At 48.8% G+C, this 144,179-nt stretch overlaps 1 protein-coding gene across 1 annotated transcript; it reads right to left on the minus strand.

Moving 5' to 3' along the window:
• Positions 1–15,621: 15,621 nt before the first annotated feature.
• On the minus strand, positions 15,622–103,966 carry FAM222A (family with sequence similarity 222 member A). Its single transcript, XM_081884623.1, has 3 exons — positions 103,820–103,966; positions 52,700–52,827; positions 15,622–18,851 (listed from the first exon to the last, which is right to left on the minus strand). The coding sequence occupies exons 2-3, from the start codon at positions 52,779–52,781 to the stop codon at positions 17,581–17,583; spliced, it is 1,353 nt and encodes a 450-aa protein (XP_081740749.1). The 5' UTR covers positions 52,782–52,827; positions 103,820–103,966; the 3' UTR covers positions 15,622–17,580.
• Between the last annotated feature and the right edge of the window lie 40,213 nt (positions 103,967–144,179).

Genomic DNA, 144,179 nt, shown 5'->3' on the forward strand with positions numbered 1-144,179 from the left:
TGGGGAAAAGGCATTGAAATGCAGCTATTTCATAGGCAACAAAAGGATGGACACCAGATAGATATGAATCGGGGCCAACATTGTGTGTCCACCCCTTTCCAAGCCAGCGGATGCGGAGTAAACGGGAGTGTGTTCATAGCCTTAGAGTAAAATCCAAAAAAGTACTTTTTTGCTTCAGAACTGTTGGCTTACTCATGCGTAGATTTACGCAGATGTAGATTAGTCAGTCAACTGAAACTCCTAATTAAGGGACTTGGGCCCCACCTGCAACCTCTGTTTAACGCAGTATCATACCACTTTAATCAGAAACAAGGAATCCCAGGCACTGTAGTTTGTTCAGGGGGCTGAGTTGTGAGGCGGCACCCCCTCCCCTCCCCTCGCCCCTCCCAGAGTTCTCTAGGGGAAGGTGGCATGTTCAACCAATTTGAAAATTGTAACTCTGAAAGGGGAATAAGCTACTGTGACTGCTTTAAAGGTGTGGGGCAGATGGGGCCCAAGTCCCTTAATTAGGAGTTTCAGTTGACTTGGGGGGGGCAAGATTTATTTAATGGAGCAACAGCCTTAACCCTTGCAATGCTTTTTCACTGGGGAGCCCACGGTGTGTGTGTGTGTGTGTGTGTGTGTGTGTGTGTGTGTGTGTGAAGAGCACCCGCTGTGTCAGGTTGTGAGATAAAGCCTTCATGGGACACAAGTCTGAGCCTCTAAGAGCCTGTGAAAAGAGGTCTGGGGGCTCAATGTAGTGAACCCTGATGCCTAGGAAACACCACAAAGCCTCTGGGACTGCAGTGGGGGTTTATTTTCGCCAGTTCTGGCCAGTTCCTGGGATTTGTGGCAGGTGAAAGGTGTTACCCTGGGGATGTTTCCTGGGCCCCTCCCCCTTGGCCTGGGCCAAGCGCGCACATTCCAGGCCACAGTCAATATGATGTCTATTGCCCCAAGGCCACAAAAATGGCGCTGCATTAACAGTCCTGGGTAATAAACAAGTATCGACATCTTCTATAGTCAGTGCAGGAGTGAACTGACCTTTGCAGCCCATGCTAAATTGACACACAGCAAAAGCCAGCACAACCCCCCCCCCCCAGCAGGAGAGAGAGCAAGGGGACGGGAGACTTTAACGGGAATATAGAAGAGTGGTTTTTTTAAATGCAGGCTCTGCTTGTTATGAGAAAGTACTTGAATACTGAATGATGACATCACCCCATGGATTGAAAGCACTGCGATGACACTTTAAATGCCACGGCTTCCCTCAAGGAATTCTGGGAGGTGAGAATTATTAGGGGGCGCCTGTTCTCCTCCCAGAGTGGTCTAACACTCAATTCCTCTTCCAAGGGAACGCTGGGAATTGTAGCTCTTTGAAGGTAACAGGCACCTCCGAATGGCTCTCAGCACCCTTAACAAACTACAGCTCCCAGGTTCCTTTGGGAGAAGTCGTGCCTGTCTAAAAGAGCATCATAGCGCTTCAGATACATGGCCTAATGCAGAAGATCACGCGATGCTGCCTTAAACCAAGTCAACCCATCTTCCCCCACCTGGCACACCACCCATGTTTTGGATTACAACTCCCCCCCCCTTGAAACCCCCAATTCAAAAGACCTGCAGCCACCAGCCAGCGCTGACAGACCTGCTCACCCCAAACAAAGGAGGAGTCAGAGACAGCTTGCAGTTGAGCAAATGCCAAGCACAGCGGCAAATTTATTTTTAGATAAATTTGAAGGTTAATTTTGGAAACGAACATTCAATCAAAGTGAGAGATGAATGGAGGCTCCCCCTCCCCGTTTAAATTATTTTCTGAGCTGTGCAGTTTTACAGTAGCTGCCTCCTGAGACCTGCTTTATCAGATGCTTCCCTTGAAATTATTTTTATCCTCCTGACTGTATTTTGATCAGGCCAGGTCTGCAGGGGGAAAATGCTGCTATCCCCTGGCAGGTTATAAAGCCTCGCAACTCTTGGCTTGGCAAGAGAGAGTTGGATGCTTGGGAGATAAATGAGAAATGTCCCCGAGATACATCCGCCTTCTGGGCTACTTCCTGCCAGCTTCCACCTGCCTTGACACCATCAATACTTCTGCTTATTTTGCTAAGTTTCTAAACCTCTGGAGGTTTCTAAACCTCACCTGCCAGGGATTCTTTAGCATTGTGATTCCTGCATTGCAGGGGGCTGGACTAGATGACCCTTGGTAGTCCCTTCCAACTTTACGGTTCTGTTAATCCTCTCCGGGAGGGAATGTGGGTGTTCTGGCCCTCACCAATGCCCCTCCGCTGGCCCTTGCAGCTTGCGACCCCCTCCCCTTAGATCTCCTCCCAGTCTCCCTGATGGAGAAACTGCCATGGTGTGCCTCTGCTCCTTGTCAGCGCAGGAGGCAGCCTGGCCTGCTTGGCGTTGGTGCCAGCAAAGGCAGGCAGTGGGTGGCAGAGCTCAGGGGCCAGTGGGGGGGGGGAGCAAGATGTGCCTTCCATTTTCCAAAGGAGGGAACTTTTTAAACACAGCCAGCAAACTCACAGGCATTTTCCAGAGCTGTGCCATATGTCGGGAGCTGCTCTGAGGATTCTCATTGGTTGCTCCCCACTTCAAAGGGGCAGATTAATGGAGGAAGAGACTCTGAGATGAAACAGTCAGCTGGGGCTGGAGACTGGGGAGAGATCAAAGAGAACTGACATTAGACACACGGGCAGGGGAGTCAAGTCAGCCCAAGCTCAGGGGCTCCTCCGGCTCCCAACTCCGTTCAGGCACCCTGGCTGCAATATCTGGTCCTACCTTTCAGGCCAGGGATGCATTTGGATGGGGCTACTGTGTAGAAAGCGCTTGTAGCCCTGACCTGGCAGGAACCAGGCTGCCCTTCCCACTGCCAACCAGGCTGGAATGGTGCATTGGGCAGAGCCCTGGGCAGTCACCTGCTGACTTCCCACCTGTTCCTGCAAAGATAAGGCCAAACAATTTTGATTTTTGGTCAAAATAAATATACATAATAGGAGTCTCAGGAGCTGACCCACTGGCCCATCTATCTCAATATTGTCCACACTGAGTGGAGCAGCTCTCCAGGGCTCCCAGTCGCTCCCAGCCCTCCCTGGAGATGCCAGCGGGGATTGAAAGTGGGCCCTTCTGCATGCCAAGCAAGTGCTCTGCTGCTGAGCTACAGCTCTCCCCAGTAAAGTTATAACCCTGCAAACCAGGGAACAGCAGCCGTGTTCCTGATGCGGAGCCTCAGCCATGGCCAGTGGGGGCACAATCCTCACCCCGCCCCCACCAGAGCAGCTCTGAGATCTAGGCCAGCAGCTCTGCAAAGTTCAAAGGAGTCTGCAAAGCCAGCCTGCTTATGGCTTTCCTGCCAGTAACTCTCCTAATGCAGGTAATGAGATTTCTGCGTATGCAATGCAGCCTAAAGGCCTCAGCTCTGGCAGGGGAGTCAAGTCCCATCTGTGGGGCCAAGGGTAAGGAGGGAGGGCAGCCACCCACCCGCTGCCTTTGCCCCTGGGTGTGCCAGAGGAGAGACCAGCTTCTCATGAGTGCCAGGGAACGTCATGCCAGCACAGAGACACCAGACACACTTCTCAACTGGCAGCAGACAAGCATTTGCCTTGGGTTGGCTGGCTGGCAAGCGGTGAGTTTCAGGGCTTGGGCTGAAATGCCCCCTGAACACCAGGCACCTAAGCGGGGTGACGTTAGTTTAACAGGATTTGCAGCATAATGTGCTTAGGAAGGAGGGCATGTGTGCGCAGCTTGGGGGAATAAATAACCCATTTTGACGGCTGTCGAATGTCACCAGAAAGCTGCCTGGAAGGGTGGGGAAGGAGCCCATGGCAGCAGTGGTGGGAGAGGCAGGAAGCAGAGGGCATCTCACCCGCTCTGCCCAAAGACCAGCTTCATCCAGGCCCGGAACTGCCTCCATAACAAGTCCACAAGCAGGACCCAAGCACAACGGGGCACACAGGTATTCAGAAGAGGGCAGCATGTTTTGCATCATCTAAACATTGGGGGTGGGTGGTTTTAGAACATGTGAATTTGCGTAAAATTTGCATATGGCAATTTACATGCCTCCTTTTCTTCAGGGTTCATTATTGGGCTGGGCAGCCCTTCAAATGCAGGGCTGCCCTCTGATGGCCTTTCAAAAAAGAGGAGCGTCCCCTGCAGAGGAGGCCCCAGCAGTCACTGTGCGGCTGGACAAGGCAAGGGAATGTTTGGGTGCATCTTAGGATGAGTGCCAAAGTGGAACCCAGCCCACAATAACATGCCCTCCAACATTCCTCAGGTAAAAATAGGGACATTGCTCACTCCCCCGCAACTGACCCTCCTCGACCCCCCATTTTCGCCCCCCCGGCATTTCCTATCAGAAGAAGGGCGAGTGTCACCACCACGACACCGATGGGACACAGCACACCTGATCTCCGCCATCCTGAGAAAACACTTTAATTCTGATTTTATGTTATCCTTTGGTAGATTAGCAAAAATAAAAACACTCCAATAAATGCATTTTATAAAGGGATAAGATTAGATGTGGATGCACAAAGCTTTTTTCTTTTTTAAAAACCAAGCCTCCTTGCTCTCCGCTGTTCTTCCCGTCCAGGGCAGCTCTGCCCGCTGCCTGCACCTCACATCCTGCAGGGCTGGGCCTTGGCAGCGGCAGCCTCCTCCTCCTCCTCGCTTGCTCTCCATTGGCTGCTATCAGCTGCCCAAGGAAGGCGGCTGGCCGGGGCGACCGTGGAGAGGCACCAGGATGCTCCCCTGCAGCCCCCACCGTTGAGGACCAGCTCACCCTCCGCAGCTCTGGCAGGGGAAACAGGGACATTCCAGGATCAATTCAGAATCTGGGATGGCTTCTGTAATCGCTGGACTGTCCCTGGGAAATAGCGACACTTGGAGGGTATGCAATCAAGTTGGTTAATGTGCCACAGCAGGACTCTGCTGCTTTTGCTGCACGGGAACAATGCTGTCCCCTTCTGGAAGTTGTTAGCATGCAAACAAGTTGCTCAGCCTGTACCTTTGATTGCTAGCCCTGTGCATGACCAGTGCCATTCAAAAAGGTACCCAAAGGTTGGGTTTTTGTTTGATTATTTTAATTTTATTTTATTGCATTTACACCCTACCTTTTCCTCCAAGGAGCTCAAGGTGGCACATGTGGCTCCCCCCCATCTCATTTAATCCCCCCAACAACCCTGTGCAGCAAGTCAGGGTGATAGGCAGTGAGTGGCACGCAAGGTCACCCAGGGAGCTTCATGGCCAAGGGAAGATTTGAACCCTTGCCAGGGTCCCTGCCAGGTTCTAGCCTGACACTACTAACCACTACACTGCACTGGCTCATGTGCTTGCGGACTGTGGTGAGGAGACCGGGGAGCAGGAAAGAGAGGCTAATCTGTGCAGGGGGGGGGGCGGACTCTGCTCTTGTAGATTAATTAACGTAAAAGCCCAAGGCTAAGACCTTGTACATGCAGCATTAACCTGGATCCAGACAGGCCTGCTCACCTTCCTTCCTTCCTTCCCTCCCTCCCTCCCTCCTTCATTCTTTAGTTTTTCTTGCCAGAAGGATGAAACGCAGTGCCTGGCAGAATTTATAGGGTCAGAGGACAGCTTCATCATACCTGGGTTGCCTCTTCTAGGAGATTCATTACAGGCGTATTCTCCCGTCTCCAGGGCCCCCTCCGGAAGTGAGACCCAAGGCAGCAAAGGAACTGAACCAGCTCAGAGGCTGATCCCACAGTAAATCAGATGTCATTCTACAAATGTAACTGGAGAAAAGTGTTCTCCATCTTCTTTTCTGTAGGATCAGAAAAGCCCAGTCTTTCCATTGCAGCGACAGACCTGCTTTCCTGCTTGAGAAAGAGAAAAAGCCTTTCATTCGCAGAGCTGGGCTGGCTGAACCCTTAAGAGCCCAGAGCCTTAGAGACTTGCTGCTGCTTCCTCCTGTCTCAGAACCAGATAAACATCACCTGTTTCTATCAGCCACAGAAGGAAGGCCCCCTTGCAAAATCCTTTTTCTCTTAGTGTGACAGGTGGGTGTACTGAGCCTGTTCCTGTCTTGGTTTGCACCATGCACCTTCACCGGAAGAGAGCATTTTCTTGCACCCTGTGGAGTCAATAGGGGATAGTGCTTTGCTGGCATCCTGCTGACTGGAGGAACGGTGTAATTCTGCTCCCTGTATGAGGCAAAATTGGAAGCCCATCCTCTGCACTTGCCCATCTGTTGGGAATCTGTGGGAAGAAGCATTTAGCAAGACGGGGCGGGGGGGGGGAGCACATTGCTAGCACCAGATATTGTTCAGAAATGTATGTATAAGGATACAAGTTATTTTTCAACAAATTAAATAATGAAGCAGCCACCCAGAGTGGCTGGGGTAACCCAGTCAGATAGGTGGAGTACAAGTAATAAATTAATATATTGTTGTTGCTGTTAAACAGCCTCAAACGAAAAACTGTTTTCATTTGCTGAATCCTCAGAGGAGATAGTGCTTTGCTTGCACCTGCTGCCTGAGTGTTCTATGACGCTACAGGGCACCAGGAGTTTGGGAGCGACGTGACGCCAGGATGCTGATGTTGAGGCACAGCTTTGCTTGTCCAGAACATCTGGATCAGGAGAGGCTGTAAAACTATCCTATTTCTCCGATGCAGACGGTTAAGAATACATTCCCCACAAGGTCTACTGAAGTTTGCTTTTAACTTCTTTTGGTTTTCAACTTCTTTTTAACTTTTTGTGATTTATTGTTTGGTTTTATGCTTTGATACTGTTGCAAATCGCTCTGATATACTTTTATGATAGAGGTATATAAATATTTCCATTTAAAAAAATTAAATTGGGAAGTTCATAGAACAGAATCGTAGAGTTGGAAGGGATCCCAAGGGTCATCTAGTCCAACCTCTTGCAATGCACCACTGGTCCGTGTGGCTCAGTATTGTCTACACTGACTGGCAGCGGCTCTCCAGGACTGCAGGGGGGGTCAACCCGGGGACCTTCTGCATGCCAAGCAGCTGCTCCCCCAAAGGAGTTGCCTTATTCCGGTGCAGCTCCTCAGTGTCTTCACGGACTGGCAGCGGCTCTCCAGGATTGCAGACAAAGAGCCTTTCCCAGCCCTGCTTGGAGACACCTGGGGCTGAGGGGGTGGAGGGCTCTTTGCATGCCCAGCAGCTGCTCCCAGTGGCGTAGCGTGGGTTGTCAGCACCCGGGGCAAGGCAAGTAATTTGCGCCCCCTAACCCGTGGATTTTAGCAGGGGGCAGAGAGCTGCGAGTGCGAGCGCGCCCCCCCCAGATGTTGCGCCCGGTGCGGCCGACCCCCCTGCACCCCCTCGCTACGCCACTGGCTGCTCCCCCCAGCTGTTCTTACTGCCCAGCTTGGGCCAAGCGAGCGCGGCTTTGGCTCACAGCGCTTGATGTGGCAACACTGAACCGAGTGGCTGTCTCTGGCCGTGAGAAACTCCTCCAGCCTCCATTTCCCCCGTTTCCTCCGCAGAATGCAGCACCTCCAGTGTCTTTTATTCGCCTCTCTCCCCCCTGACATATTTTTTTAAAAAAAATCTAAGCAAATATTTTTCCTGAAGACAATTTAATTTGAACATGCCACAAGGCAGTCAGATCTCTTGCGCTGATTTCTCTCCCCCAGCCCCTCCCCCCCTGTAGCACGAGCCTCAGTGAAATTCCCCCCTTTGTGCCAATCCTTCTTTGTTCCCTTGATTGGCTGTCATGGTGGCTACAGTGCCACTGAGTGAGTGCTTCCTTCCCAGCTTGCCATAAATATCCAGAGAAACACCGGGAGCCGGAGTTACAGGAGGCGCGCGGGGAGAGGCCATAGTCCTTCTTTCTCCTGCGCCCTCCAGAAGGACTAGCCTGCGTCCCCCACCTCCTCCTCCTCCTCCTCCTCCTCCTCTCCTCACCTGGAGAGCATTCCCACCCGGCCTCCTGCTGGGTCTCCTGAACACGGAGCAGAGCAGAGACATTCAAAGTAGAGCGGGAAGGAACCTCCAGGGCCATCTGGTCCAGCCCCCTGCAAGGCAGGAATCACAGCCAATAAGAAAGTAAAAGAAGCTGGGGAATTGAATGCAGAGATGTGGGGAAGTCATGTGCAAATTCTCCGCTTCCCCACAAGCAAAGTCAGAGCAGGCGTGATATCAGCATGTAGCATGGCGTGTGCACATGGCATGCCCACGTCGCCTGGCAGCGCCCCCCACAATTGCGGGGGCAAGCTGGTGCACTTGCTTCATTGGATGTCCATGATGCTTCTCAACTCAGCCACCACAGCAGGAACAAACCTTTCCCTGGCACAACTCTTGGCCTGGCATCCAGTGCAGCAGTTAAAGGGCTGCCCTTTCTTCCATCTTTAGGCTGCAAGAGTGGGACCGGATTGGGTCCTGTGTCTTCCTAGTGTGAGGAGGAAGCCTTTGGCCCCTCTATGGGCTGCATGAAAAGCAACTGCTGAAATGAGAGACTTCCCCATTGCACCCCTGCTAGTGAGATCCGCAGGCCCTCCAAGGCTTAGCCATTTCCCCCCAGCTGCCCTTGAAATGTTCCTACTTGGTAAGGCGGAGGAGGAAGTGGGTTGCTTGATGCATCTGGGAGGAACAAGGGTAGGAAGAGAATCAGATTTCCCTGCTGAGAGATTGTCCTGGGAGGGGACCTCTTCTAGAGGATAAGAAGTCTGCCCAAATTGCAGCCATGGGATCCAGGGACATTTCCCATAGTGGAGGCAAGGGTTAATCACGGCAATGGAAACCCTTCCCTTGACCCTGGGATCAGAGGTGGATTTAGCAGAGTTCAGTCCACTGGGCACAGAGCCTCGGGGGTTCTGCAAGGCACCGAGGCGGTGGAATTTGAGACCCTAAGGTCTGCCACTGCTGGGATGGTGTGCATGTGGACTGTACTGAATGAAGACAAAGCACTCTGCATGCACCTAAGAGCAAGTGTCACATCAGGCTCCTGGCATGCATTGTGTGTGTTCTACATGCCCAAACCACACAGTGCATAGTTGAGAGGGTAAGACAAATTCACGGAGGGCAAGGCTACCAATGGCAATGAGCCGTGATGGCTCTATATACATCAGCCTCTGAATGCCTTTCACTGGACATCATGATAAGACTACTGCCCTTCTGTCCTGCTTCTCGACAGAGACCATTAAGTGAACAAAACCTCGCTGCGCTTTACATAAAAAATATAAAATATACATAAAAAACAGATATAAGATTTATCAAAATAGAGTTGAAAAATCTGGTTGGCCACTGTGAAAAAGATCACATGAGACTAGATCAAAAAGATCACATGAGACTAGATCAGCCTGTCTCAACCTTGGGTCGCCAGATGTTCTCGAACTACAGCTCCCATCATCCCTGGCCAATGGCTATGCTGGGTAAGAAGGATGGGAGCTGTAGTCCAACCACGTCTGGCGAAGGTTGCAAAAGGCTGAACTAGATAGACCTTTGGCCTGCACCACTGCTAAACTGGTACTTTCAGCACCCATCCTTTGTATAGTTGGCAAGGGCCACACGGCTCAGTGGGTACATCATCTGCTCTGCATGCAGAAGGTCCGTCTCCACCCCCTGCAGCATCTCCAGGCAGGGCTTCCTAAAACCAGGTTCCACAGAGCCAGGGTCCGACTTGGTGCAAGGCACCTTCCTGTGTTCCTCCTGCCGTTACCTCTGCCATCTCCAGTGGGGAAGTTGGCAATGGCCAAGGAAGATTATCCTGGTGAGAGAGACATGCCGTCCTGTGTGACTGTTGAAATGGACATTTCTCTGCTGCTTGATTCCCCCCCCCCTTTCTCATATTTTACATTTATAGCTCACCTTCCTTCTGTCCTGGAACCCGAAGCAGTTCCCACCCAGGCACTGACCAGACCCAGACACAAGTACACATGATGTTCTTACAGCATCTAACTAGATGCCTTTGAAAAGCTGCCCTGCCGGCTCCGACTGCAGCCAAGTGGTGGCCATACGCATGCGCTGTTTTCCTGGGCCATGTTCTGACCCTCTTTCCAAGAAGTCTGAAGCCGTTTTCTGCCAGCAGAGGGACACCCAGACTCTACAGGATTTCTCAGGATTCCTGGCTCATCTGCCTTCCGCTCTCCATGCAGAGCATGAAATTTGAAGACAGGTTGTTATGTGTGCAAGGAAAGACAAATGGAGGCAATTTTGAGGAGCATCCCACAGGCGCAGCCGTTGCCCAGATTTAGAATAACCTTTGTGTGAGCAGCAGCACCACCCCTCTTCCAAGAAAGGGGAGCGCTTGGGAATTGGGAGGCTCATGTGGGGAGAGGAGAAGACATCACACAAAGCCTACCTCTCCTGGTAGTAAGCACATATTTTCATCCATGCCAGTCTCTCCCCTTCAAGGCCACGGCATAAAAACAAGTAAACAGAAATGAAGAGAGCGCACCAGACTCCCTCCTCTCAGGATCAGAAAGCCCCGATTCAACAAAATCACCTCTGGGGCTTTTGTGCATCATTTCAGCCAAGGGCCCATTTTTCAGCTTAAAAGACCATGAAACGCCCCACCCCTTTTTAGGTGCTGCCACATTTCCATCTGAGGTCTTTATTTGGAAGAGGTGCCGCTTTCTTCCTCTGGACGATAAAGCGAGAGGCAGTATGGGAAAGTCTCGCCCTCAAAGCGAGAGTCCTGCCAGCCTCCCAAGCGCAAAAGCTTTTCTGCGAGGCCAGAGGCCCCCATAATGGCACACCATATGCCGCATCAGGGGGAGGACAAGGGCGTGAGTGATAGCAGCCCTGCGCCGAAACCTCTTTGGCATTTAATACTATTATCCCCAATGCAAGGAGCTCATTGTTTGGGGCAGTAATCTGCCCGCTTGCCCACAGCGGATGGGGTCATGGCAGGGAGAAGGCGCTGTTTCAGCTGCCTGGGAACCCCAGAGGACAGACCCTGCAGGGAGCAAGAAGGAAGGAGCCTGCTGGCCAATCCCCCCCCCCCCAAGACAAAAAAATAACACTCCTCCATCACAGCTTTTCCTGACAGGAGATAAATTCACCTCAGAGAGAAAGTGTCTTGGGGTGTGGGGAGGAAGCTTGTGGTCTTTGTCTTAAGAAAAGGAGCACAAGGGGTTTTTTTTTAGAGGATGACATGGCTGTGTGTCTTTGGGGGGGGGGCATATCCAGACCACCAGCTGGATCTGAAAACCCACTTCAAGAGCCGGCATAGAGAGTCCTGCTGTTTGGCAAAAAGCTCCACTTCTTATGCATCATATAAATTATCTATTGACCTTTGCGGTTGCCAAGGAAATGCCCTGGACTCTTAATCCTTTCAGAAGATAAATAAAAGCCGCCCTATGTCCCAAAGTCAACGGAAAAAGGGGTTTGGGGGATCATTTTCTAAAGGGAAATAACACCACAAGGCGGGAGAGAAAACTGTTTTGTAATGATTCACCATTATAAAATTTTCCTTGGTGTGGTAAAACTGTGGTAGACGGACCTCTATCATTGAAGAATTCGCCATCTATTTTCTGTTTTTTCATCCAAACAATGAACAGGGGTGGCAACACTAGCAGAGGCAGCTCAGCATTCAGTGTTGACACTTTCTTCTAATTTACACATTATTCTGAGGAGTTACAATGCAAGCTTATCTGGAGCAAAACATGAGGGAAATCAGTGTTTTAATTATGGGGTCAATAGTGAATCAAGCAAGGCACAGCTAAGAGAAGCAAAATCTCACAAAGAAAGAGAAGGGGATTAGGAAATGTTGAAGAAAACACAGCTTCCAAATTGTGGTAATATTTTGCATGACTAGAGAGAGGGAGCACATGAGGGGAACAGCAAAACTAAAAAATGAGGGGTGATGTCTTATGCCGTACGAATCTTCAGAATGTCAATAAATCAAGTTATAGAAAAACCCTCCCTGCAAAAGTTCAACACTTCCTTATGAAGACTCATTTCCAAATAAAATGACACACTGGGGAAAATCTGACACACCAGAAGTTTGACAGAGGATCCATCTTCAGCCCCCTTCCTTGGGGTGATCTGGCTCTCCCCTGCGGTCAGTAAGGGCAGAAGCGGTCTGCTCCCCGCCTGGGCACCCACATGTGCTTTGGTGACTCTCCTGTGTGAGTGTCTGGGGGCCCTGCTCCTTCCTGCCACTCACCAGTTGCTGTTACTGCTGGAGGGGTGCAGAGTGCTTTTAAAATGTTTTTTTAAAAAATTCTTTTGATTTTTTTTGTATGTGGGGGTGGGTGGGGGCGGGATGGATGTTTATTGGGCCTGGGAATTTGTTTGATTTTATGTTTTTGTAATTTTTACTGTTTTTTGTTTGTATTGTTTTATTGGTTTGTTTTTTTTTAAGGTGTTATTTTGTTCTTAAGGGGAGGGGTCAGGGCTGCCGGGGAGTAGGTCCCAGCCAACAAAATGGCTGGGGCATGTTCTACGGGGGGGGGGGGGAATGCACTGGGACAATCTCAGTGATCACGGGTAGGAGGAGTTATGCTAAGACCAGACCAGAGGAGGCAGGTTTAGTCGTTGTCTGAGGACTATCCCTGCCTCCGGGTCTGGTCCTGACCGGATGGATACTAGAATCAGCAAGGGATACCCACATGACCTGAAGGTGCTGCTGTGCAATGCCAGGTCAATGATTCATAAGACCACCGCCATCCATGACTTGATCATGGATGGAGGACTTGATCTGGCATGTGTAACAGAGACTTGGTTGGATGAAGCAGATGGGCCTGTCCTTGCCGCTGCTTGTCCACCAGGTTTCTCTTACGCACAGCAACCCAGGTCATGTGGGCAGGGAGGGGGGGTTGCAGTGATTTTTAGGAAGTCATTAGTCTGCACCAGGCGTCCTAATGGGAAGACCCAGTTCTCTGAGTGCATGTTCTGGAAGTTGGGCAATAGGGGCAGTACAGGATTCCTTTTGGTGTACCGACCTCCCCGCTGCACCAAGGATTCCCTGCCCGAGCTGCTTCAGGTCGTAGCGCTTTCAGGTCGTAGCGCTTTTTCGTAAAAGCGAAACAAAAGAAGTGCCATGCTCAGATCACTTCCTGGTGCAACTGGACTTCTCTGCGACCCATCCCCTCTGCAGGGAGGTGGGACCAATTCAGATGGTCCTCCCCCGCCACTTAATGGATCCAAATGGTTTCCAGAGAGTGGTAGGGGATGCTTTATCCCATGTTGATGGCCTTTCAGCCGATTCCCTGGTGGCCCGCTGGAATGTGGAGCTAACCAGGGCTATTGACTGTTTGGCTCCGAAGCACCCTCTCCGATTGCATGGAGCCCGGGCAGCCCCGTGGTTTTCCACGGATCTGAGGACAATGAAACAATTGTTGAGACGGCTAGAGCGCCGGTGGCGGATATCTCATTCCGAATCTGACCGGACACAGGTTAGAGCTCAACGTCAAGCCTACCAAGTGGCAATAGCGACAGCGAAGAAGACTTTCTTTGCCGCCTCTATTGCATCTGCAGAAAACAGCAGCAGGAGACTTTTTCAGGTGGTTCACAATTTAGCGGAACCACCTGCGACATCGGGGCCCAGTACAGGCCACATGATCTCCTGCAATGATTTTGCAAAGTTTTTGCAGATAAAATCGCTCAGATTCGGGAAAAAGTAGACTCCACCGTGGAAGCAGGGCCAGGGCGGGAGAGTGCTAGATCAGGTTGTGTGGGATCAATTCCAATCTGTTACCTCCGAGGATGTGGACAGGCCGCTTGGACAAGTGAAGCCAACCACCTGTCTCCTGGATCCTTGCCAATCCTGGATTATAAAAGCTAGCTGGGAAGGACTGGGCGATGGGCTTCGTGGGGTGGTGACTGCTTCCCTCCGTGAGGGAGCCTTCCCAGACCCGCTGAAAGAGGCGGTTATCAAACCGCTTCTTAAAAAACCATCTTTAGATGCGGCCACGATGGCCAATTATCTCAAATCTTCCATTCTTGGGCAAGGTGATTGAGCGAGTGGTTGCTGAACAACTCCAGGCACGCCTGGAAGAAGCGGACCATTTGGATCCCTTCCAGTCGGGATTCAGGCCTCATCATGGGACCGAAACTGCCTTGGTCGCACTGGTTGATGATCTCCGGCGGGCTAGGGACAAAGGTGAGAGCTGTTTCCTAGTTCTGCTGGATCTCTCAGCGGCGTTTGATACCATCGACCATAACGTCCTTCTGGACCGTCTTGAGGGGCTGGGAGCTGGGGGCACTGTCATACAGTGGTTCCGCTCCTTCCTCCTGGGCCGTGTTCAGAAAGTGGTGGTGGGGGATGAGTGTTCAGACCCCTGGCCGCTCACTTGTGGGGTGGCTCAGGGTTCTGTCCTCTCCCCCATGCTTTTCAACATTTACATGCAGCCGCTGGGAGAGATCATCAGGAGGTTTGGGCTGGGTGTTCATCAGTATGCGGATGATACCCAGCTCTACCTCTCTTTTAAATCAGAACCAGTGAAGGCGGTGAAGGTCCTGTGTGAGTGTCTGGAAGCGGTTGGAGGATGGATGGTGGCTAACGGATTGATGTTGAATCCTGACAAGACAGAAGTACTGTTTTGGGGGGACAGGAGGCGGGCAGGTGTGGAGGATTCCCTGGTCCTGAATGGGGTAACTGTGCCCCTGAAGGACCAGGTGTGCAGCCTGGGAGTTATTTTGGACTCACAGCTGTCCATGGAGGCACAGGTCAAATCTGTATCCAGGGCAGCTGTTTACCAGCTCCATCTGGTACGTAGGCTGAGACCCTATCTGCCTGCAGACTGTCTCGCCAGAGTGGTGCATGCTCTGGTTATCTCCTGCTTGGACTACTGCAATGCGCTCTACGTGGGGCTACCTTTGAAGGTGACCCGGAAACTACAACTAATCCAGAACGCGGCAGCTAGACTGGTGACTGGGGGCGGCTGCCGAGACCATATAACACCAGTCTTGAAAGACCTACATTGGCTCCTAGTATGTTTCCGAGCACAATTCAAAGTGTTGGTGCTGACCTTTAAAGCCCTAAACGGCCTCGGTCCAGTATATCTGAAGGAGTGTCTCTTCCCCCATCGTTCTGCCCAGACACTGAGGTCCAGCTCTGAGGGCCTTCTGGCGGTTCCCTCACTGCGAGAGGCCAAGTTACAGGGAACCAGGCAGAGGGCCTTTTCGGTAGTGGCGCCCGCCCTGTGGAACGCCCTCCCATCAGATGTCAAAGCGATAAACAACTACCTGACATTCAGAAGACATCTGAAGGCAGCCCTGTTCAGGGAAGTTTTTAATATGTGACATTTTAGTGTATTTTTCATCTTTGTTGGAAGTTGCCCAGAGTGGCTGGGGAGGCCCAGCCAGATGGGCGGGGTACAAACAAGAAATTATTATTATTATTATTATTATTATTATTATTATTATTATTATTATTAGGCTGTGGGGCTCCCCAATGCTTCCTCAAGCACCAAGTGCATCTAGGGAGACCCAGGCAGGCCTGCTTCTTCTGCTGAAATGGGTGGGAAACTTCCTTTGTGGACGGAGGAACTCCATGTGGCCAAGGGCGCTCCCACCAGGGGGGCCAAGGGGGTCCCCCCCTCCGTGTGACTTGCCCTGCTTCCTCCCCCCGCCCACTGAAGAACAGGAAGGGAGAGCAAAAGGTATACAAGCAAATTCCAGAACCAGACAGCCAGTGAAAGCCCAGGTTTAATTTTCTTTTTGGTGGTGGTGGGGGTGGTGGGTGGGGGGGGGTAGAGAAAAAAGAAAGACAACATCCAGAGACATCGTTTGCTGTTTTTTTTCCAACTTTTTGTTTTCTCTCATTTTTAAAACAATATAGTGCACAATGCACTTCTCACAGTAGAATATAATGGTCACTTTTTCATATAAAAAACACATTCTCAGAGATTTGTAAATGCACTTAGTGCTGGAACAGGTGGTTAAGGACACAGTACCTCTATATTCAGAGCACAACCCCTTTTGGGCCACTCTTATTTTTTCCTTCTTTTAAACAGTGGGGAGGGAGGAAACTCCTCTGTGATTCCCGCAAAGCAGGTCCCTTGAATAAAACTTATTAAAACATAAATTACATGGGTTGAATGACAAGAGCAGAAGGAATATTTTTGGAGAATTCTTTTTTTAAAAAAAGGAAATTAAAGTAAGCAAATTATAATATGCTGGAAAGAAAAACTAAACACAACACACTGGATGCATTCAATGGGATTAGTCCTCCTCCTCTCAGCTGCAACCTGCCTCTCTAACAGTAGACACTGCCAACAACGAAGCCGCATGTGTTGCCTGAGAACCCATAAGGCTCCTGCAACTTGATCAGAGCAGATGGAAGTGAGGAGTTGTTGTGTAATGGACACGACACTGGCTGGGCTGAGGAGAAATCTACGCTCACCTCCAATTCTTCTGAAATCATTTACGAACCCCACTTGTCCCGCCGCCCAGCCACGCTTCTGACCTGATTTAGACCTGGGTCCAGCCTAATGCAAAACCCACGAGCCACAAGCCAAGCTGCAGGGGGACCTATTGCATGACGTCACATGGGCCCTTGTGGGTCCGATTCCATTAACTTTTTGGGAGAAACAAAAATGGAGCAAGTCTTCTGCTTGTGACATTTCAGAGGTAAATTAGTTTCTTTCCTGCACTCTGCCCTTTCAAATTGTGCACCCGCAGGCAGGTGCAACACAGGTGGGCTTGAAAGAGACAGAAATAGTCAAAATGAACGGCCAACGGGGGGGGGGGGGCAATCCTTCCAATATGGCCTCTCATTCTTTCTAGCACAACTTCCTGGCTGAGTAGGCTGGCTTCCCAGACAAAAAGAGGCAATGCAATATTGCCGTTAAAAATAATATTAATATTAATAACAATAACAATAAAATGTAAGGTTTTAATTTTTAAAAATCCCCTAGGGCTATGCTGACATAGGGCAGAGGGACTCCGTTGTGTAGCAGCCAAACGCAGAAATGTACAGTAGATTCAACTAAAACAGAACAAAAAAGTCTCTTCAAGTTTTTTTCAAGTGTTTTCTTCTTCCTTCCTTAAATAGGCTTCACACCTTTCCCCAATTATTAGCTTTAAATCGAAACAGTGCAAGTTACAGACTTCAACTAGAAAGTAGGCAAAGCTACACAACTAAGCCACCTGGATGCCTAGGAGCAGGCTGGGGAAGGGGCTCGATCCACTCCCGCCCACCCCCTCACCGTGATGCACGTAAAGCTCCCACTTGAACTCAGCACAGGACAGAAACTTCTTTCTGGGAGAAGGGAAAGGGACCCCTCCACATGCAAATCCAACTGGTCACAGACTCATACTCACACGCCCCTTCTCTCTCTCTCTCTCTCTCTCTCTCTCTCTCTCTCTCTCTCTCTCTCTCTCTCTCTCTCTCACACACACACACACACACACACAGAGCGAAGCCTTCTCTCCCTGGATTAGCAGCAAAATTGGACAGCATCTCCCTGTTCACATTCTGAAGAAATAGAAACAAAAACTTCTGAGCTATATAGACAAGCAATTTCCTCCATCCCAGGGCAGCCGGTTGCACAACCGAAGCTCTATGATCCCAGCAAGTCTCTGGATGCTGCTGCCTGCCTCTGCCTGCGTTCCTCGGGGCCCCTGCTCGCCACAGCTGTCTGGGCCCTGGCGGCACTGGGGAGGGCAAAGCAGGGGGAAAGGGGGGTCCGTAGCTGAAGCGGTTTGCCCTCCAGGTTCAGAGCAGAGTGCCGGTGGCTCCTATCTGTAGACGGGCAGGCGGATGTGGGCGTGCTGGTGGTCCAGGAGCCGCGGCACGGAAACCGTCTCGTAGCCCTTGCCCAGCATCTGCTCCTTGATGCAGGGAGGGTGGATGTCGTTGATGAGATACTCCAGCGACTGCAGGCTGCTGCTGAGGACAGAGGTATTGCAGAGCGTCTTGCTGGGCAAGCTGGGCAGCCCGTCCGAGGGCTGGACGCCCAGCTCGCGGTGCCCATTGGCCAGCTCCGGGGGGTTGTAGCAGTCGCTGTTGGGAGTGACCAGGATGCTGTTCCAGGGGGGAGCAAAGTACTGCCCCACTGAGAAGTTCCCGTGCATGCCCACACAGTTCAACGGGGACGAGCTCACCTTGTCGGCCGTGCCCGTCATGGGATAGGCACGCAGGACCCCGGCACACACCTCAGGGGACTTGCTGACGGCGCCCCCACCCCCGCTGCCCGCACTGTACATGCGTAGCTGCTGCTGCTGCGGCGGCTTCTGCTGCTGCCAGAGCAGGTAGTCCATGCCGTCGGGGTAGAGGCTGGCCTTGGCACCAAGGTGGGAGCCTGCCACCAGCTCAGCCCCCTTGCGGCAGTCAGGCAGCACGGCACCCGCGTATGCCACGGCTGCACCCACCGTCGCCATGGTGGCAAATCCGGCGGCGGTGGCGGCGCCGTGCTTGGCGGGGCTGGGGTTGGCTACCACTACCCCTTGGCACAGCGGCTGGCTGGCCTGCGCCTGGCATTGCTGATTGATCTGGAAAATGATGTTCTGGATGGAGGGCAGGTTGGACTGGGGCAGCGCCAGGCTCCTGCCAGCATGCGGGATCGTTGAGGTGGCTACCGTGACGTTGGGGGCCGCGGGGGCCTCCATCTGCTTCTGGCTGCTGTGGTAGCCCAGCTGCGCTGCGCAGGAGGGCCCTGGGGCTAAAGTGCTGGTCACAGGGTAGGGGGCAACGGCCAGGTGGGCAGGGGACATCTTAGTCCGCTTGCCCTCCGTGCTCTTCACCACGCCTTTGCTGGAGGAGGAGGAGGAAGCCTTCACGATGGCCAGCAGTCCCTGGTAGCCGCTGGCGTGCACAGGGTAGGGGCTGTAGCGCTGCCCCGTCGTGTCGTACCCGTTCACTGTCCGGTTAAGGTGCTTGTGCTGTGGGACCCTGATGTTGGCGGGGAAGATCTTGATGGTGAGGGGGCTGTTGGCCACTTTCTGCGCGTAGGCGTCCAGTTCAGCTGGGCTGGGGTATCGTGGGGAATGCAGGGGAGCCATGACTTCACCTAGGACACAAAAAGGCAGGCAGCAGCGTTAAGTGGGCATTCGCCTATTTCTTTCGCGAATAAACTGCTTTTTAAAAAAACACCTTCAAAATTGGTTTATTCTCTCCGTAAACCAACTATTGCTTGTCAAAAATTAATGTTGCCAAATATTTTCGGATGATACCAATGTCAACATATTGTCAGAAGAATCAGTTTAAACACTTATTGCAACTCAGCTGGAAACAGCCCAAAATCTTACGCTGGAAGCTTGGTGCCCCTCACTCTGGGATAATGGAGAAGATTGTGCCTAATTTGTGACTTCAGGAAGGACTGAAACCTCCAGATACTTTTAATGTGCTTTGCCCTTTTTGTATTACATATACGGCAGATCCGTCCTTCTGACCACGCCAGCCCCCGTCAGCCTGGCCGGTGGTCCAGGGGGTGGAGGAGATGACCCTCCAGGGTCCCTTCCAATTCCACATTTCTATGAGTAGCTGGCTCACTCTTCTGAAATGGACCACAGCAACCAAAAGAAACACACGACCCGCCCCCCCTTCATTCTCCAAGCAGCCTAAATAAACTTGGTGTGGGGAGAGGAAACATCTCCTTAGCCAAGGAGGGGGGAGGGAGGGAATCTCTCTCGGAGATTGGATTTAAACTACATTATACAAGCAATTTCATGGGTGCTTTACGCTACTATGAGAGCTCCACACACACACAAGAGGGAGGGGGATTCCATTTACCAGCTATAAATCAGCACTTCTTATAATGAGCACAAAAATGTCACTTTTATGCAATTTTACAGATGAACAAAACTGGCGAAATTAACTGTAGTAACCTACTGTAGTCAGCAAAAGGCAGCGCCAAGAAGGGGTGGGGGGGGGGGCGGAAGGAGAAATTATATATATTTTGCTCCTCTCAAACTCCCTTCTTGAGCAAGTTTCTGCTATTTCTGGTGCAAAAACTCATTTGTCGTTCCCATTATACTTTCATTTGGAGTTTATCTTGAGTATCCAATGAGCCACCAACTGTGAAAATGATTAAATCTACAAAATCTATCTAATAGATGGAATAAATTAGGTGTTTGAAAAGGCTGCCTCTGAGAGAGGGCGGAAAAAAGGGGAGAGCTGCTACCAAGTCATTTAAAAACAACATGCCAAGTCTTTCTCTGGGCTTTGACCGTCTCCTGCTCGCCAAGGGAGGGAGGCAGACCTGAGGGACACACTGGCCTCCTGGCCTGTGCTGCTGCTCTGCCTCGGCACCCGGCTCCCTCCCGCCGGCACAAGAGGCCGGGGGGTTTAAAAGCAGCTTTGTATTCCATGATGCATGTGTTCAAATCCTTGCTTGGCCTCTTCGCCTAACCAACCTCACAGGGTTTTTATGGGGATCGAGGAGGGGAGTGCCATGCAGGCCCCCCTGAGCTCCTTGGAGAAAAAGGTGCGATATATATGCAATATATAACAGTAATAATAATAATAATGAAAATGAAAAGTTGGTTCCCAGGAATGGAGAGGCCTATCTCCAAAGACGGATGTGAGACACGACACAAGAAAGAAAAAGAAAGAAAGAAAGAAAGAAAGAAAGAAAGAAAGAAAGAAAGAAAGAAAGAAAGAAAGAAAGAAAGACAGACAGACAGACAGGCAGGCAGGCAGCAGAGGAGCAGAAACAAACTACAGTGGCCGGCTGCTCCTTATACCATGGCAGGAAACCAAAAATACCTCTAGCCCCCTCCCCCCAATCTCTCCCAGTGGCTACATTAAATCCAGCTCAAAGGACTGGGTTTTAATTGACTTAATAGACTCGTTAATAACAATGTCTATTTAAGACACCTGTAAAAAGCCCATAACATTAATGTAATGGGGAAATGGCCAGTGAACCCATTTGCCTCGCTTCTCAAACGACCTGCTGCGGTGGGTTTTAATGGAAGCCTGCGATTAATGGACTGGGGGAGGGGCAGCTGCTCAAGTGAAGCACAAATGGACAAGTCCTGCTGTTGTTCTGAGGACGGCAGATCCGCCCTAGCTGTGTCCTGCTGCCACAGCCTGGAAAACCAGGAAGCCCAAATAGGTGTGTGGGGGGGGTGTCCAAATGCTCACCCATTTTAACCTGGAGAGCTAAGAATGAGCTAGATCCACGGCTGCATTTGAACCAGGGGTTCCCTTTCCCCCAGCCCCCCCCGTGCTTCTGGTTCCATAAACTCCTCCCCAGAACCCCCTATCCTACAAAAAGCCCCTGTTCAGAACAGTAGTCTGCACAACCCGCTAAGGATTTGCTGAAAATCCAATGGAAACTAAATCAAGAAAACTGATGAACTTGATCCAGTGATGGCAACTTTTCCAAGCCTGACAGCCATTTACACCTTCAGTGCCCCCTGCCACCCTCTTGCCTCTTAGAACCCCCCCCCCCCCGGTAATCCCACCACCCTCTTTGGGCACCACTGATCTACACAGCCAACTGTCCCAGGATCCTTTGGGAAGGATCAGCCTTCTTGGTCTCTCAAGAGCTATGAGTTGTGATAACGAAGGATAAAGCCTTCTGCTTCCCAGGCAGTCTACCTCAGAAAAACCAGGTGCCAGGGATATCAAAGCAGGGGAAAGTTGCTGCCTTCAAGCTCTGGCTGGCAACATCTCAGAAGCATGGACTTTAAGTGGCTTTCTCAAATGCCACGCCTCAAAGATGGTTTGCACCAACATCTCCTCAGCCCCAATCAGCAGGGAAGTGTTGACAGGAGACAAACATATTTGTAAAGCACCAGGGAGGGGGGAAGCTGCTATAAATAATCACATAAATTCCTGGTGTCCCTGGAAAAGGGTGGCAGCTCAGTGCTCTGCACATCCGTTTTGCATCCCCTGAGTATCAAAGGCCCCTGCATAAAACCCTGGGGACCCTTTTGTACTAAGAAACCCATCTCTGGCCCTGGACCGAGGATTAACTGCCTGGCCACTGAAAGTGACTGAAACAGGAGAGGGCCTTCTCGGTGGTGGCTGCTCCCTGACTTTGGAGCTCCCTCCTTGGAGAGGTTAGACTGGCTCCCTCCTTGTGGAATAAGACTTTCTTATTTCAACAGACTTTCAGGATTAGGCTGTTTTTAAGGAAAGAATTGGTGCTGCAATGTTTCTATTGTTATGATTTGTAGTGTTTTAATAGATCGTGTGTATATAGTTTTAATTCTATTCCTGTGTGGTTTTTTCCAGCTGTTTTGATTTTATTTATAAGCCACCTTGAATCCGTTGGGAACAAGGCAGGACATAGATGATGCCTTCCTGGAACAGATGGCCAAGCATGCAAAAGGAAGGGAGATAGTAGTAATGGGGGACTTCAATTACCCGGATATTTGTTGGATGTCAAACTCAGCCAAGAGCATAAGGTCAAACAGATTCCTCACTGGTCTTGCAGACAACTTCATTGTCCAGAAAGTGGGAGAAGCAACAAGAGGAACAGCCATTTTAGATCTGGTCCTAACCAATGTTGATGACCTGGTTAGTGGGGTAGAAGTGGAAGGATCATTAGGCGCGAGTGATCATGCTCTTCTGAAGTTTACTATACAGCGGAAAGGAGCAGCCAAGCATACTAGGACTCAATTTCTTGACTTTAAGAAAGCCGACTTCATAAAACTTAGGGAAGTGCTGGGTGAGATCCCATGGACAGTAATAAAAGGGAGTTCATGATGGCTGGGAGTTTGTTAAGAGGAAGATAGTAAAAGCACAACTTCAGGCAATACCAATGAGACGGAAACATGGAAGGTGCCTAAAGAAGCCAGGGTGGCTATCTAAAGAACTTTTAACTGAGTTAAGGTTAAAAAAGGATGTGTACAAAAAATGGAAAAAGGGGGAAACCACCAAAGAGGAATTCAAACAAATAGCCAGCACGTGTAGACACAAAGTCCGAAAAGCTAAAGCACAGAATGAACTCAGGCTTGCTAGAGAGGTTAAAAGCAACAAAAAAGGCTTTTATGGGTATGTTTGTAGCAAAAGGAAGAACAAAGAAACAGTAGGGTCACTCAGAGGAGAAGATGGGGAAATGCAAACGGGGGACACAGAAAGGGCTGAACTCCTCAATGCCTTCTTTGCCTCAGTCTTCTCCGATAAAGAAAACAATGCCCGACCTGAAGAATTTGGAGCAAATGATTCAGCAGAGGAAACACAGCCCAGAATAACTAAGGAGATAGTACAAGAATACTTGGCTAGTCTAGATGTATTCAAATCTCCTGGGCCAGATGAACTGCATCCAAGAGTATTAAAAGAACTGGCAGATGTGATCTCAGAACCACTGGCAGTCATCTTTGAGAATTCCTGGAGAACAGGCGAAGTCCCGGCAGACTGGAGGAGGGCAAATGTTGTCCCTATTTTCAAAAAGGGGAAAAGAGAGGACCCAAATAATTACCGCCCAGTCAGTCTGACATCAATACCAGGGAAGATTCTGGAGCAGATCATTAAGCAAACAGTCTGTGAGCACCTAGAAAGGAATGCTGTGATCACCAATAGTCAGCATAGATTTCTGAAAAATAAGTCATGTCAGACTAACCTGATCTCGTTTTTTGACAGAATTACACGCCTGGTAGATGAAGGGAACGCAGTGGATGTAGCCTACCTTGATTTCAGCAAGGCATTTGACAAGGTGCCCCATGATATTCTTGTAAAGAAGCTGGTAAAATGCGGTCTTGACTATGCTACCACTCAGTGGATTTGTAACTGGCTGACTGACCGAACCCAAAGGGTGCTCATCAATGGTTCCTCTTCATCCTGGAGAAGAGTGACTAGTGGGGTGCCACAGGGTTCTGCTTTGGAGCCGGTCTTATTCAATATCTTTATCAACGACTTGGATGATGGACTCAAAGGCATCCTGATCAAATTTGCAGATGACACCAAACTGGGAGGGGTGGCTAACACCCCAGAGGACAGGATCACACTTCAAAACGACCTTGACAGATTAGAGAACTGGGCCAAAACAAACAAGATGAATTTTAACAGGGAGAAATGTAAAGTATTGCACTTGGGCCAAAAAAATGAGAGGCACAAATACAAGATGGGTGACACCTGGGTTGAGAGCAGTACATGTGAAAAGGATCTAGGAGTCTTGGTTGACCACAAACTTGACATGAGCCAACAGTGTGACGCGGCAGCTAAAAAAGCCAATGCAATTCTGGGCTGCATCAATAGGAGTATAGCATCTAGATCAAGGGAAGTAATAGTGCCACTGTATTCTGCTCTGGTCAGACCTCACCTGGAGTGCTGTGTCCAGTTCTGGGCACCACAGTTCAAGAAGGACACTGACAAACTGGAACGTGTCCAGAGGAGGGCAACCCAAATGGTCAAAGGCCTGGAAACGATGCCTTATGAGGAACGGCTAAGGGAGCTGGGCATGTTTAGCCTGGAGAAGAGGAGGTTAAGGGGTGATATGATAGCCATGTTCAAATATATAAAAGGATGTCACATAGAGGAGGGAGAAAGGTTGTTTTCTGCTGCTCCAGAGAAGCGGACATGGAGCAATGGATCCAAACTACAAGAAAGAAGATTCCACCTAAACATTAGGAAGAACTTCCTGACAGTAAGAGCTGTTTGACAGTGGAATTTGCTGCCAAGGAGTGTGGTGGAGTCTCCTTCTTTGGAGGTCTTTAAGCAGAGGCTTGACAACCATATGTCAGAAGTGCTCTGATGGTGTTTCCTGCTTGGCAGGGGGTTGGACTCGATGGCCCTTGTGGTCTCTTCCAACTCTATGATTCTATGACCCTCCAGAAGAGCCCCAGATTGTCAACTGTGGTGTCAACTTAATACGAGTAGCCAATTCAAGGTGCTATGGTGGGTTTGCTTGTTTTTAATGTTCTGTTTATGATTTTAATTATTACATTTATTAAATTTCCACACCACCCTTCATCCTGAGCAGTTCACAACATAAAATTATCTATCAATCTCTTTTATTGGCATATAAAAATTGCACTGTATACATGGATTAGAACACAACAGAGTTAACAAAACATATAAGGAGATACGTTAGGATAAAACTGTCCAGCCATAAAGTTACAAGATAAAAAATCCACAAAATACGTAATATAATGTAATGGTTGTAAGGGGTTACTTGTGCGTAAGTTGCCTGCTAGTTGAGTCCGATTGCCTGGTTCACCATGCCTTGGCTGACAGCCCACACTCCGTGGCCGGTCAGTCGCTTGCAGAATCTGTAAGTGGCCGTTTCTTGAACCTTTTCCAGCATAAGAGCTGTTTGACGCCAAGTCTCCTCCTATTTTCCCTGCGCGGAACTCGTCTGCGCAAGTAAGGGGAAGGCAGGGGTGTGCCAGCGCTCTCTCCACTAGTCTCTGATGCAGGGTCTTGGAGACCAGTCTCCAATTCCTCCATCTCCCTCCCTTCTCTACTGGTGTTGCGCTGAATTCCTTCCCCCCTGCTGGTCCCCTCTCCGGAATCGTTCTGGAGCCCTGCCTCCGCCTCTCGCTCTGATGTCAGTTCCCTGACATATAAATAAGAACAACAACAACCCAATAACCCCCACTCCCATAACACATTTAAAAGGGCATCGGGTGCCAATCAGCCAAAGGATTGGTTAAAGCGGAACGTTTTTGCCTGGCGCCTAAAGGTGTATAATGAAGGCGCCAGAGTCTCCCTGGGGAGAGCATTCCACAGACGGGGAGCCACTGCAGAAAAGGTCCTGTTCTCATGTTGCCACCCTCCGTGCCTCTTGTGGAGGAGGAGGATCTCAGGGTCCAGGTCAGTTATATGGAGAGAGACGGTCCTTGAGGTCTTGCGGTCCTGAGCTGTTTAAGGCTTTATAGGTCAAAACCAGCACTTTGAATTGGACCCGGAAACTAATTGGTAGCCAGTGCAGTTGGACCAGGATTGGTGTAATGTGCTCAAACCGTCTTGCTCTGGTGAGCAACCTGGCCACCAAATTTATGCACCATCTGAAGCTTCCGAACCATCTTCAGAGGAAGCCCTACTTATAACGCATTTCAGTAATCTAACCTTGAGGTTACCAGAACATAGAGAACAGTAGTTAGGCTGTCCCTGTCCAGATAGGGACGTAGCTGGGCCACCAGCCGAAGCTGATGGAAGGCACTCCGGGCCACTGAGGCCACCTGAGCCTCGAGGATCCAAGAGGACCCCCAAGCTACGAACCTGCTCCCTCAGAGTAAGTGTAACCCCATCAAGAGCAAGTGATCTCCCACCCATCTGGTCTAGGGAACCACCCACTAACAGTGCCTCCGTCTTATCTGGATTGAGCTTCACTTTGCTGGCTCTCATTCAGTCCAGCACTTCCACTGCAGATGTAAAGGAGAAACAGAGCTGAGTGTCATCAGCATCCTGCTGACAATGTACTCCAATCCTCCAGATAACCCCACCCAGCGGTTTCATGTAGAAGTTAAACAATATGGGGGATAGGATTGAGCCCTGCGGAACCCTACATTGAAGGTCCACGGGGCTGAAAAGCATTCCCCAAGTCACACCGTGCCAGCCACCCCTAGTTTGGAGAGCCGCTCCAGAAGGATACCATGGTTGACTGTACTGAAAACCGCTTGGAGGTTGAAGAGAATTAACAGGGACACATTTCCACTGTCTTTCTCTCAGCAAATGTCATCATGCAGGGCAGCCCAATATCCCTTAGCAGAATCTATTTTATTATGACGTTTGCACAAGTGTCCTGAACCTTCAGTTCATTTTATTCCAACTTCAATAATGTGCTCCACACAGTCCTTGTCCTCTGCTTCTTTGTTATTGTTTGTTGCCATTTTGAAAAAAAAATCAATAAACATATATTAGAAGAAGAAAAAACACCCAATACAACACAACAGAACAACTGAGGTTCTGACTCAGAACCATCAACTTCCTCTGTCTCTTGGCAGCTCTTAGCATGGAATGACAAGCTAAATCCTGTCTGTGTACAACACCTGCACTCAGAGAGCTGCCCTGGTTGCCAATGTGCCCCTGGGCCCAGTGCAAGGGGCTCCTATTAAAACGTGAACCCCTTAACAACTGGGGATCAGTTTACCTGCAAGATTGCCTTACCCCGAATATGCCCACTTTGATCTGAGGTGCCACATAACACACGTTCCCAATTTGTTAGAAATCAATCTTCTAATGTGGCAGCAGCCACACACTTTGGAACTCCCTGCCTTCGCTGAACTCTTTTCGGAGCCTGCTAAATAACATCCTTGTTTAGATAAACCCACCCAGACATGTAGAATGCTGATGTATCTTTTAATCTATTTTTAGTTTATTGCTGATTCTATCTTTCAAATGTTTTGTTTTTACTGCTAATTTTCTTGTTTTATTCTCTTTGGAAATGGCTTTAAGTGCATTAATCTTCCGAAATAGATAAATAAGAGCACCAGGTTCTGGGAGGCAATAGCAAGGAATGTTTGATGACCCTACGACTTGCTTGTGAGCAGAGGCATCCAGTGGCCCCTCTCAAAAGAGGAGAGGCAGAACTCTTTCTTGGAGGAGGGGTCTGTTATTAACCGTGATAAGTGAACACGTCGCCCATATTCAGAGACGGCCTTCCTCAATATCAGTGCCTTATGCTCAAGACAAATAGTTGGAGCAGATGACCGGTGGGGTCTCTTCCAACTCCACCGGTCTATGATTATATGATTTCGTGGGAGAGCCGCTTGCAGCACCTGGACAGCTGCTGAAGGGCCCACCTTGCAGGGCTGGCGCCAAGGGTTGGCATGGCCAGGCATCTGCTGCAGAGGAGGCTGAGCATTTTGCTCAAGGGCCCCTCCAAAGCCGGGAGCTGACACCTGCCCCTTGGCCCGCCCAGCAGCACCTGCCTTTGGGAACGGAGCCGGTGACCCTCAGAGCTTTTGGAGGCCTCCAAGGCAAGACACGTCTTGGTGTCTTCACCCTGACCGCTCTCTGTGAGGATTACGGCCGTATCACGAGCCAGCAAGACAAATATAGCCCAGGACATCCAGCTGCCACTTGATCCTTGGCTGCCAATATCTCGTCAATAGTCTACCCCAAAGGCCCAGCTAAGCCTATCACTTAGGGAGGAAAATAGCCTGTCTGTCTGTCTGTCTAGGCTAGGCAGGTTCTGCGGCTGCAGACACAACACAGGCCGATGGGGAAGGGAGGCCTCCCAGAGGAGCCCCCCAGAGGCAGGCCAAAGAAAGACTTGCTTCTTAATTGCTTCCAAGAAGCTCAGGGTGTCTAGGTACATGCCCCCCCTATTTTATCTGCACAACAAGGTAGCTCAGGCTGAGAGAGAGGCCCAGTGGGCTTCACGGCTGAGGGAGGGTTTGAACCCTGGCCTTTCCCAGGACTGCACCACACCAGCCCATGTGCTTGTGGACTGCAGTAGGGAGGGCCAGGGAGCAGGAAAGAGAGGCTGATCTGATCACAGAGATGACGGCTGGCCAGTTCCACCTCCCTCTCATCCTCCAAGCCACCTTTTCCACAGGGGTGCCAGCTTGAATAAAATATTGGGGGGGGGGTGTTCAGGTAAGCCCTAACCCACATAATATGACACGTCACATGCACACCATTTGAATGGCAATGCCTATTAACTAGGGGTGGCTGGCGCCCTCAATTTTTTTGGGGGGGGGGTGAAGGGACCTCGGCCCCTAGGAGTTAGCTCCTGTGGGCACATGCCAAAGTCCTCAGGGTGGGAGCATGGTCCGATTGGCTGGGGCCGACATCTGGGGGGCACCTGGCTGGAGAAGGTTGCCCTCTTGCATCCCTTATTTGCAAATAATCTTCAGTGCGCTGAACTCGAACCCTCCTCCTGACCTCGTCTCCTCCCATCTCTCGACTGCTTTTCCAATGTCAAAATCCAAACACAGTAACCTCCTTGAGGTCTTCTTGTCACCATGCACATTAAGGGTACAAAGATAATTACAAGCAACAATTCGCAGTAGCAGGATGCCGCTGCCGCCATCCCATGGGAGGAGGAACGCATGGCAGTGAAGTCCCACCCCTTGACTGCTGCCCCCCTTCCTTCTCAGCAGGCATTGCCCACAGCACCCAAGCAAACCTTCCCAACCCCTAAAAGGGCAAGAACTGTGTTCTCTTCAAGTAAGGCAAGTGGAGATTCTCAGGCAATTGCATTCTGCACTTTCCCGACACGCACCTGGGGCTTGTTTGGATTCTGGGCTACTGGCCACAATGGCTATGTTCTGCCTCCATCGTCAGAGGCAGCAGTGCCGGAGGGGAGAGCGCTCTTGTGCCCGGGTCCTCTTTGCAGGCTTCCCTCAGGCACCTGTGAGAACAGGATGCTGGAGTTGGTGGGCCCCTGGCCTGAACATCAAAAGAGCACCTGCTGGATGAGGCCAGCAGCCCATCCTCTAAGGGAATCCTGCAAGCAAGAGCAACACTCTTGCCTCCCTTGCTTCCAGCAACTGCCTCGGACCCTGGAAGCAAACCATGACCACCCTGGCTAATAGCCTTCCAGAGCCCTCTCCTCCTCCGTGATTTTTGCCTCATCCTCTTTCAAAGCCAACCAAGCTGGTGGCCATCCCCACTTCCTGTGGGAGGGAGTTCCATAGTCTAATGATGTGCCGTGTGAAGAAGTTGTTATGCCTCAGTATCCCTGCTCTGTTGGGCAGAGCAAACAACACAAAAGAGACATTGCCTAGAGCCCCAGGAGCCCTAAACATCTTCCAGAGGAGCCAAGCTCTCTGTGTCATCTCTCCCAAGGGCTCACCCTGCAGGAATGCCCTGCCACACTGTGGACTACCCAAGGGCAGTGCCCGGATGGGGGTCTGCCCTGTGGTCTGGCTGCTGCCGGGATCCAGGGCTAGAGGAGGACAAGGTCGGCTGCCACCCCAACCACCCTCCGGACAACACATCTGCATTCCCCTCCATGCTAGCGCGGCTGTCCTTGGAGGAGGAAGCATGGCAAATACTCAATTAACATGACGCTAATTAACTGGTGACACTCGCAGAATCCCTAATGAAAATGGCTCCCAGTGAGAGGGCTGGCGGGAAAGGTTCCCGTCTGGAGGTGGGGGCAGCGGGGCGAGTGCCTGCAAGGTCAAGCTCCATGGTGCCCTGCAGGATCCAGCTGTGCTGTTCCAGCGCTTCTGAGCCCCACAGCCAGAGGAGGGCAAGTAGGCCTCCCCAGCACGGAGGAGGAGAGACCGGCTGCGGCCACTGCGACCTGCCCATTGCAGAGGCAGGGACTGCACAAACCGCTCTCCTGCTCTGTGTCACAATGCTGGTGAGCAACAGCCGCAGAGCCACACCTGAACCACGGAGGTGCCTGGCCTCCCCAAACAAGCAGCTTGGGTTCATTTGCTCTGCAGGCTTCATTCGCTGGGGTGCATGGCTCCCTGTTTGGGGCCTGGATTGTGAAGATTATTCATGCAAACTCTTCTGTGCACTTATTCCCTCTTTTCAAATCCCCGTTGACTTCAATGGGATTTCAAGCTGGGGTCGTGTGTCGCCCAGGCTAAAAGCTATTAACATTCTACTCCCAGGCTATCCAAATCCTGGGCCAAAAAGAGCTGAACCCTATGACCCTGAATAAATTATGTCTTTAATTCCTCTGATTTTGCATAATTTATTCCATAGTTCTTTACTGACTTGCATAATTTAGCTTGCTTTTCCCTAGCCTTCAGGAGGGAGGGATACAGTACTGAGAAGGGCACTGAAGGGCTGCCCCTCTGACCGTCAGTTGCTCCCGAGGGGCCACCAAAGCTCTCCCCACACATGCACAAGGGGCTCCACCTGCTCCTGATTCCTTAAAATACAGACACAGATTCCCAGGAAGCTCCTCTCCTGCACCTGATGCAGCAACTGATGCCCTTTTGAGCATGGGCTGCAGTGCCCACCTGCCCTGGCACAAGCCAGACTGGGTGCCAGCCTTCTGCCACCGTGAGTCAAGCGCAGGAAACACACCAAGCAGCCCCTGGAAGATCACTCCCAGATCAAGGGTGGGGGGTGGGGGGTCAGGGAGAGAGGCTGTGTCACCGCCTGAACACCAGTTGGGCTCGCTGTGACAAGCTGCAAATTCCATGTGTTGTCACATCTCAGGGTGACGCAGCGAACCCCCACTGGGAAAATTATAGAGCTACCAATTTCCGAGAGGGTTCCTGGCGCACTCCTGCACTCCGCTGGCAAGCGCCTCTCCCTCCCTGCAGTAATTACTGCTTTCTAACGGGCCGTAATTACTCTCCCCAATCACCCCGTCACCCGTCATGCAAAGGCAGCCTCGCCTTGACACGCAGCCGCGGTTGCCAGCACCAACGGCCTGCCCTTTCCCTCACCCCTTCTCCTCTTGCAAGCAGAGCTGTCAGCGGCTGCACAGCCAAGCCCTTCTCTGGCCCAGGCACCAGGTGCTCCTCCGTGGAGGCTGCTGCCATCTGCTCCGGCTGAGCGCTGACTAAAGCCAAGGCCAGGGCACGGTGCGTGCGGGCAGAGGGGCTTCAGAAACGCCATGGCAGGGGGGTGGGCTAGATGACTCTGGGGTCCCTTCCAACTCTACAGTCTTATGGCCTGGAAAACGCTGTACCCTGGGGGGGGGGGGAGAAATCTGGATTGGGCAGGGCAGGGCTGAGCCCACTTCTGTCTTGCCAGATCCCAAAACCTACTGATCACAGACCAGTGAGAAGGGAAGAAAAGGCTGCCTCTGAGCAAAGGGTTTGCAACACTGGAACTGAACTGAGCGCGGAGCCCTTTCATACAAAAACCTGCACCTGGTTTGCCTTCTTCGTTTCAGCAGCCAAATTTAGGCAGAAAAGTCATTTTGCTGGTGCCATTTGTTAAACAGTCACCGAACTTCTCTTCTGAAGCCACCCAAGGCCGTTTACTGGACACCTGCTCCGTTTCCAGGGCAGGGCTCTTAATCTGAGTTCAAATGACTTTGTCCGAGATGCACGCAAATCCTGTTCTTTTTTTTATAAAACTCAGGTGCTAGACAGGGTCACCAGCCAAGTTGCAAAGACCTATTGTGAAAACCTTCTGTGGGGCTGAGGGTTTGGGCTGTGTGCTCCTACCTGAGTGTGTGCATAATGGGAGCCCCCCCCCCTTGCAGCCCTTCTTTCAGGGAACTTGGCCTCCTCTCTCCCTTGAGCCACTCAACAACCTCACACTCCTCCCAGCCAGGAAGTACGAGGCATCGAGAGATCTCTTGGATGTTTGGGGAGAGGCGAAGGTGCATTTGGGCATCATGTGTTTCTGATGGCGACAAGCAGGCCTGGGGCAGAGTCAGCCCTGGCCTGTCAATGCCTCCTGGTGTGGTGAATCTGACACCAATGAAGCCCTGCTGATGTGAGGAAAAGTGGGGGAGCACTGTGAAATGGCCCCCAAGCCACATACAACTTCACTGTGAACACACCCAACACTAACAGCCACCACAACGTGTGGCTGCAGCTTCATTCAGCAAGACATTTATATCCCGTCTTTTCTTCCAAGGAGCTCAAGGTGGCACCCATCGGTCTTTTCCTTCCTTATTTTATCCTCAAAACAATCCTGTGAGGTAAGTTAATCGGAGAGGCAGTGCCGGGCCCAAGGTGGCTCAGGGAGTTCCATGGCTGAGTGGGGGGCTGAACCCCGGTCTCCCTGGCCCAGCACCCTCAACTGCTGCACCCCACGGGTCCTATGTTTTGTAGAGTTGGAACTGGAGAGTCAGAAGGGACCCAAAGGGTCATCTAGACCAACCCCCTGCAATGTTATGTGAGCCCCACAAAGGAGTCCTTCCTGTCCTCTGTCCTGAGCCAGGGCCAATCAGTTTCACTGGGTGGCTCTGAATTCTAACATTCTGCAGGTGGGCAAAACTTCTCTCACTACCTACTGGCACTGGTTTGAGAGCCAGGGGTGGTGTGATTGTCAGACTAGGGCCTGGGTTCAAATCCCCACTCAGCTCTGAAGCTCACTGGGCAAACCTGGCCAGTCACTCTCTCTCTCAGCCCAACCTACCTCACAGGGTTGTTGTGGGGATTAAATGGGAGGAAGAGAACCGTGCACGCACCCTGAGCTCCTCGGAGAAAAAGGTGGGGCAGAAATGCAGTGAATGAATCTATGGATAAAGGAAACTGGGTTTAGAGGCCTGCAGCTCTTGTGCACTGAAACTCTCATCAGCCGCAGACAGCACAACCGAGGGGAGATGTAGTGCCAAAGAGTAGAAGGGTGCCATTGTTGGGGAAAGCTGTTCTTTTGTTTCTCCAGAAGAGATTAAAGCCTCAAAATGCTTTGACCTTTCCTTCCAGAAAAGCCAATGGCACACCTTTGTGGCCTCTGCCCCAGCCTCCCACGATGCTCACCTCTCACGACTGGCTGCTGGCTCCCTGGCGTGACCCTGCTGTTTATTTGGCACAGAAGACACTGCCCAGGACAACATACCCCAAACCAGCAGCCCTCCCTCCCGTCTCCCAACCCCACAACCTCTTCCCTATCCCCCATCTTTGCATTCAATAACAGCTAAATAATTGAATCATCTCAGCTGCTGAAGATTTGCTTTGAATTTTATTAGAATTTTAAATTGTTTTGTTTCCTCAGTATTTTATTACTGTAAATGGAAAACCTATCGCCTGCAGTAATAATCCGATGGCTTTTTATATTACTCTGCGAATCTATACTGGAGGGAGAGCGGTTTGCAGGCAGGCAGGCAGGCAGGCAGGAGAAGCCATTAGGATGGCAGCAGAGGCTTATGAGATTATGCCTGCAGCAAGGCGAGTGTTTTGCTCCCTGCAAATTGGCCAACAGGCTGGCTCGGAGGCAGATTTAGGCCCAGACCTGGGAATATTGCAATGGGAAATAAATATTACGACTTCATTGGGGTGTGTGAAGGAAGTTCTGGGGGTGGGAAGAGCTGATGGATGCCAAGCCAGCCCATGGACCGTCAACGTCTAATTTGGTACATCTAGTCTGAACTACATGGCATGGACTGTGAGTTTATTTGATGTCATCGAGTGCAACCATCATTTGGCACCCTGTGCTGGAGGAAGGGTGGCAAAGTCAAGGTTAAATGTGGGGGAAGGCCAAGCCCCATGCACACACCCAAAGTGCACCAAGGCCAACTTTATATTCACACAAGTGTGTGACTGCATCTCACACCATTCTGGTAACTCTAGGAAATGGAGACCCAGCAATGGGAGAGGCCTGTGGCTGTCACAGCCCCCTCATCTGGCTGGCTCTCTGTGGAAGCCAAATGCTGGTCTGTACACTAGATCTCTCCTTGGATCCAGCCAAGCAACTCTACATTCTTTGGAACGGAGGGGCAAAATATAAAAAGCAAGGCCCCTGCCCCACAAAATCTGGAACACTCTCACATTGTACAGCTCAAGTAGCAACGCAGCAGCAATATGGAGAACATGAGAAGAGTCTGGTGGATGAGGCCCAAGGGGGCCCATCTTGCCCAGCACCCTCTTCTCACAATGGTTTCTTCTGTGGGAAACCCGCAAGCAAGACCTGGGCACAAGAGCTGTCTCCTCCACTATGGGTTCCGTCAAGTGGCATTCAAAAGCATTGCTGCGCCCCCAGGACTCCTGTTTAGGACTGTGGCCCAACCATCACAAGTGAAGTCGGCCACAGATTGCACAGACAACTTGCAATGTATCCTGGACAGGTTGAGGAGCACATGCACTGTCACAGAAGAGAGCTGCATGGAAGCGCTGATGCCCACAGCAGCCTCCTTCCCCTGGGGTGAATGCTCAGGCGCCAGAGGGATGCTTGGGAGCTCCCTTGCAAAGACCCAGCCCAGGAGGTTTGCAGCAATAACAAGGGCTGAGCTAACAAGGACTCACTACTTTCCAGGAACGTTTTCAGCAATGTCGAAAAGTATTCTCCCAACCAAAAAACGTTTCAGCGATTGCTTTGGAAGTGATTCAGAAAGTGTCGCTGAGTTGACTACATCTGTCCTCAGTGACGTGGACTAATACGGCCAGCTATTTATCGTTATGACTGTCTGGTGGGCTTCACCCACGTGAAGGTGAAAAGGAGCTCCATTCAGGGGAAAAGCAGCTGCTGCTGTGGGAGCTGATGGCATTGAGGGGAAACAAAATTCTTGCAGGGAAAGCATCGATCAGGAGCGACCATTTACGCAGAGAAAGCACTTGGCCCAAAACAGAAAGAGGAGTATATTTGGGCAACATAATAAAAGGTTAACACTACACAGACCAGCAGCCAAGACGCACATTACTTGGACTCAAGATGCAAAATGCAGAGGCTCCCCGCACCCTCCTCCAAAACCCTCCATCTCTGCGCCTCCCCCCAGAGCCCTTGCCTCTGAGTAACATTCTGCAGCCAGGAAACCTTCGCCAACAGCAGTGAACATGCCGTGACATCACAGGAGTCAGGGCTAATGAGGACGGCTCCCAGGAGATGCACCAATTTCAGCCCACTGTATATATCAGATTAACCGGCAGAGGGCTGGAGGGAAGGCATCCCACAGGGGCTCAACTGAAGCATTCTTACTGTGGGGAGAGGAGGGGGAAGCCCCTAATTGGGAGGCTGGCTAGGCCTGCGTGAGGCGGCAGTCGGCCTGCCCAAACTCACAACAGTTACCAATTAAAGCAGACTACGCTGTGAAACCAGTTCCGGTTAAATTCAGGCACACAATGGCCTCCGCCAAGGCCCAGCTGCCAGGGCACCTAATTAACCCTGGTTTTTAACCGTATACTTTTTTTAAAAAATGTGCCAAAAATCAGTTACAAAGTGGAGAACAAGGCAGGGTTAATCGTGGAGCCCCATCGATTGCAGAGGCCCTTGTGGAGGGGGAGGGAAGGGGTCCGTCCCCCCACTGCTCAGCTGTCAGCCTGTCTTGCGATTTGGCTCCCAAGGAACTCAAGCTACAGCGAAGGAGCAAGGAGCAAGGGCTCATCTGGATGCTGACAGCTAAGAGCTGCGAGCCTCAAGGCAAATAGAGGGAGGTGGCAATCACCCTCCCTCCCTCTTCCTGGCAGGACCAGAGCGGGTGCCAGAGACACAAGCTGGCATGGGGGCCTCCAAAGAAGGGCTGCTGCTTCACTCTCTCACACACAACTTCCCAACCTCCTGAGAACACACTAAGTGGCAAGGAAGCCCTGCCCATGGCTCCATCTCAGCCCAGCCTCACACTGACAACCTTGCTTTGACAGAAATTAAAACTCTGGGAGAATCTGCGTGCTCAACGACCAGAGCAATTGGGCTACTGCCAGAGTAAACAGAGAAGCATCTTGCCCATTGGGGCTCCGGGGGTGAAAGGAGCCGGGTGTCGTTAGAAGCAGGGGGCTTGTTCTCATGAGCTACCTGCAACTAGATGGTGCCAAGAGAGGCGCTCCCTTCATTCTCTGGGCACCACTTTCTGTTCCTTGACTGCTCCTCACATACTGTACCTGGCTGCTGAGCTGGCACCCCTGGCTGACTGGAGCAGTGGGGAAGGGGCTGCCTTTTGGATTATCCGTTGCATCTGTTCCCTGCCCTTCCTTGGTTAGGGTCTCAGGGCAGCTTACAAAACGACAGTTAATAAATTCCAAAAAGTCATGGTCTTCTTCTTTTTCTTCATTGTTGTTATATTAAATTTGTATTACACCTTTATCCAAAGATCCCAGGGCAGTTCACAACAGAAAAAACACAAAATGAGAACAGATAAAACATAGTAAAACAAAACCAAAACCACACCAACAACAACCCCTCCCACAAAAATATTTTAAAAAACCATAGAATGTTAATCAGTTGAATGTCTAAAATAATGCCTGTGTAGGGAATGCACCAGGCAAACTTCCCTGGGGAGATCTTATCCACTCTGCTCTAATGGGTGGGGCCACAGCTCTATAGCTGAGGAAGTGATTGGCACAAAGTAAGTTTCAGGTTTGTTCGATGGCTGACCAATATTGCCTTAAAAAACCCAAAACAAACCCAGACCTTAAGACTAGGAAAGACCCCCCCCCCCACTTTCCCTGAATTTCTGGAGAGCTGCTGTTGACCAGAACATACAATAGTGGGTTAAGACTCAGGGGGTTGGACTCGATGGCCCTTGTGGTCTCTTCCAACTCTATGATTCTAAGACAGAGCAAAGATCTGACTTTGTAGACGCCTCCTTGGCGCACAGCAGCTGATCCCCTGCTGGTTCCAGATTCAGTCCCCAGTGGGGCCAGGGAAGTAAGGCCAGGGAAGATGCCCTGCCAAACCCCAGAGAGCCACTGCTGCTTGTTCCTGTGGGGCAGACTGAGACCGAGGAGCTACAGGAGGGACCCCGAGTAAGGAAGCGCCCATGCTGGGACGGCTGAAAGGACAAAGCGCTCCTTGCGGACAGAAGACCTTGGAAGGTGGTGGGCTCTCCTTCCTGGGCGCTTGTTGAGCAGAGGCCCGGTGGCCATCCATCAGGGGTTATTTAGCTGGGGCTCCTGTACTGCAAATGGTTAGGCTAGATGTCCCTTCCAATTATGTGATTCTATGATTCTAAGTGCCCCCCCTCTTTTCTCTAGCCAAGAGATCCCAGAAGCTTTCTCAGGATTGTCCTCCCAATTTTCTCCAAATCTGAGGGAGCCTTGCAGAGCCCAGAAAACAAGGCCCTGCTGCTACACCCTCCCAACTTTCCTGCGTAAGGAGAGTAAGGAGACACAAGGGAACAGATGAGGCGACTCCACTGCTGCCACCCAACCAGCCCGTCCGTTAACAGAGAGGCTTTTCAAAACACCATTGCCAGATCTGCTCACCTCAGGGCAAGCTCTTTATTATCTGCTGCCAAAGTGTCACCGCAGATACTGCTACGCACGTGTGTCATGTTGCATTTGTCTCCTTGTGAGGAATTGGTGCTGTTGATGCCACACACTGTGCCACTTAGGGTCAGCGTGAAAACAAACTCTCTGTGTTTGTGTGTCTGGGGGGTTCAGAATAAGAGAGACAGGAGTGTTTTCCTCCTGGGCAGCCTTGTCGCCTTAAAACAACCTCCAGCTGGGTGTCTCCATCAGGTCTTGAAAGATGTTGGGGGGGGGGGAGGGCTTCCTGGAGTAGGGATGGAGGGAACCCTCTTGGGCTCAGTAATCTAGCAGGGTACAGATTGGCAGGCCCCATTAGGACAAAATCAGGCAACTGCAAGCCCAGAGGCTGTAAACTGGAGCAAACCAGCATAGTTTAAGAGTTGTCTGCACCAGTTTATTCTGTATAACATCTGGGAACCTAAATCTCAGGGGAAGAGCGAAACCAGCCCCAAGAGAGGGCCTGCAACTCAGCTTCTCCTGGAGGATCGCTTGAGCTCAGGAGCTGGAGGGTGCTGTGCCAGCCACAAAACAGATCACCGCCCTGGCTGCACCAGCCGGTCTTGTCAAGAGCTCCTTATGTGGCTCCTGCGGGTGTGTGGGTGTGTGCACGCGCCCACAAACAGGGAGGGAAGAATTTCTCTGAGTCCCACCTGGATGCAAGGAACTGACCCCTCCATAGCAATGGAGACACTGGCTATATTCTCTGGGCTGCTCTTGGGAGGCAGGTTGTTCAGGCAGGTTGCAAGTGGGTTGTTGACAACTTATTGGGTCCCCCATCCCCCAAAGGTAAATCTGGATTAAACACTGGGAGGGGGGAGCTGGACATATGGGCTGGACATCTATGCCTAGATCCTCTGAAGATCCTGCAACAAACAGCCATCTGGAAGTGCCCTGCCTCTTCAGTTAGCTTAAGAGTTGAAGGGTTGAGCTGGGGAGAAGAAGCTGGGTGGGGGCGGGCTGAAAAGGTTGGAGGCTGCCTTATGCCACCATTGGTCCATCTAGCTCAGTCTCGTCTACACTGACTGGCAGCAGCTCTCTAAGATTTCAGGCAAGAGCCTCTGCCAGCCCTTCCTGGAGATGTCACAGGGGATCCTGTTTGCAAGAGAGAGGTGCCCTTCCCCAAGCCCTGGCACTGCAGGCTATCTGAGGACATCTCTCCACAGACTTTGCATGGGACAAAAGTTACTTTGGACCTTCAGTCCTCTGCTTTAAAGACCAGCACTTGTGCATGAAATCCCTCTAAATCTATAAAAGGAAGAAGCAAATCTCTGTATGCGAAAGAGATGCAAACACGTTGATTGTCACTCCATTCTTTCTAGCAGTCCGTGGTTCAGCTAAGGCACTGAGAGAGAGAGAGAGAGAGAGAGAGAGAGAGAGAGAGAGAGAGAGAGACCGGCCCAAGCGCCTTGCAGTCCGTGGCAGAGGTGCAACCTGAGAACCCAGGAAGAGCCTGGGTGCTGCATCAGCCCAATGGGGGCCCATCTATCCCACCAACCAGAGACCTCTTTTGGAAAACAGGATCCTTGCATGAGAGCAGCTCTTCCCTCCTGTGGTTTCCACCAGCTGGTACTCAGAAGCATTGCTGCCTCTGTGAGATCTGAACCAGGGAGTCTCTGGAAATGCCCTTCCTCCGGGTCACGCTGCTCTACGTGAGGCAGAAATCAAAATCCCCACAGAACTCAGGCAGCTCTTTTGCGGAAGGGCTTAGGGATCTGAGGAGGGAGGCACCTGCAGCTGCAGAAGCAGCAATGCTTTGCCTTCGTGAAACTGCTGGCCTTCTCTGCCACCCAGTCGAGGGAAGCGGGGGAAGGAAGCAGCAGGCGCAGAGATGAGGGGCGGGCAGATGTCAGGACGACAGGAGAGGCTGCGCAGAGGACACGCATAAACGCAACTGAAGGGCCCTGCAGGATGCCGGAGGCGCTTCCCAGCCTCTCTGTTCTGCCATTTAAGCAACATCCTCCTTGAATGGCTGCAGATTAATATTTGATTCGCGGGAAGGGAAGGGGCCTCCTTTGCGCTGACGGACCCCACTGGTCAAGCGCGGCGGAGGGAACTCTCGGAAGACGCTCGAAGCACAAAGGGCTGCAGCAGCGGCGCCTGAAGCTTTTAACTGGAGGCTCCTTTCACTGGCAAGGGGCCGAACCAAGAGCAGAGCCTCCAGTGCAAAAATGTTCTCACTATATTTAGACTCCCCCCTCTTTCTCCAAAGAGCTCAGGGGTGGCAAACAGGGTTCTCCCCCTCCTCACTTAATCCCCACAACAACCCCACGAGGTATGTTAGGCTGAGAGAGGGTGACTGGCCCAAGGTCAGCTCGCGAAACTAAGGGGGAGAGAAAGGGGGGCAGGGAAATTCAACATGTTTTATGGCCAAGGATGGGATGTGAGTGGCGCTGTGGGTTAAACCGCAGAGCCTAGGACTTGCCGATCAGAAGGTCGGCGGTTCAAATCCCCACGACGGGGTGAGCTCCCGTTGCTCGGTCCCTGCTCCTGCCAACCTAGCAGTTCAAAAGCATGTCAAAGTGCAAGTAGATAAATAGGTACCACTCCGGCGGGAAGGCAAACGGCGTTTCCGTGCACTGCTCTGGTTTGTCAGAAGCAGCTTAGTCATGCTGGCCACATGACCCGGAAGCTGTATGCCGGCTCCCTCGGCCATTAAAGCGAGAATAGCGTTGCAACCCCAGAGTTGGCCACAACTGGACCTAATGGTCAGGGGTCCCTTTACCTTTTATGGCCAGGGATATGGGCATATAAAACAGGGCAGCAAAGGAAGGCAGGCACATTGCAAAACAGACCAGTAAAAATGCACAGTCTTGTTTTTTACAAGCTTACTCCCCCCCCCCCCGCTTGTGGCTTTGGCTGCGAGTGCAGTGGGTACTGCCCCCTCCCCCAGCCCGCCCCTCACTAAGCTTGGTAAACTGGAAAATAAGGAAACCCAAAAACAGCATCTCTGTCACTTCCTGCCATGCAATAGTGGAGAAGGTCCATCTACCCACCTGTTCCCGGCATGTGCAACAACTACTACAGGGCTGCAAGCAGAGAAAAAGGGGCCAGAATTTGCAAGCCAAAGCAAGCCAAGCTGCAGGAAAGGGAGATTAGGAAGAGAGAGGGCGAGAATGACCTATGCATTTGTTTATTTGATTTGCATCAATTACGAATTTCAAAATCTAAAGCAAAGGAAATGCTTTTAAATAAAAATTAAAATAAAATGAATTGAGATTGTAGGTTGGTTCACAACAATAAACCAGATCAACAATCATCAAAATGCCTATATATTTTTAATCGTTTTTTATTGAAGGTTTCCAACATAAAATACAACAAAAGCCGAACTAACCTAAGAGAGAGAAAATGCCTAAATAAATCAAACCCCAGACAATGCATGAGTCTTTATATTAGTGAGGCAGCACATACAACCGCACAAACACCAGCTTATCTGAAAAGCCTGGGTGGATAAAGCTGATGGTCAAAACTCAAGTATGAGGATGGCGGTTGCACCCCCAAAGGCGCAAGGAGTTCCACAAGTGGGGTGCCACCACAGCCAAAGCCCCGTTCCTCTCGCTGAAAAACAGCAATGCCCATCAGAGAGGACCACGGTAAGACTAAGATAAAGGTGCAGGCTGACAAGCATTTGGGCCATAAATTAAGATTATGCAAACCAACAATAAAATGCACTTAAGAGGAATGAATATAGATATAGCAATACTGGGAAACTGTTCTATGCAGAGTTGGTGCGTGGTTCTCCAGTGTTTCAGCCAAGGGACATTCTCAGTCCTACCTGGAGCTACCAGGGACCAATGACACCCCATGCAATGATAACCAAGAAAGAACATGGAGACTCCAAACGCTTTCTGCTGAGTCAAAACCTGGGGGTCAGTCAGCAAAGTCCTGGCAAGATGGAAGAGTACTGGGGGTCAGCTCCAGGCCACCCAACTTCCTGTCTTCAACTACGGCAGAGAATTTATTTCCATGGTCCTAACATAGGAGCAGCTGCCAGGGACACCTGGGAATGCAGCTGAACAGGGCAGAGTCGAGGGAGGGTTTGGGAATCTTGTCTCGGCTCCTGTGTAAACCCACGTGGAAATTAAGGTGATATTTTATGGGTGCGCACAAGAGAAAAACTTTCCTCCTGCAACTTTGTCAAAATACCATGGGTATTATTATAATGTATTATTTATAGATGCTGAGAAGGCCTTTGATAATATTTCTTGGGAATTTATAATAAAAAATTGGAATTACAGTGGTACCTCGGGTTACATTCGCTTCAGGTTACAGACTCCGTTAACCCATAAATATTGTTTCAGGTTAAGAACTTTGCTTCAGGATGAGAACAGAAATCGTGCTCCGGTGGCGTGGCAGCAGCAGGAGGCCCCATTAGCTAAAGTGGTGCTTCAGGTTAAGAACAGTTTCAGGTTAAGAATGGACATCCGGAACGAGTTAAGTACTTAACCCGAGGTACCACTGTAATGGAAATGGGACAATGTTTTATAAAAGGGATCAGAGCAATCTATTCTGACCAAAAAGCTAGATTGCCAGACAAGGTTGCCCATTATCGCCATTATTATTTATAACAGTCCTGAAAGTCCTTCTAAGAAATATGAGAAAAACTGACAAGATTAAAGGAATTGGTGTCGGTCGAAAAGAATATAAATTGAAAGCCTTTGCAAACGATTTAGTTATAACAGTAAAGGACCTATCAACCAGTGCAATGGAAGCACTGGAAAGAATTGAACAACGTGGACAGGTAGCAGGTTTTAAATTAAATAAAAAGAAAACAAAAATGCTTGTTAAAAATATGGATCGATATGTAAAAGACAAATTGCAACATAAATTAGGTATTGAGGTGGTAAAAAAGGTTAAATATTTAGGAATCTGGCTAACATCAAAAATATAAATTTGTTTAAAGATATATACTGGTATGGAATGGTATTAAAAGAGATCTAGAAGTGTGGGGGAGAATGAAATTATCTCTATGGGGTAGAATTGCAGTGATCAAAATGAATGTGCTACCCAAAATGTTATTTTTATTTCAGTCAATCCCAATTATAAATGGGCTTGGTAATTTCAAAGAGTGGCAAAAAGTAATAACAAAATTTATCTGACAAAATTCAAATTGCTTACAGATGTTAAAGAAATAGGAGGTTTCTCCCTGCCAGATTTGAAATTGTATTATGAAGCTTCTTGCCTGTGTTGGTTAAGGGATTGGATATTGTTAAAAAACACAGATCTATTAGCTCTGGAAGGATTTGACAATAGGTTTAGGGGGCATGTATATTTATGGTATGAGATGGTAAAAGTTCATGAACCACATAATTCGAAAATCAATCTATGAGGTATGGAGTAGATATAAGAGTTTATTAAAACGTAAAACACCATGGTGGCTGTCGCCAGTAGAGGCAACATCTATAAAAAAGTTAAATATGGAACAAAAATGGGCCACCTGTGGAGATTTGGTGAAAGAGATGGATAACCAGTGGAAATTGAAACCTTATGAAGAGATAAAAGAGTCAGTAAAAGATTAGTTGCATTATCGTCAAATAAATGAAGTGTTTAGAGAAGATAAAAAGAAAAATGGATTTGAATTTATAAGATCTAGGTTTGAAATGGATTTATTAGGCAGCAAAGTTAAAATATTGTTGAATATGTATAAGTTACTTTTGGAATGGCATACGAAAGATGAAGAAGTTAAATCTGTAATGATACATTGGGCAAATGATATTGGTCATAATATACAGTTAGAAGATTGGGTAAATTTTACCGCATGCAGTTCACTTAAAGAAAATATAATGAAAATGATGTATAGATGGTATATAACACCAGTGAAATTAGCAAAAATATATAGAACAAATAATCAATGTTGGAAATATAAAGAAAAAGAGGGTACTTTTATCATATGTGGTGGACCTGTAAGGAGGTGAATGCCTTCTGGGAAATGATATATAATGAAATTTTTAAAATGTTGAAATATATATCTATAAAAAAACAACAACAGACGCCTTCCTGTTAGGTATAGTAGGCCGAGAAATACATAAACAGGATGAAACATTGTTTTCATATGCAACAACTGCAGCGAGAATGTTATTAGCCCAAAGATGTAAACAAGAAGATTTGCCAACAAAAGAAGAGAGGCAGATGAAATTACTGTACTATGCCAAATTGGCAAAACTGATGGGAAAAATCCGGAACCAGCAGGATCAGACTTTTCTGAAAGACTGGAATAAATTTGTGTTATATCTGAAGGACAACTGTAAATAACTAACATCGCTAGTAGGGCTACAAGAAGTTTTGTAAGGTCAAACTTATTACAGTTAATTTAGTATGTAAATAAGATTATATAAGAAAATGCAGTACATAGAGAATAGGTTTGAAAACCATCAGTCGGGGAGGGGGCAAGTTCTAGGCTCATGAAGCCAAATGTTTTATTTACTTTTGTACACTATGATGTTATGTAAGAAAGTATATGTAAAAACCAATAAAAATTATTATAATAAAAAATTAGTATAATATATTAATTAGGAAGCTATTGAAAGAGGTGGTGTTGTTGTTGTTTAAAAAATGCATATGCAATTAAAACAGTTTTTATCACTCAACAGAGGGAATTTCCACAAGTGCAACGCCCTCCTGCTGCCTCTGCAGATGGACCAGAAAAAGCCAGGCTCCACTGCTATGCAACAAACTTAAGACTTGTTTCCTAGAAAGAGAGATTAAGAATCCACAGCTGCCTGCAATTTTATGCAGAAAGAAACATTACAGAGTTTCTAAAAAGGGCGAGAGGACCTGGCTGGTCTGCTACAGGTGGACAATTTGGGGCAAAAACAGATGCAAAGGCATGGAGGTGAACTTGACATGGATTTGGTAAACAGGCTTGCATGTGTAAAATCACATGCGAAGGTAGCACAGAAAATGCAGTGCCGCAAATTCCACAGGCTGCCTCATGACCCCCCCCCCTTTGCCCCAAGACGAAATGGGCTCGAAGGAGAATTAATTGCCTATTAGGGGACTGGAGGGAAGCCCCCCCTCAAGCAATTGTTGGGAGAGGCCTAGTGGGCACAACATTTTTCAGCCAAGGGGATCTCCCCCCACCCCCGGCCATGGATCCCCTGGGAGACACAGGACTGCACTACCTTTTGCAAAAGCACCATTTTGCAGGTCATGATGGGAGAGAGAGAGAGAGCACTTGCTTTGGAAAGGGGTTCTGCAGAGCTTGTGTCTCTGAGGTACAGCAGGCACATTCCCAGATCCGCTGGGTGTTTTGTATCACACCTGGAAGCAGAGCGGAAAACAACAGAGCTCTTGAAGGGTGGGGAGGTGGGAGTTTATCATCTTATTTTCCACCTCTGGCACAGCGGAGCTTTAAACAAAACCCAACAGAAAGAATTGAAAATATCCTACAATCTAACAACAGGGCAGGATTCTTTGCATGCAGCTGTTAAAATCCAGAGGGCCAAGGCAGCTTCACCAAAGAATCACAGAGGGGAACCCTGGCCAACCCCCTGCAATCCAGCCTCCTCCAACTTGCCTAGGGGTGGGGGTCCTCAGGCAGAGGTCCCCATTCTCCATCCATCTGGCCCGCCAGACTCTGCCCAGGTTCCCTCCCCCTGCTCCAAGCAAATGCCACTGAGCTGTGCCCATTCCCTTTTCTCGGCTAGAGGGTGGACAGATGGGGGGGGGCATGGAGAAACTTCTGCTCTTTTGCACAGCAGAACTGGTGGCTCCGCTTACTTTGTTCCTTTGGCTCCTGCCCACCAAGGGCATGTGGGCCGGGGGCATTTCTGGCTGAGCCCAAGAATTGGCCAGGCAAACTTTTCTGGCGGGGTGTGCCACAGGGAAATAGACCACACCAAGCAGCAGCCCCCCCCCCACTGCCCCGTACCCACAACACACACAAAAAGGTTTCTGCAGATTAGGCTGACAGTATCGTTTACATGCAATAGCCCAGATTTTTGTACAGAAACCTGATTTGTTGATTTTGTTCCCTTCATATTTTTAACACAACTATCTATGATTAATGAATACCTGAACCTCCCTCTCTCTTTTTGCCCTGCAGAGGAGGGGACTCTTGGGAAGGGAACATGGGAGACACAGAGCGTTATGTGCTGGAAAGACCGGCGAGTGCAGTGCTTGCCACATTTAGGAAAATATTCCTATTTCTGGTTGGGCACGAAATCCAATCATGCTCAAAAGCAGTGTTTTCACTGCAAGAGGTGGCATTTGAAGCGCAGCGTCAAAGCCCTTTTGTTCATTGGCAGGCTCTGGTAAACAAGCAGCTCTTGTTATCTCCCCTTTCAGAGACACACCTGCGATGGGAGGAAACACCAGGGCAGCAGCGCACTGGAAGCACACAAAAGAAGCAAGAGGTTTGCTGCCACCAGAGGCACCAGGAAAGAGTTTGTGAAGATCCGAGGACTTGCCACCTCTAACAGGCCACAACTGCCCACCAAGGCACTGCCTCCTCTTCCGGACCCTTTTAGCAGCCCCTAGATACTTCCTTTGTTGCTCTAATGCAGTGGCTCCCAGCTGGTGGTCCACAGAACCCAGGGGGTCCATGTGATCCACCCAAGGGATCTGTGACACCATTCGCATAACAACCCTACCATGGAGATATCAACATTTTCCAAAGTAGAGGGTCCATGGTTTGGCTTTGGAAAAATAAGGACTGCAGTACCTAGCTAACTGGGAACCCCTGCTCTAAATAATCTGACTTGTTAGCTCCCCCTCCCCCTAAGAGCAGCCAGTATGGCATGAATGATACCTGGAAATAAATAGAGGTAAACTCCTGAATCTTCCAACACCTGGCTTCACTCGATGTCCACAAGTTCCAGGGTTATGAGAGAGCACGAAAAACTTTTCTCTTTCCTCTTTCTCCAGGCCCCACCTAATTTTATACATTTGGCAGGATTCTGAGTTTTTCTGCATAGGATTTAAGCGAAGGGGGTGCAAGTTCGCAGAGGTTCCTGCATTGCAGGGGGCTGGACTAGAGGACCCTTTCAGCCCCTTCCAACTCTACGATTCTACGATCCTATCCTGCCACCTCTTACTTGACTTTTCATTGAACTGAAAGGTCTCCGGCACTTTGAGATTGAACTCAGTCACATGACGTGGTTCAACCGAGGCGAGATTTGCACAATGGCATTCTGTAAGAAGTCTCTTGGACCCCCTTATGCCCATGGAAGCTTTGTGTGTGCCCTGGGGAAGAATGCAGAACACACCCCCAATTCAGAAAAGGGCGCCATTCATGCATGCACAACGCATTAGTGTGCCTCTGAATGCCCATAAGAGCTTTCGTTGGTCTTTGGCGCATACAGGCAGGGGCACTTAAGTTCTAGTCGTCAAAAGCAGTATCTCAAAGTACCCAAAGGCTATCCCACTCAGAGTCGGCGGCAGCAGCAGCAGCAGCAGCAGATGCCTCAAAAGCATCCCTGAACCTCCCACTTGAGCATTTCAGAGGCTGAAAACCTTTGGCAGATAAGCTGCCAAAATACTTTCAGGGAACACAAAAGGACACTGTGTAATGGGGCCTTGGAAGAGGACTTCTGAAAAGTCTTGTCAACGCTCACGCTACTTTTCTTTCCCTCTTGTCTTTCTCCTCCTCCTCCTCCTCCTTTCATCCTTCTCTGCATCCATGGGGGAGAAGGCAGGCCAGGATCAGCCTCCATCCAAGGGGGCGGGCAAAGAGACAGAAACAGAGAAGACTGCGCAAGATAACACTCTCTGATTCTATTTGGGGGGCTGGGGGTGACCCAACATCTGTGTTGGGGTTGCAGATTTCCCATCACGGGCATCTGGTTGGCCCCTGTGAGAACAGGGTGCTGGACTAGATGGGCCACTGGCCTGATCCAGGAGGCTCTTTTTGTGTTCTTACTAATTAAGGGGAGGGGACAGCAACACACGGCAGGAATAAGTCCCATCAAGCCCCCCCCCCAGTATGGCTGGGAAGGCATAGAACTGAAAGTGCTCAGGTACAGATGAAGGTGCACCAATGGACCCAGGGGACCAGCAAGCCACCCACAAACACATAAGCTGTACTGCAGGCCCAGTCCACCCCTTATTCCCCACCCCATGGGCTTTCATTCCCCCCCAGGAGAGAGCCTGCCACCCAGCACCCCAAAGCTACTGTGGACACCCCCAGCCTTCTCCAGTGGGATGTTTTGGAGGGGTTGTTGAAAACCCCTCCAAGTCAGGGTCTGACTGAGATGGACCTTTGGTTAGATCCAGCAAGTCTCTTCTGATACCTGCAAAAATGACCCACCACTTAAGGGCTGGGAATCTGATCAGCCAAAAAGGGATCTGGTCAACGAATCCATGAGGCACTGTCAAGGAACACGGAAGCATCTTCAAAGCCTTAATGTTGTGGGAGCAAAAAAGGTTTGAAAATTGCTCGTGGAAGAAGACACCAGCCGGCTCAGGAGAAGAATACTGATCTCCAGCCGTTACAGCGGCAGCACAGACTTCCTGCGTTTGTAGTAGAAACAGCAGCCGGGGATCCAGGAGCAGATACAGGCACAGACAAAGTGCAAAGGCAGAGGCATGCGGAAAGTGACATTTAATTAAAATATGAGCCAGGGCTCTGCAGCTGCAGGGAGACAGCAGAGGAGTGAGAGGGCAGCTGAGCAGAGGAGGGTGGTGTTTGATTTATAATTTAAAGTAAAGCCCCATGCTCCTATAAACACAGAAGTGGGGCGAGAGAAATTGAAGATAAAAAGACCATCACCTGACACAGCTAAAGAGAGGGCACAGATTCAGTCTGGTCACAACCCCTTTTGTGGTCCACCTTGCTTTGCTGACAGACAGTGGCAAGGAAGGCTGGGCTGAGTTACTCTGTTTCAAGAAAACATTCCCAGGCTATAAATCCAGGCTGCATCAAACAAGGCTGGGCAGCCGGCAGCCAAAGTGGTACAGAAGTCAGAGTGTCAGACTAGGACCTGGGAGAGACCAGGGTTCAAATCCCCACTCCACCATGGAGTTCACTGGGTGACCTTGAGCCAGTCCCTGCCTCTCTGCCTAACTCACCTCACAGGGTGGTTGTGGAGATTAAAGGAGGAGGCAGAGAACCACATACGCCGCCTTGAGCTCCTTAGAGAAAAAGGTGGGATATAACTTGTTGGCATCCATCTCTCTTGAGAGACAATGGAGTGCACGTCTGGGGGTGAAGTCAAGCCATTGTGTCAGCAGCACTGAAAGGAACCCCCCTCCCCTGGGCACAAGCCTAGGCAGTGTGTACAGAGGTCCTGGGCAGCCCAAACACAAGACCCGCTCTCAGCCACGCTGTTGTGGTCCAAAAGAAAGCAGAGCCAGACGTTTGGCACCAGCTTGGCTGCAGGAGTTGCTAGAAGGAGGCAAACAAGGCACCACCCAACTGTCTTAGAGTCTCCACCCTGGATTTGTGGAGGGCTTCCTCCTGAGCCTTTTCATAGAATCATAGAGTTGGAAGAGACCACCAGGGCCATCAAGTCCAACCCCCTGCCAAGCAGGAAACACCATCAGAGCACTCCTGACATATGGTTGCCTCTGCTTAAAGACCTCCAAAGAAGGAGACTCCACCACACTCCTTGGCAGCAAATTCCACTGTCAAACAGCTCTTACTGTCAGGAAGTTCTTCCTAATGTTTAGGTGGAATCTTCTTTCTTGTAGTTTGGATCCATTGCTCCGTGTCCGCTTCTCTGGAGCAGCAGAAAACAACCTTTCTCCCTCCTCTATGTGACATCCTTTTATATATTTGAACATGGCTATCATATCACCCCTTAACCTCCTGTTCTCCAGGCTAAACATGCCCAGCTTCCTTAGCCGTTTCTCATAAGGCATAGTTTCCAGGCCTTTGACCATTTTGGTTGCCCTCCTCTGGACACGATCCAGTTTGTCAGTTTCCTTCTTGAACTGTGGTGCCCAGAACTGGACACAGTACTCCAGGTGAGGTCTGACCAGAGCAGAAAATAGTGGCACTATTACTTCCCTTGATCTAGATGCTATACTCCTATTGATGCAGCCCAGAATTGCATTGGCTTTTTTAGCTGCCACGTCACACTGTTGGCTCATGTCAACATCTTCTCCTGAAGATATCCGCAAGGCAGTGGAGGTTTAGGATCAGAGTTTTCCTTCTCCTAGATGGGCTCCTTTCCCAGGCGGACGAGCCCCATCTGCCCCTCACTTCCCTCTATGGCATGGGCAGAAACTGCTTTCTTGACCATTGGACTCACCCACTATTGGTTTTCCTTTACTTCTTTTAAAGGGATATATATAAAAACTTCCTTTTGCAGGACCAGCTAATCCCCAAATCAGAGTTGGAAATAATGCTCCACATGCTCCATAGCTCAGGGATATTGATTGCTTCTAAAACTTCACTGCTTTGCACACTAATGCTGCCTGGTATGAAAAATATATAAAATCATATATTAAAGGGGAAGGGAGAAATCCATTACTAAATTAATCAGCAGAGAGAGAGAAGCGCTTTCCCCCCAGAGACGGAAAGGGCAGGCTGATTTCTGCCCCAATTTTTAGCGGCACAGCACTCAGGGGGTGCCTAGCTGAAGAAGAAAGGCGGCCCCAAGGCTTGTCTCCAGCTCCGTGGAGGATGCATCCATGGGGGGGGGCAGGGGGAGGAGAGACGGGTGCAAGGTCAGTTACCTCTTTAAAAATAAACCAGGAGTCTACAGCTGGAGAATTGGCTCTGAGCGAAACATCTTCACCACCATCACTGTTGTTATTAGGATTTATATATTGCTCTATCGCCACAAGTCTCAAATGGACAGCTGAGGCTCACAACCAGCCCTGACTCCTTGGCCCTCACTACCTCCTTGAGGCTGCCCCCTCGCCCTGTGGCAGGGACCACAGAAGCCACAACAGTGAGCAGGACCTCACTGCCAAGCTTCCAGACCCACCAGGGGCATAGCACTGGTTGCATTGGGGCACATGTGGGGCACAGACAGGAGACCCTCTGAAGAGATCTACAGGTGAAGGATGCTATACAAATTTAATAAACAATAACGATAACTTATGGAGGGCAACAAGCTCACCGTTCCTGCTGCAAATGCACCACTATGCGAGGCGAAGGAAGCCCAGGAGAAACGAGAGAAGGAAAACTGGGAAGAGAGAGGGGTGCTTGTTGACAGCCCCCCCAGGGCAGCCAGCCAGCGTGTCCACAGCAGGAGGAGAAAGGCAGAGGAAGAGCCTCAGAAATGCCAGCATCCCCTGTGCCTTCCAGCACAGGCAGGAGGCCAACATTAACAGGCTCACCTTTGATGTGAAATTAATACAAAATTATTCAGCAGCACAGGCAGGATAATAGGATTCTGTGGTGGTGGCAGGCCAGCCGCTGCCACGCTGCGAGGTGGGCTCATTTAATATCGAGGGAAACGACGCCAGAGGACAAGAAATAAGGCCCATAAAGATAATTGCCGAGATACTCAGGAGCAAATTAAGTAATCAGAGTCGCTTCTAAATCGTGCCTAGTTCTAAGAAGAGCCATCTTTTGCGATTACCCCAACAACCGTCCATCAGAGGACGGGGAAGAAGGACTGCAAGTCCAGTTCCTCAAATGCTGCGCAGGCCACCATTTGATCACCTTCTCTGCAAGAATATCCTGGGGGACTTTGTCAAAAGCGTTAGTGAAATCAAGATACATGACGTCACATCATTCCCCTGACCTACCAAGGCTGTAGCTCTGTCAAAAAAAGAAATGAGATTTGTCTGGCATGATTTGTTTTTGAGAAGCCCATGCTGCAGAAATGTTCATCTCCAGGCCTGGAACACGGCAAACACTTGAAGGGAGAAGAGGAGAGAGGGCTCCTGATGCAAGACAGGGGTGGGGGTGGGGAACCCCCAACACCCAGCCCTCCGGTTTAAAAACACACATTCATCACTTGAGACTCTTAATGCGCCTTTGCAGCCAGAGAGGTCACCGCAGCCAGCCTCAGCCGGGCTCATTAAATAGACATTTAATCACAGCTTTGGATGGAGAGACAAAGACCGCAAGGAACAGGTGCTTTGATGAGTGACCTTTCGGAACCTATTTTAATGTAACTAGTTTACGGCTTATCTGAAAGGCCAACTCATCAGGAGCTGCAGAGTCACAGCAAAACCCAGAAAAATAATTACAGGGGCCTGAGAAGGAAATAAAAAGGAAGGGGAGGCAGGGAGCAATTCCTTCGGGACGTTGGCTGCATGGGGCCCTGGCTGGCAAGCACCCAAGTCGCAGCACGGCAGCAAAGGGTGCTCCCCACCCCAGCCACGGGAACCCACTTCCCCCACCCATCCAAGCCCAGCTCCCGTCTCCACTTCCCACCTGCCCTTCCTCTTCTTATTTGCTAAATAAATATACTTTTCAATATGGCCAGACAGCATCAAGGGGAAGCAGGAAGGGCCAGCCGTTCTCCCTGCTCAGAGAAAGCACAGGCTCTCTCTCTCTCTCTCCTTCCGACTGCCACCCTCGCATTTGCTCTCAGCCCAGGGATCCTTCTCCATGCCAAACCCTGGTCAAGCTCACTCAGGGGGCCGTGTTTCTCCATGTGACATGACTCAGAAGAGTGCGACCCCCACCCCACCCACTCCAGTCAAACGGCTCTCTGCTCCCAGCCCCCACCAACCAGCAAAGGGATGCTGAGCCAAAATAGCAACAGCCCAGAACCCTCGTGGGATGGAGAGAGCGCCGCTCCCATGCCACCAATGGCTGCACTTTTGCTGGGGGAGGAAACTAGGCCGATTGCCATGGCCCCCAGACTGCAGGCTAGCCCTGAGCACCCACCCACTTTCCACTCTCTCCTCCGCTCTAGGGACCTAGGTCTCCCCCTTTATCCCTGGCCATTCCTTGGCCACACGGGCTGAGCTCCCTTCAAACCATACATCTGAAACATTACAACGCCACTTTAAGCTTCCCCCAAAGAATTCTGGAAGGTGTAGTTTGTTAAGGGTGCTGGGAGTTGTTAGGGGATAACTGTCCCAGCAATTTCCCTCCCAGAACTACAATTCCCAGGGTGGCTTCACAATCAATCTCTGTTAAGTGTGTGTGGGGGGGTGCACATTCCCAACAACTCTTGGCACCCCCAGTACACCGCAGCTCCAAAACTCTTGGGGGGAAGCTGCAGCTATTGTAAATGGTTCCATAGCGATTTAACCCACATGGTGGAGATGTGGCCACAGAGGCACACCTTGGAAAGTGTCCCACAATGGGAATCGTTACGACTAACACCAGCTTTGGTTTGTGTGAAGGCAGTTGTGAGTCGAGTCCGCAGAAGAACCAGCGAGGGGGTCTACTCACACTTGCGTGGCTCCAGGGCCTTGTTTGGGCAGGTGAGGTGCTGGCTGGGCGGGTTCTGTGTCCTCTGCAGGCAGGCCAACATGACTGGTGGCCGGGAAAAGGCTCCAGTGGCGTCAATCCAGAGTGCGCTGCGGGAGACCCAAAAAGACGGAAGAGCGTCAGTCAGCAAAATGGGAGGGAGTCATAGCATCATGGAATTATATAGTCCAACCCCCTGCAATGCTGGAATCTCAACTAAAGCATCCCTGACAGATGGCCATCCAACCTCCAAGGAAGGAGAGGCCACCCCCCCCCCCGAGGAAGCCCATTCCACTGTTGAACGGCTCCTACCCTCAGAAAGTTTTTCCTGATGTTGATTCTGAATCTCCTTTCTTGTAACTTGAAGTCATTGGTTCTGGTCCTGCCCTCCAGAGAAGGAGAAAACAAGCTTGCTACATCTTCCATGGGACAACCCTTTAGACATCTCCCCTCAGTCTTTCCAGGCTAAACATACCCAGCTCCCACAACCATTCCTCCTAAGGCTTGGTTTCCAGACCCTTGATCATTCTGGTTGCCCTGCTCTGCACACGTTCCAGCTTGTCAACATCCTTCTTAAATTGTGACATCCAGAATTGGACAACATATTCCAGGTGTGCTTTGACCAAGGCAGAAGAGAGTGGGACTATTACTTCCCTTGATCAGGACACTAGACTTTTGTTGATGCAGGCTAGAATAGCATTAGCTTTGCCTCATGTTCAGCTTGTGGTCTACTAAGACCCCTAGAACCTCAGGTAAAGGTACCCCTGCCCGTACGGGCCAGTCTTGCCAGACTCTGGGGTTGTGCGCCCATCTCACTCAAGAGGCCAGGGGCCAGCGCTGTCCGAAGACACTTCCGGGTCACGTGGCCAGCGTGACATCGCTGCTCTGGCGAGCCAGAGCTGCACACGGAAACGCCGTTTACCTTCCCGCTAGAAAGCGGTCCCTATTTATCTACTTGCACCCGAGGGTGCTTTCGAACTGCTAGGTTGGCAGGCGCTGGGACCGAGCAATGGGAGCGCACCCCGCTGCGGGGATTCGAACCGCCGACCTGGCAATCGGCAAGCTCTAGGCGCTGAGGCTTTTACCCACAGCACCACCCACATCCCAAGAACCTCACTAGTCAGTAATAACAGACATCACAGACAGCCTAGGAAAAATGCAGATTGCATCCACACAACAGTTTATTTCCACTTTCATGTTTCCCTAGCTATTACCTTTCACGAGATATTTGAGCTTCCAAACAATGTAAAAGCTACTTTCAGAAATATAGCGTAATATAGTGAAAGCTTAGCACTCATTCCCATGTAATTTGTTTCCAGTAAAAAAATCTGTTGGAAATAACACTGAAATGAGCACTAAACTTGCACTATATTCTGCTAAATTTATGGAAGTGGCTTTTAAGTTGCATGAAAGTTCAAATATAATGCAGAAATTAAGAGGGAAATATTGTGGAATAAACTGCTGTGTGAATGCAGACTAAGTTGTGTGATTCTCCCACTTCAGAGGACCTTGCAAACTGAGTCAATAAGAAGATTGCTAAACAGAATAGCTCAGAGAGCACCACCAGGCAGCTGAATTCAAGACAAACGAAGGACATAGGCCTTATGGTGGTGGAGATGGGCTTGAAAGGACGAGGGAGATACTGCCAGAAGCCTCAAAACAACAGAAGTTGCTGAATGATATTTCTAGGGAATTTCTGAGGCCCTACCCATGACTAACAAAGCCAGAATAATGTATGCAGAATGGCAGAGAGGAAAATAAATTACAGCAAATAAGACATATTGTGCCTAGTTGCCTAATTTGCATAATGCACACAGTTTGCTGAATCCAACTTTATTATTGTTTTTCTTGGTGCAGAATCTGGACAGTCTTGGCAACATTATTTAAATTACTTATGCTTAATCACCCCGCCCCCACTGCCTTCTGTCCTAGCCCCGAGTGACTTCCAGAATGGTCTGAGCATTACAATTTAAATGTGTGCACCATGGAGGACTCAGCAGGCTGATCCAAGGACGCGACAGAAAGTCAACTATGGAAGTTTTCCAAAAGTGTTTTTCTATCACTTCCTTCTGGGTGGGTAGGAACACCAAGCCCCCCCCCCCAATAACCTCAGAAGCATCAATAAAAGCTGAATAACCTCAGAAGCATCAATAAAAGCTGAAGTGGCACAAATGTGGGCTCTTTTCCCAGCAGATGACAGAATCCTAAAGCTGTCTACTTGGAAGGGACCCCAGAGTCCAACCCCTTGCATTGCAGAAATCACAACCAAAGAATCCTTGTATTTGTTTGATAGGACAGTCCTCCCAACAGGGCAAGTTTTACCAGCAACACCTGATGGGAACAAACAAAACACAAAACTTTCCCCAAGTTTTAGAAAACACTCAACTCACACTGGATGTCGCCCCTCCACCCGAAAAGTAGCAAATGCTCCCCCCCCCCAGCGTGCAGCATTCGCTCCCCCCTCCCTCTGGCAAAAGGGGAATGCGGGCTCAGGAGCTTTCAGCTGCCCCATCTCAGGCTGCCCTTGAAATCCAGATGATCAAAGTCAAGGCGAGGGGAAAGAGGCCAAAGCCACCAATTTGCTCCTTTGGAGCTCAGCACACGGCACTATCCTTTGGGAAGTGCAGCGCATGGCATAAGTTATGCTTCGTTCGTCTGGAATGGCCTTGCCACTGCAACCAGGCGCAGGGAAAAGGTCGGCTGGCAATGTACAAGGAGCAGACAGTGTCCTTCCGAGAGGAGGTTTCTGTTCCATTATGCTTCCATGCTGAAATCCACTGACAGCTGCTTGTCAGGATGCATATATCACATCACAGACAGACCTCTGGCTGCTGGAGGAAAGACTGGCCTACCCAGGGAGCAACAAGCAAATGTGGGGAGAAGAAAGAAGGGGAGGTCGGCTTAAACCATCAGTCAGCTTGCAAGAACTCAGCATATGCCTGGAAGGACAGGTTATCTGATCAGGAAAGCTGCCTCTTGGTCTCAGGAGTGCCGGAGCCTGGCTGTCTCGGAGGAAAGGCACAACTCTCCCTCTTTCCCTACTGCCTCCACTTGTTTCCAGGTGGACTGACTTAAAATTAGCCTTCCAACATCCGGATTCGTGCAAATCACCCAAGAGGCATGCATACTTGTTGCCTGCTGCAAGAATTAAGATGTCTCACTGGAACCCAGGAGCAGCCAGAGCCGGATTTCCCATGGCCCAGAAAGTCAACACCTCCAGGGCTAAATTAGGGGTGAGACGCTGCTGGATGCACCTCCCACCATTTCTGACCATTTGGCATGTCGGCTCAGGGGGGTGGGAGATGGGGTGTGTGTGTCACAGGTTTCCCCATCTTGGTCTAAATATTAACCAGTGCAACAAACATACAAAATATTGATGTACGGTTAACCTCAAAAAGTCACACTACTTCTTTTAAATGGAAAAACGGACTTTTATCTAGATATCTTAGATAAAAATTCATGGATTTCATTTTAAGATATTATGACTGAAAATGTTTGGACTGTATCATATTCAGATTGCATTTTTAAAAGTTGTTCCTAAGGGACACTTCATAGGATGGGCATTTTTGAAATATGAGGCTTTGTTTTTTTAATTGGCCTTTGATCTAGATAGATAGCTATGTGATCTTCCCTAACATATTCCTGGTCTAAGCCCAGGCATCATAAATAGGTTTGGAGCAGATTTTCCTCTCTTTAGAACAACTGTGCACTATTTCTTGGAACTTTACTACCATGATTGTAGGTGGGGAACTGCATGCTTAGATTCCCTCTCATTTTTTTTAACAATAAAATAATCCTTACACTTAGAAAATTAGCAGGTAATGGTTAAAGTTGGAGCTACAGCCTTCCTCCCTTACGCTGCTCATTTCTAAATGCAGGGATGCTGTCTCTCTCCGTGTATGTTTTCTTTAACCACCAAGAACACAAGACAGCTCAAAACATTTTAGTGCCCAAGGTAAAAAGACAAAATAAATGGTGCCCCCCCATACACACACAGGTAACTAAATGGTTGCTGCTCTTTGCCCTTTAATGTTAACCCCCTAGTTCAGGTGTCAGCAACCTTTTTCAGCCTTGGGTCGGTCCACCATCCCTCAGACCATGTGGTGGGCCGGACTATATTTTCTTGGGGGGGGGGGGAATGAACAAATTCCTATTCCCCACAAATAACCCAGAGATGCATTTTAAATAAAATGACACATTCTACTCATGTAAAAACATGCTGATTCCTGGACTGGATTCCGTGGGCTGGATTGAGAAGGACTGGATTCCGTGGGCTGGATTGAGAAGGCGACTGGGCCACATCCGGGCCCCGGGCCTTAGGTTGCCTACCCCTGCCCTAGTTGTACCACCTTCCCCAAAGGGGGCCATTTTTTAAAAAATGCAGCCTGTTAATCTGCTGTCCATGTAAAGATCAGCTCTTTGTCCTGGACTCAGATTAAACCCTGCAGCGGATCTCCACCCCTTTCTTCCTGACCCTTCAGTCTGGATTCCCACCCTTGCGGCTTTCTAGCTCCCTCAGCATGGCGGGCGCAGGAGCAGCTTGTGTGCAAATCCCTTTTCCTCACCATCAATCCTGACTGCAGAGGGAACTGGAATAAAACAGTGTCCCTGCTCTGCTCCGGGTGACTTTCAAACAATTCATGGTAACCTTTTTGGGCTGCTAATTAGAAGCAACCTCCTGAGAAATGCTGGAGGGATGGGCGGAGCGGAACAGGGACGAAGCCAGAAGAACAGGTGCAAGACCTGCAGCTACGCCTTTCCCTCTGCCTCCACCAAATCTCCTCCTTCGGATATGCCAAATGAAAGCAGGCACCATTTCCCCAAGGCTGCGAGCAAAACGCCCCCAGGAGAAATTACACAGGTGGAACTAAGGCAGGCCCTTAAAATCTCAGAGTGGTGGTAAGGGAAACAAAAAGAAAACCTAAGTTGTGTGGGATGTAACATCACAGAAGGCAGTCAAATACAACATTTCCTGTTTGTCCAGAGTAGACCCACAGGGGGATGTTACTCCAGCCAGGAGGACTTTCTGTCACACCTGTCTGGAGCATCCTCCTCCTACATGTGACCAAGTAGATGGGCGTGACCCTGGGAGACCCCATAAAAGGGCTGGTCACACATCCATCTTCCCTTCTTCTTCTTCGCTTTATTCCATCCTGATGCCCTTTGCTGTCTGCTGGTTCTCAGCCAGCAGCACATGGGTTCAATCCCCATATGGAATGAACCCACACTCTCTTCTCTAACTACAAGCTAAAGCCTGCCTTCAGGGAACCTACTGTGAACTGAATGTAAGTAAACTTCTGGTTACTTTTAAAAGAAGATTGTTGTGCAGACAAAATTTCAAATTAATAAAGCTGAGGGAAAGCAGTTGCAATCCCATGCTGCGACAACTCCATTTGCATGGAAAGCAAACAAAACCGCCAGTGGTCCTCGAGGAAAGTGCCTGGCCAAAATGGGTCACCCCTCCTGGGATGTTTCTGCGGGTGGGAGCCCAGAAGGGGCCACGGCCGGCCCTCGTCCCGCCCAGAAGCGCAAGGAAGGGTGCTGGGGAAAGGCAGGGAAGTTCCCTCCTGCTCTGGCATTTTGCCCCTGGCACGATTCCCCCCGGGGACATTTCCTCATCATGGCTCATGAAGTGGGAGACTGCACACCGTCCGTCCCCTCTGACTGGAGTGAACTGGTTAATGGTTATGTCAGCACAATTTAGCCCAACGTCCTTCCCCCTGAACGCAGACGACAGGCGTGAGCGGAAATAGCTGGCCGTCTCCTCTCCAGGCTGATAAATTAGCATGGACAGCAAGGAATTGCTCGCTCTCAGCCTCCCTGCGGATCGTCCTCCTCCCTTCCAAACAGACTTGTGTCCTTTGCTGCCTCGTGACTTGTCCCCCAAGAGAGAAAAGGCAACCTCAGGAGGGAACTCTGGCCTTCAAACAGGGGGCAGGCAGGCAGGGCAGCCATGAGCGGTCAGCCAGAGAGGCCGCCTACCCCAAGAGACACCTTCCCTTTACAAGGGCTGTGCGATAGCACAGTAAATTTATGGCCCACCTTTTCTTACCAATGGCAACTCAAGGCATTGCAGGGGGTTGGACTGAGTGACCCCGGGGCCCCTTCCACCTCTACAGTTCTAAAGCAACTTGCAAGCAAGGAAGCAAAAAACCAGACGGGTACATTTAAAACCAAGGAAGGAAGAAAAATACATTTTCAAAGCACCCCACCCACCCAGATCTCATAATGGAATGAAACAACTGAAGGGGTCTCTGCACACATGTTCAGAGGCAGCGCTTCATGTCTCTGGCTTGCTGCTGTAGCCAGCTCAGCACAGGCTTGGGCTCAAACAGGTTTTTATGCTGCCTGCAACCTTTGCTGCTTCTTGCTGTTTATTCTGCCCTTTGTCCCTCCCGCATTCCTCTATGGGAGGTCCAGAGCTAGCAACACGAGAATGGGGCCTTCTCCGTGATGGCTCCCCACTTGTGGAATGTTCTCCCTAGAGAGGCCCTCCTGGCGCCATCATTACGCATCTCTTGGCACCAGGCAAAAACGTTTCATTTTCACCAGAGCTTTGGTATTTTAACTACCTGTGGCCCCTTGGATGGGTAGGATATTTTAATCCTGCCTTTTAAAACCATGAATGTGTTTTCTATTTTTCTACGCTTTTGTTTTGTGATGGTTTTAATGTATGTTATCTACATATTGTTGCGAATTGCTTTGGATTGCAATGGCAAAAAAGGTAGCTAGTGAGTTTAAAAATAATAAGAATAATAAAAGTATTTATTTTCAAATGACTGTATATATGCAGGCTTTCAAATAGTTTTTTAAAACTCAGTTGCTGCACAGCAGTACGCACTTAGACACTTTGCAGTTTATTATAAGAACAACAGAGGCAATCTTTTGTTTCTCAACACAAATCCTGCTTGTGGGTTCTTGTCCTGTGGGGAGGGAGGTTCAAGTCCCTGCATCAAAACCAGGTCACACTGGTGCCACTTATAAATGTGTGCATATTATATCAGATTTCATTGAAAAAGTAAAAAAGAATGAGTAGCTAAAAACTGAGCTAGTGGAGAAACAGCAAGATGTAGAAAACCAAATTTAAAAATATTGAAAAGCAAAACACTCACAAAAAGGAGAAATCAAACCAGTTCCAAAATGTACAATTTTTTTTTATTCCTAAACAGTTTTTGCAAGTATACATTTCCCCTCTCTGCCCGTTCTTGTAGCAATCAAGGCACAAAGCACATGTGGTGTGCCAAAGTTTGAACAACTGTTCCTTGTGCGTAGGGAAACCTGACTTGATTTCTGGTATTTTTCAAAAACCACAGAAGTGTTTGCACCTTTCTGAAGCCATTCCCACAGGGCCAGTTGGGCTGAAGAGGCTGCTTCTGCTGTCCCTTTCCGGACCACCTCAAAGGATCCATTTCTCCTTCAGCCAAAAAGTTCGGCAAAAACATGCTACACTTGCGAGGGAAAGGTGCGCCAAGAGAAACGTTATTTAATCCTGAACAGGTGCCTGGAGTTGCCAAATTGGTCCACTTTCCTCCTAGTAATGAAGTATTCATGAATAAAAGCCTTTTTCACTATTTTTCTTAAGATGCTAATTTCACAACAAGAGTTCGTTACCATGTAATTATCCCAATCTTGTATTTCCCCATCTGTAGCAGACTCTCTCTAAAAGCAGAAGACAATCACACAACCACCTTTCATCACTGACTATTTTACTTTCTGCAAAGGTACCTTGAAAGAAGTGATTTTCCTCTGAAAGGGACTTTTATTCTGTTTCAAAACCAATTTTCTCCTATTACTGTCTTTAAGAAAAGGAGCGAGACACAGAGAAAGGAGCATTCGTTATATGTCCCTCGTTAATGCAGCTCGTGGTAAAAAGCAGCGATATCCATTTCCCGGCTTTGATTTCTGGTAATTTTAAAATATGATATCACAATCAGTCAGAAATTATGTAGTTGGAGAGAAGAAAATACATATACGCGCACACATCCGAGAACAGAGCAGGGCTTATTTGGGAATTGAATACACTTGACTGATAAGCCAGCCAGCTGCTCACCTCCACAATGCCAGGATTACAACCTTGGCCTGGTCATACAGGGAGCTAGCAAGCCCCTAGAGCGCTGGGAAGCAGCTAAACTCCACAACAACAAAAGCCACAAGGAAGGCAGGAGGTGGGGTTTTTAGGGCGCAATCAGATGCAATTCATGCAAGGTGCAAAAAAACCAGCCAGAGGGATGCATGTGTTGCAGATTTTGCAGGAAGGGGCCTATGTTCCTCTCACTTAAGGTATCCTGACACTCCCAGTTTGCACGTCACACTAGGCCCACAAGTGAGTTCCCAGAGAGAAGACCGAGGCCACACAAGGCTCCTTGTGGCTCCTGCTGCCACTCCCCAGGCATGGCTGAGCCACAGTGGGGCTGCGCCTGGACTAGGTCCACAGGTTCCAATTCTCGGGTGGTTCCTGTGTCCTGAACACAGCCAGCCCCTCCCAGCAGAATGAGAAGCCAGTGCTCCACCAAAGCATTTCCAAGGTCGCAGGCTCAATCCCTGGTCGCTCCCAAAGGGTGGGGAGGCCAATGCCCTTGCAGATAACTCAGAAACTTTCATGGGCCCAAAATGCAGCTGTCAGATTACCAGCCGGTGTTGTTCAGATCCACATAACACCCAATTTAAACGAGCTGCACTGGTTGCCAGTTCATTTCTGGGCCCAATTCAAGGTGCTCACGTTAACGTCCAAAGCCCTAAGGAACTCAGGCCTCCAATATCTGAAAGACCCCCTCCTTCCCTACAGACCCACTTGGGTGCTGCCATCAGCAGAGGGGGACCTCCTAGTACTTCCTCCACCCTGAGAAATGGCAGGGAGTGGTGGCCTGCGAGTGGAGGGACTTCTCTGTGGTGGCCCCTCAGCTGAAGAACTTCTGCCCCCCAGAGGTGCATTGTCATTATGTGCCTCTTTACCCTGGCATTGGACATTTGGAGATACAGATTTTCACAATCCACCCTATTTCTGTGACTGTAAGCAGCTTTAAACTTTAAACTTGCTTTTATTACTGTCTTTTAAGGTTGCACCCAGCCTGGGGACCATAGGGGGGAGGGAAATCGACCATAATAATTTTAAGTATCAAGACTGGGTCAGGCCACTGCTGCTTTGTCCAATTGTGCTGGGGTGTGTGTGTGTGTGTGTGTGTGTGTGTGTGTAAAAATAAAACATTTTTCAATTATTGTTGTAATTGCTTTTTAAAATTATTATCCTTTCTATGTTTTTAGCTTTCCCAGTTTTCTCTCCGTTTTTGCATTTTTATCCATAAGCTGCCTGGAGTCCCGGTCTGGGGAAAAGGCAGAATGTAAATAAATAGCAATAACAATAGCCCTGGAGTAGACAGATACAGTGTTCTTTATTTGCAGAGCTGAGATGCTCCCTGAAATAAAGGCGTCCGCCCGTCCCCTTTCCGCAGCGCTTCTCCTGCACAGCCATGGCGCTGCTCCAATCCCTCGCCCGCCCTCCTTGTCCTAAGCCTCGTCCCACCTGCCGTCTCCTCCAGCTCTTGATGACCAGCCAACAGGTACTCGCCATCTGGGTCTCTGGCAGGAGGGTGCTGCTGCTGGCCCTCCCTGCCCGCCTGGCGCTTTGTGTTAATCCTCCTGGCAAATCCACAGGCAGCCCTCCTCTCCCCGGAGACCAGCGCTGCCACCTGGAGAAGCCGGAGCAAAGGCGGCTGGGGAAGAAACTCTGGGAAGCGAAAACTCTTAGAACTGCAGCTTCCTATTTTCCTCATCACTCAAAGAGTGACGTGCTACATTATGACAGACCTCAAACCCGAGAGGTGACCCACTCCTGGAACTGAAGACAGGGCACAAGTTAACGCAAAACCAGTTGCCTCTTATATCCGTATGGTAACAAGGTCAAGCTGGTTTGCAGGGGGGCCTGCCAGGCTCCCCATCGGATTGGCTCATCTGCTGTGATGTCATGGAGCGTGCACAGACAGACCCCAAACTGCTCAGCAACCATGCGAGTGCAAGGAAGCATCAGGGTCTCTTTCCATGCAGTTCTGCCTGGAGGGACCCTATTGCAGACCAAGGGCACGTATGGACAGCCTTCCAGGAGCCCCATGCCAGAGAAAAAGGGGGGGGGGCAAAGCAACAAATGCAAATTTTAGCTTTGCACGGCAGCAACGCTTCTGAATGCCAGTTGCTGGAAGCCCAAGGCGGCCAGAGGCTCTTCCCCACAACAGGGACCTGGCTGGCCACCGTGAGAACAGGAGGCTGTGCTGAAGGGGACCCCGCTGGTCTGGCTTGGTATGAGGCAGAGGAGGAAATGCCTGAGGGAGCTTTGGAGGCTGTGGAACAGAGAGTGGCGGGAGACCAACTAGCCAGGCTGATCTACCACATCTTTAGCAGGGCACCTGGTGCATTTGGTTTACTCCATCTGCTATGTCCCCCCCCCCCCCGCCAGGGGTCCACTGCAGCTTCTGCGGCATGAGCACAAGGTACACTGCCAGACATGAGCTGCCATGAAACCTATTGTGATGGGACGATGAGCTGCTTGTGCGTAAAATGCAAGTCCCTCAGAGTTTGATCAGGTTTTCAAACCTCTGCCTGTGACGGAGCCCCTCCAGCATGGCTGCGTCAATCACTAGTAGAATCCGAAAGTGGCTGCTTTCGGAAACGTTTCCAACATAAAAGCTCCTTAACGGAAACACGTCGTCTGGCCTCTCGGCGTGACAGTTTCCGTCGAGGTGTGGGTGTCCCTATAGGAGGTCCTGAGACCTCCCCACTGGTTTCGCTTGAAGCGTCTCTGAGCCATCCCTCCGACTCACTTTCCCTTGGAGTTCTTGCTCGCCCTCTACTGGTTCCCTCTTCCGCTGCTACTGCTCTCTCAACCTCAGGGAGCCTTTGCACCTGCGGCGCTTTAGATGTCAGTTCCCTGACATCCACCTCCCCTCCAGGGCCCCCTTCACCCCCTCCCGTCTCCTCTCCTACTGGCGGTGAGGAGGTAAAACCCCTGAAAGAACCTCCCTCATCTTCCGACGTCGCGAACACTTCCTTCCACTTGTTGCTGTTCCTACTCTCTAGGTACTCTTCGTCATCAGAGTCCACTCCATCTTCCAACTCCGACTCCGCGAACCCTTCCATTTCCTCTTCCTCATCGGTGGTGCCGAAATACTCCCTCCTAAACCTTGCTATAGGCTGAGGTTTCCTCGGGAACCTTTGGTGGAACGTTTCTGTTAAAACCTCGTCATTGACTTCCTCTGCACTTACCCAGGTGTTTTCTGACTCCGGTTCCCCTTCCCACGCCACCAAATACTCCACCTGATTACCCTTCCACCTGGAATCGAGGATTTCCGCTACATGGTTGCGGCGTTCCCTCTCTTCCAAGGCTGGTCCCCTGACGTGCTCCCCTTCACGTCCCCCCCTGTATGGTGACAGTAACGACCTGTGGAACACTGGGTGCAATTTCATGTGGTTGGGTAATCGGAGTTTGAAAGCTACCGGGTTGACCTGCTGAATCACCTCAAAGGGTCCCAATCTTCTGGGCCTCAGTTTCTTACAACCCCCTTTGAACGGCAACCCTTGGGTTGACAACCACACTTGATCCCCCACCCTTATGGTTTCACCTTCCCTTCTGTTCTTGTCTGCCTGCTTCTTATATTGTGCCTTGGCCCTTTCTAAGTTGAGCTGGAGCTGCTGATGGATGGCTTCCATCTCTTCTACAAAATGTTCAGCCGCTGGAACGCTCCATCTCTCCCCTCCTTCCCCTGGAAATGCCCTGGGGTGACACCCGTAATTAGCCAAAAAGGGACTCATCCCTGTGGACACATTCTCCGCATTATTGTAGGCAAATTCTGCCAACGCCAACTTTTCGACCCAATCGTTCTCTCTGTCATTGACATAACACCTAAGATATTGTTGAAGAATGCCATTTGCCCTTTCCGCCTGCCCGTTGGTTTCAGGGTGCCGGGCAGTTGAAAAATTAACTTCCACGTGTAGCAAGCTCATGAGCTTCCTCCAGAACCTGGAAGTAAATTGTTTGCCTCGATCTGAGATCACCCTCGAGGGAGCCCCGTGCAACCTAAAGATATGTTCCACAAACAACTTCGCCGTTTCTTCCGCTGTGACTGCATGTGAGCATGCTACAAAATGGCACATCTTAGTTAACAGGTCTACTACTACCATGATGGCTGTTTTCCCCTTGGACCTTGGCAGATCCGTCATAAAATCTATTGATATCGCTTCCCAAGGCCGTTCTGGTGTGGGTAAAGGTTCTAATAACCCTGCCGGCGCCCTTCTTTCCCCTTTGGCTCGCTGACATTGGTCACACCCTCTTACATACTCCCTTACATCTTCCCTCACCTTAGGCCACCAAAATTCCCTGGTAACCAACCACATGGTTTTGTGTTGCCCAAAATGTCCCGCCGTGGGGCTATCATGCAACTGCTTGAGTACTCTCCCCCTCAATTCACCTTCGGGTATATACAGTGCCCCTTTGTAATACAATGCCCCATTTCTTTCCTCAAAACCTCCGGGGCTCTCGCCCTCCCCCCTGAGACCTCTGAGCTTATCCTGGGCATATTCATCATTTTCCGTTTCCTCCACCAGTTCCCGTTGCCCCACCAGCGCCGCCCCACACACCCAGCGGTCCTCCGGGATGACATGTCTCTCTTCGATCACCTCCTCCCCCAATATTCTGGTTTGCGTGAGAGCGCATCCGCCCTGACGTTTTCTGGGCCTGGCACATAACAAATCTCAAAGTTAAATTTGGAGAATTCCTGTGCCCATCTCACTTGTCGTTGGTTGAGCACTCGAGCTGTTCTCCAATACTCTAAATTTTTGTGGTCGGTGCACACTTGCACCTTGTGTTGTGCCCCAATTAATAAATGTCTCCACCTCCGGAATGCTTCGTGAATGGCAAGTAGTTCCCTGTCATACACCGTGTAATTCCTCTCGGACTTATTCAGTTTCCGCGAGAAGAATGCACACGGTCTCCACTCCGACGCACTCCTCCCCGGTTGAAGAAGGACCGCCCCTATAGCCCGGTCGGATGCATCTGTTTCCACTCTCATGGGTTTTTGTAAATCCACATGCAGAAGTTGTTCTTCCGAGGCGAAAGCCCTTTTCAGTTCTTCAAAGGCTCGATCCGCCTCCACCGTCCAAACAAATTTCTTCTTGCTGCTGAGGCAGTCGGTGATGGGCGCCGTCAAGTGGGCAAAGTTCTTGATGAACTTCCGATAAAAGTTCCCAAACCCCAAGAATCTTTGCACGTCCTTCTTGGTCTTCGGTGTCTTCCATTCCAGTACCGCTTGAACCTTGCCTGGATCCATGGCCAATCCCTTGTCTGACAAGCGGTACCCCAGGAATTCCACCTCCTTGGTATGAAACTGGCACTTCTCCAGTTTCACCCACAGCTGGTTGGCTTGCAGCCTGCCCAACACTTCTCGAACGTCCCTCACATGCTGTTCCTCATCTTCCGAATACACCAACACGTCGTCTAAAAAGGCCACACAGTTCTTGTAGAGCAAAGGTCCCAGAACGTGGTTTATAAAAGCTTGAAAACAGGCGGAGCCCCCTTGTAGACCGAAGGGCATAACGAGGTATTCAAAGGCTCCCAAAGGGGTAAACATGGTGGTCTTCCATTCATCTCCCTTCCTTATGCGTATCAGATTGTACGCCCCCCGCAGGTCCAGTTTTGTAAAAATCTTTCCCTTCCTTACTCTGGTCAAAATGTCGTCAATTCGGGGCATAGGGAAAGCCAGGGGCTCCGACACTGCATTGAGGGCCCTGAAGTCACACACCAGTCTCGGTTTGTCTGTGTTCTTTTTGTCCACAAAAAACACTGGGCTGCCCCCCACCGCTCGGGACTCTCTGATGAAACCTCGCTTCAAGTTTTTGTCAATGAACTCCCTCAGCTCCTGCATCTCCCTGTCTGACATGGCGTACAGCTTGCCTACTGGGAGTTGGGCCCCTGGGAGTAGGTTGATTTGACAGTCAAAGGGTCTATGCGGTGGCAGTTTGTCTGCTTCCCTTTCGCTGAATACGTTGCTCAGATCTGCGTATTGCGGGGGCACCTTCCCTTTGCCCATCACTTCCATCCCCGCTAGGGTGACTCTGTCTCCTCCCGAGACCTTCCCCTCCTTGCAGTGTTCTAGGCAATGCGCTGACCCAAAGGAGACCACCCTCTGATGCCAGCCCACTAGCGGATCGTGTAGCGCCAGCCAGCTCATCCCCAAAATGATGGGCGCTCCTCCCAGGATGGCCACATTAAACGCTATCTGTTCGGTGTGCCTTGCCACTCTCATTATCATCGGGACAGTCTGTTGGCTAACTTCTCCCCCCAACAGCTCTCTGCCGTCAATCGTAGTCACCTGCAAGGGGTTACTTAAAGGGATGGTCTGTATCTGGTGCTCAGCTGCAAACTCCTTACTCATGAAATTACAGGAGCTGCCTGAATCCAAAAGCGCCTTGACCTTTAGTGGGTGTCCGTTTGGCAGTTCTAGTAACACCTCTATCACTAAAGCAGGTCTGGGAGGTTCTGGCATGGGCACTTTCATTGCTCTTTGGCCTGGCTGCTGTGCCCCGACGGTGGCAGCCAGGCGTTGGCTTTTACTTGCTCCTTGCTTTCCTCTTCCTTTCCCCCAACAGCTCCTGCCATCCCTTGCCATTCCTTTCTTTGTGGGCAGACTCTGGCAAAGTGCCCTGGCTGTTGGCAGAGATAACATCTCTTGGCGCTCTTTCCCTCCTTCTTCCGCCCTTCACTGGGATTTGAAACTGCGCGCGCCCGCGCTGTTCCAACTTCCATCGGCTCTGCCGGCGGGAAAGATGGCTCTGGAATGTCTGGAATGCGGAACTCCCTCCAACGGTCTCCTTTCCCTTCCCGCCTTTCCAAAGCCCTCGCCTCCTGGCGCGCTCCTATGGCCAGCGCAGATTTGGTTAATTGGTCCATAGACTCCGCCCTGGGCCCCCGGGAAAGCTCATCTTTGACGGTTGAAGAAAGCCCCTCTTCGAAAAGCATTTGGATGGGCTCCGCCGATAGGTCCCACCCCAATTTATGAATCAGCATAGTAAATTCAGTCCAGTACTCACGGACAGATCTGCTTCCTTGCTGGCAAGCCATTAACTGCCTTCGCACCACCCCCTGCTCAATATCGCTGGAAAACATCAGGTCCATGGCGCGAAAAAACTTCCTCGTGTCCTTTAAGATCTCATTATTCGCTGCCATCAGGGGTCTAACCCAATCTTTCGCCCCGGATTCGAGATGGCCAATCACATACGCCACCCGCGATTCCTCGTCGGGGAAGTCATCAAACTGCAAGTTTAGAGCGTATTGCATCTCTGTTCTAAAGGCATGATAGTTCCTGGGATCCCCCCCGAATTTCTGCACCAATCCTGGTACCTTTCTGGCGAGCGGGGTGGTTTTCTCCTTTCCCTTTTCTGCATCCTGAGCCCTCCTCTCCTCAAGCCTCGCCGTTTGCAGCGCCAACTGGATCTCCAACGCTCTGTACCTTTCTTCCAGGCTTGGACCCCCTCCAGCTGCTCCTGCACCCCCGGTTCCGGCTGGGTTGCTCATGATGCTTCTCTCTGCACAAGCTGGCTTTCGGTGACTTTCGGATTGCTGTGATGGGACGATGAGCTGCTTGTGCGTAAAATGCAAGTCCCTCAGAGTTTGATCAGGTTTTCAAACCTCTGCCTGTGACGGAGCCCCTCCAGCATGGCTGCGTCAATCACTAGTAGAATCCGAAAGTGGCTGCTTTCGGAAACGTTTCCAACATAAAAGCTCCTTAACGGAAACACGTCGTCTGGCCTCTCGGCGTGACAGTTTCCGTCGAGGTGTGGGTGTCCCTATAGGAGGTCCTGAGACCTCCCCACTGGTTTCGCTTGAAGCGTCTCTGAGCCATCCCTCCGACTCACTTTCCCTTGGAGTTCTTGCTCGCCCTCTACTGGTTCCCTCTTCCGCTGCTACTGCTCTCTCAACCTCAGGGAGCCTTTGCACCTGCGGCGCTTTAGATGTCAGTTCCCTGACACCTATGGAAGGAGCAAACCTACTAGGAACAGGCTAAGCTTTGTACAGAGTCAGGCCATTGGTCTATTCAGCTCAGTACTGTCAACACTGACTGGCAGCAAATGCTCTCACTTTCAGACCTACCCTACTGCCTCAAAATTGAAAAGCTGCTTGGATTTTGCAGGAAAATGGACTGGGCCAACCGTGGGGGTTGTGTGTCTTGAAATGGGGCAGAGAGGGGATCTCCCAACATGGAGTTTAAGCTGCAGGTGAGTTGTTGTTATTATTAGAACATTGATTTATACTCCATGTTTTTCCCCCAACCAGGACTCAAGGTTGCTTACATCAGTTAAAGCAACACAGACAAAATCCAGAAATCTAAAAAACACATAAAAACACATCTTCAAATATCTGAAGGGCTGTCACATGGAGCAAGCTTGTTTTCTGCCACTCCAGAGGGGAAGACGCAAAGCAATGGAGCCAAGTTACAAGAAAGGCGATTCCAGCTAAACACCAAGAAGAACTTTCCGAGGGTAAGAAGTGTTTGGCAGTGGAATGGACTCCCTCAGAAGGCAGTGGATTTTTAAGCAGAGGTTGAACAGCCACCTGTCACCTGTGCTTTAGCTGAGATTCCTCCTTTTCTGGAGGTAGGACAAGATGTCCCTTGGGGACCCTTCTAGGATCCCACCCCAAATGCACAAACAGTAATCCTGCAAAACTGTAACCTTCTGCATCCCTAATTCCTACAGGAGATCCAGCATGAGAAACACCCCCCCCCAACGTCAACCTATCGTGGTCTGCACATGGAAGGGCCGAGATGGGGCACAGAAGCCAGCTGTCCTGATTGACTGTCATCTGAGGAGGGCTGTTCGAAAGGGAAGGGGGCACAGTGCAAGGCCCTGAATCAGCTGATGAGACTTTGAGGCTGATCTGTTCAAATGCTTAACATTAGCTTAGTTAGCTTCATCTGCATTTGAACTAATTCCCAACCACCCCAGATTGAGTTCCAAGCTGGCTCTGGCCAGAGATAGAGCAAGAGACCATGCTCAGCACACAGTTCTCTTCCTGCCCACTTTAGCCAGAGTTTGCTGTCTCGGCTTTATAATATGGACACTGAAAGTGGAGATGGAGGCTGGAGACCCATTTGCAGCCCCTCCAGCTACTGCTGACTCCACTTCCCACCAGTTCCCTCATCCAGCAGGCCACTGGGACGCAAAACAGCCCAAGAGAGCGAAAGGCTGGAGGATTTGGAACAGAAAAAAAGACGGCACATAGTTAAACTATGGAACTCCCTGCAGCAGGAGACCAGGATGGCCACAAAGTGTGGATGCATTAAGAAGAGGACTGAACAGATTTTTAAAGGATAAGGCTACTGATGGCCACTAGCCACAAAGGGTATGCTCTGGAGCCCCCCCCAGCTCCCACAACTCTTTGCACCAGGCTCCAGTTGGGTCTATTTGGGGTATTCGGCTAAGATGGAAAAGGACTGCTGGCCTTCTGTTTCACCTGAAATAAAGAACTGCACAACAGCAGAGGGTCACCCTTGCAATGGATAGGAAGGAAGAGAGCCTGCAGGACAAGGCTGACAAGACTCCAGCACCCTGTTCTCACCATGGTCGGCCACATGCTCATTATGGGAAACCTGCAAGCAGGACCCCAGCAGAAGAGCAACTCTCCTTCCCTGCAGTTCCTGCAGTGGCTACTCAAAAGCATTTACTGCCTCTGATGAAACTCTGAAAGCAGAGATGCAGCGAATGTGATGGAGGTGCTCTCTACGTGCAGAAATACAGCCTCCGTCCTCGCAGCAGCCTGGGGATCCTCATGATCCAGGGAGGGAGGGAGGCTTCTCTCCAAGGACCCACAAATTACGGCTGCATTGGGAAGCCACTGTATGCTTTCACTAGTCAGAAAAAGAGACGGCCTTTTTGCGCTTTCTGCTCCACACAGGCAAAGTTTAAGTGCACCAGGTATTTTTCAAAATCATCCAACTTACATGACGCTGATCCTAGCACAAGACACTGCCTTTCTGAGAGTCTTCCCAGCAGGTTTTCCAGAACAAAATTAAATTTCTAGCCATCACCGTTTGTTAGCAACTGTATTTGTGGATCTCCATTTCCTTCTCTGGGTCACTAAACTCACGTGGCAAGGGAAAGAGGCAAAGGGTGCCGCGGGCGCCAACATCCTTCTCATGCCCCCCCCCAATAAGTTCCGCTGACAGGTTCTCCTAGAAAAGGTCACATCACTCTTAATTAGCCACAAAACCTCAAACCACCTGAACCTGGAGAGATGCTTTGGTCCCCTTGTCTCCTAGAGCATCTTCTGCCCACCTCAAGAAGAGGCAGTTCTACAGGTACAAGATCTCCATTGCACCCTGGCCAGCATCCTGGTGAGGCCAGAGCCACCACTGGGCCACACTAAGGCACGCTGCCCGTCAGCACCAATGCCCACAGCTCCTTCTGGTTTTGTTTTACAGAGGGAGAGAAGGGGGGAGGCAGGCATACTGAGAAATGGGGGGCCCTCTGCCCTGCAAGCTGCAGCTCAGAAAAGGCTGAGGAGGACCCCTCTTGCAATGAACCAGCAGCCATGGCTCAGGAACAAATAATGCAGTTTTGACATCAATTGTTAAAATCCATGTTGTTTTCAAAGGTTCAGCCTTGATTCAAAATGGTGTCCAATCTTATCCGAGCACAAATTAAAACCTGCCCCTTGATCTCAGGAACCACCATGCCAAATTTGTTTATGGTATCTTAAGAGCTGTCCAAATGCACAGAGAACAGGCAAACAAACAGCTTCCTGAAATATATCGGAAGTGCTGAATCTGGGCTGAATATAGCAGGTCACCTACAGAAATGGGTTGGGGAGAGAATGACTCCCTCCCAGGACTCAAGGGCAAGAAAACTGTGCATTGCAGGAGGGCTGGATCAGGCCAGGTCCTGCCCCCTTCCGCAGTCATCAGCTAAGTGCCCCTAGGAAGCCACACGGGAAACAGGGCTCCTCTGTGGTTCATCCCCAGGAGCTCATACTCAGAGGTACACCGATTCTGAACATGGAGGTTCCACGAAAGGACGCTAGACCAAAGGCCCTGCTGGGCCCCTTTCTAGGCTCTCGCCCTCCGTGGCCGCTGCCGCCACTTGCTCAGGCTCCCCCCCCCCCCCAGGTAGGGAGGCAGCGGCCTGACTGATTTCCAGGGCAAGTCTCTCTCTATGTCCTCCCCACACGCCCTCCCTATTATGCAATTTCACTTATGTGCGCAGGGGCCCAGAATGCAACCCCCACATAAGGGGGGGACGACAACACTTGTACATGGCAAGTCCCTGCGGACAGACATTTCCCCCCTCCTCTTCCAGAGATCTGTGTGCTTTACAGCTCTCTGGGCAAGTGGCTGTCACCAAGCAGCTTGTGGCACTGCATTCCATAAACTTATTATGGGATGTGGGCAAGGGGCCAAGGATCCAAGGAGGCAGAAAGGGAGGGAGGGGGAGTTCCACCCCAGATTCTCTGGACAAGAAGAGGCATTTTCTGTCGACCATCAATGGTGGAGGGTCTGAATCGCACCTGCCAACTCAAAACAGATCAGGTGCACCTTTTTGCCTTCAGGCTTCCCGTAAAGCAATGGTACAACACAATGCATTCAATATCCGCCACTCTCCGGTTTTTAAAAATAGCTGCCTTTCTAAAAGTTACCCTATGGCAACCAACTGCTTTTTTCAGCTCCCATTTCACAGCCTTTTCTCTTAACGCCTGCTAATTTTGAAAGCCTATCGTTAAAATCGAGGCTATTTATAAGTCCAAGGTCTTTGTGACTTTTTTAATAAAAGAAAAAAAACCTAGCCGACATCTAATGCGCCAATGATAGAACTCTTTGGCACTTTTTCTGACATCCGCAGGCGATAAGATGGGCCTTATCTCCAGCGCTGAAGGTCTCTGTGGCAAGATAAGGCGCCGCACAGCTGTCGATGCCCTTCTCTCCCCCCTTGCCCAGCAAGGCTGAGATGAAAGGGAAAGGGGATGGAGGCCAGAGCGGAGGAGAGAGACACATTCAGAGCCAGAGAGGCTGCTGAAGAAACGCTAACCAACCCAAAGACAATTTCTGAAGATTTGGGAACTGCCACAATCTCAACAGGCCAAACAGGTGGCTCCGTGGCACAATGGATAGTGAGCACCCTGGACTTCTAGGGATGAAGGGATCAAAATCAGGGCTGCGGAAGGAGACGCGTTCAGGACACCCACGGGCCCCTGGGCAAGTGAGCAGGGCTATCCGCCTGCCAGTCACAGGAGGCCAGGTGGTTTAAGACTTCAAAGGAGAAAGGCAGGGCTCCCAATTCATCTTCTCAATCCAAGATGTGCATCATGGGCAAATCTTCCAAATTTGGTGCCCTCCCCCTACCGATATGCTCAGGAGTTCCCCAAACCCCATCAAAAGCAGAGGTGCCCAATTCAGACAGCACCAAGTTTCACTCAGGGCTACAACAGAATTTGGCAAACGAAAAGGAAAATGGTAGTACCAGAGCATTCACTGACACGGGAGCCAAATCCCCTCTTTGGGATGTTCTCCTGCACAACCTTCCGCACTTCTATCCCCTTGCACATCTCCTGGCAGGGCTGGCACAGGGGAAAATCCCAAAAGGTTCTCCCAGCAGGTCAAAAGCTGGGCATCCTGCTCTGGCACAATCCATGGCAGCCTCAAAGCCATGCCATTTGGCTGCCTCTGTTTACCTGACAGGAAGGCAGCTATCTTTTCTCCAAGCTCTGTCCCTTTTTGGAATGATGCCTTCTCCCTCCGCAGGACCTTCTTCATTACCAAAATCGGTCCTCAGACCATTCAAACATCTCCACCGATACACAACATTTCCCCTGCCTGGGTTTTTATTTTTATTCTTAGTCATAATTTTAAATCCATCTGGCAGAAGGTCCATAAACTTCCACAGAATCACATAATTGTAGAGTTGGAAGGGACCGCAAAGGGTCATCCAGTCCACCCCCTGCAATGCAGAAATCACAGCTGAAGCATCCAGGACAGATGGCCATCTAAGTTCTATTTATAAACCTCCATAGAATGAGAGTCCACCACCACCCGAGGGCGTCTGTCCCACTGTCACAAATTTCTTCCTAATGTTTAGTCATAATCTCTTTCTTGCTATTTCAATCCACTGGTTTGGGTCCTGGAGCTTGCTCCATCTTCCATGTGACAACCCTTCAGGTATTTGAAGATGGTGATCCTGTCACCGTTCAGTCTTCTCTCCTCTGGGCTAAATATCTCCAACTCCCTCAACCGTTCCTCGTAAGGCTGTTTCCAGATAACTGATCCCCCTGGTTGCCTTCCTCTGCACACCTTCCAGCTGGTCCACATCCTTCTTCCAAGTGGGGAGCCCAGAAGTGGACACAGGAATCCAGGAGGGCTCTGACTGAGGCAGAAGAGAGAAGGACTATTACCTCCCCTGACCTGGACCCAAAGTTCCCTTGTCTGTACAGCACTAGCACAGTGTTGGTGCACAGACAAGTCATTACATATAGCAGCCAGGAACATTAATACCATTTCCCACAATGGTTATTTCACAAGTTCATGTTAGTCCCCAGCAACCCTGTGAGGTAGACTGGCTCCACGTCCCCTGGTAAGCTGAACGGTCAAGGGCTGAATCTGGACCCCAGACAAGAGCCAGTGTGGTGTCGCAATCTGGAGTAGGGCAGGGAACTCCTGGGTTCAAATCTCCGCTCCACCACGGAGCTTGCTGGGGGACAGCCCCCCCCCTCAGAGCTTATCCTACCCAGCAGGGTTCTTGTGAGGATGTCATTTGGAGGGTAAAACCTCAACACAGATTATAGTTCTGGTCTGTTTTAAGCCTCATCAGATCTAGCTTTTACCATCAGCCAAGCGTTAAAGCTTCACATTTGGTGGAATCCCATCTGGCAGGCTCAGCAACTCACCAAACTTGACATGACCCGAATTCTAGGGATCTGCCCTGTCTTCTCAAAATGTTCTTTTTGGCTTGATCAGGAAAACTGCTCAAGAGCCATTTGCAAGGAAACAAATGTCAGCACAAAAAAGCAGTTTGGAGGCTCCTCGCCCAATTATTAAACCCAACCTGTAACAACTTTCCTAAGCCAGGCTGTTCTGGCCTTCCTAAGCAGGGGGTTGGATTAGATGACCGCTGGGGTCCCTTACAGCTCTACATTTTGATGGTCCTAAGGGCACCAACTGTTCAGCTCCTCACGTCCTCTTCAAAAACCCCAACAACGTCCCAAGAGGCTCGAGGATTCAAGACCACATGGGGCAACTCCACCTGAGCCCACTCCAAGCTGCAACACTGGGAAAGGATAGCAATGCACTCTGCACATGTTCAGAAGGACCCTCTGTTCCTTCCTCACATGTTCCAGGGCTAGTCACTGCTGAATTACTGTGGGTGTTTGTGTGTGGGGTGTGTGTGTCCCTCCCTCCTCCCCCCAGGTTGCTACGCTGGAAACTGCGGTGTAATTTATGCTCAACCTTGAAAAGGAAAATGAGTGGCGACTCAATTAGCAAAGCTGACAGTTTGGGTGGTAGAATGAGTTAATCTGGGGAAAGGTCACCCCTCTGTAAATTATGGGAAATATAAAATAAAAAACCCAAAAGGGAAAGTTCACTAGCACCTTGCCAACGGCTTGCAATAAAGCAGGCCGGGGGGGGGGGAGCTGTCGGAGGCATGGCTGACCTTCCTCCCTGCCACCCTCCTCCCCCCCTTCACTTGAAAATGTCTCCATCAGACCCGCCTAATATATTTGGCAAGGGGGGGGGAGCAGCCTGCTAGCTCAGAGAGAGAGAGAGAGAGAGAGAGAGAGAGAGAGAGAGAGAGAGAGAGAGAGAGACCTGTTAATAATTAAATGTTAATCTAAAAAGCAATTTTAGCTGCCGTTCTGAAGATGTGGTTCAAGATTATATTAGCATGTTAAGAGTCAAGGGTAATTTTCCTCTAACCCCTTGTGTGATCTTTAAAAGCCTGGTGATCTTAAAGAGACACAGACACTGCTGATTAAAAGAGGGGGCTTCTCCACAGATAATACGGGGGGGGACCGGGGGCGTCCTCTCCCCCCTCCCCTGCTCCGCTAAGTCTGTTAATTTAAAGAAGCTCGGTTGACTCCTTCAGAACAACATTGGGCAGCGGCAGCAGGGGTGGGGGGATCACAAAACCCCTACCCTGCAAAAATGGATGTTCATTGAGTTTTCCTCCCCTGTGCCCCAGCTGCAACTGTGGGGCAGCCCTCCATCTGCTACTGGGAGGGAGACCAGCTCCCATCATCTTCCTAGGAGGTTTTTAAGCAGAGTTTGGGTGGCCATCTGCCAGTGATTCCTGCACTGCAGGGGGTTGGACTAGATGACTCCTGGGTATCCCTCTCAACTCTACCATTCTATGGTCCCGACTTTCCTTCATGTATACAATATGGGAGGTCTCCCCAAATCCTTCCTGCTCCAACAGTGGATTTTCATAATACAGCCAGTAACTCCCTTCTTCTGCCTCATTTGCATTAAAAATGCTGCCTCAGGAGCTCTTCTCTGCTGAAGGTGGACTATTGTAAAGCTCAGCCCATGACAAGTGAGTGACAGGGAGGGAGGGAGGGACAAAGTGGATCTGCAAAGGCATTAAAAGCTGCCATCCCATGTGCTTGTCCTAGGGACCTCAATGGGACTTACTTCCGAGTAGACATGCCTAAGATTGCTCTGCAAGTAAGAGCCCCTATGCCTTTATTTATATAGGAGAGAGTGGTAGATGTTACGTCTGAATCTTTTCATTTCAAGATTAAAAAGAAAAGCCACACAAGAGGATCAGAAGGCCAAGCAAAGGCACATAATTGGCTGGCAAAATGAAGGAAGACCAGGCTTTGGACTGGAGACGTGCCAGGGCGAGAGTGGGAAGGGCCTGGCACCCAGGGACAGCAGCTGTAGATTCCTTACACCAGCATTTTCCCCAAGCAAGGCATGGAATTCGACCTTACGGCAATTTCTCTCTCTCTCTTAAAGGAAGTTCCTAGTTCTCATGGATTATGGGGAAAACTTGAGAAAAATGTGTGGTCTGGAGAGTTCATGAAACCAAGAGTTCTCATTTTGAAGCCCTGCAGCATATCTAACCAGCTGCATATCCACTTCCAGAAGGCTATCCCAGCTATCGTCAAGGCTGCATCTTTATTTGTGTGAGGAAGTATCTAACATTCTCTGCCAAGCTCTGGCTTCTAGGATTCTGCAAGCTGAGTAAATCATGTCACCTGCACAGACCTGCTAATTCTGAATGGCTGCATCTGCTCCTCCAAGGAGGGGAAGGAGGTGAATGGTGAGGTGCAAAGCCCAAAAGACAAACTCTGAAGAGAGAACTGCTTAGCCCCCCCCCCCTTCTAGGATTTCGCTTTGCATTCAGGAGAGCCAGCAACGCTTAGTTTTCTAATTATCTATCCACCTATCTGTCTGTAAGGCAGTCAACATGCAGTCCCCGTTGGAGGAAGTGATCTGCCTCATCCCAGCGTCACAGTCCTGGATTTGCATGAGGAGAAGGCAGCTTTGACTAAAGCAGGGATGGGGGGGCACAGAGGAGCTGTGAGGCTAGGGGGTCTGGGTGAGGTGTAAAGGGAAGGCTGTGGGTTGGCAAGGGGAGTGTGGGGCTGGTGGGGTTTGCGAGAAAGCCACATGAGCAGCAACAGTAGCTTCTGGTGTGCGTACCCACCACACAATCGTAGGCACTCAAGATTTTGAATCTGCCCATATGAACATGGAACAAAGACAGCCAAGCTAATCCCTCCATGTACTTCAGGCTCCCAACCGCTCTTATCTCTTCCATCCACAGAGCACACTTTCCCCTCCATCCCCCAGCAAAAGTAAAGGGGGAAAACCACAGTTTAAAAAACCTCCGAAAGTCTCTAAAGAGCAAAACTAAGCAAAGTAAATCATTATCTGCAAATTGATTTAGTTTGCATACATTTAGCCCAGGCAGGCCTCCCATTCAAACCTGATCTTTATCAGCAAAGGAAAGTCTAAAGCAGCAGAGGCTCAAAAGCTGAAGGAAGCTGCAGCTGGCCTGTGCAGGATGTGACCCAAGCAAGGTAAACAACACCCACTGGCCTCATCCTGCAGCCTGCCAGAGAACAGATAAAAATCCCACTTCAAGCATGCTTTATTTTCATTTTTCAAATATACTAAATGCCCCTTTAAACCTGGTTTAAAGTAAAACATAAATTTAAAATGAATGCCAGCAAGCTGGAACTCTGCACTTGCCCCCTAAAAACTGAATTATGACCTACCCAACTGACTGGCCCAGGGCAGCCAAAATGCAAACCAGAGCTTGGAGCAGCAAGAACAAACCTTCAGAAGCCTTCAGTTTCCACATGCATGAGCTAATGCGCTCCGGTTTACTGTGTGCAACAACTCTCTCTTTGTAGAATTGTAGAGTTGAAAAGGACTCCAAGGGTCATCTAGCCCAACCCCTGGAAATGGAGGCATCTCAGCTCAAGAATCCTGTTGCGTCTAGCTTGAAGCAAAGCCAAGGCTGAACTCACACAGCAGTTTGCTCCATTCCCCTGACTGTTAATTTCCGCACAATACTTGAGTTTTCACCTAACATAAAAGCCATTCTGGAAAACTAGTGGAATAGAGGCCACGTTTAGTGCTCACATCCATGTTGTTTGAGTCCAGCAAAGATCCACTTAAAGTCTCTTTAACCTGGAAGATGCACCCCTTGGGCCTGTGTGGAAGGCAGGGGGGTTGTTGTTGTGCCACATCACACCCACTGGGGGGAAAGGTATTTATTGTCACATTCCAGCACATCACTCAAAAAGTCACAGTTCCATCACACAAGAGGTAGAAAACGGGGAAGAAGAAGTGCTGGCGTTATGATCAGGAAAGCTCAGTGTTTCCTGCGTCTGAATGAACCCACTGCCATTTGCCCGTTTTGTCCACATGGGCAAATCACACTTTGAATGGGAAACCTAGCGATGGTTTGCTTCAAAAAAAGAAAAGGCAGGCAGAAGAACCCTGAAGCGCTTGGGACTCAGGTGTGACTATGAGACTCGCTGCAAAAGAGGAATGAGGAGGCGATGGCGATGGGCGGCTTCTAGCCTGGATGGCTGTGCTCTGCCTCCACAGTCAGAGGCCCAGATGCTTCCGAATGTCAGCTGCTGGAGATTGCAGGAGGGGAGAGTGGCTCTCCCACTCAGGTCCTGCTTACTGGTTTCCCACAAGCATCTCATGGTGGACTCATGGGCACCGGATGGCACTGGCCTGATCCGGCAGGCTCTGCTCATGCTCTTCTACATCAGGGGTAGTCAAGCTTTTTATGCCTACCGCCCACCAATGCATCTTTCTTGATGGTCAAATTTCCTTACCGCCCACCAGCGCTTGTCCCGTGGAGCCCCTACCGCCCACCTAGAATCCTGAGACGCCCACTAGTGGGCGGCAAGGACCAGGTTGACAACCCCTGTTCTACACCCGACCATCTTCCAAAGAGGCTCTTTGTCGGCCAAGCGAGGCAGGAACCGGATTTTACAATGGTTTCAACCCTGGTCAAAACATATCTGCTTGTCCAAGTGTTTTAAATTTGGCTGTTTTACTATTTTCAAATACAGCTTGTTTTTATATGCTGCCCTTCTCCCATGGGAGCCCCAGGAAGTGAATGATGTCCACAGAATGCAATCTGCATAGAGAAATAAATACACTGTACGTCAATCTGCAACGGGGGGGGGGGTGAGAGAGAAGGTGGACTGGGATCTACTGGCAGATCTCAGGGTGGTTTACAGGTGATCATCAAGGATCTCTAAATCCCCACCATACCATATAAAAGTAGAAGGGGCAAAAATCCCACCCCCCCTTTCCAAATTACACTGCTGAAGAAGAGGAGGAGGAGTTTGGATTTGATACCCCTCTATATCACTACCCAAAGGAGTCTCAAAGTGGCTACCATTCTCCTTTCCCTTCCTCCCCCACAACAAACACTCTGTGGGGTGAGTGGGGCTGAGAGACTTCAGATAAGCGTGACTGGCCCAAGGTCACCCAGCAGCTGCATGAGGAGGAACGGAGACGCGAACCCAGTTCCCCAGATTACGAGTCCACTGCTCTTAACCACTACACCATACTGGCTAAGAAGAGTTTGGATTTGATATCCCCCTTTATCACTACCTGAAGGAGTCTCAAAGCGGCTGACATTCTCCTTTCCCTTCCTCCCCCACAAGAAACACTCTGTGGGGTGAGTGGGGCTGAGAGACTTCTGAGAAGCGTGACTGGCCCAAGGTCACTCAGCAGCTGCAGGTGGAGGAGCGGAGACGCGAACCCAGTTCACCAGATTACGAGTCCACCGCTCTTAACCACTACCACCACACTGAAATATAGAAAGCTGTGGATAACAAAGTACATTATACTAGGTTCAGTTCTGGTACTCAAAAACAATTTCCTGAGCTCAGAATACTTTTATTCCAAGTTTTGCCTTTTGCCTTTAATATCAGGCTCCAATTAATGGATCTTCCAGTTGGGGAGGGGGCAACATTGAGTAGACCCTGCTAGTCATAAGTCTGCCCCCACCCCAGCTCCCAGGCTCTGTTCTGTAGGGTCACAGAAGCTCAACCAATCAGAGCCAGAGGCTTCACTGCCCGAAGCTCAACATAACGTCAAGTTCAGTGATCTGCAAGATTGCAGAATTCTGTTCTTTATGGGGATAAAGACTGTGGGTCCTCCAGGGCTGGGTGTGGGCTTTTTCTAAGGCACAAAGTGCATACCATTCTGGTTATAAATCAGCATTTGGGACCAGGGGAAAGTGTGTTCACCCTGATGGCGACAGACGCCAGAGATCCATCTAAGCTACAGGGGGGAAAAGTCACCCCACACTGCTGGAACAGAGCCAGTTGGGTAAAGTTGCACAGATCTATGTTGACTCACAAGGAACCGAGACAGATGTCTGATGGAAAATTACAAATGGAATTACAAATTATGCCACTGTCAGCAGCCTATTGATTGGGCACAGTCACTTTCAGAGGCACTCTTGATTTTTTTATTAATTAAGAAAAGCAGAATTAGCACTATATATAATCTAATCAGGGCAATTTCTAGCAAAGAGACCCAAGATCTACTTTAGACAAATAAAAAGGTCATTTGCATCCAGCCACTTCTGGAAGAAAAAAAGAGGTAAATCCCCCTACTGAGAACTCCTGCAAGGGACAGGAGGAAATGAAGGCAAGCTTTGCCGACCTGGGGCCCTCCAGGTGTTCTGCACGACAAGGCTTCTTAGTCCCAGGTACCTGGTTGGAACGTCTGGAGAACAGCTGAAAGGGCTGAGCAATGCACTGATCTCATGGGTAGGCAACCTAAGGCCCGGGGACCGGATGCGGCCCAGTCGCCTTCTCAATCCAGCCCGTGGATGGTCTGAGAATCAGCATGCTTTTACATGAGTAGAACATGCCCTTTTATTTAAAATGCATCTCTGGGTTATTTGTGGGGCATAGGAATTCGTTCACGCCCCCCAAATATAGTCCAGCCCTCCACAAGGTCTGAGGGACAGTGAACTGGCCCCCTGCTGAAAAGGTTTGCTGACCCCTGGATCAGGTCATAGCGGAGGAAGTGTCCTGACCTCCTGCGACAGAGACGGGCGCCTTGGAAGTCTGCATCTGTGTTCTGCTGCAGAAGCCTGTTGTGTGCCACAGTGCGCAATTTCAGCCTCAGTCCCTTGCTTGGGCAAGATGGGCAGCTGCCTGATAATCAGGTCAGGCCAGTGGCCCATTTCACCTAGTACTTACTCTGACGGACAGCAACTTTCAACAATCTCAGGCAGAGAAGAGTCCTGCCCAGCCTTGCTACCTAAAATCCTTGTGTGGCACCACCAGGGGCTGCCTGGTTGGTGCTGGCCTGTGACAGGGCCTTTTCAATGGTGGCTCCCTGGTTGTGAAGTACCCTTCCTCGTGAACTGCACCGGTCTCTTCATCATTATTCACTTTCAGCAGGGAACTGGAGGGAGGGGGGGAACCACAGGCCAATCTGGTCCAGCTCCGCTTCTGATTCTCAGGAATGTGGCTCACGAAGGGGCATTCCTGGCGGGCGCACAGTTCAGTGGCAGGGGGTGAAACTCCATGCAAGTGGAGAGGGCACCTCGTATCCCGTCTGCCTGGAAACCAGTGCGGCTCCTCCTGGCCCTCCTTCCCACTGGCTGCAGCATCTCTTCCCATCGCCTTCATGCTCGGCTTCCTTGCCTCGCCTTTGTGCCAGCTGCCCGACTTCCTGACCTTTCGCCCCCGGAGCCACCTGCAAAAAGGAGCTGTCGTGGCTGAATGGAAGGGCCATTTTTCACTCACTCCCACTGTCTGGGGCGTCTGGGACTCGCCCCATCTCCCTCGTGCAGGGCAAATGCACACAATAGGGTCTCTGCAGCGCACCCACCACTCGTTCTCTCCCCTCCTGGGACGGGCCTTCAGGAAGCATCCAACTCTTGCTTGGGAGGAGGGGGCTCCTTTGAAGGCGGCCCCCCTTATCAGAGGCACACAGCAGGAGCAGAGAAAGGCTTTACCAGTCGACAGATGGGGTTTCCATTCAGGGGCTCCTGGGGAAGAATGTCCTCAAGCACCATTGGCTCCCAACCTCTGCTGTGGCCCTCCCCTGCCTAATCGGGTTACGGTTTGATGGGACGTCCATCACCCCCAACACTGTTTTGCAACACAAAGCTCTAAGACAGCCAGACCCCTAACCCGTCTACAATGGATGCAATTCTTTAAATGAGACAGTTCAGCTGGGTGGGTGGGTGGGTGGGCGGTGAGAGGGAGGGGGGAGAGAGAGAGAGAGAGAAGAGAGAAGAGAGAGAGAGAGAGAGAAGAGAGGAGAAGAGAGAAGAGACAGGTTTATGAGGTTGCTGTAGGGTTTTCTGGAGCAAATAAAATAATAACTTGTGCCAGGAACAATGAAATATTAAAAAACACTGGAACAGAGAGAGCCATGTTGAACTCTTTGTTTGGACTCGAAATGGGAACCCTACTTGCAAGCTTGGTGTGGTTCGTTTCTGTCGGGAAATATTCAAACATTAAATCATTACTTGCTGCAAAAGAAAGACCAAAAGATGCCAAGAAATGAACTTGTAGGACAGGTTCACTGGACACCAACATAAAGTCATCGTCCAAGGCAACCACTGCAGTCATTTGGCACTTTGGACTTGTGTGTTTGCCAGGTTAGAAAGAGGAGCCGGGGGGGGGGGACGACTGCAAGGAGATTAGAATATCAGTTTGCAGAAAAACCAGAAAGGGGAATTCCCCCCACCCCGTCTCTCACAATACTAGAACTCAGGGGTCACCCAATGGAAATCAGAAGGCAGCAGATGCAGAGCAGACAATATAACCTGATCATTCACACAATAGCTCACGTGCCACGAGATGGAGCGATGGCCAACAGCTTCCAACGGCAATCGAGCCCAGGGGGTGAGGGGGTGCACTTCAAGACCCCTTGAGGGACCTGGGTTTTCTTCCCTTACTCTAGATCCCTGAGGCCCACCGACAACTATTGCAAACAAAGCAAGATTCAGAAATCCTTAGTAATCTACTGAAAGTCCTGATCTACCTTCCACTCACCTATTAGGGCTGGGAAATATCAGCTTTTCAACATTGTGGTGTATCACCAGCCAAACATATATACTGCAATGTTGTAAAAACAAGCTGCATTGGCCTCTGCCTGTGAGACACCAGGTGAAACTGCCCAGCTCTCACCTGGGGAACTGAGGCGGTTTCACCCAGGCGCTCACTGGCTTGTTTGCGCAGCTCAGCTGGAGAGCGGGAAGGGATAGCCCCAGCCCGCTCCTGCTGCTCGAGGTTAACTGCTCAGCGGATGCAGAGGGAGGGACAAAGTGCCTGAGCCCCTCGCCAAGACAGCCGGCTTCTCCCTCTCCGCTGCCATATGAGGGCAGAGTGGGATGGCGCTTTCACTCAAGAGATATACCGCTGAGCGAAGCCGACATCACGGTCTGCTCCTCATGCCGGCCCTGAGCGATATATCAGTACTGCTTGAGATAATCTATTTTTGGTGCCCCTTTAACATATTTCCTCACTTTTTTTATTGCTAGAATGAAGTGAGCTTAAATTTTAGGGTGCTTTTGTTAGGACTGTGAAGTTTGACAATTTTTGGTCAGATCAAGCCACTTTCGCTGGCTGCCAAGCTGGCAGGCTGGTGCTGAAACGGGTCAATCTGGGAGGTGGGGAGGGGTCTATGATAAGGCGACCAGACATCCCCGTTTCCCAGGGACAGTCCCCGGATTTACAAATCAGTTCCCCAGTACAAAATCCATTGAAGTTGAAAAGTGTCCCCGGATTAATTGATAAAAATCTGATAACCTTAGTCTACGAGCCCCTTCTACATAAAGGGAGGGGCAGCCTGTGTCCAAATCCCATGGGGCTGGCTATGAAGAGGGACTGAGGGTTGCTGTAGGAAAACAGGACACACAGGATAGCCAGTGTGGTGTAGTGGTTAAGAGCAGTGGACTCGTAATCTGGTGAACCGGGTTCGCGTCTCCGCTCCTCCACATGCAGCTGCTGGGTGACCTTCCGCTAGTCACTCTTCTCTGAAGTCTCTCAGCCTCACTCACCTCACAGAGTTTTTGTTGTGGGGGAGGAAGGGAAAGGAGAATGTCAGCCACTTTGAGACTCCTTTGGGTAGTGATAAAGTGGGATATCAAATCCACACTCTTTTTTCCTACAGAGCTGCCCCAGATTTTGCTGGAGGAAAAGCTGCATGGAATCCAGGACTCCAAGACCAGGGAGCATCCAGCACAGAAGGGGCCCCGAGGGTCACCCAACCCCTGCCGTGCAGGACTCACAGCGCACTGTCCAGGAGTGTGGCTGGTTTGTAAAGTGACATCAAGACAAGCCTGGGCCAGCCTGGTGCCCTCCAGGAATGCTGGGCTCCATCCCCCCTTAGCCTCAGCACCCTGGGCTGATGCCAGCTGTGCCCCATACACCTGGAGGCCCCAGGTTAGTGAAGGTGGGTCGTGGGGTCAGGGCTAGCCAGGTGCCTCCTGAGAAGCCCCTTCCTTCACCTGTGTGGCAGCTGCACTGACCCAACACTTAAACGGGTCCAAATAATTTAAAAAGCCCACTTTTCCTTTTGCTTACCTCATGCAATTTATTATTATTTTCAGGTTAACAGAGCAGTGCTGCAAACCCCGTCAAACCATCCCTGATTTTGCACTTCTCTCCTCACACATAAACAACTTCCTTTAAAACATTAAAAGAAAAAAGATGCAGACTGAGCCCCCAACCCCCCCACAAGCCTTAGTAAAACATCTGCTACATTCAGAGCAAAGCAAGCGGCTCGTTGCGGAAAAGAGGAATTTAAACAGGCCTTTCCTATTTAGCTGCAGATAATCTCGCACAGCCACCGGATCAGAAAATGAGGCATCTATCAAGATCTATGTATTTGTTTTACAAAGGCCCACTTTCTTCTCCCCACTCGAGGCTGCCTGCGAGGACCAGATGACAGGCAGAGAAATACAAAATGATTAAAATGAACATACAGAACAATGGTGAATGCTCACTTGGAAGGGGGGTGGAGAAGAGAGAGAATGAAGCACTCCCCCCCCAGCTCCCCTTCTATGTTTATAGCAATTGTATGAAAATGTACAACACAGAACGGCAACAGCTGACAAATGAGATCAAACAGACGCAATTTCAAGTTGGCTCCTTCCTGGCTCCTGATTGGCATTAATTGTGAGCGTTTGCAAAGCAGAACAGAGAGAGGCTGACATTAGCTTCAAGCGAACATTTCCCTTCTAATAGTTTTAATGATTACAACGGGAGCCCATGATCAGCGTCGTGCATTAATAACCCAGGAACAGCTGGGCGGGCAAGCAAGCGGGCAGGCCTGTGGTGGGGAGCAGGGGCCCCCTCCACCGGGGGTGGGGGGTGCATGCATGTGCAAGGGGGATGCGCATTTTACATATTTACACACGCGCGCGCGCACACACACACACACACACACACAGCGAGAGAAGGTAAATCAGCTGCACTGAGTCCACCTCCTGCTTGACAGAGGCCCTTTCTGTTCTGTTCTCCCCCCCTTTTTTTTGCAAACCCAGAGAATTTGGGCAGCGTGGACCTGACCCATGCCCCCAAATTTTTTAAAAAAGTTATACTGATATTTATAGTCTACCTCTGTTTCACAATTAGCACACATAATTGAGGGGGCTGTCTGGGACGGCATCTTGCTTTTTCACTGCATGTATCTCCCACTTTTCCTCCAAGGAGCTCAAGGCAGGAGGCAGCGTTCTCCTCCCCCTCCTCATCTGAACCCCACAACAGCCCTATGAGGGCCGTGACACCCAGCCTGCCAGCCTCACACCCAAGTGGGGATTTGAACCCTGGTCTCCCAGGTCCTAGTCTGACACTGACCACTGTGCCACTGGCTCTCAAGCAATAGAAGAGTCATTCACCGAAGAACCAATGACTTGTCTCCCTGTTGCATTAAAATAGGGACAGAAAGCCCTTTCTGTCTGAAGGGCCACATTTCCTTGTGGGCAGCTTCCAGCAGCCATGTGGCACGGGTGGCACCAGGGCACTAAATGTGCCCCTTCCTTTTGCAAAGACTTCACTCCAGAAAGCTACATTCCAGTTACATAAAAAGTCAGAGGCTTGAGCATTCCCCCCCCCCCCGCACCTCTCCATCCTCCAAGGGCATCACTGCTGCCCAAGGACACCTCCCAGCAGGCAAAAATACTCCATGGAGGCACAGAACAGGGCTGGGGCGGGGGGGCGGGGTGGATGGGAAGAGTCCTGGGGGCCTGTTAAGGTGGCCCCCAGACTGCCACACCCACACACAGCAGTAGGGTTGCATGATCCAGGTCTCAAACTTCAAAGAGCACCCCCTTCCCCTGCTACCTACTTAGGGAAGAGGAAGAGGAAGAGGGAGGAAGGGAGGTGGCATATGCTCTTGTGACGGCTGCCAGAGGAAAAAACTGGGAGAGCCAAGAAAAGGGTGCCAGCCAACCCAGTGAGTTTTCTGCCAAGAAACCAGGCAGAGACTCCCACTGCTTGTGGGAAGGGAACAAAACCAGCAGGAACAACACCTCCCCCCCATCTTACAAGCAACAGATCTTGCCACTGGAAAGAAGTGCCAAAGACTTGCAGGAAAAGGCATCTCTCCCCCAGCCCAGGCTCCTGAAATCCCAGAAAGCATTGCACACAGGCTCTTTCCAAGCACGCTTTCACAGTCAGGACTAGAGACTTGGCCTTCTTTGATAAGTAAAATGGCAAACAAAAAAGCGGGAGGTTCTTAGGTAGCAGAAGTCTGCAGCTGACAGCCTAATTTTCTATGTTCCCTTGGACTCCTGGCCCATGTTGGTTTGAGCTGGTGGGTGTGGGTGTGATTCGTCTTCTCTGGGAGCAGCTGATGTTTTGAGTGCAAAGCTGATTCCAACTACACCTGAAGAGTAAAAGACAGAAGAGTGGGAGGAAGAAAACTGGAACACACACAAAATAAAGAGTTACTGAATAAGCTGCATAAATCCAGCAAAGAGGCAATTAAACCAAGATTTCGTACAATCTAAAGCTTCGACAGGGAACTTTTAGTACGCAGTTTATATCCCTGACATCCTTTAACAACCTCTCGGCTTTATTGCAGTAACAAATTTTGGAGCAGGAACAGGACAAGGGTCAGTGCCTCTCTAAAAGCAGCAACAACGGACATTGTAAGGGGGGGGGGGATGAGGCAGGAGGTGGATATATGTTCAGCCAGGAGGGGAAAGAGGAAAGAGTCCAGAAAGAAAGAAAACTAAAGACACATTTTCAAATAGCACCCTCGTGTTGCCTTGAGTGGCTCTGATTTTCAGAGAAGGATCAATTGACCATCGATCAGAGATTTTAAGTGGGAGCTGAAACGCTGTCAGGTTGGCAGCCAGCCAGCTCCACTCATAATGGCGTAAGAAGAGGCTGCTGGATCGGGCCAACAACCCGTCTAATCTAGGATCCTCTTCTTCCAGTGGCCAGCCAGGTGCACCAATCCCAAACTGAGAAGCCCGCAAGCAGGACCTGAGCACAAGCGTTGTCCCCCCCCCCCCCGCACCTTCCAGCACTGCTGCCTTGACTGGGGAGGCAGGCAGAGCCATCCTGGCTAGGATCCAGCAAGAGGCTTGGCTTTTATGAGCCAGAGTGGGCAAGGGTCAAGAAGACAGAGGGTCTGTTTCACTAGGCCAGGCAGCCTGTCCACATCCTCAAAGGTAACAGGTTGAAACTGACCCTATACAACGTGACTAGACAGAGCTCTGGGAATCTCCTGCCTGGCCCTGCTCTCATGGTGGAGTCTATCTCCTTCCAAATTCGAGTCACTTTACCCGCAAAAAACTTGTTGCAGGAGATCTTGGATTTCTTATTGGACCCTACGCATCACCTGAAAGAGTCTCCTGCAACTGTTTTCTGCAGATGCAATAGAGGCGGCGAAGAACATCTTCGCCATCACCACTTGGTCGGCTCAATGTTGAGCTCTAACCCATGTTTAGCCCAATTTGGAATGAGTTTTTTGGCCACTGATGTTCTAGCCGTTTCAACACCCTCAGCCCCAGGGAAAACCATGGGGCCATCTGAGCTCCATGCAATCGGAGAGGGCACTTCAGAGCCAGGTTAACTCCGCATTCCAGCGGACCACCAGGGAATCAGCCGAGAGGCCATCAACATAGGATAAGACATCCCCTACCACTCTCTGTAAACCATTTGGATCCATTAAGTGGTGGGGGCGGACCATCTGAATCAGTCCCACCTCCCTGCAGAGGGGAAGGGTCGCAGAGAAGTCCAGTTGCAGCAGGAAGTGATCTGACCATGGCACTTCTTTCGTCACCAACATCCATAGAGGTAAACACCAAGTCCAAGGCATGTCCACTGCTATGTGTAGGGCCAGAGTTATTCAGGGACTCCCTGCCACAAGATATGGTGTGGGAAACCGACTGAGACAGCTTTAACAGAGATCAAACCCCTTCTTTGACTATCCATGTCCACCCTCACAGCTCAACAATATAATAATAATAATAATAATAATAAATAAATAAATACATACATACATACATACATACAGAAGAAGCAGCACTCTGGCCAGTGAATGACCCTTACCAAAGTCTAGCTTGCTCTGGAGAACCACAGCAGGAAAGGGCTACTGTCCTCATATCCTGCTTGTGGGCCCACCCAAGGCCACCTAGTTTGTTATGGTGGGAAGCCGGGCTGAACTAGATGTGCTTTTGGTCTGATCCAACGGGGAGATTCTAGCACACACTAAAATGTAGGTTGTTTAACAATACACAACACACAAAAACCAACATTCGAAAAACTAAAAAAGTATTGTTATTTTTCGATATTTTTCGTGTTGTTGTTGTGTGGAAAATACTAATAAAATGTATTTAATTAAAAAAAAAGTAGGGTTTTTTTTAAGGGTTGAGTGAGATCTTGGCTGGGGGAGGGAAAACAATATCATTTCATTGTCTCCCCCACCCCCACGGACTATAGAAAGCTGCCTTATACCATTCCTACAACATCAGATGCAGTATTATCCCCGGAGAGTCTTTCAACTGGTAGCCATCGCAGACTCAACCTGCGGCCTTGTGCCACACTCTGCCACTGAGCGCCTTCAGAAAAGGACCCACGGCGTGCACAAATCCAGGAGACACAAGCAAGGGAGCCAAGCCACAAAACTGCCTCCAAACAAGAGAGGAAAGTAGGGAGGGATCAGAATTCAAAAAACAGGTATGAGTGCATCTAAGCCAGCCAACACAAAGGAAAACTGGAGCTTCAGGATCTATTTCACGCTTTTGGAATTGACGCACAACATTACAAAGGGGATGATGCACACAGACAGAAAGGGCTGCACCACTTGTCCCAGCGCCCTGCCAACCCCAGCCCACTCACGACATATGTTGAAAGCGCTATGATGCCACGTCAGACAATCCTGGCTTTGTCCAGAGAACCTTGGGAGCTGTTGTTTGCAAAGGGTGCTGGCAGGTGCAGGGAGACCCCGGTCCCCTCCCGGTGTGGTTTGATAAGCCCCCATCCCTGGGGACTGTAGCTCGGGGCACCATTGCAACGTTTTGGGATGCCAAGCAAAAGGAGAAAAGAAGAGCCTGGTGGTTCCGGCCAGTGGCCCATCTAGCCAGGTGCCTGTGGAAAACCTGCAAATTCGGACCCGAGCACCAGAACCCTCTCCCCTCCTGCGGTTTCCAGCAGCTGATAGGTGGAAGCATTACTGGAGGCAGAGCCTAACGGTTGTGGCTAGTAGTCCTTGTGGCAAGTAGCACCGATAGCTCCCTCCTCCATGAATTTGTCCAATCCTCTTTTAAAGCCATCCAAGGTGGTGGCCCTCCCTGGGCCAGGCCAAATTTGTCCCCTCAAACTGACCTTCCCTGATACAGAAAGAGGTGCTAGCTTTAGAGACACTCTGGTTCAGAGCTGGGGGAGGCCGGCAGGGCTGACCCATCTACTGCCTCTGGTGGGAGGGAGTTTCATAGTTTAACTATGTACTACATAATGTCATGCACTGCCACCATGTTTCCCCTTGAGAGAGGTGTGAAACGTGGTATGGCAGGTCCAGCACCAACGACAAGAAGAGCTTCTTTGGGCAGCAAATCCATTCACAGGGGCAACATGTACCAATGGCTGCCAACTTCATGGGCCTTCAATGGGGTTTGTACAAACTCATGGAGGATGGGGACATCAATGGCTCCTAGCTCCACTGTCAGAGGCAGGATGGTTGGGATCACAAGAAATCATAGAGTTGAAAGACCCTGAGGGTCATCTAGTCCAGCCCCCTGCATTGCAGACATCGCAGCTGAAGTATCCCTGCCAAGACGGCCACCCAATGAAGGAGCACCTGCCATCTTCCAAGGGAGTCCGTTCCCCTGTCTTCCCCTTGGTTTGGGTCCCACCCTCAGGGAGAGGAGGGCGCTGCTTCTGCACTCAGCTTCCACTGCTGGAAGCAGGGTGAACAAGGCAGGCTGGAGTCTGACCCAGCAGCAGCACTGGGATGCTGAACCCAAGCCACCGGGGCGGCTCACCTGCTTCCTTGCTGGGGGTTTCCCAAAAACAACTGGCCATTCAGGATGGCAAGCAAACCTTCCAGTCCAAGCCAGGAGGGCCCTCAGTGGTCTGGGGTGACTCCCTGAGGTCAGAAGCAGTTTTACTGGTTTTACAGTTGACAATTTGTTAACTTTTCAGCTAACAAATTTTATCTTGTTTATAGGAAACCACACAGATCTCTCCAACTCTGAGGAATAAAGACCCCCAAACAATTCCTCTCTTTCTCCTCCCACTCTTTTATACCCCCCCCCCCCGGATTTCTGGACCAGAGAAACAGCCTCTTATCTGCTGGGATGTACCCACTAATTGGGTCGAGCAGCCTTGTCTTGTTCAGCTCAAGGAAGCTAAATCAAGGAAGTGCAGTGGCTGCAAACTAATTATATCTCCGGACTGCAGACTCCGTCTTGTCTTGCCAGTTATTGAGTTAGAAAAATGGTCCCCAGCCTCAATCTTCTCTATCCCTCTCTCCCCGCAGCCAACTGCCCAGGCAACTGGAGGTGCAGAAAGCCAGCAGCTTCTGCCCGCCCCCCTGGAGCTGGGGCACACCCATCAGGGTGCCGAGGGCAGTTAGGAAGGGGTCCATGCAAGAATCCAGCAAAGCAACCAGCTCACCCCGCCACCCCCAGCTGATGACTCCAGCCACATTTCACAGAACTGGAAGGGGCCCCCGAGGGTCCTCTAGTCCAACCTCCTTCAATGACAAACATCAGGCTGCAGCCTAAACGCACAACTAGTTCCACCGAATCTGTGCTTTTCTGCCCCAGATCCATGGGGGATCCTTGAGTCATGATGAACAAGCAAACCGATCTATCATTTGTTGCAGGAAGAGCTGCTTTGTAACATATACACGGCAATTCAACCCAATCCAGCCAGGTGCACCAGGCATCAAAAGCTACAGGCCTCTCTCACCACCTCCTCAGTGTGTTAACTTGTTATTCTCAACATGTGAATGGAGTTTAGCTACAGTCGCTGCAAATTTAATTCTTTCTAAGCCACTGATTTGTTAGCGTCATTCAGCAAGAGGCTTTGCTGGTTGCCCGGCTATTCCACTCACTGCACCCTGGGACTGGGGGCAGGCTTTATACCTGGGGCAGAAGAAGCAATAGCTCCTTCTTTGTGATGGAACTCTTCCGCCATGGACAGAACTCTCCGTTTTGCATACCATCGGCAGGGCCTCAATATTTAAAATGATCCAGATTCTTAATCAACATTCCGTGTCCAAGAGAACGCATGAAAATTACCTCTCAACGCATATTTCTGCTTTCTTCACCTATTTTATTCTTGCAGTGGTGGAACAGGGCAAAGGCTGCCTGGAGCACACACACACCACCCCAACATTTCTCAGATACCTTATATTTCACCTGCAATTGCCTACATCTCTGGTCCCATGTGGTCTAGAAGCATGCTTTTGTTTAATTGGTCTTCTAAAACATAAAGTCGCTCTCGGATGACTAACTGCACACTCAATAACCTGCCTGGGGTCATAGATTAAAGCAGGGCGCTAACACAGGAGTGGGAGGGCCACTTCTTGCTCGTCCTGCCAGGTCCTGGGCATCCTGCAAGTTGCAACAGAGCCTGGCTGTGTGGGGCAGATGAAGCCCCTGAAGCTCTATTAGGGCTTGCTTACCAACCACAAAGGCAGCTTTTCTCCCAGCTCCCCCCCCCCGGCACCCCATGGCATTCTCCTCCTACTGCTAAAAAAAAAATGGCCTACAGAAGTTAGGCAGGTGAAACAAAAGGCTTCGTTTTTAAAAGGAGCAGCAGCTGGATGGAAGGCCTTTCCCAGGCAAGACCCAGAGGGGCAGGGATATCTTAGGGACAGTTTTTATCCTCACATACTTCACTGTGACCGACCCCATGAGAAAGACATCTTCAGATATTTCAAGGGCTGTTGCATGGAGGATGGAGCCAGCTTGTTTCTTCTGCTCTGGAGAGTAGAACCCAAACCAATGGATTCAAGGTGCAAGAAATGAGATTCCAATTAAATATCAGGAAGAACTTTCTGATGGTAAAAGCCGTTTGACAGAAGAACAGACTCCATCCTTGGAGGTTTCCAAGCAGAGGCTGGAAGGCCCTCTGTCATGGCTGCCTTGCAAGGGGTTGGACTAGATGACCCTCAGGGTCCCTTCCAACTCTACCATTCTATGATGCTATGAGTCCACAAGACAGTTACGGGCTAGTAGGAATGGATCAGACCCATTTTCACCCCCAGTAACATATACACACAATGGGACAGTGAACTGCCACCAAGAGACATTGAGCAAGTTTAAGAACACAAGAAGAGCCCTGTGCTCCGCTGGATCAGGCTGGGGGGGGGGGGACATCTACCCCAGCATCCTGGTCCCAGCTGCCCGTAGGAAACTGGCAAGCAGAACCCAGGCTCACTCGCTCCTGTCACTTGGGATCCCTTCCAACTCTCCCATTACTCTATGAACCTGTGTTTAAAAAACTCCACAGAAGGAGAGTCCAGCACCTTCTTCCAAAGGCGGAGTCTGTTCCATCGTCAAACAGCTCTTACTGCCAGGAAATTCCTCCTGATACTTAAGTCGGAATCTCCTTTCTTGTAGCTTGAAGCCACTGGTACACGCTTGCTCCATCTTCTGTGTAACTCCGGCTCCTCGGTTGCCCTTTTCTGCAACTTTTATTGAACTAAATGCCCAAGGAAGGTCGGAATCAGTTAAAGCACTTGAGGTGGCCCCTGCAGAGATCACCAGAAATCACCTGGCCTTTCTGCGGGGGTGGGAGGAGGCTGGGGCGCCGGGTGGGGGTGGCACGACAGCCCTGCTGCTCCGTCTCCTCGTTGGCAAGAGGAGTCTCCAGGGCAATAAAAAATCCCCAGCAGGCTCTTGTCGGTTTCAGGTCATTAACTTGTTTTTATTGGAAGCTTGTTTACAGCCAGCCATAAAGAGATGCATTTGTGCGCCTCTCCAGGAAAAAGCCACCACGAGACCCTGAAATGGAGGGAGGGAGGACGAAAGAAGCGGGCGGAGAGGGAACAGGATGGGACTGAGCTGCTGCATTCATGGCTTCCGGCCCAGCGCAGAGCTGCGTTTCCCCCTCCAGACACCCTCAAGCCCTGGTTTTGCACTTGCAATAAATGCAAAGGGAAGCAAAGGCACCTTGTTTGGCCTGTGACTGGTTGCCCATTGAAGATACGGCAGAAGAAGAGGGTTAAATAAAAGCCCCAGTTGGGGGCACTTCTGCTCCCCAGAGACCAAGCTAGCTCCTTGCAAAAGGAGCCGGGGAGCACCCAGGGGACAGTCAGAATCGCCTCCAGGTGACAAAGAGGGGCAGGTATTTTACAAGGCGTTGTTTTAAGGATCCCCATCAGCTCACAGAAATGGAATTGTGCTGCAATCCTCCTACAGCATTTACTGCAAGGTGACGGGGGGGGGGGCAATCACTGGATGCTCATTTTCTAAAATAGTAAGTGCTGGGCCTCAAAACCTCTAGGAGGAAGGGAGCATTTCCATTACAGCTACAAAATCAATGCAATGCACAAAACAGCAAGAGAACCACAGCTCTAGAATCAGGGCAGGACAACAGCACATGTACAGAGACACCCTTTTAACCTTCCCATGTGTCCACCACAGCCCTCTAGGAGAGCAGTAACGAGAGGAGATAATGGAAGCCACCAAGCTAAGAGGATAGACAAAAGCTGGGCTAATGTGCCCCTGTCTTAATTCCAGCAGCCGATGAGGACCAAGGACTTTCAAACTGGGGCTCCTGATGCTCATTATTTGGCTGTTTCTTACCAAGGAGCAAAACAACTTTTCCAGAAATGGCCCCCAGGCAGTTCAGTGGCCCCTGGGGCTCTGTGTCCTTCCCCCACAGAAGCCAGACACCCTTTGGGCTGTAGGCTTCCCCCTTTTAACCAGAGACAGCATCCATCATCTGCCATTCAGGAAAGATCTGTCTTGAGCGAGGAATCTGCACACCTTTCCGTCTTTAGTAGCTCACAGCCCTGGGGGGCACATCCGGCTGTGTGCATCTTCAAGAGGTCATCCTAACCTCCCCCCCCCCCCGTCAGCTTATTAGCTAAGTGAGGTAACGTTCAGCCCAACTCTAAGTGCGTCCACAGCCTCTGGCCAAGAGAGAATTTCATGTGCCCTGGTGGAAGGGTGCACTCGGGGTCACCAAGAGACCCATAACAGGCTTAAACAAACATCTCTTCCCCCCCCCCCCGGCTTTTAATGCCATGTCACAAGGAAAGGGAATCCAATTTGGCCTCCCAACCAGAGGCGTCTGCAAACTTCTGGCAGCTGGAGGAAGCTTTCATACTAGATCCAAAGTAGGAACCTGTAACTCGCTCTCAAGGACAGAGGCTGCTGCACCTGCCTCCCAGCGCCTTCCTTGGACCCTTAAAAGGAGGAGCTGCTACTTTAAGTCCTCCCTGTGGCTCTCTCTTTCTTTACATGTTTTTGCGGGGGACAATCTGCTGTCTTTGGGGCAGGAAAATGAATGCCCTCAAATACTCTGGAAATGTTACTCGTCTGTCTCATTCTCACCGCATTTAGATTGCTACGTGTTTATCTGCACTTGCATTGTTTGTGAGCCGCCTCGGGGTCTCCTCTGGGCTGAAAGACGGCGTATCAATAAATCATAACTTGCTATGGCGTATCAGAAAAAGGGAAAGAAAAGGTAGCCCTTCTGGGTTGTGGGGGCTCCCTGCACATGGAGGAGTTGACACCCCACCCCCCACCCCCATTTTTGAGTCTCCTTGGGGGCAGTAAGCTGGCTGGCTGCATGTTTAGGGAGTGTCCAAGAGTGGCTCCATGGCATCCCGTGAGGAGGCAGACGGCAGGATTTTCCACCTGCTTTGGGAGGAGGCCATTCACTCAGACAGGGTCACAACAGGCACCCACTCTGGGTGGAGCCTTCAAAATTATTCAAGTCCCCACAGTACTGAAAGTCCGGAGACACACCCAGGAAGGTAAACGGGGTTCAGTTACGCCTTTGAGTCTGGATGACTCAATCCATCTTGAAGGATACTTGGGGATCCCAATCCGTTTTAGACCTGGTGAGGTCCGTGCAAGAAAAGACCAGCGGCTCAGGATTCCAGAATCTACGAAAAGGAGACACAATCTCACGGGGCCCTGACCTCCACAACACGGGGAAAAGGGACTTGGGCCAACTTGACAATGGGATCAAGCAAAGATCAATTCAGTGACAGCATTTTGCTTCATTTCAAAAGAAAGGCATTTGAATGCAACTGAATGCAACCCGCCCGCCCCCCAGTTATTAACAGTGGGGGTAGGGCTACCCCAATACACCTGTCACATGCACTTTCACCCTTTACCTGCAGACTCCTGGGACATGTGAATCAAAAAGACCACCGGCTCCTTCATACTTTCTTTTTAAAGTGCTTTCTTAGAAGGCCTTCTTGGTGGTGGCGCCCTCCCTGTGGAACACCATCCCTTCAGATGTCAAGAAGATACATAACTTTTAGAAGACACCTGAAGGCAGCCCTGTATTGGGAAGTTAATGCTTGATATTTTAATGTTTTATATATGCTGTAAGTCACCCAGAGTGACTGGGGAATCCCAGCCAGATGGGCAGGGTATAAATAATAAAAAGTATTAATTAATTAATTAATTAATTAATTAATTCTCAGTCAAAACAACAAGAGCTTTCTCCATCCTGGAGTACTTTCAACCCAACATCTTTCTTCATTTTCTCCAAACTGGAGGTCTATTGAAGCACAGTATCATTTTACTTAAATCCTCAGAGGAGCAGCTGAGGGGAAAGGAACCACCATGATTTTTACATTTTGGGGGTTCAGTTATTTAACACCCAGCTCATGTGGCAAAGGGATTAAATGTTGGACAGGACAGCTCAGATCCTGGGCCAGGTACTTGCTCGCACACTGGATGGCCCACCCCGGAGGGCTGTTGTGAGGATACACCAGAAAAGCATCAAGCTCACTGTCCTGAGCTCTTTTGACAAAAGAAATGAGGGCAGGAGGTCTCTGGGTGGGCACATCCAGTTAAAAATATTTTGGGACAGCAAAGGCAAGGAGGAGGGGAAATTCTTCTCTGTCCAAGAACTTAAGACACTCCTGCTCCGACTGGACTTGGCAAATAATAATAATAATAATATTTTATTTAGTTTTTTGAATTTTTATTTATGCACTTTCAAAGGCCTATAATACACATCTTACATTTTCATTCTCTAATTTCTTATCAAAAGACTTCCACCTCCATGGTTCTTTTTCGCCCTGCATATATTTTATACCACCCAATTCATTTTATACATTTAGTAATTTTTTAATTTATACCCTATCCATTTGACTGGGTTTCCCCAGCTGGGCTAATGATCTGGGAAAGGGCATAACTCACTCAGTGGTAGAGCAGTTGCCTTGCATGCAGAAGGACAGACCCAGCTTCCATCCCCAGCATCTAAGAGAGACCCATTTGAAACTCTGGGGAGCTGCTGCCAGTCAGTGTAGGCAATACTGAACTAGAAGGACCATTGGTCTGTGTCAGATGCTACAAAACCGGGGGGAGGGAGGGAGACTTAGATGCAGATAGGGGTGCAGCCTTCAGCAGCCTTGGTAGCCTCTAGCTGCAGGCTAAAACATTTAGGGGCACTAGGTGAGCAAAGGTTGCACAACCAAAGTAGAAATAGCATCCCTGCCGCAAACACTACAAAAACTCAAGGAGGTGCGCTTTTTGGGAGACATTATTAGGCAGCAGGCTGATAATCATGGCGGACCCCTCCTTGGGGCTTGAGCAATCATGGGAGACGCAAGCAAGGGGTGCTGCCCCCCCCCAAGTGCCAGGCACTGACCAGCCGGCCATTTCTCCTCCTCTTCTCCCTTCCCTTGCCCTTTTCTTTGCAGTGCCAAGCAAACACAAACAGAGATACTGAGCGGCACAATAGCTCTTGACACACAAATAGGTTAACATAATAAAGCCAGCTTTAGCCAGCTCACTCGAGGGAGAAAAGCAATTCTCGAGCAAGCAGGAGATAATAAAAGCAGGGGCTTTTGTAAGCCTGCCTCTCTGCCGCATTTGCAGACAGGAATCGTTGTTTGATTGAATTACCTTGCAGGAATATTAGCTTTTTCCAAAGAATGCACCAGGCAAGAGAAAAAGGAGAGAAATGTCCTTCCTCTCTGGCTCCTTCGCTTGCCTGGAAAGTCCTGAATGCAATTTGTCATTTATATTTGGCATAGCAGCTTGTCCAGAGAGTCACATATTTTCTCAAGGCATTAGCAACAGGCCAGCTCTTTCCTCCTTTACAGGCTGGCAAGGGATCAAAGCAGAGTTTTTGACCCCATCAGGATATGCCCCTTAAGTACTAGTTGCCACAGAGAAAGAAGACCACCTGTGGTTGTTCAGGAACAAGGCGGCACTCTGCGTGTGGGCAGGAGGACAGGAGGGAGGGAGGGGGAGAACCTCATACACCATACAAAGGACTCAGGAAAGTCCCTGGTGCAACTGAAAGAACCTCTTATAAAGAATCCCTGTCTACTCAGACCTCCACTTTCCCCCTTTCTCCATTTTAGACTCTTAAGTATCATGCTGTAATAAGCTCAAGATCATTATTTTCAAATAAAAAACAAACCAACCCATATATGCAGCCTGGAGAAGGATGCAAAATGGGCTGCAATTGGGTAACACATTTTAAATTATTCTTAAAATGACATTAGCTGTGTTTTCTTTTCATTACAGAAAAGAGTTAAGCATGTTTTCACGGTGGATGGCAAAAATCTAGCTTCTCCGCTTACTCGGAGGCTTAGTAAGGGCAGCTGGCAAGGCAGGCAGACCAGGGCAGCCATTAATGGCCCCCACACCTGCAGCCTTTACACACTGCTGTGTGGCACATTCAGCCACTTGACACGACTCTCTTGCAAGCAGGAGCAGCGGGAACTCAGAAACGCCCCTCTACTGCCTCTCCTCCCTCTCCACTCCAGGGAGGAGTAGCAGGTTTGCTGCACATAAGAGTTCAGAGCAGGGGGCCCCACACTTTCCCCAGCCACTGCCCCCCTTGGCTCCATGAATTCACCCCAAGTGCCCCCTCCCCTGCCCTATAAGAAGCATGATTCAGAATAGTGGTCTGCAGGACCCATCAAGGAAGATAATAACACAATAAAATTCAAAACTGCAACAATGCATTACACCTTTACTGCAAAATCTAATTAAAACTACTTAGTCTAATTAATACAATGAAACTGATGGATGTGATCCGGTGATACCAGCTTTTCAGAGTCTGATAGCCATTTACGCCGTCAGCACCCCCCTCCCCCAAGGGCCAGAAGTAGTCACTTTGGCAGCCACTGTCTTAGCAACTGGGTTGCAGGATCAGGACTCTGCCATCAAATTCCCAACAAGTTCTGAGCGCCACTCTCAACTGAAATCCGCTTTGTAAAGAAATATTTCTTTATCCTCACACATGGAAAGAAGAGGTGGTCTCAGGGAACAAGGAAGGTGGGCCACTGAAGTCCCATTTCACTACTCAAGCACACGGCCAACATCTTTTTTTTAAAAAAAAAAAAATTTATAAAGATTTCTTGGTTTACAAAGGTATGTGCAATGTCTCTTTTTTCAAGTTACGTTTTCTACAGATCAGTTTCATTTGCTGAGACATTAGTGTTACCTTAGGAAGAAAAGGGGGGAAGGGTGAGTTTTGCCTTCCTGCAGCCCCGGATCACTACCCAGCGGCTCAGAGCCTTGCATTTTTAATGGCCCTCCCTCTTCAGGCTTGAAATATCTTGCAGCATGAAACTGAGAGGTGGGACTTGGAAGCGATTTATCGACCTGTTAAAACCGAAGATGGATCTTCATGCAGGGAAAAGAAAGTGGCAGGTGCCACTTGGGGAGACAGACCCACCAAATTCTTGGAGCCTTTCAAAAGGTGTATAAAGTTTTTTCAAAAGGTGTATAAAGGGTTTTATTTGGTTCCAAATGATCAAATCTATAATCAGCAGGCACCGTCATTATCAAGAGGTTCCAGCACAGGAGGAGGAAATGAGCTGAGATTTCGCTACAAATCCAAATAAACTCTCTCCCTCTTTCCATTTCCCCGACTATTTCAAGGTTTTTATACATGCAACTCCACCACTGCCCAAGGAGCTTACAACCTTAGAAGCTACCATTTACCTTAGTTTCTCCCCCCACCCTTTTTGGTTTGTTTTATCATTTCATATACATTAGCTCACTCAGCAGAGCACAAAAGTCTTAATCTGAGCGTCCTGGGTTTGACTCTCACGGTCCCTTCCAACTCTGCCATTCTATGGCCGAGGGCCTTCTGGCGGTTCCCTCCCTGCGAGAGGCCAAGTTGCAGGGAACCAGGCAGAGGGCCTTCTCAGTGGTGGCGCCCGCCCTGTGGAATGCCCTCCCACCGGATGTCAAGGCGATGGACAACTACCTGACATTCAGAAGACATCTGAAGGCAGCCCTGTTCAGGGAGGTTTTTAATATGTGACATTTTAGTGTATTTTTCATTTCTGTTGGAAGCCGCCCAGAGTGGCTGGGGAAACCCAGCCAGATGGGCGGGGTACAAATAATAAATTATTATTATTATTATTCAGCCTCACAACAGCCCTGTGAGGTATGCTGGCGGGGGGGGGGGAGCTAAGGCCATCATAGAGCGTTACGGCTGAGAGGCCAAATCCATGCAAAACACCTACAAGGCAGCACCCTCTAAATCAGGGATGCGGGACTGCAGCCCTGGGGGGCCAAGTCCAGCCCCCCCCCTTCTTGCTTGCTTGGATGGATGCAGCACAGAGAGAAAAAGCAGCCTTGTAGTAAAAAGGCAAAACACACATTTGTTGCTGTGCCCACTTTTGCACATGGCCCTGGAAGGCCACCCAGCACGGAATGTGGCCCTCAGACCTCAGGTTCCTCACCCCACAGCTACCATCTTTCACTCAAGTGACTTAAGTCGGGTTAAAAGGTACGCAGGCTTTAAAAGTTCACAAGGGCTGGGCTATTTGGAAAGCAGGTTTTTCCTTGCGAAAATGTATTCAGCCACTAAGCCAACCTGTTCCATCTGCGCCAGAAATGTTGCTCCCTTCACATTTCACCTAGCAAAGCACCTACAAAGCCTGAAAGCTTACATACTTTTGCTCCAACCTAAGTTTCTAAAAAAAATGAATAATAACTACTTTACATATGGTTTTTATCTGCCAACTAAGGTCTGCAATTAGCCCATGGTGGAAAACTCCAGGCACCATCTTAAAAAAATAAAATTTTAAATCTGGCTTTGGCACCCAAGAACCATGGACGCTGATAGAACATGAAGGTGGTCTTTCCCATCCCTCAATTTAGCTGGTCTTAAACTACAAAGCAAGGGGTTAAACCACAGAGCCTAGGACTTGCCGATCAGAAGGTCGGTGTTTCGAATCCCCACGAGAGCTCCTGTTGCTCGGTCCCTGCTCCTGCCAACCTAGCAGTTCGAAAGCACGTCAAAGTGCAAGTAGATAAATAGGTACCGCTCTGGCGGGAAGGTAAACGGCATTTCCGTGCGCTGCTCTGGTTCGCCAGAAGCGGCTTAGTCATGCTGTACGCTGGCTCCCTCGGCCAATAAAGCGAGATGAGCACCGCAACCCAGAGTCGGCCACGACTGAACCTAACGAACCCTTTACCTTTTAAGCTACAAAGCAAGGAGCATAGGTCTGCTCAAAGGCCAGAATATTTACATATCAGCTCCTAACACAGAGTTATAAACCACAGCTTCCTACTCTGCTGCCACACCACATCCATGTGGATCAACAGCATGGGAGTACATTGCAGAAAATGACTGTAGCAGGAGGACGTTCAATCCAGGCTTCGCCAACCTGGTGCCACTAATAATAAATAATTACAATGTTGCTGTTTTTAAACGTTGGAAGCCACCTTGAATGGCAATTTGGGGGAAAGGAAGGGATATAAATAAATTAAATACAAAGACCAGTCGCATCTGACACAGCTCCCCTTATCTCCATTCACAGGCACGCCTCTCTTCCCCACCTAAGAGACGGCCCCTTTAAGATCCCTCGCCTAAGTTTCTGCCCTTAATTCGCCAGATGCCTCCGACCTCAGATTACGAGATGCTCTTTGGCTGAACAGCTTCTTTGTAAGAGACACTAAAGGGAGCTCTTCTGCTCCTGCTCAGCCAGAGAGAAGGAGGTTAGTGCGCTCATCCATCCCTGGTCATGTGAAAGGAACTAGATCAGCTTAAAAGGGATGGGGGGGCAGAGACACACACAGCCTCACTGCAATTTAACTCTTGCACTGCCTCTGCCTCTTCAGACCCAGAATTACTGTGTGCAGCCCAACCCATCAGGCACTATGCAGAGACTGCACTTTAAAAAAAAATAGGGGGGAGGGGGAATAAACACATTTACTGTAAACTCCTTTCATGGAAAGATAAGGGCCAGCTGGAAGGTGAGCTGTATTGCAAGAGGATGGGGAGATAATGTTTGCTTCATTTGTTTGTGCCTCTTACAGCACAGCCAAGCAAACTCCTACTTCTCAGAGCTTGTTCTTTCTTCAAAGATTCCGGATTCAAGGATGGACATGATCTTAGCAGGAAATTAGCCCCTGATGTGGGCACAACAAACAAAAATGCAGGTTCTGGAAAGCCTCCACCTCCTCCAGCAAAATGGGATTTCTCTTAATCTACAGACTAAATGAGTAAACTGAGGAACATCAAGAAGATCATCTCCCTGCTGGGTCAAACCCACTGAGTCCTGTTCGCAGGACTTGCCAGCCAGGTGCCCCCAAGCTCTGTCTCTACCTCCCCGCCATCATGGCAGCCTGCCCCTGCACATGGAGGTTTGCTTCTCAGCAGCCAGGGAACTGCACCCCCCCCCCCCGGGCATTTTATCTAAGGTTCCAAAGACAGAATTGCTTTGGTGGACCAGACCAGCAACCAGCTGCAAGCCAGGCAAAAGCCTTTTGCCCACCCCCCCTCTGCGCACAAGAGGCTCAGGTAGTTCCACAGCAGGGGGGGCAAACGTGTGGCCCTCCAGAGGCTGCTGGAGCATCATCTAGAGCCAATGTGCCCAAGTTAGGGGCAATGGGCATTCAGGAGCACAGCAGCATGCAAGTTTGTGAAGCGTTCAATAATTTAATTTTAAAAAGGGGGGTCCAGCTACATCTGCAGCCCCTCCCCCCGGTTACACATCTCTGCGAAGGAGGCCAACAGTCTACTTGTCAACCCTCCACTCCGTTCAAAAAAATATTGTATTATTCAAGACAGCAGATTTCCTCTCGCTACCCAAAACCCCTCCATTTACATGTAATGCCAAGAATCCCTAACAGTAGCCTAAAAAGAAAATCAATGTACTGCTGAGCTGGGTTGGTTGAGATCTCCCTTGCTCTCCATCCCACTGCTGCCATGAGGATGTGTCAGCAACATTTACCCTTTTCATTAAAAGCACCCCTGCGCTCCTTTAGAAATTAAAAACCACAGGTACATGCCCACCTCCTGCTCCTGCCCCAAGGAGGACCAAGGGGGGTGAGGCACGTGGGCACTCCAACCTCTCCACACAGATCACAGACTTGCAGAGTTGGAAGGTACATCCACACGTTCCCAGGGTGGGGGGCAGGTGATTTCCAACACACACAAGGCTTGCCAGGTAATATCAAAGAAAACTTCACTACACTTTCACCGGCCTAAGCAGAAGCAATTCCCCCCCCCCCGCAGGCAAGGAGATTCCCACTGGCCCGGGGCCAAAGCACCCTTTTCCGGCGCCCCCAGAGGCACCTGCAGCTCAGCCAGCAAGTTCACCCCCCTGCTAGCAGGAGCAGCATGGGCGCAGCAGAATGCCCCCCCCGCTGTCCCCCCCCCCGTGAAGCAAGGCAGGTGGGAGGGCAGCAAGGAGTTATTGTGGGGCTGGGGTGACCTTGGGGCAGGCAACCCACCTGGCAGGGCTGTCGCGAGCACCGAAAACAGGCATGTCAACTGAGAGGCAGCTTGGTGGCAAAGAGAGAACCCGACCCAACGCTCCGAGCGGCTAACAAAAGGCGCGAGGGAAAAGCCCAAGGAAGAGAGGAGGGGGCGCGGCGCCCCTGCCCGCCCCGGGAAGGATGGCCCCGCGGCAGCCGCCGCCGCCGCCTCCTCTCTCCCGCCCCGAGGCCGGAGCCCCGTCGCCCCGCGGCCCTTACCCGGCAAGCGCCGCCGCGCTGCTCCTCTTCAGGCCGCCCCCGGCGGGAGCAGCCGGCGCGTCCGGGGAGCCATGGAGCCGCGGCGGGGAGAGAGGGAGGTCCTGGCCGGAGAGCGCGCGAGGAGGCGGAGGTCCAGGGCGGCCGAGTCGGCGCGGGGTCGGGCGACGCGCAGCAGCCGCCGCCGCGGGCCGGGCCGCCGCCCCCGGGCATGGGCCGCCGCCTCACGGGCAGCGAGGGCCGCGCCGCGGCACGGCGGGCCGGGGGAGCCAGCCGCCCGCCGCGCTCCTCTCCCGCCGGGGCCGCGCGCCGCCCGGCCGAGGCGACATGGAGGGCGGGCGACGCCGCCGGGCGGCTGCTCCCTTTGTGTGCGCCCGGAGCCTCGCCGGCCGCCGGGGCGCAGGAAGGGCGCTCCCGGGCTCCGGGCGACGCCGGCAGAGGAAGGCTTCTCCCACTCCGGCGCCCAGGAAGGCGAGCGGCGCCCCAGCTGCCCCGGCGCGGAGCAAACCGAGGACGAGGCGGCGGTGGCTGCAAAGCCCAAATCCGGTTTTCGGCGAGGCTAGGCGGCAGCCGGGTCCTGGCGGCTCCGCATCCCCGGAGGCGGCTCCACGGGCGGGCCTCCGGCCTCCGGCTGGCTGCCCGGCTGGCGGCGGCGGCGGCGGCTGCTGCTTCCTGGCCCGCTCCGTCCGCGGCGGCGGCTCCGGCGACACTGAGCGCAGGCGAGCCGGGCGCAGGCGGCCAGGCGCTGCGGGGCGCGCGCGCTCCTCCCCGGCGCAAGGCGCACGCGGCTCGGCCCCGCCCCCGTCTCTCCGGCAGCCGTTGCCCCGGCGACGCCACGAAGCGTCTCTCGCGCTCGGCCCCGCCCCCGCCGGCAAGGCGGCACGTGGCTCTTGCGCGGGGAAATTCGAGCGCGGGACCCGCCGAGGCGGAAGGCCGGGACTCCGCTTGATTGACTTTTGTTAAAAAAAAAGAACCCTCAAAGCAGGTTGCAAAAAAGATAAAGCAAGGGGAGGCTTCGGAATGTTAAAACAGCAACTGCAAACTAAAAACTCACATATTCATTCTAAACACTCTGTGTGTGTGTGTGTGTGTGTGTGTGTAGTTTTCTGTTTTACAATTTAGAATACTCATTTAAGGAACCTTAAAATATCAATGACTTCTCTTTCCATGGTTCATTTTGCATATTATAAATCTCTGCATATTTTACATAAACTAAACCATTCAGCATTCCATTATTACATCCATCAAGACTTATTTACACTCTTGAATTTATCTTAATACTGGCCAGTGGTGTAGCGTGGGTTGTCAGCACCCGGGGCAAGGCAAGTAATTTGCGCCCCCTAACCCATGGATTTGCGCCCCCTAACCTGTGGATTTGCGCCCCCTAACCCCCAGATGTTGCGCCCGGTGCGGCCAGCACCCCCTGCACCCCCCACGCTACGCCACTGATACTGGCAACGTTTTCAAGTGTACACAATTTCCCTCCATATAAGCAATAAACATTTTCCAATCTCCTTTAAATGTATATTCTTCTTGTTCCCTTATGCTATATGTTAGGTCCGCAAGCTGCGCATATTCCATCACTTTAAGTTGCCATTCTTCTTTAGTTGGGACCTCGCTCATTTTCCATTTTTGTGCTAACAAAACATGGGCTGCAGTAGTCACATACATAAATAACCTTTTTTGACATCTGGGAATTTCCATCTGAATTATCCCCAACAAAAAGGACTCGGGTGTGTGGTTTTTTTGAAAAGTACTTTTAAACATATTTTCAATTCATTATGAATTATTTCCCAATACTCTTTTACCCTCTTACAGGTCCAACACATATGAAAGAATGTTCCCTCACCCTCATTGCATCTCCAGCACTTATCTGATTCAGTCTTATACATCTTAGCAAGCCTACTCGGAGTTACCGGTAAATACCATCTGTAAATCATTTTCAAGTAGTTCTTCAAAGAATAACATGCTGTAAACTTCAGATCGCTCTTCCAAAGTTTTTCCCAGAGATTAAAATCTATATTATGTCCTATATCTATTGCCCAAACTGTCATAGAGGCTTTGACAAGCTCGTCTTTTGATTTATTTATTTATTTAATTTCTATAACGCTTTATATTTTAAAGAAAAATCTCAAAGCTGTTTACAGCATATTAAATCAATAAAACATAAATAAAACAATCTGAAGAAAGTCAAATATAGAGCATACAGTCAAAGTGACATAACAGAAGAAAATATTACAGTAGAACCTTGAGTTGCGGACGTAATCTGTCCCGGAGGCACGTCCACAACTCAAAGCGTTTGCATCCAGAAGAGCGGCGTCTGCGCATGCGGCACAATTTAGTGCTTCTGCACATGTGCATGCGGCGGAACCCGGAAGTAACCGTTCCAGTATTTCTTGGTTGCCGCAGGACGCAACTTGAAAAGACGTAACCTGAACCGGACGCAACATGAGATATGACTGTATCTTAAAGATTTCAAAATAAAACATTACAAAGGAGGTCAACTACAGAATACATATTTAACATAGAAGGCTGGGTGAGTCTGGGCCCCACCCCCTAGGCCAGGTGGAGCATTTTAGATTGTACGTTTTAGATAAAACTTTTTCTTTGTTTTCTAGAAGTTCTTTTTCTAATTGTGAGCTTTGGTCTGAAAAACCATTTTTCCTGTCTATTTTAAACATTTCATGCAACATGATATTGTAACCAGTCTGTAACTTGGCTCCTTACACTTTCCATTGATTTCAGTTTAGGTTCCCTCTCTGTAAAGTGCAGCAATTCCCTGTCTATCCATATTGACTCTCTTAATTGTAATAGCATCAATAGGAGAGAGCCATAAAGGTGTTTTCCTTTCCAGCAGATTTTAATATTTCTCCCAAACTCTATACAAATTCTTCCTTAGAATATGATTCATAAAACTTTTATAAATTTTCACCTTCCCATACCAGAGATATGCATGCCAGCTGAATTTTAAAAAATTGACCTTCTAAGTCCAGGATGTCTGCATTATCCAACGTCATCCATTCTTTTAACCAACACAGGCAGGCTGCATCATAGTACATTTGCAGGTCTGGCTGGGCAAAGCCTCCTCTTTCTTTTATATCTATCATAATTTTATGTTTAATTCTTGGCTTTCCCCCCTGCCAGATGAATTTAGAAATATCCTCCTTCCATTCTTTGAAGTAGCCTAAATTATTTACAATTTAAATTGATTGGAATAAAAAACAGCATCCTGGGTAGTAGATTCATTTTGATAACTGAGATTCTGCCAAACAGGGAAGAGCTTCACTCTCTCCCAAATCTAAATCTAATTGGAGATCTAAACACCTTTTAAACACCATTGCTTTTAATTGAACCTGACATGTCATTAGGGATGGCTGCAATGCAGAAGACTGGGCAGATTTGCAGATGAGAAGACTGCCCGTCTGCAGCTCTTAGCCACCTGCTCTGCCTCTGTGGCCTGAGGCAGCAATGCTTCTGAGTTCCAGCTCCTGCCAATCACAAGAGGGGAGAATCCATGTTGCGCTCAGGTTCTGCTTGCAGGCTCCGCAAGCATCTGGCTGACCACTGTTAGAAGAGGATGCTGGAATCTTTTTCAGAGCGGTTCTTTCTGACTGAATGATTCTTATTTTGGCTGCATTGTGAATTTCATCCAGTTTCACATGTGCTCAATCACAAGTCCATTTTTTGTAGATTAAAAAAAAACCTTGTAAATTCCACACACATTTTTTTCATTTTGAAAAATTAATCCCTAAAAATCTGCATTCTGTATGCAGAAAAATACTACATTTCCCAATAAAATACATGTATTTTGCACACAATCTAGAAACTAAAACTGCATCACAAAATTCTCATTCAATCGTTTGCTGTCCTTCAATCTGCATGTAAATCTGGGACCAGTGAATGAGGCTGAGTTACTTTAAAATGTGGATGGAACAAATTTCACTTTCATCCCTAGGAAGCAAATATGTATATTTACTTTATTGTAGGTATGGGATCACAGGAAGCTGCTGTATACGAGTCAGATGATGTGTCTTTTTACAGTAGTTCAGTATTGGCTACACTGACTGGCAGCAGCTCTCCAGATTTTCAGACAGGGCATCATTTCCAAACCCTACATAGAGAAAATGTTGCAGGCTGGATTTGGAACCTTCTGCATGCCAAGCTGGTGCTCTTTCCCTCCCCACCATCCCTGCACAAATCTTCCTTGCACAGAGTCAGACCGTTGATCCATCTAGCCCAATGGTGTCTGCTCTGACTGGCAGCACCGCTTTAAAGTGCCAGGCAGAGGTCTTACGCATCACACAGCATACATGAACTTTCAAAAAGTTTCAACAAAGTACCTCACCTAAGACTCCTAAGTAAGCTTAGGTAAAGGGACCCCTGACCGTTAGGTCCAGTCACAAACGACTCTGGGGTTGTGGCGCTCATCTCGCTCTATAGGCCAAGGGAGCAGGCGTTTGTCCACACACAGCTTCTGGGTCATGTGGCCAGCATGATTAAGCCGCTTCTGGCGAACCAGAGCAGCACATGGAAACACCGTTTACCTTCCCGTCAGAGCGGTACCTATTTATCTACTTGCACTTTGATGTGCTTTCGAAGTGCTAGGTTGGCAGGCGCAGGGACTGAGCAACGGGAGCTCACCCCGTCGCAGGGATTCGAACTGCTGACCTTCTGATCGGCAAGTCCTAGGCTCTGTGGTTTAACCCACAGCGCCACCCGCGTCCCTTATTATAAGTAAGCTTAGCAGTCAATAAATAAGAGAAGAGGTCCTCTTGTGGATCAGGAATTGGCTAAACACCAGGGAACAGGAAGTAGGAATAAATGAACAGCTCTCTGAAAGTGGAGTCTCCCAAGGACTGGCATCTCTTGAATCATAAAACTGTAGAGTTGGAAGGGATCCCGAGGGTCATCTAGTCCAACCCTCTGCAATTCATGAGTCACAACTGAACAATCCCTGACAGATGGCCATCCAGCCCCTGCTTAAAAACCTGCAAGGAAGGAGAGTCCATCACCTTCCAAAGGAGTCCGTTCCACTGTTAAACAGCTCTTACCACCAGAAAGCTCTTCCTGATACTGAGTCAGAATCTCCTTTCTAATCCTGTGAATCCATTGGCTCAGATCTTATCTTCTGGAACAGCAGAAAGCTGTCTCCATCTTCCATGTAGCAGACCTTTAGATACTGGAAGATGTTAACTTGTCCATAAATGATCTAGAGTTAGGAGTGAGTAGTGAGGTGGCCACGTTTGCTGAAGATAGTAGATTGTTCAGGGTTGTTAAAATAAAAAGGGATTGTTAAGAGCTCCAAAGGCACAATTCAGAGATAAAATTGCAAGTCCAGTTCAAAGGAAACAACTGTAAAATGGCACATGATGAGACCCTGAGACCTCAGAATATAGGAAGGTATATAAATTCAATAAATGATGATGATGATGATGATGATGATGATGATGATGTGGGGGGCAAAAAAAAATCTTAATTTCTTATACTCAAGGGGTCTGAACTGCCGGTGATGGACAAGGAGCGATACCTTAGGGTCACAGCAGAGAGCTCAGTGAAGATGATGAACCAGTGCGCAGCAGCCAGGAATAATAATAATAATAATAATAATAATAATAATAATAATAATAATAATAAATTTATACCCCGCCCATCTGGCTGAGTTTCCCCAGCCACTCTGGGTGGCCCCCAATCAAGTGTTAAAAACAATACAGCATTAAAAGGAAGGGGGGAAATGGCAGGTTAGGAATCTCTAGGAAAGGAACAGAAAACAAAGCTGCTGGTATCCTAATGCCATTATGCAAATCCATGGTGCGACTGCATTTGCAATACAAAATGAATATTGTAGAGCAGGAAAGGGGCAACCAAGCTGGCTGAGGAGGATGCAGCAGCTGATTTATGATTTATTGCCCAAAAGCGCTGGAAGAGAGAGTGCTTTTTAAGCTCAGGTCCTGCTTGTGGGTTGGCCCCTGTGAGAACAAGATGCTGCAGTGGGGAGGCGGGAACTGGCCTGATCCAGCAGGCTCTTCTTATTCTCTTATCCCCGGAGAGCCTGGAATTGACTCTGTGACCTTCTGCACACCAAGCATGTGATCTGCCCCATAGCTATAGAGGTCAGTTACTTATAGGCCATTTTTATACCACTTAATATAGAAAATATCTCTAAGAGGTGTGCAGCAAATTAAAACAACAACATAAATATTAAAAACCCAACACTAAAAGTATCAAGGCAAAGACAAATCAATACAATCCTAATAAAAAGATACTGCTAGCGGTCCCATCCCTGAGTACTGATGGCAGTCCCACCCCCCTTCTAATGCACTTTCTCGGGCAGCCCTCATCAGCCTCCTGGCTCCCACCCAGGACCCAGACTAATTCACGGGTGGTCCCCAAAGCTCCCACAACCTGATCACCTCACCCTCATGTCTCCCTTTCCACTCCCTCTGGGTCCTCTGCCAGTCCCTCAGACTGTTCAAGGGACAGTCACAGGCAAGCACAACCTGTTCCCTCCGGCCGGGGCCCTCTTTGCTTTTGGCAAAGGCTTGCCCTCTAGGCTTCTGTCAATCTTACCCCCCCCCCCCCGTCTCCCTTCTGATGCAGTTGGAAAAGGGAGAGTGGAGGCCTCTTCCTCGAACGCCCCACCCCACACATCTGCCTCCATCACTCTCCAGCTTTACTGCCTTTCTTACCAAGCAGGAAAGATATAAAATAAAATAAACCCTGCATCCTTTGTGAATGCAAAAACAGGCCACTTCTTGGCGTTCAAAATGTCAGCCTTTTTCATTTCAAATGGCTTTCAGCGGTCTGCAGGACGGAGCGATTTCCTGGGAATTAAAACGGGGGGTGGGGGTGGGGGGGAGGTTTCAATGCATTCAAAGCCCTATCAGCTTCTGCTCCCTTTTGTACAAAGTTATTGACTTATCAAGGTTAAAATACATTCAGTGCAGTCCAAGGAAAGAAGGAGAACTCGGCATTACGCTGTCATCCAGAGATCTGTTTTCATGGCAACAGGCCTCCTTTTCTGCACATTAAACGGTTGAGTTGTGCAAAGTTCAGACATTACATAAACAGAGAGGTACCAACAACAACAAAAATCAATGGGTGCCTAGGCATGGAACAGGGAGATAGCATTGATTTGCTCGGCCATCAATACGTGGGGATCATTGCTTCTTGCCCTCTGCAAAACCCTCCCCATATTGGCAGAGAAGACAATAGGCTGAAGGACATGCCAAGAGGAACCACATCCCTGCATCGCAACCTGCCCTTCCAGCACTCAGGTTTTAATTAATGGCAGTTCCTCACCCACAACAGCAGCTGGGAAGGATTCAGCAGCCTCATGATATTTTAACCATTTCACCCACAACCCCAGCCATCTCCGTGCTTACAAGCTAAAGAAGCACAAAAAGAAAGGGAGATGGGGGGGGGTGGCTTGCTCTTTATAAAGCCTTAAAGACTACAAAACCCATGGTGCAATGCAATGGCCTATAAATGTTAAAGAACACCTTAGGCCTTGCACTGAAACGAGAACTATCAGTACTGACAAAATAAAGGCAATACAAAATGAAAATAGTTAGCCCCAGATTTGGAAAGGCAGCCAGATTTTCTGGAGAAATCTACCAAAATTCTGGTTACAGTCTGTGCAGCTCTGCACGCTGTCAAAATTTGTTCAGGGCAGAGAACCTTTGCTTGCATCGCCCTCTAAAATGCTGTGTACACTGAGCATCCTGCAGTAATGCTATTCATCCCTCTTTCCATCCAGATACCTGAATGTAGGCTATTTTCCCTTATCCTGGAAAAGAAGGGACCTTGCCTGCTAGTTCTTGCCTAAGGAAGAGTGACCAGGTGACAGTTTTTGCAGAATAAAGTGCACCGCAGGATAAATGTGTAGGCCACATGCAGTTGCAATATTTTTACATCAGTGCTGAATTTAGGATCAGTTCCCACATGCAGGGATGTCAAGGTCAAGAGGTCAGCTGTTGACACCCCCCCCCCCCGCAATTTATTTATAGTCTCCAAGAGTTATTCAGCCCCAACAAATCTCTTACAGTCAATCATAGGAAACAGTCTGTGCTTTCTGTATAGCCGCCTCTAGTCCACAGGAAGTCATTCAGGGATGTGGGGTTTGGGGGGATGGACAGCTGAGGTTGCAGGAGACGGGTCCACCAGTAAGGCTTTGGATGAGGACTTTGGGCATCTAGTCCAACCCTCTGCAATGCAAAAAAATGGATGTGCCGTGCCATATTAGAAGCAAAAAAACTTGTTTTGATGAATTGGAAGAGCCGCAAAAAGATCCCATTGAGTACATGGATTGACAATACGGACAGACTAGTTACATACGAACAAATTGCATATTGATGCAAATTAAGAATGGATAAATATGAAGAAATTTGGAAGGAACACTTAAGCGATAAGGCGGAAAGTGGTGGGAAGTAGGGGGAGGAGAGGTGGGGAAATATTGTTAAAAGGGTGTAGTTATAGGTATATCAGTACTCAAATCTGAATTGTTAAATTGTATTATTAGTGTTATTGTAATTTTTGCTGTATGTGTTTTTTGTGGTTGATGTCTGTATTGAAAAAACGATTAAATAAATAAATAAATAAGTCCTCTGCAACGCAGGAATCACAGCAGGTGGCCACCTAACCTCTCCTTAAAAGCCTCCAGTGAAGGAGGGTCTAACACCTCCCAACAAAGTCTGTTACCCTGTCAAACTGCACCCAGTTCTGATCCCAATCCTCCCAGTAGTCCCACCGCAGCATCTCTCTCTTCTCTTCTCTTCATTTCCCTTCCACACATTAGGAGGCTAAAAGCAGCCTGCTGGAAGTGCCTTTCTTCTGGTCTTATTCCTCCGTGAACAACACTTAGGAAGAGTAGGGTGGAAGCCGAGCAAAGAGAGGAGGCGAAAGAGCCCGGCGTCACTCCAAGCTGGCTGTGGCTCGTCATGTGCCTTTTGATGCCACCAGAGATACAGGATGACTGACGGGCGATGGCGGCTTATCTCGCTGGCATGCATTTCATATCCTGTGCAGGCCCTGTCATAAGGGGCTCTTTGTTATTGCCAGGTCTCTCCTGAGCAAGATGCAATGCCAGAGGAAGGAGGCAAGGAAGGCAGAGCAAGGGGCCGCCAGGGCGGAGAGAGGAGGCCTGCGGCCGCCCTGCCTGCAAGATGGAGCTCAGAGACCGCAAAGGGGGGACTGGGTGGGTGGCCCATGTGGGTGTGCATGAGGGGGGGAGAGTGAGAGTGAGGGGGAAGTCTCTGCAGGGAGTGTGGGCAGCCCAGCCCAGAGGCTTTTATTTCTCTTTGACAGTTGAGCAGCTCTGGAGTGGGAATCATGGAATGGTTGAGTTTGGAGATATACCCAAAACCATCTGGTCCAACCCTCTGCAATGCAGGGACGGCCTCCCATCAGATGTCAAGGAGATAAAGAACTACAGTTGTACCTCAGAAGTCAAACAGAATCCGTTCCGGAAGTCTGTTCAACTTCCAAAACGTTCGACTTCCAAAGCGCGTCTTCGGATTGGCTGCAGGAAGCCAATCTGAAGTTGCGCAGCTCCATCGGACGTTCAGCTTTCAAAAGAACATTCAAAACCCAGAACACTCACTTCCAGTTTTTGATCGTTCAGGAGCCAGAATGTTTGACTCCCAAGGTGTTCAGGAGCTGAGGTACAACTACACACAGCTTTCAGAAGACATCTGAAGGCAGCCCTATATCAGGAGTTTTTAATGTTTGGTGTTTTATTATGTTTTTATACATGCTAGAAGCTGCCCAGAGTGGCTGGGAAAGCCCAGTCAGATGAGCGGGGTGTAAATAATAAAATTACTGTTGTTGTTGTTATTATTATTACAGATAAAGAATCCCTGACAGATGGCCATCCAACCTCTGCTTAAAACCTCCAAGGAAGGAGAGTTGACCACCTGTTAGAATCGCCTCTCTTGTAACTTGAATCGTTTAGTTTGGGTCCTACCTTCCGGAGCAGGAGAAAACAAGCTTGCTCCCTCTTCCAGGTGACAGCCCTCAAGATATTGGACGATGGCAATCATATCTCCTCTCAGTCTCCTCTTTCCCAGGCTAAACTTAGCCCACTCCTTGGTTGCACACCTTCCAGCTTGTCAACGTCCTTCTTAAGTGGTGGTGCCGAGCTGGACACAGGACTGGCAGGCAGGCATCAGCGCCTCTTGGGGCCCTGTGAGGAGGCACAGCCAACCCCTGTCCTGGGCCCCCTCTCACCCACCTCTGCCCCAGCCTAGTTCTCTGAGCAGCACCTGCTGCACCACCTGTTCAGTGAATCTAGCTAAGACTTCAATTGCTCTCTACCCCAATCCTGAAAAAAACATATTGTATCCCATTGTGAGAAATGTAAATAGGCATAGCTGTCGTTCCCCTTTTTTAAAGTGAAATTCCTTTATTCCGAATAGGATTCCTTGCAAGAAAAGGGAAAAGTTGACAACTATGTAAATAGGGGCCCCTGGTCACCTGCACCCGGTCACTGCTGCTGCTTCTCACCTCACACAGGTAAGCCCACTGCAGCCCATCAAGTGAGTTCACCTGCTTTGCATGCAGGCGGTCCCAAGTCCCATCCTTGGCCTCTCCAGGTAGGTCTAGGAACAGACCCCTGCCTATAACCCTGGAGAGCAGCTGCCAGTCAGTGCAGGCAGCACTGGTTTAGGTGGACCAGTGGTGTGACTCAGTAGAAGGCAGATTTCCATATCACCCCTGTGGGTGCAGAGGGCACAAGCCAAACCTGGAGCAGGCGCCACTCCCTCAAGATGAGCCTGGGTGTCCATCCTGATGTGGATTCTGTGGGTCAACCCCCCTCCAAACTGGAAAACATAAATAACGGGAGGGAAAAGGGCAGGGTCTCTGTTCCCAGCTGCCCCGTGAGCCTCAGGAGCCTTTAACCAGCAGACTAAACAAGGAGAAGGAGGAAAGAGGCAGGAACATTTCTATTTATAAAATGTGTAGACCTACTTTCCACCAAGATGTGGCCCCCAAACAAGACACCATTTAAAACAAGACGTCAGTTTAAGGTAGTGCAAGAGGTGCAGGAGCTCATCATGAACGCCTCCCTGGTTGCCTTAGAATGGCAATGCCGTCCACCTGAGAGGGGCCAGAACTGTGTTCCAGCGTGAAAACAGCCCTGGTTAAAGGACAAATCTGTGGCAGAGCAGCACCTTCCAAGAGAAACTGTCCTAAAACTCCTGAGAGGGCTGGTCAACTCCACCTGCTGAACTGAAAGCAACCAAGAGCCTGAAAGACAAGCAGATTTTGGGTGGTAGAAGGTTTGGGGGGCATCTGAGAAAGTGGTACTCCAGGCCACGGATTTTGCCATAACACTCTGTGGGGGCTTTTTTGGTAATAACCCCCCCACTCTCAAGGCAGGTCCCACATTTACGTTTCAGCAGGACCCCTGCCCAAGATCTTGGAGTGATCCTTCTCAGCAAAGGAAGAGGAGACCATTGTTCCCATTCTCAGGATTCCACGGGGGTGGGGGGGTGGGGTGGGTGGGTGGGGGAGGCTTTGTCCTCCCAGCTGGTATGAAGCCATCTTCCGCCATAGCAGTTACACAAATAGATCACAGCCTGGCTCTTTGCCAGCCCATTTTCTCATTATTAATGATAATTATGGTTCTGCTCTACATAAGAGTCCCTCTAGGCATGGGAGTAATTGCCCTTTAAGAGTGGGGGGTGGGGTTCAGTCTAGCAGAAGGACCTATCAGAAGTGATGTGGCCCAGAGGCCAAGCGGAGGGGGGAGAGGCTGGGTGGCCCCACAGAAGACAGGGACCCCCTTTCCCTGGTAGAGTCAAGAATACTGATTTTGGAACAAAGATGGCATGGATACGATCTCCCCCCCGCCCCGCCCCCAAAAAGAGCTGCCACGTCCAGCAATTCTTTTGCCCGGGGCTGAAACAGCTTGAAGTTGGACCTTCCTTTGCTTCTGAGCAGAGGCTGTGAGGAAGGGGGGCCACCTTCCCACACGTGTTTTCCCAAAGTGCATGGAGCTTTTTGCATTAAGGAAGCATGTCTTGTTAAAATAAAATGGGGGGAAATCAACATTGACTTTTTCTAATTTGCAATCTCCTCAGTCCCCCAGCAGCATCACATCAGCCCCCACTGGTGAAACTCCTGTGTCTCTTTCTCTCTATGCTGCAATTCTAGAAAAGGAATGTCTGTATAAAATAAAAAGCCAGAGAGCAATCTCCAGCTCACCCAACTTGCTGTCTTTCCTGCATCTCAGAAGAAATGGGGGGGGGGGGGTCTGCAACCACGCAGATATGGGGAAGGTCCTTCTAGGACCCCAATGGACTGTTGCTGAAGTCACAGTATTGCTCTATTCTGCCATGGCCAGACCACACCTGGAGTCCTGTGTCCCATTCTGAGTGCCGCAATTTAAGAAGGAGATTGACTAGCTGGAACAGGTGCAGAGGAGGGTGACCAAGATGATCAAGGGTCTGGAAGCCAAGCCTTATGAGGAATGGTTGAAGGAGCTGGGGATGTTTGGCCTGGGGAAGAGAAGTTTGAGAGGTGATATGAGCTGGGGCTTTGGTCTTTTGAATTTTAGGGGTGCCCTGTGCAAGGCCACAACCCGGCACACATACCCCAGCCCCTTGCCTTCTGCTCTGCGTGTGCACTACGTCATATTTGCAACACCTGTGGCACCCCCTTCGGCTCAGCGTCCCGTGCGGGGGAACGGTTGCACTGCCCTAAATCCACCTCTGATATGAGAGCCATCTTCACATATCTGAAGGCATGGGCAGCTCCCCCCCCATAAATAAAAATCAATAAAAATACATAGCAAACTGAGGTTCTCCCCTCCCCAATAAAAAGCCTGCCCCCCTCCAAAAGGCCTGCCCCCAACAAAAATCCTGGATGCGCCCGTGTCCAAAGGGCTGCCACATGGAGGGTGGAGCCAGCTTGTTTTCTGCTCCTCCAGAGCACAGAACCCAAACCAATGGCTTCAAATTACAAGAAGGGCAATTCTGACTAAACATCAGGCAGGGCAGGAAGAGCTGCTTGAGAGTGAGATGGGCCGCCATGGAAGGTGGCGGACTCTCCTTCCTTGGAGGCTTTTCGGCAGAGGTTGGGTGGTCACTTGTGAGAGATTCTGTAGCTGGGATTCCTGCACTGCAGAGGGTAGGACTAGACCAGGGGTTGGCAGCCTGCGGCCCATAGGCCGCAAGTGCTAAGCCGGCCCGGGGACTCCCTTTGGCAGTGCTGAAAATCACGTCTGCGCATGCCCAGACGCCGGAAATTTTGTGTATGCGCATGATCTGGCCCACGGAGAGATCTCCGCGGGACCTGACCAGCCCAGCCCTTGCCGACCCCTGGACTAGATGAACCTCAGGGTCCCTTCCAGCTCTCCAGTTCCATGATTCTGTGCATGCTGCGTTTCCACATCTTCTCTGTCAGCGCCCAGCAACCATTGGAGTAGAAGAAGGCAGGAGAATGGCTGCATGTGATGGGAAGACACCAGCCGTTGTTTTGCTGTATGTGACTCGGGAGAGCTGATTACCTTTCAGCCCCATAGTGCAGTGACTTCAGTATTGGATCAGGACCAAAGCAGCTCTGGTTCAAATTAATAATAATAATAATAATAATAATAATAATAATAATAATAATAATTTATTTCTATACCCTGCCCATCTGGCTGGATTTTCCCAGCCACTCTGGGCATCTTTCAACAGAACACTAAAAACAGAATAAAACTTCAAACATTTAAAACTTCCCTAAACAGGGCTGCCTTCAGATGTCTTCTAAAAGTCAGGTTGTTGTTTTTCTCTTTGACATCTGGTGGGAGAGCGTTCCAAAGGGCAGGCGCCACTACCGAGAAGGCCCTCTGCCTGGTTCCTTGTAACCTCACTTCTTGCAGTGAGGGAACCGCCAGAAGGCCCTCGGAGCTGGACCTCAGTGTCTGGACAGAACGATGGGGATGGAGACGCTCCTTCAGTTATATTGGGCCAAGGCCATTTAGGGCTTTAAAGCTCAACACCAACACTTTGAATTGTGCTCGGAAACGTACTGGGAGCCAATGTAGGTCTTTCAGGACCGGTGTTATCTTCTTCTTTGGTGATCACTTGTAGCCGAGTAAGATTGTCTTCCATAAACACAGTTTTAATAATGAGTCCATAAGTGACTGTGGAGTCCAATTCTGGACCCACACGTCCTTCCACAGTGGGGACATTGGTTTCCGAGCGGGAGTTGATCACAGTGTGAATTTGCCAAGCGTGCCTTCCTCTTAGCACGTTTCTCCCTAGTGTCCTGAGTTTGAGTGTCTTCAAAGCCCATGACACCTTTGGTAAAGGCTGATCTCCAACTGGAGTGTTTGCAGGCCGGTATTTCCCAATTGTCAGTGTTTATACTACATTTTTTTTAGATTTGCCTTGAGAGAGTCTTTAAACCTCTTTTGTTGACCACCATCATTACGCTTTCCATTTTTAAGTTCAGAATAGAGTAGTAGCTTTGGAAGACGATCATCAGGCATCCGCACAAACTTGACCAGTCCAACAAAGTTGATGTTGAAGAATCATTGCTTCAACACTGATGATTGTACATTGATATTAGTTCACCTGTCTTCCCACCAGTCTAGATACTGTATTCTGAATTAGTTGTACTTTCCAGGTCCCTTCAAAGGTAGCCCCACGTAGAGCGCATTGCAGTAGTCCAAGTGGGAGATAACACTCACTCTGGTGAGACAGTCCGCAGGCAGGTAGAGTCTCACCCTGCGTATGAGATGGAGCTGATAAACAGCTGCCCTGGACACAGAATTGACCTGCGCCTACATGGACAGCTGTGAGTCCAAAATGACTCCCAGGCTGTTCATCTGGTCTTTCAGGGGCACAGTTACCCCATTCAGGGAGTCCTCCACATCTGTCTGCCCCTTGTCCTCCCCCAAAAAACAGTACACCTGTCTTGTCAGCATTCAACCTCAATCTATTAGCCACCATCCATCCTCCAACCACCTCCAGACACAGGACATTCACCACCTTCACTGTTTCTGATTTAAAAGAGAGGTAGAGATGGGTATCATGTGCATACTGATGAACACCCAGCCCAAACCTGATGATATCTCCTAGCAGCTTTAAGCAGATGTTAAAAAGCATGGGTTAGAGGATGAAACCCTGAGGCAGCCCACAAGTGAGAGCCCAGGGGTCTGAACACTCATCCCCCAACACCACCGTATAGCAGTGCCCCCAGCTCCCAGCCCCTCTAGACGGTCCAGAAGGATGTTATGGTCGATGGTATCAAAGGCTGCTGAGAGATCCAGTAGAACTAGGAAACAGCTCTCACCTTTGTCCCTAACCCGCCAGAGATCATCGACCAGCACAACCAAAGCAGTTTCAGTCCCATGGTGAGGCCTGAATCTTGAGACTGGAAGGGATCCAAATGGCCTGCTTCATCCAGGCATGCCTAGAGTTGTTCAGCAACCACGCGCTCAATCGCCTTGCCCAGAATGGAAGATTTGAGACTGGGCAATAGTTGGCCATATTGGCCAAGTCTAAAGATGTTTTTTTAAGAAGCGGTTTAATGACTGCCTCTTTCAGCGGGTCTGGGAAGGCTCCCTCACAGAGGGAAGCATTCACCACCCCGCAGAGCCCATCGCCCAGCCCTTCCAGACTCACTTTCATTAGTCAGGATGGGCAAGGATCAAGGAGACAGGTGGTCGGTTTCCATATATATATATATATATATATATATATATATATGCAGGTTTTGGTGTCCTCGGGTGTCTTCCCGTGTAAAAGTTGGGGTGTCTAGGCGACGTTTCGACGAGGTCTCACTCGTCATCTTCAGGCTGGTGCTTTCGGCTTCTTGTTACTGGAACAGAGCAGGATCTCAGTGTTTGAGTTCCTATAAATACTGTTGAGGGGGTGTGGTGTATAGCCTCCAATGTTCTGGGCAGAGAGGAAGTTCCCAGGCTAGTGTGCCTTTTCTTCTTTTGTTCCTTAATTACTTGAGGGATATCTTGAGTGATTTCTTGAGTGATATCCTGAGTACCACTTAGGTGGGTCATTAGGTGTGGATTAGTTGCTAAAGTCTTTGTGTCTTGACCTCTTGAACTTTGTGAAGAGTTTTTCTGAGAAGATGGCTGTACTGCACTTAGTTGTGCTCTGGCTTGGCTTCGTGTATAGGGGCGAGCTGTGGTTTTGTGGCCTGTGTCAGCCAGATCTGTGTAGGGATTGCAGGGGGGTGCAGCATCCGGAGGTGCCACCATGGTTTGGCTACTGGATGGTGTCTGTAATTTATCTGTGGAGAGGGTCTGGGTTTGGGTCTGGTGTGGCTATACACCACACCCCCTCAACAGTATTTATAGGAACTCAAACACTGAGATCCTGCTCTGTTCCAGTAACAAGAAGCCGAAAGCACCAGCCTGAAGATGACGAGTGAGACCTCGTCGAAACGTCGCCTAGACACCCCAACTTTTACACGGGAAGACACCCGAGGACACCAAAACCTGCATTCCTGTACCCGTGAAAATCTACGAAAGCAATATATATATATATATATATATATATATATATATATATATATATATATATGATATTTATTAAGAATTTCAAGATTACAAAAAAAGAGAAGAGGAAAAAAAGAGGAAGAAAGATACATAAAAACCAATACAACAACACAGCAACAAAAAAGAAAAAAAAGAAAAATACAAACCCCATATTACATATCTTATCTTTCATTTGCTTGTTTCCTTGACCTCCTCACACCTCCCTTTTTATATTCTAGCTTAATTAATTATTTCAGCAAATTCTTTCCACCTTTTTCAATTATTATTGAATAATTTATCTTGACAGTCTAACCTATTAATTAACTCAGCAAATCCTTTCCATCTTTCACCATATTCTGTTGTTCAATTTGCCTTACTTTATTTAACCTTATCTTACCGTAAAGTACCTTAAAACTTAAAACTTAATGCTTATTTATACATAACTCCTTATATCATTTCTACTAAAGCCAGACAGTTTCATTCCAACATTTTCCCTAATATTCATTAATTTTACACTAATTCCCAAAATAAAAATTTTTCTTTATAAACTTTCTTCCAATTTTCATCCAACGTCCCTTCTTCCTGGTCTCGGGTTATGTCAGTCCTTACTGTCCGTTCCATCTCGTCCATCAACCTGGTAATCTTATGTCCGAGGCTCTTAAATCTCTTCCATGCCCCTTCTGCAGATCTTCTTCTTGTTGTTTATACTTGCACTTTTCCTTGTCTTTTGTTGTTCTCTTTCTTAATTTCTTTCCTTTCTCATTGAGAAGTAGGTCTCTGGGAGATTCCAGCCCATAATTATCTCCATCTCCCCTCATCAGACCAGCCCATTTCCCACAGTCCCACTCCCCACAGTCATCAATATAATCCAAAAAATATTTGACAGCATATTTCAAAGTCCCTCCAAAGTTAAGAGCCTCCTCAGCTCCAGGCTCCCCCTGGCCCAGTCCAACTTCAATCTTCCAGAACAGCGGCTTATGGTCCTGCAGGGCCTCGGATCTCTCCATTTGAATTGCTTGAGGTGCAACCGCAACCTCCTCCATTATCATCTGCCCTTGCACTTGCCCAGTCGAACCAGTTTCCTGAGTTGGTCCCTGTATGATTTCTGTGTCAGTATTCCCTGTTTGTCCACATTCACTGACTACAGCAGTCATCAAATCCAACTTCTCATTCATCAAATCCATCTTCTCATGCAACTGCTCCAGCAAAGCATTTGTCTTGCAAAAAGCAAGCACCAAAACTTCCTCCCAACACATTTTTATTCAAGGTCAAAAGACTGGTCCCACGATCTTAATCTCACAGCTGTAAAGTCGCCAAGTAAACTGCAGCTACAATTTGACAAGCTCCCTCTAGAGGAGACAATTTCTATTTGTGTCCATCTTTTTAAAGCATGTCCAACAAAAGAAAGTTACTTTCCATTTTCAAATATTTTGTTTCTTTAGAATGCAGAAGGCAACATTGAAATCAGTTTGTTTCTCTTTTTTAGCTATCTGTCAAAATGTTCCATTCACAGTCAATGGACGTCTCCAACAATTTCTGTCTCTGACACCCCGTTCCCAGGTTTGAGACGGTGGAAGCTTATTTTTCTTTACTCCCTCTCCTGCAGGCTTAAACAGTCAAATCCCCCCCCCCTTTTCTCCTGCTTCCAAGGGGGTTTTAGTGGTTATAAATGAAGGAAATTTCGACCTTTACAAACAACTTTCCAGGCTATTAGCTTACAAGGTTTTTGCTTCAGTCTATTTACAAAAAGCGGAAGACGGACTTCCTGTTTTGAACCTTCCCGCTTCGGTGCCAAATTAGGGTGTTTCTTGATCCAATTTTCCGTTTTTACTCACGGGTACTTGTTTAGAGTCCAATTGTCGACAGGAAAAAGTCAGCGGTCTCCGGCAATGGCTATGCGGCTTCCCTCCGTGAAAGTAGCAATCAGTTCGCAGCACTGTGCCGCTCACCCCGCTTCCCTCTGGAGCCCCAAAATGGGGTTCCCCGCGAGTAGGGGAGGCGCTCCTGGTGCCCTGCCGAACCCCATGTTCCCAGGCTTCCTCCACCTGGGATTTCTAGCGGGTCCCCACCTTCGCCGCGGCGGGGAGACCCAGTTTCCACGGAGCCCGTTCCTCCGATCGGAGGAACTCTGCCATTCGCCGATGGCGCTAACCTGGAAGTCCCCGACAGGTGGCCGGTTTCACTCGTCCAAGTAGCCTGTCCACATCCTTGGAGGTAACAGATTGGAATGAATCCCATGCATTCAGACCATTTGCTGTCCAAAATCAATGCTACTGAATATTTTTGATGATACAAATATAGAAATATTGTGAAAAGAATTGGTCTTATATATTATCTTGACATCTTAGAAAGGAATTGCAAGTTAGAGGAAAACAGCCCAAAATCTTACACTGGACCCTTGACACCAGTCACTCAGAAATACAGCTACAATGGAGAAAGCTACAAATAATTAGAGATGTCAACAAGGACTAGAATCTCCAGGCACTTTTCATATCATTTGGCATCCCTTTATTATGTAGAGAGTGCAGCCATCTTTTTGAAGACAGCCCTCGTCGCAAGCGTGGCAAATATGGAACTAAACTTGACTCTCAAATAACACAAATATTATTTGTCTACGCAAAGACAACCTTTTTGGGCATTATAAAATTAAATAAAGACATACTCACTACAACAATGACAAATCCCAATTCGGCAATGAAACTCTTTAGGTGACTTTGGGTTAATCGCTCTCTCTTGCCCATACCTACCTCACAGGGCTGTTGTGAGGAAAAATATAGGGACGGAAGTGGAATAGTGTATGCTGCCTTGACTTTCTTGGAGGACAGTTGTGAGATATGCAGGCCATAAATAACCACTTAGTGAAGACAGCCTTCCCCAGGCTGGTGCCCTCCTCCCACTGCCGTCCTAAACACCCCCGGGGGACAAGGTTGGGCAAGGCTGAGTCACACACTGCCTTCCTTTAGGCGATAGAGGAAGCAAGTGGCATTTGGAGTCCAGGATCGCCCCTCAGCACATCTCTCTCTTGCTTGGCAGTGTGTACTTTGGGTTTAATGGATACTAATGGGCAGAGGTCCCTTTCCTCATCAGGAGTGCATGGTTTCCTTTCCAAGGAATTGTCCCCAGCGACCTGGAACACACGGGGAAGATTAATGAAGATGTATCCAGTCTATGAATGGTTGCGAGGCCCTGTGATGGATGCCTGATCTCCCTTATAAATCCTCTGGTGGAAGAGCAGTCGTATGACAAAGGGTGCGCCAGCAATGTTCCTAATGCGGGAAGGGTCAGCAGGAAAAAGAAGGGCTGGCCGCAATGAAGATGGATTTTGTTTGGTTCACAGCCAAGAGGTGCTCCCCCCTCCATGGACATCATGCTGATTATGAGCCTCCAACAAATAGGTAACATTTACGGCCTGAACAGAAGGAGGTGGTGATGGCAGGAGGAGAAAGAGCAGTCTAGCTTGAGACTCCAAATCACCAGCTCCGGAGTTATCTGAAATGTCTCATTGATAACGTCCATTAAGAGGTTGGGAGTTCACTCAGAAAGGATTTTGGTCTGGACTAGTGGGGCAAAGTCCAGGGAAAAGCTCATAGAGGAGACAGCGATGAAAGCTGAGCAAGAGCGAATGCATTTGAAGCCAAGTAGATAAAATTTATTTGTTTAAAGCAGTCAAGTCACAACAAATCATAACATAATTATGGTGTGAATCAAAATGAAGATAAGGCAAAATGCAGAATCTAGGCGTATGCTGCTTGGAGGTAAGCATCTGATGCTGAAGGTGAGAGGACGAGGGGAGGCCACTTGGAAGAACCTTCTGGCGCTCTGACTTGATGGTGCAGCATGCTGAGAAGAGAGCACTTGGGTGAGGCCACAAAGGGACAAAACTCAGACAGTGTGGTGGACAAATGGGGGCCATTTGGGGAGATCTGAGGGGAAGGAAATCCGACATCCAACAGAGAGCAATAGGCCAGCCCAGAGTGCCGGGGTGTGTGTGTGTGTGTGTGAGGCTGCGGTTCAAAGGGCCCCTCCTGCCCCATAGTTCTGATTTTAATGGTGCTTTTAATGACCAGGATAATAAAACACTTTCCCCTGTCTGCTGCTGAGAGCCGCCTGCCATTCCAGAGCCACATGGCCCCTTTCCATCACATGCTCCCTTCCATCCCTTTCCTGGGGGTGGGGGGCTACACAGACACACAGACCTCCTCTTAGGAAGGTTGGAAGGAGGTGTGTGGATCCCAGGGAGGCGAGATCTTGCAGAAGTCCCTCTCCACTGAAAAGCTGACTGGTGACCCAAAGGGCCTTGGCCTCAAGGTCCATTGCAGGCACCAGGCCTTCCTGCTCATGTCTGTCCTTCTGAGCTAATATTATAAATATGTGCAATATTCACACTTCACTCAGAGCAGACTGGTTCCTGGGGTGCTGGAGATGCAGGTTGAACTGGGCTTGGTTCCGCTCACCTGGCCCCTCCCACACCTGCTTGTGGATTCCAAAGAGACTTTGTGTTAGAGATGATTCCATGCACTTCCCAAAGTGCAGTGTCCCAGGACATGGAAGGGTCCTGCCTTTGGGCACAGGTCCCCACTCCCAAAAAACCTGCCACACATTGCCAGTGGGCGGTGGGCATACTGGAAATTGCGCTGGGGTGCGGGGAGGTAGACTCTGCAGTGAAGAGCAGGGCCAGAAATCTAAGGGCATGTGTAGTTTGGCTCTTGAATGAACTTCTGCAAGTCAACTCATCTCTCTCTGTCTGATCGCAAGAGGCATCCCGCAAGCTCTGTCTGAATCCGTTCTTTCTTCTGTCCTTTCTGGCTGGTGACAAACCTTTCATGGAAACCTCATGGTTGTGTTACAAGAATTCTAAGGTCCCAAATATAAAACAAGCATTGATAAATGTACAAGGCAAACACATACATAAGTATATAAACCCCATGTATATAAACAGGAGAGCAATCCTGAAACTATTTTGACTCTCCCAAATTGATCTCAAATATTTCTCTGCAAGGAGGAAGGAAATGGGAAAGCCCCTCCATTGTCTTTTGATTACATGTCTTAAGGGTGTACAGTGGCACCTCTTCAGGTTACATACGCCTCAGGTTACAGACTCCGCTAACCCAGAAACAGTGCTTCAGGTTAAGACCTTTGCTTCAGGGTGAGAACAGAAATTGTGCTCTGGCGGCGAAGCGGCAGCAGGAGGCCCCATTAGCTAAAGTGGTGCTTCAGGTTAAGAACAGTTTCAGGTTAAGAACGGACCTCCGGAATGAATTAAGTACTTAACCCGAAGTACCACTGTATTTTTGTATGAATAGGGTGAGCCTGAGACCTGGATCCAGGAATTAAAGTATTTACCATCACTAAAGAATGGCCAGGCTGCCCACATAAAGCAATCAGGCATCCTGGCAAACAGTATTTCTGCTGTAGACCGCCTCCTTCTGTGATGTATGTATGATGTGTTTTTTTTTTGGGGGGGGGAGGTCTTGAGCTACAGGGCGGGCAATTTCAAAAGTCTATATAAGGGCTTGTGCACACCATTGTTCTGGGTTCCTCCTCCCTGCTGCGTGTGGTGAGTGAGGTCCCTGTTGCAACCGATCAGTAAAGAACAGGCTTACTAGCTGCTTTGCTTCTCAGTATTCTCTGGTTATAGAATCATAGAATCATAGAGTTGGAAGAGACCTCGAGGGCCATCGAGTCCAACCCCCTGCCAAGCAGGAAACACCATCAGAGCACTCCTGACATATGGTTGTCAAGCCTCTGCTTAAAGACCTCCAAAGAAGGAGACTCCACCACACTCCTTGGCAGCAAATTCCACTGTCGAGCAGCTCTTACTGTCAGGAAGTTCTTCCTAATCTTTAGGTGGAATCTTCTTTCTTGTAGTTTGGATCCATTGCTCCGTGTCCGCTTCTCTGGAGCAGCAGAAAACAACCTTTCTCCCTCCTCTATGTGACATCCTTTTATATATTTGAACATGGCTATCATATCACCCCTTAACCTCCTCTTCTCCAGGCTAAACATGCCCAGCTCCCTTAGCCGTTCCTCATAAGGCATCGTTTCCAGGCCTTTGACCATTTTGGTTGCCCTCCTCTGGACACGTTCCAGTTTGTCAGTGTCCTTCTTGAACTGTGGTGCCCAGAACTGGACACAGTACTCCAGGTGAGGTCTGACCAGAGCAGAATACAGTGGCACTATTACTTCCCTTGATCTAGATGCTATACTCCTATTGATGCAGCCCAGAATTGCAGATCTCTGGTTGGGGTCTGTTATTTTCTCCTACCGATAGGGAACCCACTTAAAGACTCTATACAGGCTCTTGGATACCCCATAAGGGAAAAGGAGCGGGTTTTTTCTTATAACAGTTGCCAGGGGTATCTTTAGGGGCCCCTGGCTGGGTATTATGCAATGGGCTCCCCATTATTCTTCCTCCTTCAAAGTTCCCTCCTCTCATCTCTCTCGCTCTCCTTTTCCTGCGCTTACAGGGCCGCTTCACCTTTGGAAGATCTGCATCTATAGGTATAAGTTAACAAGATCTGCAGCTATATGTCTACGTTAGCACCTCTGAATTTTATGCAAACCTGTGTCACAGACCTGTGCAATGGGATTTCCTTGCAGAAAAAGTACTTTGAGCTCTGAGAGAAGAGGCTAAGTCCATTTGAATTTTTGGAAAGTTGAAATGGCCTCTGATGCTCTACTTTTGTGCTTGGTCAAGATTTATTTAAGAAAAGAAGATACAACAACAGCTGGCACATTTTTTTTACTTTTCTTCATCATAATCACAACACCTAGAAACTTCATTTAAAAGAAAGAATAATAACTCCCCCCCCCCCCGCCGGGCTAGTGCTATACCTTCCCTTCCTAAGAATGCTATAAAAATAATACATCTTGACATCTTTGGGGGGGGGGATGGGGCATGGGGCAACTCAAGGAAAGAGTAATTGATCTCCAAGGCTGTCCGTGTACACTGAAGACTCCTTGAGGTGCTCAATTATCTCATTGCAACTAGCACAATGCCCTTGTGCACAGTCCCAATTAAACTTTGCCTTGAAAACAATTTAAACACCATTATAGCATTTCCCCTTTTGGATGGCGTTCTTTGCATTGATCACCTAGGGACTGATTTCCATCAGGTCAGGCTGCAGTAATTAGACAGAGATGCATCCAGGGCCTCGTGGTGCAAGGTTACCAAGATGCATCTCTAGCAGAGGAACATCTCAATCCTGGCCCCAGGTGCACGGCTGTTTTAGCAAAAGGGTGCCCTGCCTGGCAGTACAGACACAAGCAACTCTCATCCAGGAGCCATCATAGGCTGGGAAGGCAAGCTGAATCTGCCATGGCAGAGCTGCCTTCCTTCCACCTCCAAAAGGAGCTGGTTCTGCTGCCCTCAGATACCACAGAAGATGCTGTCCTGGTGCCAGGGCAGACGTAAAGTTAAAAGTGCCCGTCAGCTTTTGTACATGAAACAGCCGGGAGGGGGGGTGTACCAACCTGCCCTGGGCACCAAAATGCATTGAAGAAAGGTTGCAGCATTTGGGTCTTAGAGTAAGGTGAGTAAGAGCACCGGCGTAGGAAGGGGGGTGCAGTGGGTGTGGGCCGCCTGGCTGTCATCACTCAGGGGGTGACAAAATGGCAAAAATATGTGTTTTTAAAATAAAATAAAAAATTGGGGGCTCACGACACTTTTTTTAAAAAATAATAATATTTAAAACGAGTTTCATACCTTCATCTGACAACTAATTAACCTCAACAAGTCAACATAATACGTATTGAAACTTTTTAGCTCAGTCAACAAATGCAACAAAATGCGGCTGCAAGTGGGTGGCAGCGCTGCTGCCCACCTTCCTCGGCCGCGGCACATCGCACGCCTGGCAGCGGCAGCTCATCTGACCCAATGGCGGAGAGCAGCCCTCCTCAGCCATTGCAAGGCAGCCCCGGCCGCAGCACCTATTGCCGGCTCAGGTCTGACCTGGCGGCAGAGAGCAGGAGAGTCGGCGGCAGCGCTGCCGTGTGCACTCCGTGGCGGTGGCGCCTCGCACCTGCCTGCAGAAGCCCCGCATGTCTGACCCGGCGGCAGAGAGCAGGAAGAGGGTGAGCAGCAGCTTCCCCGCCCCTCTCCTACCCTGAACTGTGGGGCGTGGGAGGGCCTCTTCTGCCCCCTCGGGGGCACGCCCCATGCGCCCGCCCTGGGCAGCGCAGGCATATGCTCCGCTGCTGAGTAAGAGGCGACATTCTAGAAGTTATGAAACTGCATATCATGGAGGAATTTGACTGAAATATGTTTTTCTTCCTCTCTCATAATGCTGGAACTCGTGGAAATCCAGTGAAGCTGAATGTTTGAAGATTCAGGGTAGATGAAAGTCCTTTTTCAAGCAGTGCAGAGTCAGACTATGGCACTCCCTCGTACAGGAGGCAGGGATGGCCACCAACTGGGATGGCTTTAAAAGAGGATTAGGCAAATTCACAGAAGATGAGGCTACTAGCCATGCTACTAGCCATAATGGAGACTTAATGAAAGATTATTAAATGACGAAAAGATTGTAAAAAAAGCGCAAGAACTATTGAAAGAATTTTTTGAATTAAATAAAGAACAGGATACAGACCTCAGGACAATATGGGATGCAAGTAAAGCTTTCATAAGAGGCTTTTACATACAACAAAGCGCAATAAGGAAAAGAAACAGAGAGCAAAAACTGGAACAAATAAGGAAGGAAATAGGAATAAATGAAAAATTATTAGCAAAACAACCAAAAAATGAATTAATAAACCAAAAACTAAAAATATTACAAACTCAGGCTTCAGCAATATTAAATAGTGAAATTGAGGATAATATTAAATGGATGAAACAAAGGTCGTTCGAATTTGCAAATAAACCCGGAAAGATGCTAGCCTGGCAACTGAAAAAGAGACAAAAGGAAAAACTGATTGATAAAATAGTGGAAGAGGGGAGAACTTTAGACAACCCTGAGGAAATTAAAAAGTGTTTTACAAAATATTATAATAAGTTATATAAAGCAGGAAATGAGACAGAGGTTGAAATAAAAGAGTATTTATGTGGAAAGGATATACCTAAAATTAAGAAAGAAAAGATTCAAGAGCTAAACTCCCCAATAACCACAACAGAGCTTCATCAAGCGATAATTAAGATGAAACTGGGAAAATCCCCAGGCCCAGATGGTCTTACCGCAATACATTACAAAAAATTAGAGGAACCATTATTATCACCTATGAAGACACTCTTAAATAGAATATTAGAAGACGGGAAGATTCCCAACACCTGGAAACAGGCGCACATAGTAGCAATCCCAAAACAAGGACGAAATAAAGAGTTTATAACCAATTATAGACCAATATCATTACTAAACAATGATTACAAGATCTATGCACAAATATTGGCAACAAGATTAAAGACAGTTTTGCAGGATTGTATAAATAAAGAGCAGGCAGGGTTCTTGCCGGGCAGGAAAATGAGTGACAATATAAGAACAGTGATTGATATGATCGAGTATTTAGACATGAAACCAAGTAAGAAGGTAGCCTTTGTTTTTGTGGACGCGGAAAAGGCGTTTGACAAAGTATCATGGAAATTTCTAAAAATATTATTAGACCAGATGGACATGGGAGACCAAATCACAAGAGGGTTAAAAGCAATTTATGAACAACAAGAAGCAAATATAATAATAAATAACGACACAACTGATTATTTTAAAATACAGAAGGGCACCAGGCAAGGGTGCCCACTTTCACCTTTGTTATTCATTTTGGTTTTGGAAATATTAAATCAAGAAATCAGATTGGATCAAGAAATAAATGGAATATCCCTAGGAGAGAAAATATGCAAAATAAGGGCATTTGCAGATGATTTAGTTTTAATGGTGGAAAATCCAAAGGAAAGCATAGCAAAGGCTCTAGAAAAAATGGAAAACTTTGGATGGGTATCAGGTTTTGCTTTGAATAAAGAAAAAACGAAACTAATGGTAAAAAATATGGGAGATCAAGAGAAAAAGGAACTGGTAGAAAAATTTGGATTACAAATTGTAAAAAAAGTGAAATATTTAGGTATACAAATAACAATGAAAAATATAAATTTGTTTGAAGATAATTATAAAATTTTTTGGGAAGAAACAAAAAGAGAAATGGAAACTTGGACAAGACTGAAATTAACACTCTGGGGTAGAAATTTGGGGTATCTTACCAAAACGTCTGTTCCTTTTTCAAATGATTCCCATAATAGGTAAATATGACTGTTTTAAAAAATGGAAAATGGACCTAACAAAGTTTATATGGCAAGGCAAAAAGCCACGGATCAAACATAAATTATTAACTGACATAAAAGAGGTTTTGGACTCCCAGACCTGAGACTATATTACGATGCAGCATGCTTTACTTGGATCAAGGATTGGATCAAATTGGATAACAGCGACATTTTGGATTTGGAGGGATGGAACAACAGATATGGTTGGCATGCCTATCTAATCTATAACAAAGTGGCAGTCCATAAAGAATTTCTAAGCCATGTAATTAGAAATGCATTATACAAGGTCTGGGTGAGACATAGAAGGTTGTTAGAACCAAAAATCCCATGGTGGGTCTCACCGCTAGAAGTAATATCAGTTAAAAAGAAAAATACTATAGGAAGAATGGCAACTTACCAGCAGCTCCTAAAGGAAGAACAGGGCCAATTAAAACTAAGACCATACGATGAGGTGACCCAATACTGTACCACATGGTTACAATATCACCAAATTGCACAAATATTCAACCAGGATAAAGTAATAGGATTTGAAAAAGAAGAATCAAAATTACAAAAAGTATTATTACAAAACTCAAAAAAATATATATCCAAAATGTATAATTTATTATTAGAATGGGAATTAAAGGATGAAGAAGTAAAAGAAGTTATGATCAAATGGGCATGTGATATAGGATATGTAATTCAGCTGGACCAATGGGAGAAATTATGGAAATATGACATCAAATTCACGGCATGTTATACAATAAGAGAAAATTTTATGAAAATGGTGTACCAATGGTACTTAACTCCAGTAAAATTGGCTAAAATTTACAAATTAAAATCGAATACCTGTTGGAGATGTAAAAAAGAAATAGGAACAATGTTTCACATGTGGTGGGAATGCCGACCTATTAAACAATTCTGGAATGAAATCTATGAAGAACTCAAAAAGATGTTTAAAATATCTTTTAGTAAAAAACCGGAGGCATTCCTTTTAGGTTTAATTACAAATGATATCCCCGAAAATCAAAGGAAAGTATTCCTTTATGCAACAACAGCTGCCAGGATGCTTATAGCTAAAAACTGGAAAGGCAGAAAAATTCCATCAGTGAAAGATTGGCAAATTAAATTTTGTGAATACATAAATCTGGCAAGACTCACAGCTTACATAAGGGGACAATCGGACCAGAAATTATTAAAAGAATGGGGTTGTGCTAAAGAGTATATGAAAAAACATTGTTCTGGAGTTAGTATATTGGTATGTAATGAATGATGCTTTACAGGGTTAAAGAACAAGAAAAATGGTGTAAAAAAGCACAAAGATGAAAGTAATCTAATTAGACACAACAATACAGTAAGAGTAAATTTTTTGAGGTCTTAGAACAAAGGAAGGAAGTCAATTTGTGTTTATGTATGTAATGATATGGTTTTGCTCTGTAGATGTGTGTTTTTTCGTTTTTGTTTAGTTTTGTTTCCTTTGCCCCCCTTTTTTTCCTTTTCTGTTTTTTTTTATATGTTCCAGGGATTTTTGTCTGTATAGTACTATTTTGGATTCAATGTTTGTAATTTTTGTTATGATTCTGCATTGAAAATTAAAAAAAATTAAAAAAAAGAATGGCTATGCTTCGCCTCCTTATTTATTAATTCAATACCGCCTTCTTCCGAAGATCTCAGGCCAGTTCACCCACACCCCATAAAACGAATAACACCCAATCCACACACACAGACACAAAAGGACACTGAATGCTAATTAGCCAAAGGCGGAAGAGGATCTATAAGGGGAGGTCATGAAGGCCAGTCTTCCTTGAGCTCTTTTGCTCAAAGCCTCCTTGAGGGCTTCCCACGGTGAGAGCAGGAGGCTGGCCTAGATGGGCCTCCATTGGCCCGATCCAGCGGGCTCTTCTGATGTCCAACATTGCACTTGAAAATAGGGACCTTCTAAAGTGATGGACCATCCCTATTTTCATGTGCCATGTTGGAGGGTGGTGCAAGTGGCTGTCCGTCTCGGCCTCCTTACCCCTTTCCCTGTTTCATCAAGGGCCAGTGAGGCTGGGCTCGTTGCAGGACGGTTTGCAACCTTTGCTTGGCCTGACAGAGGGGGCCACACATCTTTTCAGCTCTTGCAAGAAGCCCATGGCTCAGAGGACAGTTGCTGCATTTTATGGAAAAGATCTGGATCCCTCCTCCATCCTCCATCCGTTGAAAGCAGCAGACCCCCAGCCTGTAAACAGGTTTAATCCCCAGCACCTTCTCTTAAGTTGCAAGGCCATCAAAGTTGACCTGGCTGCTCCCTGCAGTGCTAGCCCAAGCAGGCCACAGACCCCGGGGTGTCCAAATGTGTGCCATTTGGTAGCCCTTCTGTTTTAAGGGTGGGAGGCAAAAGCCCCCTGTTTTAGGGCATCCGGCTTTCACAAGTTCTCTGGGCACTGAAGCAATCACTTGCAGCTGCAGGACTTTGATCCTTAATGGGGAGCGGAGCTCTGCGAGATGCTTTGACTGCTGCTTGGTGGAGATGAGGGTGAGATGGCTTTGAAGTTTCAGCCATTAAACAAGGGGGAGTCCCACCCAGACTTTGAAGGCGGCTCTTGATTATTATGTGTGCAGAGTTCCTGGAAGAGCCACCCTGCCACCCTGACCAACAAAATCTGCCTCCTTTCGTATCCTCTGCCATGAATGCTTATTAGGAAAGGCTGAGATCTGATGGACACTCACCTAGTTTGGATTGAGAAAGAATGGGCAAGAGGTGCCTATTTTTCTTTCAAACTATGCATACCCCACCTCTCCATTAAGAACGAAAAAAGGGGACACTCAAGGTGGCTTAGAACATTTCAAAACAGCTGGCCTATTTCAGCATCCACATTTCAACAACACCAAGAACAAGGAAAACTATAGAATAAGAGACAAGTCACAAGGGATAAAATAAATCAGAGGGATCAGTAAAAAGGCCAACCTCTACACACACACAAAATGCGACTAGGCAATGGAAATCCACAATGGGAAAGACAATAGCTTATTTTAAATACTGGCAATACCTCACATCTTCTTGATCACGGCACTGAGCGCTGCCAGGCACAATCCTCTGCACCTGTCTACTCAGAAGGGCTCTCCACCAGGCTCAGCGGTCTGACTCTCAGGGAAATGGATGGTTGTAGCCCCAGGCTCAGGGTGCCTATGCACACAGCATTTCATTCCAGAAGCAATTGGTTTTGCTACGTAGTCCACACACAGCCTAGTAGATCTATTGAATTTCTTTTGACCTTGAAAAGCATTTCTTGAGAAACTCTCAGGCCCTTTCTGTCTGAAATGAAGACTCCCCCATCACCCAGAGCAGCTTCCCAGGGCCGGCTCAGAAGGAAGACACAGCACAGGACTAGCACACACAGTTGTTGTTGCAGCAGCTCCTAAGAACAAAGGAAGAGCTCGACTGCTGGATCTAGTCCAGCCCCTGTTCTCACGGTGGCCAACCAAACGCCAGGATGAGGAACCCACAAGCAGGATCCGTACAAAGAGCCCTCTCCGCTCCTGTGGTTTCCACAAACGTGGAGGCCAAGCCAGTAGCTATGGACAGGCCTCTCCCCCTCCATGAATTTGTCCAGTCCTCTTTTGTAGCCCTCCAGGTCAATGGCCATCGCTGCCTCCTGTGGGAAGGAGTTCCATGGTTTAACTATGCGCTGAGTGAAGAAGGACTTCTTTCCAGCCTAGTGCTGGGTTTTCAAGCCAGAACAAATGGACCTACAGCCTGATCTCAGCCGACTACCAGTTTGCTTCATTCAGAGGTCTCCTCGAGAGGAGAGTCTCGAGCTCCCCCTGAATCCCAAGGCTCCTCGAAGTCAGAATTCCCCTGCGTGGCGCATTTGACCCAAATAGCACTAATGCCATTCTTGTGTTGCTCTTGTGGCATTTCATTCCTTCAATTGAATATTTATACAGAGCAGGAAGCCATGTATATTTTAGCATGACTGAACTTTCTTCCTCCTGGGGGAGGCACCTTTGTTGAGGGGGGAGGTGGTGACAAAAGGAAAACCAGCAGGAGAGAGAAAGAGAGGGAGGGAGAGGGAGAGCCTGGCAGAATTCCTGCTGGGATCTCGCCTGTTTTCTGACAGCCATATTACTGCCTAAATTCCAGATGGGAATGGGAAAACATTGGCAGTTCTGGAAAAAACGATTATTGGAAGAAGAAGTAATAAGGCCAAACAGCAGCTAATGAGCTACACACTTCAGGATTTCCTTGGCACAAATGGTCGGCACCTGAGTTTGAAGACAGTTTTGACAATTGCTCTCCATGCCCAAGAACACTAAGGGAAGCCTGGCTGTTGGGCCAGACCAAAGGGACCCAGTGAGACCAGCCTCCTCCTCTCAGACTGACTGACCAGGCACCCCCAACGGAAGCCCCCAAGCGGGACCTGAATCTGCCTTGTGCGGCATCAGACCATTGGGCCATTGAGCACAGTACTGTCTGCACAGGCTGGCAGCCGCTCTCCAGGAGTCCAGGCAAGAGATCCCAGCGGGGATTGAACCTGGGACCTTGTGCATGCCAGGCAGACTCTGCCACAGAGCCAGGGAACCTTCAGAGCACTATTCCCACTCGTGATCCCCAGCAAGTGTTACGCCGAGGAGGCACCCCACCTCCAATAATGGAGCAGCACCCAGCCATTATGGCGAAGGCTGCATTTGCACCACAGTTAAAGCCCTAAGATGCCCCTTTAAAGAGCCATGGCTTCCCCCAAAGAATTATGGGAATTTGTTGTGGGTGTTGGGTGGCGTTGTGGTCTAAACTACTGAGCCTCTTGGACTTGCCAATCTTGGTCAGCGGTTTGTGAGGGAGTGAGCTCCCATTGCTCTGGCCTAGCAGTTTGAAAGCATGCCAGTGCAAGTAGATAAATAGGTACCGCTGTGGCGGGAAGGTAAATGGCATTTCTGTGTGCTGCTCTGGTTTCCATCACGGTGTTTCGTTGCGCCAGAAGCGGTTTAGTCATGTGGGCCACATGACCTGGAAAGCTGTCTGTGGACAAATGTTGGCTCCCTCAGCCTGAAGCAAGATGAGTACCGCACCCCATAGTCGCCTTTGACTTTACTTAACCGTCCAGTGGTCCTTTACCTTCTACCTTTTAGTTGTTAGGAGGTGCCCTCTTCCACCCACAGAGCTGCAATTTCCAGAATCCCCTGGGAAGAAGGACCAATTCCTAAAGCACTTTGGGAACTGTAGCTCTCTGAGGGGAAAAGGGGAATCTCCTAACAAATTGTAGGACCCTTAACAAACTCCAGCTCCAGAATTCTTCAGGGGAAGCAATGGCTGTTTAAAGAGGCACCAGTGCTTAAAATGTGCAGTGTGACCATAGCCATTGAGGGCGCTCTCCTTCTCCCTTTAAAAAGCCATCCCAGTTGATGGCCCTCAGGTGCTTCGTGAGGAACTCCTTCCTTGGAGGTTTCGAAAGAGGGAGAAAACTCTTCTCTCTCTGCTTTCTCCATGCCGTCATAACTTTTATCAACTTCCATCATGCTTCCTCTCACTTGCCTTTTCTCTAAAAAGTCCCCAGTGCTGCCAGTCAGAGCTGGCAATACTCGGCTCAATGTATCAAAAGCCTGACCTGGCAGAAAGGGCCCAGTGCCTTGTCTCCTTGCTCTGTTTTGTTGCCTCCAATGTAGGGGACAAGGGATCAAGAAGGCTGAGTTGGGGGCAGCTGGGCCTTCCCAGAAACTGCAGGAGTTCTGCCCACCTGGACTGATATCCCACTGCCTCCCCTCCCCCCCAATGTCGGAGCATCCCCCATCACAGGCTTGTGTTTGGAGGGGGGAGCCAACGCTAAGGAGAGGGCAAAATATTTAGCAGAAAAGCCTCCTTGACTTGTCACAGGTGAAAAGGGAAGGGGGTTCAGAGCCCTCCCCTCGTCAAGCCTATGATTAACTTGATTATACTCATCAACACAGCCCCTAATTTCCCCCACTTTTATCTCTTATTGCAGGCAAAGGGGATTGTGGGAGGCCCAGCCCCCATCTTCCTCTCCCCCCCATTTTCAGTGCCCCCCCCATTTTTGTTATCTGTGTGGGAATTCAGGACAAAGAGAGGATTGCAACTAGCTGCGTGTCTGACTATATTTTATTTCATTTTTGCAAAATGGGGGCAAAAAGGAAATGCATCTATTTTCATTTATCATTTCTGGGAAACAGAATAGCTGTAAGCCTCTCTCCCCACCCCCCTCACTGAAGCATCCATTATCTACAGCTGTGTAATTGAAGACTGTCGCCTGGGCTGCAGGAGTTAAAACAGCCTAAAAGCTCCGGCACACGGGAAGCCTCAGCGTTATAAATGGATTTGCTAGGAGGGAAGCCTTAATTACAGAGGCTTCTATGGGTACCCGTTTTTTATGGCACCCGGACCAGGATGTGGGCAATTCTGCCTAAAATGTGTTGATTAGGCTCCACTTTATGTCCCTGGACATATTAAGAGGGCCCTGGAAAGCTATTAATGTTGCAGCACTATCAAGAATTGATGAGGGAGAAAAAGGGAAAGGGAAAGGTGGAAGGTAAGCCCATTAAAGACAGTCTCTGTTGGGAGATGTGCAGGCAAGGAGGGTTTAAATTTCTAAAATAATACTCACTACAGCCCAAAGGGGGCAGAGAGGAGGAGAGGGGCTTTAACCAAGCCGAGAGGTAGAGACTAGTCCTGGATTTGTATTTATTTACGGGAGAGAGAGAGAGAGAGAGAGAGAGAGAGAGAGAGAGAGAGAGAGAGAGAGAGAACAAGGTGTCTAAGGCAATGCACATCCAGACTGGAAGACATGAGATTTGTGTTTAGACCCCAAGACTCACCAACCCAGTCTGGGGCAAATGACTAATGCTTTGAATTCAGAGCCAAGGAAGAGCTGTTCCTTGGAAGATGAGCAACCTTGATTTCTGCTGCTTCAGAGGGTAGGAACCAAACCAGTGGATTCAAGTTACAAGAAAAGAAATTCTGACTAAACATTCAGAAAAACGTTCTGACGGGAAGAGCTGTTTGGCAGTGGAATGGTCTCCCTTGGAAGATCATGGGCTTTCCTTCCTTGAAGGTTTGATGGCCACCTGTCATGGGTGCTTCAGCTGAGATTCCTTCATTGCAGGGAGCTGGACTAAATGACCCTCAGGGACCCTTCCAACTCCATAATTCTATGATTCTATTAGTAGAGCTCACATTTCTCATAGAAAAATTCACTTCTAGATCTTGGTTACTCCACACTTTCTTCATTTCAAAGGTTTATGTTGGGGGGGGGAGTGGAATCTCACAATGTTTCTGTTATCAGAAATCCTTGAAAATCAACCAGAGATCTTCTGGCAAATCCAGATCTCCACTCTATGCACCCCTATGGTTCCTCCTTCCATTTGTCCTCACAACAACCCTGTTGTGGGATGTAACATAAGCAGTTAAGTACATCATTTCCTGTTTGCCTAGAGTGGACACAGACAGGGGGTGTTGATCCAGCCAGTTGAACTTCCTGTTCCACCTGGTCTGGAGCATCCTCCCCCTGCATGTGACCAGGTAGGTGGGCGTGACCCTTGCAGACCCCACAAAAGGTCCAGTCACGCAGCCATCCTCCTTTTTTTTTTTAAAAAAAAAATATTTTTATTAGTTTTTACACATATTAATGACAATACAAGACAGACACAAACATCAAAAACAGACAACAAAAATTGACTTCCCCATGCCTTCCCTTCGCCACATCCTTATTTTACCATTTTTTCGAGCAACTCATCAATCAGTCTTTAGTTAAGTCCCTTTTGAATTTCCTTAAAGTTTAAGATTTACAGCTGTGGTTCTTTGTTTCCTACCCCTTAACATCTTATCAGTCCACAATTTTACAGTAATTTTTTAGATATGTTTTAAATTTCCCCCAGTCCTCCTCCACTGTCTCTTTCCTCTGGTCACGGATTCTGCCGGTCATCTCTGCCAGTCCCATATATTCCATCACCTTCGATTGCCATTCTTCCAGAGTAGGTAATTCTTGCATCTTCCAATACTTTGCCAACAGGATTCTTGCTGCTGTAGTTGCATACATAAAGAATGTCTTATCCTTCTTTGATACCAATTGGCCGACCATGCCCAAGAGAAAAGCCTCCGGTTTCTTTACAAATGTCCACTTAAGGACTTTCTTAATTTCATTATAGATCATTTCCCAGTAGGCCTTAATCTTTGGGCAGGTCCACCAAAGATGGTAAAAGGTACCTTCAGCCTCATTACATTTCCAACATTTGTTATTGGGCATATGGTAAATCTTTGCAAGTTTGACTGGGGTCATGTACCACCTATAGATCATTTTCATTATATTCTCTTTCAGGGCATTACATGCCGTAAACTTAACACCGGTGGTCCATAACTGTTCCCAGTCGTCAAACATAATGTCATGACCAATATCCTGTGCCCATTTAATCATAGCTGATTTCACTGTTTCATCCTGTGTATTCCATTTCAGCAGTAAATTATACATTTTAGATAAGTTTTTAGTATTGGATTCTAACAATTCTGTTTCTAACTTTGACCTCTCCTTCTGAAAACCAAGTTTCCTGTCCTGCTTAAACATCTCATTTATCTGACGGTAGTGTAACCAGTCTCGAACTTTATGCTTTAGCTTCTCAAAACTTTGTAGCTTCAGTCTTTCGCCATCATATTCTAAAATTTCACAATACTTAGGCCAATTAGAGTCCATGTTAATTTTTTTCACTGCTTTCGCTTCCATTGGTGACAACCACCTAGGGGTTTTACTTTCCAATAAATCCTTATATCTATTCCAAACATTGTACAATGCTTTCCTGACAATATGGTTCTTAAAACTTTTATACACCTTTACCTTGTCATACCACAAATATGCATGCCAACCAAAACTATTGTCATATCCTTCCAGATCAAGAATGTCTGTGTCTTCAAGAAGTAGCCATTGCTTCAACCAGCAAAAGGCTGCTGATTCATAATAAAGTCTTAAGTCTGGCAGGGCAAAGCCCCCTCTATCTTTTGCATCAGTTAAGATCTTAAATTTTATTCTGGGCTTTTTGCCCTGCCAGACAAATTTAGATATGTCTTTCTGCCACCTCTTGAAACAGTCCATTTTGTCTAGAATCTGCAACGTCTGAAATAAAAACAACATTCTTGGCAATACATTCATCTTGATAACAGCAATTCGGCCTAACAAGGAAAGTTTCAGCCTAGACCATATGTCTAGATCTTTCTTAACTTCTGTCCAACATTTTTCATAGTTGTCTTTAAATAAATTCACATTTTTTGATGTCAGATTTACCCCCAGGTACTTAACCTTTTTTTCTATTTCCAACCCAGTTTCACTTTGAAACCTATCTTTCTCTTCTTTTGTTAGATTTTTTTCCAGCACCTTTGTTTTCTGTTTGTTCAATTTAAATCCTGCGACCTGGCCGAATATCTCCATTAATTCTAAAACTCTTTTGGTACTAGCTTCTGGCTGTTGCAAAGTTAGCACTAAATCATCTGCAAATGCCCTTAACTTATATTGTTTAGATCCGACCTGTATTCCTTTTACCAGCTGGTCCTTCCTAATCATGTTTAATAGAACCTCCAGGACCGATATAAACAGTAAAGGGGATATAGGGCATCCCTGTCGTGTACCTTTCTCTATTGATATTTCATCCATTACCACATTGTTCACAATTAATTTCGCTCTTTGTTCAGAATATATTGCACCTATACCGTTTTCAAACCCTTGGCCTACCCCCATCCCATGGAGATTCTTCTTCATAAATTTCCAAGAAATGTTGTCAAAGGCCTTCTCCGCGTCCACAAAGATCAGAACTGCCTTTCTATTAATGTCCACCTCTAGCATCTCCAAAATGTCTATAATGTTCCTCACATTTTCTGACATATGTCTCCCTGGGAGAAAGCCTGTTTGGTTCTTATGAATCTCCTCCATCAAGACTCTCTTAAATCTTTTTGCTAAAACGTCTGCAAAAATTTTATAATCCACGTTCAAGAGTGATATAGGGCGGTAGTTTTTAACTTGATGTTTCTCAGTTTCTGTCTTCGGTATAAGTGAGATAAATGCGTCTTTCCACGATTCGGGAGCCTTTTTCCCCTCTAATATCTGGTTGCATACTTCCTTCAATGGCTGTATTAGCCATTCTTTAAGATCTTTGTAGTATTTTGCAGTCAAACCATCTGGTCCTGGTGATTTCCCCAATTTCGTATTCTGGATGGCACCCTCTATTTCTTGTTCTGTAATTTTTTCATTCAAAATCCTTTTATTTTGTTCTGAAATCTTTAATAGTCCATATTTTTTGACGAAGTCTTCTATTTCTTGTTCATTAGTAGGCCCTTGTGCATAAAGTTTTTTGAAGAAACTTTGAAAACAGTTGCTTATTTCATTTGGTTTATTGATAATTTTCCCATCTATTTCCAGGGATGTCACCGTGTTTAACTTTTGCCTCTTTTTCAGTTGCCATGACAGCAGTTTCCCGCATTTATCTGCCGATTCAAATGTCCTTTGTCTCATTTGCTTTATCTTCCATTCTATTTCCTGATTCATCAATTCCATATATTGCGTCTGATGGTACTTTATTTCTCTTAAAATCTCATGAGACTTCGGTTTGGATCTCAATTTCTTTTCTCCTTCCTTTATCTGGTTCAAAATCTTTTCCTTCCTCTCATTTTGTTTCTTCCTTTTTATAGAATTTTGCTGAATTAGGAATCCACGCATCACGGCCTTGCTTGCGTCCCATACTATTCTTTTTTCCACCTCAGTTCTCAAATTTATCTCAAAGTAATCCTTCAATATTTTTTGGGCCTTTTGATAAATTTCTTCATCTCTAAATAGGGTGTCATTCATTCTCCATCTGAAGGTTCCAGCCGTTGTTAATTTCATTTCCATCTTGACTGCATTATGGTCGGAGCAGGTTTTTGTGCAGATTTCTGTTTTTTTCACTCTTGGTGCCAGACTGCTAGAAATCCAAATATGGTCAATTCTAGTCCAGGTCATTTTTGCTTCCGAGAAAAAGGTTCCCTCTCTTTCCAGAGGGTTCCTAGTTCTCCAGATGTCGATCAAGTCCATGGTGTCAGTGAGTTCGAAAAAGGTCTTTGGTAGTCTCCCATCCTTAGATATCACTTGTCTTTGTGCCTTGTCCATGTTTGTGGAGACAACTCCGTTGAAATCTCCCATCATTATAATTTTAAAGTCCATAAAGTCCATTAAGGTCTCATGCAACTTCTTGAAGAACTCTGCCTTCCCCTCATTGGGTGCATAAACTCCAACAATTAAGATCTTTTCTCCTTGAATTTGAATTTCTACTGCCAGGTATCTTCCTTCATCATCTTTGAAGATCATTTTTGGTTCCCATTTTTCCTTAGCATAAATCACCACCCCTCTTTTCTTGACTTTGTCTGAGGAAACAAATTCCAGTCCTAATCTCTTATTTATCAAAAGTTTCCTGTGTATCCTGGCAATATGGGTTTCTTGCAAGCAAATTATATCTAGCTGTTCTTTCTTTAGTATGTGAAAAACTTGATCTCTTTTTCGGGGATGGTTTAGACCATTACAGTTCCAACTCAGAAGTTGCAGAGCCATTTTTGTTATTGGGTATTTTTCCCACCCACTGCTCCAAGTTCTTGTTCCTCGTCGGTCGGTGCTGGGTTCAATCCAAACGATAGGTTTGTAATATCCAGTGTTTCCCTCTCTACAGTTCCTTTCTGAAAGTCCTCAAAGTTTCTCTCCAAAAAGTGTTCTTTGTCTTGAATTGTTTTTATTTTGATTTTTTCCCCTTTGAAGTTGAAGGACAACCCTTGTGGGAATTCCCACCTGAATTGAATGTTGTTTTGTTTTAATAGGTCAACTAGGTCTTTAAATTGTGTTCTCACCTCCAAAAAGTATCTAGGAATATCTTTGAAGATCTGTATTTGGGAATTTTTGATAACCAATGCCCTCTGGAAATGTAGGTTCAATATTTTATCTCTTTCTTCCTTGGATCTGAGAGTTATTAAGCAATCCCTTGGCTTCTTACCTTGCTTTCTGCCAATCCGGAAGGCTGTAGTTATTGTAAAATCCTCTTCCTCTTCCCCCAACTCTTCACTCCAAAATTCTTGGAACTTGTCTGTAAGAAATTCCCCGAGCTTGTCCTCCTCCTCCTCCTCAGGTACCAGTCTCAATTTCAAATTCTTGCCTTTCCTCTCCAATTCCATGAGGGCCAGGGCTTCATCATGCTCATGTACCTTCTTTGCAATAGGAACAAATTTCCCTTTGGTTTCCTCGGCCGTGGTCCTCGCGCTTTCGGCTATTTTCCTCGTCTCTGTACTTTCCTGAATTAGGCGATTTATAGAATCTGTATTAGTCGATATTATTGTCGTGTTCAAATCCAATCTTGTTGTCAATTCAGTCAGTTTCTTGGAGTTCTCTGTAGTTTGCCTAGTAAGTGATTCTAAAGATTCATTTATCCTGAGTAGAGCCTGTGTCATAGAATCCATTGATACCGTTGTTGTTCTTTCCTGTGTTGCTGTTGCCCCTGTCAAGGAGCCTCTTTTCTTTTGAGCCTGAGCTTGTTTTGCTTTGGATCTTGTTGATATTTCATCCAGTGGGCCGCTCATATCTCAAGGTCGTTCCCACAGGAACAGTTGCAGTTGGAAAATCCCACTGTTTCTATCTCAATACAGCAGTCTCTCTTTTAAGCCTCTAGAGGGAGTACATTGTATCCAGTACGAAGACAAAGAAACAGGGAAAGAAATAGCCATGCAAAGTTCCAAAAGCGAAAGTCCAAGTAAAAACCCTACTTTGTTACGATTTAAAATGTTACAGTTTTTGTCCACTAAAGTCCCGTTATTTTATATCAGATAAATCTTACTTTGTATCCTCAGTCAAGTTTGACAGCTCACTTCAGGCACTCACTGCTCCGGCAGCCTGGCCAGAGGTATCGGCAGTGGAAGATTTCCCTTTCAAAACTCCTTTCTTAAGCAGATAAAATTAAGTCAAATTTCTTCCCCCCCTCTCCTGCTCGTTGGGGGGGGGGGAGGTCCTCTTCCGATGTCAGGTTTAACAGAGTTAAAAAGCATAAAAACGTCCCCTTTAAGCACAGCTTTCTCTTTTCGTTGCTCAGTCAATCATGCAGTTCCGGGGGGCAGACTTCCTTAATTTTTGCCTCTCCCGTTTTCAGCCAAATCTTCTTAAATTTTAAAGTCCCGTTCCCTTTATTTGCTGTTCTTACTCACGGGTGTTGTTTCCAATCGGTAGTTTCAGGAAGGAATCGGCGCTCTCCGTCAATGGCGACGCGGCTTCGCTCCGTGAGCTGGGTTGCGATCCTCAGCACCGCGCTCACACCCGATGCCGCTCCGGAGCCTTTAAAAAGGCTCTTTCGCGATACCGGGGGGCGCAAAGGTGCCCACCGAATCTCCTTGTTCACAGGCTTCAGCGCCTGTGATTTTAGGGGTCCCCCGCTCGCCGTAGCGGGTCAGACCCGAACTCACGGAGCAGTCCTGCTTCGGAGCTCGAAGCAAGGACCGCCATTAACGCTGGCGCCGACCGGATGTCGCCATCCTCCTCTTTTGATGCCTTTTCTTCTCCTGGACTCTCTGCCAGCGGCACATGGGCCCATCCTTACAAGGATGTAAGCCACACTGTATATGTAACTACAAGCTAAAGTCTGCCTTCATGGATCTGAATGTGAGTAAACTTTTCATTATTTATAAG

Source organism: Podarcis melisellensis (genome assembly GCF_964234715.1).
Source record: "Podarcis melisellensis genome assembly, chromosome: 13".
In the NCBI taxonomy this organism is placed as follows: domain Eukaryota; kingdom Metazoa; phylum Chordata; class Lepidosauria; order Squamata; family Lacertidae; genus Podarcis; species Podarcis melisellensis.

Bases quoted from the DNA above. Each gene is read 5' to 3' on its own strand.
- FAM222A (XM_081884623.1), bottom strand. From the start codon at position 52,781: ATGTTGGCCTGCCTGCAGAGGACACAGAACCCGCCCAGCCAGCACCTC. The intron at 18,852-52,699 runs GTGAGTAGACCC...TTTGTGTCCTAG, and splicing joins GGCCCTGGAGCCACGCAAGT to GTGAAGTCATGGCTCCCCTG.